General features: G+C 37.4%; 4 protein-coding genes across 7 annotated transcripts; 1 reads left to right on the plus strand and 3 right to left on the minus strand.

The window, feature by feature from the left end:
* Positions 1–1,606: 1,606 nt before the first annotated feature.
* Positions 1,607–56,521, minus strand: LOC117324893 (tyrosine-protein kinase SYK-like). 3 transcript variants are annotated; one of them, XR_004532078.1, is made up of 17 exons: positions 56,352–56,521; positions 54,898–55,128; positions 53,968–54,202; positions 53,204–53,364; positions 37,522–37,660; positions 31,159–31,252; positions 26,568–26,662; positions 24,329–24,521; positions 22,695–22,814; positions 21,811–21,923; positions 14,002–14,062; positions 11,297–11,378; positions 7,376–7,565; positions 5,416–5,556; positions 4,546–4,658; positions 2,601–2,737; positions 1,607–2,360 (listed from the first exon to the last, which is right to left on the minus strand). XR_004532078.1 is itself a non-coding variant. In XM_033880722.1 (16 exons), exons 2-16 carry the CDS (start codon positions 55,077–55,079, stop codon positions 2,656–2,658), a joined length of 2,001 nt encoding a protein of 666 aa, XP_033736613.1. In that variant the 5' UTR covers positions 55,080–55,125; positions 56,352–56,521; the 3' UTR covers positions 1,607–2,655. The 3 variants fall into 3 exon arrangements, 2 of the variants coding, with proteins under 2 accessions (XP_033736613.1, XP_033736612.1); XM_033880722.1 differs by having other exon boundaries at positions 1,607–2,737; positions 54,898–55,125; XM_033880721.1 differs by having other exon boundaries at positions 1,607–2,737.
* LOC117324892 (golgin subfamily A member 6-like protein 22) lies at positions 26,750–29,575 on the minus strand. The gene has a single exon (XM_033880720.1). The coding sequence runs from the start codon at positions 29,567–29,569 to the stop codon at positions 26,810–26,812; it is 2,760 nt and encodes a 919-aa protein (XP_033736611.1). The 5' UTR covers positions 29,570–29,575; the 3' UTR covers positions 26,750–26,809.
* Positions 56,522–56,736: 215 nt separating the features above from the next.
* LOC117324894 (alpha-N-acetylglucosaminidase-like) lies at positions 56,737–94,963 on the plus strand. The gene is made up of 23 exons (XM_033880723.1): positions 56,737–56,821; positions 60,970–61,015; positions 62,538–62,695; positions 65,006–65,190; positions 68,921–69,068; positions 69,316–69,386; positions 70,211–70,372; positions 70,593–70,658; positions 72,604–72,667; positions 73,059–73,129; positions 73,527–73,601; positions 77,367–77,448; positions 77,973–78,122; positions 78,674–78,816; positions 81,468–81,540; positions 82,216–82,311; positions 82,863–82,948; positions 83,904–84,008; positions 86,350–86,533; positions 89,837–89,880; positions 90,561–90,618; positions 92,235–92,334; positions 94,716–94,963. Exons 1-23 carry the CDS (start codon positions 56,792–56,794, stop codon positions 94,940–94,942), a joined length of 2,424 nt encoding a protein of 807 aa, XP_033736614.1. The 5' UTR covers positions 56,737–56,791; the 3' UTR covers positions 94,943–94,963.
* An 11,505-nt stretch (positions 94,964–106,468) lies between these two features.
* LOC117324895 lies at positions 106,469–130,190 on the minus strand. Of its 2 annotated transcripts, XM_033880724.1 has the most exons (3): positions 128,707–130,190; positions 114,552–114,575; positions 106,469–108,663 (listed from the first exon to the last, which is right to left on the minus strand). In XM_033880724.1, exons 1-3 carry the CDS (start codon positions 129,753–129,755, stop codon positions 108,210–108,212), a joined length of 1,527 nt encoding a protein of 508 aa, XP_033736615.1. In that variant the 5' UTR covers positions 129,756–130,190; the 3' UTR covers positions 106,469–108,209. The 2 variants fall into 2 exon arrangements, with proteins under 2 accessions (XP_033736615.1, XP_033736616.1); XM_033880725.1 differs by lacking the exon at positions 114,552–114,575.
* Between the last annotated feature and the right edge of the window lie 13,989 nt (positions 130,191–144,179).

Below are 144,179 nucleotides of genomic sequence, written 5' to 3' on the forward strand. Positions count from 1 at the left end.
CAACTTTCCAAGATTTGTTTATAAATGCTGGACTTTTAATGTTGTCTCGTCTTGCATTTCTCAAAATTCCAAATCCAGCCCCTGTGAGTGTGATAACATTGACAATTTGATAATTTTGTATAGATCAATAAAGTGCTTATAATAATTTTGTGATGACTACATTTTTTTATGATAAGATTATACTGTGATAACTTATGAAGTTGCTTTTTTACTTGTGATGGCTTATGTAAACAAGTGCAATCAATGATTGTGAAAGCTCACCGGCGGCAGCACTCACACTATGCATTCATTTTTTATATATGTATAAGCATGTCATTTTGAAATTGTATGTCACATAATATTGCTCATAGACCTCTAATGGATGTATAAACCAAATAAGAAGGGTGTGGACTTACAAGCTTTCCAAAATTAACCCACAAGATCTTTAAAGTGGGTTTTTGTGTCAAAAAAAGTAAGTCCACTAAATGGTAAAATGCAAAAACAAAAATCACAATTTTTTTCGGCATGATTTTACCACAGCATTACCCCTAGACCTCTAATCAATGCAAGAGGCCCAGAGGGCCTGTATCGCTCACCTGGTTTCATGAGATATGAAACAAGAATGATGCTTAAGTTTATTTGTCGCTGGTATTGCTATGTCAATATATATCATAAGCATTTTATATGGGTACATATACTAAACTATACTAAAAATACCACAAAGTGCATTAATCCATGAATCGAAGTAGTCTTTTGGCGCAACCCCATAGGAATGCTACCACACAAATGTGAGTGATGTCCATTGCTTAGTTTCAGAGAAAAACTTGTCTAGACCAATTGACCCCTTTTGACCCTGCCCCCTGGGGGGTCAGCTCCTTCCTTTATACAATTTTGAATCCCTACCCCAATAAGATGTTACCAGTCAAATCATTGCTAAGTTTCAGAGAATAAGTTGTTTAAATCCATTTAGCCAAATTGACCCCTTTTGGCCCCACCCCTCAGGCCCCTTGGGGGTCAGCCCCATCATTTGTACAATTTTGAATCCCCACCCCATAATGATGCTACCAGGTAAATATGAGCAATAGCCATTGCTTTGTTTCAGAGAAGAAGTCGTTTATATCAATATAGCCAGATTGACCACATTTGGCCCCGCCCCTCAGGCCCCTGGGGGGTCAGCCCCATCATTTGTACAATTTTGAATCCCCACCCCATAATGATGCTACCCGGCAAATATGAGCGATAGCCATTGCTTAGTTTCAGAGAAGAAGTCGTTTATATCAATAGCGCCAAACTGACCCCTTTTGGCCCCGTCCCAGAGGCCCCCAGGGGGTCAGCCCCATCATTTGTACATTTTTTAGTCCCCTACCCATAGGGATGATTCTGACCAAACTTGTTCAAATTCTGATCAGCGGTTATGAAGAAGAAGTCAAATAAGTCAATTGTTGACGGATGGACAACAGACGGACGGACGACGGATGCCACGGTAAGGCATAAGCTCACCTTGGTCCTTCGGACCAGGTGAGCTAATAAACCAAATTAGAAGGATGATAGGTGTATACTTTTGAACTTACCCCCAACACCTTAAAGTGAGTTTTGGTGCCAAAAAAGTTAAGTCTACAAAATGGTAAAATGCAAAAAAAAACACAATTTTTTTCTGTATAATTTTGCCATAACATCACTAATAGACCTCTAATGAATGTATAAACCAAATGAGAAGGGCATGAGGTGTAAACTTTTGGGCTTACAAGCTTTCCTAAAACTTTAAAGTTTTGGGGTGGGATGCCGACACAGATGCCGGGCCGACAGCATTAGCTCTCGGTTACTCGTAACCGGTGAGCTAACAAATGCTAGCTTTCGAAAGCTCTCTAGGTTGAAAGTAACTGGCGGTCATTGTTTTAACCAACAACACCAGGAACTGTATTCCTACACTGACCAAATCAATGTAAATTGTAGTTTACAGTCTCATAAATACAATTTGGTTTACTAACGACATTTAGGCAAATGCAACACAGAATGTAAAGATATACATATAAATGTCAAGGTCATCACTGCATCCTTATGGAATAGTAGCATACAAGGTGACATAGGGTATCATCCACCTGTACTATATGTAGCACTGTGTTAGATACCCCAAAGATTTTAAAGATGATTTGTCCCACTCTTCATCATGGAAGAGTCGATATAACAGATTGGTCCCACTCTTCATCATGGAAGAGTCGACATAACAGATTGGTCCCACTCTTCATCATGGAAGAGTCTATATAACAGATTGGTCCCACTCTTCATCATGGAAGAGTTGGCATAACAGATTGGTCCCAGTCTTCATCATGGAAGAGTCTATATAACAGATTGGTCCCACTCTTCATCATGGAAGAGTCTATATAACAGATTGGTCCCACTCTTCATCATGGAAGAGTTGGCATAACAGATTGGTCCCACTCTTCATCATGGAAGAGTTGGCATAACAGATTGGTCCCAGTCTTCATCATGGAAGAGTCGTTATAACAGATTGGTCGCACTCTTCATCATGGAAGAGTTGGCATAACAGATTGGTCCCAGTCTTCATCATGGAAGAGTCGTTATAACAGATTGGTCCCACTCTTCATCATGGAAGAGTCTATATAACAGATTGGTCCCACTCTTCATGGAAGAGTCAATATCATCACTGGTACATGTTCAGTATCCATCTTGCTGTAGACTTTTATACTGGTATTCCATCTTTACTGCTAAATCAGAAAATGATGGCCGTTCTTTTTTGCTGAAATGAGAAAACATCAAATTAGATTTCCTGGGCAAAGCATGCAGGGGAAAAGAGAACCTCAAAGGAAGTAAGAATCTAAGGGGAAGATTGGGGAAGATACAGGAAGGTAGGGAAAGGTAGAATCACAGGGGAAGGTAGAATATCAGGGGAAGATAGAATATCAGGGGAAGGTAGAATATCAGGGGAAGATAGAATATCAGGGGAAGGTAGAATATCAGGGGAAGATAGAATATCAGGGGAAGGTAGAATATCAGGGGAAGATAGAATATCAGGGGAAGGTAGAATATCAGGGGAAGATAGAATATCAGGGGAAGGTAGAATATCAGGGGAAGGTAGGGGAAGATAGAATATCAGGGGAAGGTAGAATAGCAGGGGAAGGTAGAATATCAGGGGAAGATACAGGAAGGTAGAATCACAGGGGAAGGTAGAATATCAGGGGAAGGTAGAATATCAGAGGGAGGTAGAATATCAGGGGAAGATAGAATATCAGGGGAAGATAGAATATCAGGGGAAGGTAGAATATCAGGGGAAGATAGAATATCAGGGGAAGGTAGAATATCAGGGGAAGGTAGAATATCAGAGGGAGGTAGAATATCAGGGGAAGGTAGAATATCAGGGGAAGGTAGAATATCAGGGGAAGGTAGGGGAAGGTAGAATATCAGGGGAAGGTAGAATATCAGGGAAAGGTAGAATATCAGGGGAAGATAGAATATCAGGGGAAGATAGGACACCTGGGGAATTTAGAATATCAGGGGAGGTAGAATATCAGGGGAAGATAGAATATCAGGGGAAGGTAGAATCACAGGGGAAGGTAGATTATCAGGGGAAGGTAGAATATCAGGGGAAGGTAGAATATCAGGGGAAGGTAGAATATCAGGGGAAGATACAGGAAGGTAGAATCACAGGGGAAGGTAGAATCACAGGGGAAGGTAGAATATCAGGGGAAGATAGAATCACAGGGGAAGGTAGAATATCAGGGGAAGGTAGATTATCAGGGGAAGGTAGGGGAAGGTAGAATATCAGGGGAAAGTAAAATATCAGGGGAAGGTAGAATCACAGGGGAAAATAGAATATCAGGGGAAGATAGAATATCAGGGTACGGTAGAATATAAGGGGAAGGTAGAATATCAGGGGAAGGTAGAATATCAGGGGAAGGTAGAATATCAGGGGAAGATATGGGAAGGTAGAATCACAGGGGAAGGTAGAATCACAGGGGAAGGTAGAATATCAGGGGAAGATAGAATATCAGGGGAAGGTAGGGGAAGGTAGAATATCAGGGGAAAGTAAAATATCAGGGGAAGGTAGAATCACAGGGGAAGATAGAATATCAGGGGAAGGTAGAATATCAGGGGAAGGTAGAATATCAGGGGAAGGTAGAATCACAGGGGAAGATAGAATGTCAGGGGAAGGTAGAATATCAGGGGAAGGTAGAATATCAGGGGAAGGTAGATTATCAGGGGAAGATAGAATATCAGGGGAAGGTAGAATATCAGGGGAAGATACAGGAAGGTAGAATCACAGGGGAAGGTAGAATATCAGGGGAAGATAGAATATCAGGGGAAGGTAGAATATCAGGGGAAGGTAGAATCACAGGGGAAGGTAGAATATCGGGAAGATATGGGAAGGTAGAATCACAGGGGAAGGTAGAATATCAGGGGAAGATAGAATATCAGGGGGAATATCAGGGGAAGGTAGAATATCAGGGGAGGTAGAATATCAGGGGAAGATATTACCAGGTCCCTCCTTATTTCATAAACAAACAAGAAATATAGCCATAGTCTAGTGGGAAGGGAGATAACACTTACTCATATTGCCAACATTCCATCATTATAAGGTAAATACCCTCTGGACAGCTTTCAGGTTTGGCCAGCCTGCTGCCATTTTCCACAAACTCCAATATTTCTTGGCCTTTCATCCGCTACATTAGATATAAACAAAATAAATATAAAAGTTAGCAGAAAGGTAAATCAGCAGGTAAAACCAAAACATAACGGTTTGTTATATTAACATTACACTATTGTCTTATTTTACACATATTTTCTTTAAACTAGATGCTTAACTGACCTACGGATGTATAAACCAAAAAGGAAAATACAGACTGAATCAAATGTGATGCAAACAACGTGGTAGATGATTTAATGAACAGTTGCCAATTCTAATTGATTTTTACAAAATAGCTAGCCTTTTGTGTATGACTTACGTAATTGATTTGGTAAAATAGCTATCTTTTTGTGTATGAATTACCAATTCTAATTGATTTTGTAAAATAGCTAGCTTTTTGTGTATGACTTACCAATACTAAATTGATTTTGTAAAATAGCTAGCTTTTTGTGTATGACTTACGTAATTGATTTTGTAAAATAGCTAGCTTTTGTGTATGACTTACCAATACTAAATTGATTTTGTAAAATAGCTAGCTTTTGTGTATGACTTACCAATACTAAATTGATTTGGTAAAATAGCTAGCTTTTTGTGTATGACTTACGTAATTGATTTTGTAAAAAAGCTAGCTTTTTGTGTATGACTTACCAATCCTAATTGATTTTGTAAAATGTCTTGCTTTTTTTGTATGACCTACTCCTGTGGTTTGGTCAATCACTTGATAGAACCAGAAAAACATACAAACAAAATTATCGGAAGATTTTGGAAGTGTGAGGATCATTGTAGAGACATACCCTGTACGGTTTTTCGCCATATGATGTGGCTTCCCATAGTGTTACTCCATAGCTCCACACATCAGATTTAGTGTCAAACTTCCAATAATACACACATTCGGGAGCATACCACTTTAATGGCCATCGTCCTGCCTCGCTGGCCTGTACAGTTTACAAAGGAGAAGATAAAACGAAATAAATACTACCTCTCCAATAAAGTGTTAATTTAAAAGTAGTACATTGTATATTTGTAGAACATACAATACCTAACAGTTTACAACAAAGACTATGATCCAACCATTCAAAATCTATTAAATACTTTGATATCAATTAACAACATAGAGTGTTATTATACAAGATAGCTTGATATATCAGATATGATCTGACTCTCCTAAATTCTCATTGGCTAAAACATGGTCATGTGGAGGTCAATACTTTGAGATATTAACCTAATGTTTCTATTTTTTAGAAACAGTGATTTAACATTGCATTTATGATACCATAACCATTGTGCTTTCACAATGCCCCAATGTAAGTTTCCTGTATCAAGATGAATATTTCATCCAAATGCAAGCAAGTTTCATATCTAACAAGTGCAATTAATGATTGCAAAAGCTAATCGGCAGCAGCAATCACACTATATAGATGCATTCATTTTTTATGCATGTATAAGCATGTCATTTTGAAATTGTACATCACATAATATTGCTCCTATAGACTTCTAATGGATGTATAACCAAATTAGAAGGGTGTGGACTTATATAAATTACAAGCTTTCTAAAAACTTAACTAGAAATCTTTAAGCAGGTTTTGGTGCCAAAAAAAATTAAGTCCACAAAATGGCAAAATGTGAAAAAGTTAATGAATGTATAAACAAAATTAGAGTGTACGGACTTACCACAAAATCTTTTAAGTAAGCTTTGGTACTAAACAAATTAAGTTCATAAAATGGTAAGATGCGAAAAAAAAATCAAATTTTTTTTTCTGCATGATCCTAGACCTTTAATGAATGTATAAACCAAATTAGAAGGGTGTGAGGTGCATAATTTTGGACTTACAAGCTTTCCAAAAACTTACCCTAAAAACTTTAAAGTGGATTTTGGTGCTTAAAAAAGTCCTAAAATGGTAAAATGCCAAAAAAATCTCAATTTTTTTCTGCATGATTTTGCCATAACATCACTCCTAGAGCTTTAATGAATGAATAAACCAAATAAGAAGGGTGTGAGGTGTAGACTTTTGGACTTACCCCAAAAACTTTTAAGAGAGTTTTGGTACCAAAAAAATTAAGTCCACGAAATGGTAAAACGCGAAAAAAATCACACTTTTTTTCTGCATGATTTTGCCATAACATCACTCCTAGACCTTTAATGAATGTATAAACCAAATCAGAAGGGTGCGAGGTGTATACTTTTGGACTTAGAAGCTTTCCAAAAACTGATCCCAAAAACTTTAAAGTGGGGTGGGACGCTGACGCCGGGGGTACAGCATTAATTCAGGATTAATAAAAAATCAGTCAATATGGTGTTATATAGCTGTATCCTACTAGGTCATGTACATGTATGGTACACCATAATGACCTAACTTCATTAACTGATAAATAATTTACCAACTTCTATGTGGATGCACTGTTCAGATTTGTTAGTTGTAGAAACAAATCAATATTTAACGAGTCAGCACAATCTGTTATATAGGCTAAAGGAGATCCTTCAAAAGATCATCAACAGATGAATTTTTTAATTGACATACTTGTTTACAGATCTGAACAGCTGGTGGGACCCCAATCTCTGAGGAGTTCCTATGTAATATTATCTAAAATACTAAACAATTAACAGGATTAACTGTATCAGAAAATAGTCTTCAGATATAAACCTATTCGATAAGAGACATTTTACACAATAAAACCAGTCAGAGGATAAAGAGATTTTTTTTCTTCACTTCATGAATCTATGTAATCGAGAAGAGATTATGATCATACAATTACCTCATAATAATTTCCTTCTCTACCCAATGCCTTTGACATCCCAAAATCACTTATCTTGGCGGTGTGTGGGTTACTTAGTAGCACATTTCTGGCAGCAAGATCTCGATGAACAAATTTCTTGCCGGATAAAAATTTCATTCCCTCTGCAACTTGCCACATAAACTCACACACATTCCACTGTGGTGTGTCTCTGTTGATGAGATATTTAGTGTTCAATTAGAATGATAGTAATTTCACATTGTAAACATCAAATACAGGTCGTTCCACAGAATGCATTGTATAGTCACACCATTGTATAGTCACACCATTGTATAGTCACATCATTGTATAGTCACACCATTGTATAGTCACACCATTGTATAGTCATATCATTGTATAGTCACACCATTGTATAGTCACATCATTGTATAGTCACACCATTGTATAGTCACATCATTGTATAGTCACACCATTGTATAGTCACACCATTGTAAAGTCACACCATTGCATAGTCACATCATTGTATGGTCACACAATTGTATGGTCACATCATTGTATAGTCACATCATTGTATAGTCACATCATTGTATAGTCACACCATTGTATAGTCACATCATTGTATAGTCACATCATTGTATAGTCACATCATTGTATAGTCACACCATTGTATGGTCACAACATTGTATAGTCACATCATTGTAAAGTCACACCATTGTATAGTCACACCATTGTATAGTCACACCATTGTATAGTCACACCATTGTATAGTCACCATTGTATAGTCACACCATTGTATAGTCACACCATTGTAGTCACATCATTGTATAGTCACACCATTGTATAGTCACACCATTGTATAGTCACATCATTGTATAGTCACATCATTGTATAGTCACACCATTGTATAGTCACACCATTGTATAGTCACACCATTGTATAGTCACACCATTGTATGGTCACACCATTGTAGTCACACCATTGTATAGTCACATCATTGTATAGTCACACCATTGTATAGTCACACCATTGTATAGTCTTACCATTGTATAGTCACACCATTGTATAGTCACACCATTGTATAGTCACATCATTGTATAGTCACACCATTGTATAGTAACACCATTGTATAGTCACACCATTGTAAAGTCACACATTTGTAGTCACATCATTGTATAGTCACACCATTGTAGTCACACCATTGTAGTCACACCATTGTAGTCACATCATTGTATAGTAACACCATTGTATAGTCACATCATTGTATAGTCACACCATTGTTTAGTCACACCATTGTAAAGTCACACCATTGCATAGTCACACCATTGTATAGTCACACCATTGTAAAGTCACACCATTGCATAGTCACACCATTGTATAGTCACACCATTGCATAGTCACACCATTGTATAGTCACACCATTGTATAGTCACACCATTGTATAGTCACACCATTGCATAGTCACACCATTGTATAGTCACACCATTGTATAGACACACCATTGTATAGTCACATCATTGTATAGTCACACCATTGTAGTCACACAATTGTAGTCACATCATTGTATAGTCACATCATTGTATGGTAACACAATTGTATGGTCGCATCATTGTATGGTCACACCATTGTAGTCACACCAATGTAGTCACATCATTGTATAGTCACACCATTGTATAGTCACATCATTGTATAGTCACACCATTGTATAGTCACACCATTGTAAAGTCACATCATTGCATATTCACACCATTGCATAGTCACACCATTGTATAGTCACACCATTGTATAGTCACACCAGTGTATAACACAATTGTATGGTAACACAATTGCATAGTCACATCATTGTATAGTCACACCATTGTATAGTCACACCATTGTATAGTCACACAATTGTATAGTCACATCATTGTATAGTCACACCATTGTAAAGTCACACCATTGCATAGTCACATCATTGTATAGTCACACAATTGTATAATCACATCATTGTATGGTCACAACATTGTATAGTCACACCATTGTATAGTCACATCATTGTAAAGTCACACCATTGTATAGTCACACCATTGTATAGTCACACCATTGTATAGTCACATTGTATAGTCACACCATTGTATAGTCACACCATTGTAGTCATATCATTGTATAGTCACACCATTGTATAGTCACATCATTGTAGTCACACCATTGTATAGTCACACCATTGTATAGTCACATCATTGGAAAGTCATACCATTGTATAGTCACACCATTGTATGGTCACACCATTGTATAGTCACACCATTGTATGGTCACACCATTGTATAGTCACACCATTGTATAGTCACACCATTGTATAGTCACATCATTGTATAGTCACACCATTGTATAGTCACATCATTGTATAGTCACATCATTGTATAGTCACATCATTCTCTACCATTTTACTCCAAACTGGATCTGAGCTTTGGAAATGAATATTCCAAACATCTTTAAATATCATGATTTGAGTTGTGTTTGGACATAAGGTACTATGCTTCATTAATAATGCATTGAATATTGCAACTCAAAGGATGGCCACAAAACTGACTCTATAACTTACTTATGGTGTTTGAGGTAACTGTTGGGAGGACTAGGTTTGGCCACTAATCTGATACTATAACTTACTTATGGTGTTTGAGGTAACTGTTGGGAGGAACAGGTTTGGTCACTAATCTGATACTTTAACTTACTTATGGTGTTTGAGGAAACTGTTGGGAGGACTAGGTTTGGCCACTTATCTGATACTATAACTTACTTATGGTGTTTGAGGTAACTGTTGGGAGGAACAGGTTTGGCCACTAATCTGATACTATAACTTACTTATGGTGTTTGAGGTAACTGTTGGGAGGACTAGGTTTGGCCACTAATCTGATACTATAACTTACTTATGGTGTTTGAGGTAACTGTTGGGAGGACTAGGTTTGGCCACTCATCTGATACTTTAACTTATTTATGGTGTTTGAGGTAACTGTTGTGAGGAACAGGTTTGGCTACTTATCTGATACTATAACTTACTTATGGTGTTTGAGGTAACTGTTGGGAGGGCTAGGTTTGGCCACTAATCTGATACTATAACTTACTTATGGTGTTTAAGGTAACTGTTGGGAGGACTAGGTTTGGCCACTAATCTGATACTATAACTTACTTATGGTGTTTGAGGTAACTGTTGGGAGGACTAGGTTTGGCCACTAATCTGATACTATAACTTACTTATGGTGTTTGAGGTAACTGTTGGGAGGACTAGGTTTGGCCACTAATCTGATACTATAACTTACTTATGGTGTTTGAGGTAACTGTTGGGAGGACTAGGTTTGGCCACTAATCTGATACTATAACTTACTTATGGTGTTTGAGGTAACTGTTGGGAGGACTAGGTTTGGCCACTAATCTGATACTTTAACTTACTTATGGTGTTTGAGGTAACTGTTGGGAGGACTAGGTTTGGCCACTAATCTGATACTATAACTTACTTATGGTGTTTGAGGTAACTGTTGGGAGGACTAGGTTTGGCCACTAATCTGATACTATAACTTACTTATGGTGTTTGAGGTAACTGTTGGGAGGACTAGTTTGGCCACTAATCTGATACTTTAACTTACTTATGGTGTTTGAGGTAACTGTTTGGAGGACTAGGTTTGGCCACTAATCTGATACTTTAACTTACTTATGGTGTTTGAGGTAACTGTTGGGAGGACTAGGTTTGGCCACTAATCTGATACTATAACTTACTTATGGTGTTTGAGGTAACTGTTGGGATGACTAGGTTTTGCCACTCATCTGATACTTTAACTTACTTATGGTGTTTGAGGTAACTGTTGGGAGGACTAGGTTTGGCCACTAATCTGATACTATAACTTACTTATGGTGTTTGAGGTAACTGTTGGGATGACTAGGTTTTGCCACTCATCTGATACTATAACTTACTTATGGTGTTTGAGGTAACTGTTTAGAGGCCCACACGGCAGTAACTCCAGGACAAGCATAATACTCTCAGCACTACACACACCTGTGTATAAATTAAAGCAGTTCTTAAACAAAACAATAAATAAGGAATATAAATATTGTTTTAAAATTTTGTTATTTAAGCATGACCAGTGAAAAATTCAAAATGTTATTGAAATTATTGACTGTGAATAGTTTTGGGTTAACAATTCAAGTTAATCAACAATGAAGCAGTCCAGTAAGTGCCATCTTACTTTGATAGCAAGTTTCTTTCATCAGCAAACCATACCCTCATCTTTCCAATTACTATATGTTTGTATATGTTTCATTTTAGGATTTATTTACCTATAAGCGAAATTAAAATTCAATTATATTTGAAAAAAATCATTCTAAATTTAAACCCTACCGATTCTAAATTGTGTACAAATCAATTATCAAAATTCTCCAAATCTGTAAATTTGGTATTTCTTTGGCGGACACAAAACCAAGCAATCCATGTTTCCCACTCACCCTCAAATTACAGAATTTTGCACAAAACAAAATCCAAATTTCCACCAAGTGGCTATTTCACAAAATGGCAGTCAAAAAATATAAGGAAGTTTAGGCTTAGATATAGGTTTTTATTGACATATCTATAAATACACATGATTATATATGTAATAAGTTTGTACATCATTGCAGGTGAAATAGTCAAGAGCCTAGCCCCAGAATAACTTGGAAAGAGGCTTAAGCCCCAGAATAAATTAGCTCCAGGATAACTTGTGAAGTTTGATTTGTTTTTGTTTAATGTCCTATTAACAGCCAGGGTCATTTAAGGACGTGCCCTGTTTTGGAGGTGGAGGAAAGCCGGAGTACCCGGAGAAAAACCACCAGCCTACAGTCAGTACCTGGCAACTGCCCCACGTAGGTTTCGAACTCGTAACCCAGTGTAGAAGGCTAGTGTTAAAGTGTCAGGACACCTTAACCACTCGGCCACCGCGGTCCCTAAAACTTGTGAAGAGGCTAGCTCTAGAATACATTAGCTCGAAAATAACTTGTGAAGAGGCTAGCTCTAGAATAAACTAGAACTGTCGCCAGGATCGCTCACTAATACCCCCGCAATCTGCACAAGTCAATAGTGATTTGGAACTGTTAATTAGAGGCTAACTAAGATAACCCAGTAATATAGTGAGCAGTTGCCATAGCAACCATAATTTTGGTGAAAAAGAAAGTGGCATGTACATCTACACATGGTCCTCTATAGTTGTGTGAAGTTTCATTGAAATCGGCCCTTCAGTTTAGGAGGAGTTGTCCAGACAATCTTAAAGTTATGGTTCCTATCAGAAAACCTGTTTATAGTGACCAGTTGTCATAGCAACCATAATTTTGAGAAAAATAAAGTTGAATGCACATCTACACATGGTCCTCTATTCTTTTGCGAAGTTTCATTGAAATCGGCGCTTCGGTTTAGGAGGAGTTGTCCGGACAATCTTAAAGTTATGGTTCTTATCAGAAAACCTGTTTATAGTGACCAGTTGCCATAGCAACCATAATTTTGAGAAAAATAAAGTGGCATGTACATCTACACTTGGTCCTCTATAATTATGTGAAGTTTCATTGAAATCGGCACTTCAGTTTAGGAGTTGTCCGGACAAACTTAAAGTTATGGTTCTTATCAGAAAACCTGTTTATAGTGACTAGTTGCCATAGCAGCCATAATTTTGAGAAAAATAAAGTGGCATGCACATCTTCACATGGTCCTCTATATATGTGGGAAGTTTCATTGAAATTGGCCACTTAGTTTAGGAAGAGTTGTCCGGACAAACTTAAAGTTATGGGTCTTATCGGAAAACCTGTTTATAGTGACCAGTTGCCATAGCAACCATAATATTGAGAAAAATAAAGTGGCATGCACATCTTCACATGGTCCTCTATATATGTGGGAAGTTTCATTGAAATTGGCCATTTAGTTTAGGAAGAGTTGTCCGGACAAACTTAAAGTTATGGGTCTTATCGGAAAACCTGTTTATAGTGACCAGTTGCCATAGCAACCATAATATTGAGAAAATAAAGTGGCATGCATATCTACACATGATCATTAATATTTGTGTGAAGTTTCATCAGAATTGGCCCATCGGTTTAGGAGGAATAGTCTGGACGAAATGCGTCTACAGACGGACGGACAACCTGATTCCAGTATACCCCCCTAACTTCGTTGCGGGGGTATAATTAGCCCCAGAATAAATTAGCTCCAGAATTATTTGTGAAGAAGCTAGCCCCAGAATAAATTAGCCCCAATGTAACTTGTAAAGAGGCTAGCCCCAGAATAAATTAGCCCCAATGTAACTTGTGAAGAGGCTAGCCCCAGAATAAATTAGCCCCAATGTAACTTGTAAAGAGGCTAGCCCCAGAATAAATTAGCCCCAATGTAACTTATAAAGAGGCTAGCCCCAGAATAAATTAGCCCCAATGTAACTTGTAAAGAGGCTAGCCCCAGAATAAATTAGCCCCAAAGTAACTTGTAAAGAGGCTAGCTCCAGAATAAATTAGCCCCAAAGTAACTTGTGAAGAGGCTAGCCCCAGAATAAATAAATGATATTTACCAATCACAGTAATGATCATTATCAATGATATTTACCAATCGCAGTAATGAACAACATAAATGATATTTACCAATCACAGTAATGAATAACATAAATGATATTTACCAATCATTCGAACGATGTATGGATTTACCAGCTGACTCATAAATTCTGCTTCTTTTTTCATCTGTAAAATAATAATATGATAAAGGTTAATACACATGGCAACCGAAACAGTCAATTGGCAACAGTACAGTAATAGTGGGTTATTTTAATGAGCGTAAATTTAGCATTTAAAATCGAATCCAAGGGTTCAATCTTAGCATATCTAATTTAGCAGTTGTCCAACCTAAAAAAAAAAAATCAGCGAATTAAAATTTTCTGTAATTTATTCTCATCAATGAGCAATTAAAAGTGATGGAAATGTGAATCTATCATCAACTTTTAAAACATTGATCTAATTGTGAATAAAACATTTGATCATATCAAGCACTGTGTACAAGTGTTTGTATTCACATCACCTCAGTGGATCCCAACTTTGTAAGTTCCCGGTGTTGAGAACATTCAACAAATTAACTTCTGTAGCAGTAAAATTTTTAGCATGTTCATTTCTAGTGCCTTTAATATTTAGATGGTTGTATTCTAGGGTTTCAAATCTGCATCTTGTAAAGTTCCCAAAGCATGTAGCTTATGCAAACAATCTGATGTAAAGTAATAAATATCTGTACCTCACTACAATAATCTGATGTAAGGTAATAAATATCTGTACCTCACTACAATAATCTGATGTACTGTAATAGATATCTGTACCTCACTACAATAATCTGATGTACTGTAATAAATATCTGTACCTCACTACAATAATCTGATGTAAGGTAATAAATATCTGTACCTCACTACAATAATCTGATGTACTGTAATAAATATCTGTACCTCACTACAATAATCTGATGTACTGTAATAAATATCTGTACCTCACTACAATAATCTGATGTAAGGTAATAAATATCTGTACCTCACTACAATAATCTGATGTACTGTAATAAATATCTGTACCTCACTACAATAATCTGATGTACTGTAATAAATATCTGTACCTCACTACAATAATCTGATGTACTGTAATAAATATCTGTACCTCACTACAATAATCTGATGTACTGTAATAAATATCTATACCTCACTACAATAATCTGATGTACTGTAATAAATATCTGTACCTCACTACAATAATCTGATGTACTGTAATAAATATCTGTACCTCACTACAATAATCTGATGTACTGTTATAAATATCTGTACCTCACTACAATAATCTGATGTACTGTAATAAATATCTGTACCTCACTCCAATAATCTGATGTAAGGTAATAAATATCTGTACCTCACTACAATAATCTGATGTACTGTAATAAATATCTGTACCTCACTACAATAATCTGATGTAAGGTAATAAATATCTATACCTCACTACAATAATCTGATGTACTGTAATAAATATCTGTACCTCACTACAATAATCTGATGTACTGTAATAAATATCTGTACCTCACTACAATAATCTGATGTACTGTAATAAATATCTGTACCTCACTACAATAATCTGATGTAAAGTAATAAATATCTGTACCTCACTACAATAATCTGATGTAAGGTAATAAATATCTGTACCTCACTACAATAATCTGATGTAAGGTAATAAATATCTGTACCTCACTACAATAATCTGATGTACTGTAATAAATATCTGTACCTCACTACAATAATCTGATGTAAGGTAATAAATATCTGTACCTCACTACAATAATCTGATGTACTGTAATAAATATCTGTACCTCACTACAATAATCTGATGTACTGTAATAAATATCTGTACCTCACTACAATAATCTGATGTAAGGTAATAAATATCTGTACCTCACTACAATAATCTGATGTACTGTAATAAATATCTGTACCTCACTACAATAATCTGATGTAAGGTAATAAATATCTGTACCTCACTACAATAATCTGATGTACTGTAATAAATATCTATACCTCTCTACAATAATCTGATGTACTGTAATAAATATCTGTACCTCACTACAATAATCTGATGTACTGTAATAAATATCTGTGCCTCACTACAATAATCTGATGTACTGTAATAAATATCTGTACCTCACTACAATAATCTGATGTACTGTAATAAATATCTGTACCTCACTACAATAATCTGATGTAAGGTAATAAATATCTGTACCTCACTACAATAATCTGATGTAAGGTAATAAATATCTGTACCTCACTACAATAATCTGATGTACTGTAATAAATATCTATACCTCACTACAATAATCTGATGTAAGGTAATAAATATCTGTACCTCACTACAATAATCTGATGTACTGTAATAAATATCTGTACCTCACTACAATAATCTGATGTAAGGTAATAAATATCTGTACCTCACTACAATAATCTGATGTAAGGTAATAAATATCTGTACCTCACTACAATAATCTGATGTAAGGTAATAAATATCTGTACCTCACTACAATAATCTGATGTAAGGTAATAAATATCTGTACCTCACTACAATAATCTGATGTAAGGTAATAAATATCTGTACCTCACTACAATAATCTGATGTACTGTAATAAATATCTGTACCTCACTACAATAATCTGATGTACTGTAATAAATATCTGTAGCTCACTACAATAATCTGATGTACTGTAATAAATATCTGTACCTCACTACAATAATCTGATGTACTGTAATAAATATCTGTACCTCACTACAATAATCTGATGTACTGTAATAAATATCTGTACCTCACTACAATAATCTGATGTAAGGTAATAAATAACTGTACCTCACTACAATAATCTGATGTACTGTAATAAATATCTATACCTCACTACAATAATCTGATGTAAGGTAATAAATATCTGTACCTCACTACAATAATCTGATGTACTGTAATAAATATCTGTACCTCACTACAATAATCTGATGTAAGGTAATAAATATCTGTACCTCACTACAATAATCTGATGTACTGTAATAAATATCTGTACCTCACTACAATAATCTGATGTAAGGTAATAAATATCTGTACCTCACTACAATAATCTGATGTACTGTAATAAATATCTGTACCTCACTACAATAATCTGATGTAAGGTAATAAATATCTGTACCTCACTACAATAATCTGATGTACTGTAATAAATATCTGTACCTCACTACAATAATCTGATGTACTGTAATAAATATCTGTACCTCACTACAATAATCTGATGTAAGGTAATAAATATCTGTACCACACTACAATAATCTGATGTAAGGTAATAAATATCTGTACCTCACTACAATAATCTGATGTACTGTAATAAATATCTGTACCACGTACACTACAATAATCTGATGTACTGTAATAAATATCTGTACCTCACTACAATAATCTGATGTAAGGTAATAAATATCTGTACCTCACTACAATAATCTGATGTACTGTAATAAATATCTGTACCTCACTACAATAATCTGATGTACTGTAATAAATATCTGTACCTCACTACAATAATCTGATGTACTGTAATAAATATCTGTACCTCACTACAATAATCTGATGTAAGGTAATAAATATCTGTACCTCACTACAATAATCTGATGTAAGGTAATAAATATCTGTACCTCACTACAATAATCTGATCATGATGTAAGGTAATAAATATCTGTACCTCACTACAATAATCTGATGTATTGTAATAAATATCTGTACCTCACTACAATAATCTGATGTAAAGTAATAAATATCTGTACCTCACTACAATAATCTGATGTAAGGTAATAAATATCTGTACCTCACTACAATAATCTGATGTACTGTAATAAATATCTGTACCTCACTACAATAATCTGATGTACTGTAATAAATATCTGTACCTCACTACAATAATCTGATGTAAGGTAATAAATATCTGTACCTCACTACAATAATCTGATGTACTGTAATAAATATCTGTACCTCACTACAATAATCTGATGTAAGGTAATAAATATCTGTACCTCACTACAATAATCTGATGTAAAGTAATAAATATCTGTACCTCACTACAATAATCTGATGTACTGTAATAAATATCTGTACCTCACTACAATAATCTGATGTAAGGTAATAAATATCTGTACCACACTACAATAATCTGATGTAAGGTAATAAATATCTGTACCTCACTACAATAATCTGATGTAAAGTAATAAATATCTGTACCTCACTACAATAATCTGATGTACTGTAATAAATATCTGTACCTCACTACAATAATCTGATGTAAGGTAATAAATATCTGTACCACACTACAATAATCTGATGTAAGGTAATAAATATCTGTACCTCACTACAATAATCTGATGTACTGTAATAAATATCTGTACCTCACTACAATAATCTGATGTACTGTAATAAATATCTGTACCTCACTACAATAATCTGATGTAAGGTAATAAATATCTGTACCTCACTACAATAATCTGATGTAAGGTAATAAATATCTGTACCTCACTACAATAATCTGATCATGATGTAAGGTAATAAATATCTGTACCTCACTACAATAATCTGATGTATTGTAATAAATATCTGTACCTCACTACAATAATCTGATGTAAAGTAATAAATATCTGTACCTCACTACAATAATCTGATGTAAGGTAATAAATATCTGTACCTCACTACAATAATCTGATGTACTGTAATAAATATCTGTACCTCACTACAATGATCTGATGTACTGTAATAAATATCTGTACCTCACTACAATAATCTGATGTACTGTAATAAATATCTGTACCTCACTACAATAATCTGATGTAAGGTAATAAATATCTGTACCTCACTACAATAATCTGATGTACTGTAATAAATATCTGTACCTCACTACAATAATCTGATGTAAGGTAATAAATATCTGTACCTCACTACAATAATCTGATCATGATGTAAGGTAATAAATATCTGTACCTCACTACAATAATCTGATGTATTGTAATAAATATCTGTACCTCACTACAATAATCTGATGTAAAGTAATAAATATCTGTACCTCACTACAATAATCTGATGTAAGGTAATAAATATCTGTACCTCACTACAATAATCTGATGTACTGTAATAAATATCTGTACCTCACTACAATAATCTGATGTACTGTAATAAATATCTGTACCTCACTACAATAATCTGATGTACTGTAATAAATATCTGTACCTCACTACAATAATCTGATGTAAGGTAATAAATATCTGTACCTCACTACAATAATCTGATGTACTGTAATAAATATCTGTACCTCACTACAATAATCTGATGTAAGGTAATAAATATCTGTACCTCACTACAATAATCTGATGTAAGGTAATAAATATCTGTACCTCACTACAATAATCTGATGTACTGTAATAAATATCTGTACCTCACTACAATAATCTGATGTAAGGTAATAAATATCTGTACCACACTACAATAATCTGATGTAAGGTAATAAATATCTGTACCTCACTACAATAATCTGATGTAAGGTAATAAATATCTGTACCTCACTACAATAATCTGATGTAAAGTAATAAATATCTGTACCTCACTACAATAATCTGATGTACTGTAATAAATATCTGTACCTCACTACAATAATCTGATGTACTGTAATAAATATCTGTACCACACTACAATAATCTGATGTAAGGTAATAAATATCTGTACCTCACTACAATAATCTGATGTACTGTAATAAATATCTGTACCACGTACACTACAATAATCTGATGTACTGTAATAAATATCTGTACCTCACTACAATAATCTGATGTAAGGTAATAAATATCTGTACCTCACTACAATAATCTGATGTACTGTAATAAATATCTGTACCTCACTACAATAATCTGATGTAAGGTAATAAATATCTGTACCTCACTACAATAATCTGATGTACTGTAATAAATATCTGTACCTCACTACAATAATCTGATGTAAGGTAATAAATATCTGTACCTCACTACAATAATCTGATGTAAGGTAATAAATATCTGTACCTCACTACAATAATCTGATGTACTGTAATAAATATCTGTACCTCACTACAATAATCTGATGTACTGTAATAAATATCTGTACCTCACTACAATAATCTGATGTACTGTAATAAATATCTGTACCTCACTACAATAATCTGATGTACTGTAATAAATATCTGTACCTCACTACAATAATCTGATGTAAGGTAATAAATATCTGTACCTCACTACAATAATCTGATGTACTGTAATAAATATCTGTACCTCACTACAATAATCTGATGTAAGGTAATAAATATCTGTACCTCACTACAATAATCTGATGTAAGGTAATAAACATCTGTACCTCACTACAATAATCTGATGTAAGGTAATAAATATCTGTACCTCACCACAATAATCTGATGTAAGGTAATAAATATCTGTACCTCACTACAATAATCTGATGTAAGGTAATAAATATCTGTACCTCACTACAATAATCTGATGTAAGGTAATAAATATCTGTACCTCACTACAATAATCTGATGTAAGGTAATAAATATCTGTACCTCACTACAATAATCTGATGTAAGGTAATAAATATCTGTACCTCACTACAATAATCTGATGTAAGGTAATAAATATCTGTACCTCACTACAATAATCTGATGTACTGTAATAAATATCTGTACCTCACCACAATAATCTGATGTAAGGTAATAAATATCTGTACCTCACTACAATAATCTGATGTACTGTAATAAATATCTGTACCTCACTACAATAATCTGATGTACTGTAATAAATATCTGTACCTCACTACAATAATCTGATGTACTGTAATAAATATCTGTACCTCACCACAATAATCTGATGTAAGGTAATAAATATCTGTACCTCACTACAATAATCTGATGTACTGTAATAAATATCTGTACCTCACCACAATAATCTGATGTAAGGTAATAAATATCTGTACCTCACTACAATAATCTGATGTAAGGTAATAAATATCTGTACCTCACTACAATAATCTGATGTAAGGTAATAAATATCTGTACCTCACTACAATAATCTGATGTACTGTAATAAATATCTGTACCTCACCACAATAATCTGATGTAAGGTAATAAATATCTGTACCTCACTACAATAATCTGATGTAAGGTAATAAATATCTGTACCTCACTACAATAATCTGATGTAAGGTAATAAACATCTGTACCTCACCACAATAATCTGATGTAAGGTAATAAATATCTGTACCTCACTACAATAATCTGATGTACTGTAATAAATATCTGTACCTCACCACAATAATCTGATGTAAGGTAATAAATATCTGTACCTCACTTGGTGTTTTATAGAAAGGTTAAAAGTCATGGTCAAGGTCAGCAGGTCCATAAATATAGTACCAATGTAAAGACCTAGTCAAAAGGAATACACGTCAAATATAAAACTCTATCTGATATGTTAACTAGCCCGAGTTTCCTCTGGCTCCTACACCATACTGCCCATGTCTGGCCCCTACACCAGACATGGTGTCAGGGCCAAAGAAAACTTTGGCTTACGTTTAAGATGCTGCGGCCAAAGTTAAATGTTTTTAAAAATAGGTTAAAGGTCACAGTCAAAGTGAGCAGGTCTGCCAATGTAGTACCAATGGGAAGGTCTTGTCACAAAGAACACACGTATTAAATATCAGAGCTGTATCCTTGTATTGACCCAACATTTTTATAAAAACTTTAACCTAGCTGACACTGACACTGATGTCACCTACACCAAGATTATAGTGTGCGTAAAAGTACTTAAAAGTACTTCATCATATCAATAATCAAGCTTGTAACAGCCATATTTCAATCACCAAAGAGTAGCCTTGAGTTAACTAACCTCCACTTGTCCAGATACATCTTCATTCTTCAGAGTTTTTACTGCCACAGGAATCTTTTTACCTCCACGCAATGTACATGTTCCTTTCCTTACGGAACCAAACTGCCCAGAACCTGCACCAAAATTAATTACATTGGTGATGAAGTGAGAAGCTCTTCAACAGTCAAACCAAGGGAGATCATCCAATTTCATCTAGCCTGTTTTCCTTTATGATTATTACCAGATTTGATTAATTAGGTATAACGTGCATGGGGGAACAACGGAGCAGTCACCAATCTAAGAACTGACAACGTTCGATGTTGCTTAACTCAGGTTCACAGACACGACACTCAACCGCACAGGCACAAAAGCTAGCTATTGGACTATGCAGCTGAAATGCCGATATATCCATGAACCTTCACATTACCCCATTTGCCAATAAGCGTTGTCCCAAAGCTTCTAATATGGGTTCAACCTGGCATCCTCAGCAAACACAACTGTCCCTCTTGTTGTTATAGCGGTGCCAGCTCATGACCAGACCCCCTAGTCACAAACAAGTCTCCAGGAAAATTGTGCTTCCCATGCTGTCCGAGGGCACCCTTCAGGATACCAGGCCCGTTTGGTTTGCTGCCACAAAATTATACGTGCACAGTGGGAACAACGGATCCCAGATCTAGAGCTGTCACCCATCTCTTTGGACATTATCATTCTTTATGGCAGAATACCGACCGGCACAGGCCAATTTTTGTTTTCACACATACAGTATGGTATTAGTTCACCCTGGTCCTTTGGATCAAGTGAGCTAAAAATAATTAAATTAATCATATATGTATATGTACATACATTTTGTTTCCAACAAGTTCTAAATGGTGGAAGAATTAATAAAAATTTGTCCTTTATCTTACCTAAATCCCCCTCCATAATGATCTGGTCTCTTGACAGGTTGAACGTCTCTTTGTTCCGAGGCACAGTGTCATAGATTTTAGAGTCCACGTCATCCATGACAATTTTACCTCTAGCTGTAGCTGCATACAAAAACAAGAAAAGGCCTTAATGGTCTGACTACCTTCAGTACATCATATACTACTATAGCAAGTAAATAAAGGGGCAAGGTGCAATATCAGATAGATGCAACAAGAGGCCCAATGGGCCTGTATCACTCACATGGCTCTACAGCAACTTTTAAGTGTTTCTAGGTCATTTCTGCAAAACTTTATTCAAATATTGTCGTAGGCTAGGTTTATTTATGTCAATACATTTTTAGTCACTCATTCAAGCATACTATTGGCCTAATATCACATAACAGAGTCTCTTGGCTATAGAGAAATCAATCATAGTTCAAAGATTTAAATTAGATAAAGGTCATTCATTTGAACAAACTTTGTAGCCCTTCGTAACAGCATTCTACAGGCCTAATATCAATTCCTTGGGCCTCTTGGTTATTGAAAAGAAGTTGTTTAAAGATTTTAGCTTATTAGACCTCCGAGACCTTTATGTAGGTCAAGGCCATTCATTTGAACAAACTTTGTAGCCCTTCACAACAGCAAGCTACAGACCCAATATTAAATTGTTTAAAGATTTTTGCCTATTTGACCTCTTTGACCTTGAATGTAGCTCAAGATAATTCATTTTAACAAACTTGGTCGCCTTTCTTCCAAGGGAGCTTTATCAAGAAGTCGGTTGAACTAAAAGGTTACGGACGGCGCATGGTGCACGGCGATGGACGATGCACAACGACTATATGTCGATGACCTAAAAATCCATACCTACAGTGCAGAACATCAGCACTGATTTACCCAACGATGTTATTCAGTACAGGAAAACCAAAATGGAACATGGGGATAAGGATGTCCATTTAGTTTTTGAAAATTGTTCAATGTAAAACAACTTCCCAGTGTCAAGGCAAAAGCTCCATGTACATGTATGTTAATTTCTATCTACAGTCAAATTTTGTTAACTCGAACATGGATTACTAGTAATAAAATCTCGGATAACATGGATTACTAGTAATAAAATCTCGGATAATTCGAAAAACTTGGTTATACTAAAGTTCAATATTGATCCTGATATCATAACACTGTTTACCCCAAAAAATGAAAACATTATTTTTAAACTCAATAATTACTCAGAAGTTTTTGTATCAACTGCACAGAAAGCTTGTTGATTATAAGAATTATCACAAAGAAACAATTTTCTATTTTTAGTAATAGTGAATTTGACCATTGACCTTTGGACCTAAAAAGCAACCCCAAACAAGCACATGCAGTAAGGAAGATCTGCATGAAGTTTGAGCTTGATCGGCCAAAAGTAACCTGATTTATCAAAATGAAACTCCTGTGTGGATGATGACGCAAACATGTCACCTTCTTTTTGCAGGCCACACAAAAATGTGTTAACAAAATACTCTAGCTGCTACACTACAACAAGTGACCTGTTCCAATACATCTATGTATGTATAGATTTTGTATATTAGTTAAAACTTCACTCTTCTCGGGATAAAACCTCTCTAAGTTAGGGTAAAAGTTCAGGGAAAAGTTACCTTCAGGGGGATCCCACTCTCCTCTAGCTAAAACCTCTCGTGCTGGTAGCGGGGGTCGATTTGGTCGCTGTGGTGATGGCAGGGAAGGATGATGAGCAGCACCATTTGTTTTTGCAGTGTTAGTGTTGTCACTTGGGGCCTTCGGTAAAGGTCGCTTTGTACTGGACCCCCGAGATGCCCCGCCCATCGTTTGCTGAAATCATAAAAGATTTAATATCTAGTGCATGCTAGCCTTTGGTAGAGATATTTACTCTTAAGTACAGGTGTGGGATAGTACAAAACACCAAAAACATTGTGCACACAAATGAATGATTGTTATACTATTACACAACTGTGTGTTTTTTCTACAACTGGGCGATCACAGTTTAGCACAACTGGGCAATCACTAACAGTTCAGTACAATTGGGCATTCACTGTCAGTTCAGTACAATTGGGCGATCACTGTCAGTTCAGTACAATTGGGCGATCACTGTCAGTTCAGTACAATTGGGCGATCACTGTCAGTTCAGTACAATTGGGCGATCACTGTCAGTTCAGTACAATTGGGCGATCACTGTCAGTTCAGTACAATTGGGCGATTACTGTCAGTTCAGTACAATTGGGCGATCACTGTCAGTTCAGTACAATTGGGCGATCACTGTCAGTTCAGTACAATTGGGCAATCACACTTTAGCACAATTAAGTGATCAAGGTTAAGTACAATTGGCCAATCATAAATTAGTACAATTGGCAGATCACAGTTTAGCACAATAGGGCGATCACAGTGCAGTACAGTTGGGAAATCATGATTTAGTACAATTGGGAGATGGCAATTTAGTACAAATAGGTGATCACATTTTGGTACAGTTTGGCGATCAGAGTTAAGCACAATTGGGCAATCACAGTTTAATACAATTGGCTGAATACAGTTTACTACAGTTGGGCGATCACAGTTTATTACAGTTGGGTGATCAATATTGCGAAATTAAGGAATAAATAACAGTTCCAAATACAATTCATATACATTGTACTGTAATCTAAATATGTTTTTGTTTGAGGATTACAAGTATAACCAGATTTACATTAGGAGAGTGGGGATTACCAGTATAACCAGACTTACATTAGGAGATTGGGTATTACCAGTATAACCAGACTTACATTAGGAGAGTGGGGATTACCAGTATAACCAGACTTACATTAGGAGAGTGGGTATTACCAGTATAACCAGACTTACATTAGTAGAGTGGGTATTACCAGTATAACCAGACTTACATTAGGAGAGTGGGGATTACCAGTATAACCAGACTTACATTAGGAGAGTGGGGATTACCAGTATAACCAGACTTACATTAGGAGAGTGGGTATTACCAGTATAACCAGACTTACATTAGGAGAGTGGGTATTACCAGTATAACCAGACTTACATTAGGAGAGTGGGGATTACCAGTATAACCAGACTTACATTAGGAGAGTAAGGATTACCAGTATAACCAGACTTACATTTGGAGAGTGGGGATTACCAGTATAACCAGACTTACGTTAGGAGAGTGGGGATTACCAGTATAACCAGACTGACATTAGGAGAGTGGGTATTACCAGTATAACCAGACTTACATTAGGAGAGTGGGGATTACCAGTATAACCAGACTTACATTAGGAGAGTGGGGATTACCAGTATAACCAGACTTACATTAGGAGAGTGGGTATTACCAGTATAACCAGACTTACATTAGGAGAGTGGGGATTACCAGTATAACCAGACTTACATTAGGAGAGTGGGTATTACCAGTATAACCAGACTTACATTAGGAGAGTGGGGATTACCAGTATAACCAGACTTACATTAGGAGAGTGGGGATTACCAGTATAACCAGACTTACATTAGGAGAGTGGGGATTACCAGTATAACCAGACTTACATTAGGAGAGTGGGTATTACCAGTATAACCAGACTTACATTAGGAGAGTGGGGATTACCAGTATAACCAGGCTTACATTAGGAGAGTGGGGATTACCAGTATAACCAGACTTACATTAGGAGAGTGGGGATTACCAGTATAACCAGACTTACATTAGGAGAGTGGGTATTACCAGTATAACCAGACTTACATTAGTAGAGTGGGTATTACCAGTATAACCAGACTTACATTAGGAGAGTGAGGATTACCAGTATAACCAGACTTACATTAGGAGAGTGGGTATTACCAGTATAACCAGACTTACATTAGGATAGTGGGTATTACCAGTATAACCAGACTTACAGTAGGAGAGCGAGGATTATTGTCTCCACTGTTTTGACGCCGTACGTGAGTTGAACTTGTGTAGCTCACATTATTGCTACAACTCTCTAGATATTCTGAAAGTAAAGTAATCAACAATTTTGAATTATTATAAGATAGATTAATAATATTTATCTGCTGCATATCTATTCAATATTGTCCACAATTCAAATGCATTAAATGTACAATCTCCATGTCTACATCTCTTTCTCTCCATTCCATATCTACAACCCTTTCTCTCCATTCCAATGTCTACATCTCTTTCTCCCCATTCCATATCTACAACCCTTTCTCTCCATTCTATGTCTACATCCTTTTCTCTCCATTCCATGTCTACATCCCTTTCTCTCCATTCTAATGTCTTCATCTCTTTCTCCCCATTCCATGTCTACATCCCTTTCTCTCAATTCCATATCTACATCCCTTTCTCTCCATTCCATATCTACAACCCTTTCTCTCCATTCTATGTCTACATCCTTTTCTCTCCATTCCATGTCTACATCTCTTTCTCTCCATTCCATGTCTACAAACCTTTCTCTCCATTCCATGTCTACATCCCTTTCTCTCCATTCCATGTCTACATCTCTTTCTCTCCATTCCATGTCTACAATCCTTTCTCTCCATTCCATGTCTACATCCCTTTCACTCCATTGCATATCTACATCCCTTTCTCTCCATTCCATGTCTACATCTCTTTCTCTCCATTCCATGTCTACAACCCTTTCTCTCCATTCCATATCTACATCCCTTTCTCTCCATTCCATATCTACATCCCTTTCTCTCCATTCCATGTCTACATCCCTTTCTCTCCATTCTATGTCTACATCCCTTTCTCTCCAGTCTACATCTCTTTCTCTCCATTCCATGTCAACATCCCTTTCTCTCCTTTCCATATCTACATCCCTTTCTCTCCATTCCATATCTACATCTCTTTCTCTCCATTCCATGTCTACAACCCTTTCTCTCCAGTCTACATCTCTTTCTCTCCATTCCATGTCTACAACCCTTTCTCTCCATTCCATGTCTACATCTCTTTCTCTCCATTCCATATCTACATCCCTTTCTCTCCATTCTATGTCTACAATCCTTTTTCTCCATTCCATGTCTACAACCCTTTCTCTCCATTCCATGTCTACATTTCTTTCTCCCCATTCCATGTCTACATTTCTTTCCCTCCATTCCATATCTACATCCCTTTCACTCCATTCCATATCTACATCCCTTTCTCTCCATTCTATGTCTACATCCCTTTCACTCCATTCCATGTCTACATCCCTTTCACTCCATACTATGTCTACATCCCTTTCACTCCATTCCATATCTACATCCCTTTCTCTCCATTCTATGTCTACAATCCTTTCACTCCATTCCATGTCTACATCCCTTTCACTCCATACTATGTCTACATCTCTTTCTCTCAATTCCATGTCTACATCTCTTTCTCTCCATTCCATGTCTACAACCCTTTCTCTCAATTCCATGTCTACATCCCTTTCTCTCAATTCCATGTCTACATCTCTTTCTCTCCAGTCTACATCTCTTTCTCCCCATTCCATGTCTACATTTCTTTCTCCCCATTCCATGTCTACATTTCTTTCCCTCCATTCCATATCTACATCCCTTTCACTCCATTCCATATCTACAACCCTTTCACTCCATTCCATGTCTACATCCCTTTCACTCCAAACTATGTCTACATCTCTTTCTCTCAATTCCATGTCTACATCTCTTTCTCTCCATTCCATGTCTACAACCCTTTCTCTCCATTCCATGTCTACATCTCTTTCTCTCCAGTCTACATCCCTTTCACTCCATTCCATGTCTACATCCCTTTCTCTCAATTCCATGTCTACATCTCTTTCTCTCCAGTCTACATCTCTTTCTCCCCATTCCATGTCTACAACCCTTTCACTCCATTCCATGTCTATATCCCTTTCTCTCAATTCCATGTCTACATCTCTTTCTCTCCAGTCTACATCTCTTTCTCTCCATTCCATGTCTACAACCCTTTCACTCCATTCCATGTCTACATCTCTTTCTCTCCATTCCATGTCTACAACCCTTTCACTCCATTCCATGTCTACATCTCTTTCTCTCCATTCCATGTCTACAACCCTTTCACTCCATTCCATGTCTACATCTCTTTCTCTCCATTCCATGTCTACAACCCTTTCTCTCCATTCCATGTTTACATCCCTTTCTCCCCATTCCATGTCTACATCTCTTTCTCTCCATTCCATGTCTACATCTCTTTCTCTCCATACTATGTCTACATCTCTTTCTCTCCATTCCATGTCTACATCTCTTTCTCTCCATTCCATGTCTACATCTCTTTCTCTCCATTCCATATCTACATCTCTTTCTCTCCATTCCATGTCTACAATCCTTTCTCTCCATTCCATGTCTACATCCCTTTCACTCCATTCCATATCTACATCCCTTTCACTCCATTCCATATCTACATCCCTTTCACTCCATTCCATGTCTACAACCCTTTCTCTCCATTCCATGTCTACATCTCTTTCTCTCCATTCCATGTCTACATCTCTTTCTCTCCATTCTATATCTACATCCCTTTCTCTCCATTCCATGTCTACATCCCTTTCTCTCAATTCCATGTCTACATCCCTTTCTCTCAATTCCATGTCTACATCCCTTTCTCTCAATTCCATGTCTACATCTCTTTCTCTCCATTCCATGTCTACAACCCTTTCTCTCCATTCCATGTCTACATTTCTTTCTCTCCAGTCTACATTTCTTTCTCTCCATTCCATGTCTACATCTCCTTCTCTCAATCCCATGTCTACAACCCCTTCTCTCCATTCCATGTCTACATTTCTTTCTCTCCATTCCATGTCTACATCCCTTTCTCTCAATTCCATGTCTACATCTCTTTCTCTCCAGTCTACATCTCTTTCTCCCCATTCCATGTCTACATTTCTTTCTCTCCATTCCATATCTACATCTCTTTCTCTCCATTCCATGTCTACATCTCTTTCTCTCCATTCCATATCTACATTTCTTTCTCTCCATTCCATATCTACATCTCTTTCTCTCCATTCCATGTCTACATCTCTTTCTCTCCATTCCATATCTACATCTCTTTCTCTCCATACTATGTCTACATCCCTTTCTCTCCATTCCATGTTCACATCCCTTTCTCTCCATTCAATGACTACATCCCTTTCTCTTCCATTCTTTCAATCAATTTCTCCTCCCCACTACTCATTGATTCCTCCCTGTTGGCTCCTTCCCTTTCCCATTGATGTCCTCCTTTTCTCTCCCCTGTCTAGCTAGACATGGAGAGAAAGGGATGTAGATATGGAATGGAGAGAAAGAGATGTAGACATGGAATGGAGAGAAGGAGTTGTAGACATGGAATGGAGAGAAAGAGATGTAGACATGGGATTGAGAGAAGGAGATGTAGACATGGAATGGAGAGAAAGAAATGTAGACTGGAGAGAAAGAAATGTAGACATGGAATGGAGAGAAAGGGTTGTAGACATGGAATGGAGAGAAAGAGATGTAGACATGGAATGGAGAGAAAGGGATGTAGACATGGAATGGAGAGAAAGAGATGTAGATATGGGATTGAGAGAAAGGGATGTAGACATAGAATGGAGAGAAAGGGTTGTAGATATGGAATGGAGAGAAAGGGATGTAGACATGGAATTGAGAGAAAGGGATGTAGACATGGAATGGAGAGAAGGGGTTGTAGACATGGGATTGAGAGAAAGGGATGTAGATATGGGATTGAGAGAAAGGGATGTAGACATAGAATGGAGAGAAAGGGTTGTAGATATGGAATGGAGAGAAAGAGATGTAGACATGGAATGGAGAGAAGGAGTTGTAGACATGGAATGGAGAGAAAGAGATGTAGACATGGGATTGAGAGAAGGAGATGTAGACATGGAATGGAGAGAAAGAAATGTAGACTGGAGAGAAAGAAATGTAGACATGGAATGGAGAGAAAGGGTTGTAGACATGGAATGGAGAGAAAGAGATGTAGACATGGAATGGAGAGAAAGGGATGTAGACATGGAATGGAGAGAAAGAGATGTAGATATGGGATTGAGAGAAAGGGATGTAGACATAGAATGGAGAGAAAGGGTTGTAGATATGGAATGGAGAGAAAGGGATGTAGACATGGAATTGAGAGAAAGGGATGTAGACATGGAATTGAGAGAAAGGGATGTAGACATAGAATGGAGAGAAAGGGTTGTAGATATGGAATGGAGAGAAAGGGATGTAGACATGGAATTGAGAGAAAGAGATGTAGACATGGAATGGAGAGAAAGAGATGTAGACATGGAATTGAGAGAAAGGGATGTAGACATGGAATTGAGAGAAAGAGATGTAGACATGGAATGGAGAGAAAGAGATGTAGACATGGAATTGAGAGAAAGGGATGTAGACATGGAATGGAGAGAAAGAGATGTAGACATGGAATTGAGAGAAAGGGATGTAGACATGGAATGGAGAGAAAGGGAAGGAGCCAACAGGAAGGAATCAATCTCCTATTTCTCTTTTCCCTCTTCCTATACATGTACACTAGTGTGCTTCCAAGACTTACTTGATAATTTTTTTGTGTCATATCCTGGTACCACACAGGGACTTGTTAGCTTACATAACAGACCATCTGATTTGTTGTGGTAGTGATCTATCATCTGAAAAATAATGTTCCCTTACTAGTATCTAAAACATGTGAATTGCTTCCAAGACATTCCTTATACTGTACCACATCATTAAACTGTATGTAGAAAAAATCAAAGAAAGAAATGATTCCAAAATTACCCAAAAAGAGTTTAGTTAGGAACATGTATTAACAGTATTCCCGCAGAGTGACTTAATAATGTGTTTTTCAATAATTTATTACTGTATTAGAAAACAGCGTAGAAAACAGATCAACTAGAATTCAGGCGAAAGGATTTATTACTGTATTAGTAAACTGTGTAGAAAACAGATCAACTAGAATTCAGTAGAAAGGATTTATTACTGTATTAGTAAACTGTGTAGAAAACAGATCAACTAGAATTCAGTAGAAAGGATTTATTACTGTATTAGTAAACTGTGTAGAAAACAGATCAACTAGAATTCAGTAGAAAGGATTTATTACTGTATTAGTAAACTGTGTAGAAAACAGATCAACTAGAATTCAGTAGAAAGGATTTATTACTGTATTAGTAAACTGTATAGAAAACAGATCAACCAGAATTCAGTAGAAAGGATTTATTACTGTATTAGTAAACTGTATAGAAAACAGATCAACCAGAATTCAGTAGAAAGGATTTATTAATGTATTAGTAAACCGTGTAGAAAACAGATCAACCAGAATTCAGTAGAAAGGATTTATTACTGTATTAGTAAACTGTATAGAAAACAGATCAACTAGAATTCAGTAGAAAGGATTTATTACTGTATTAGTAAACTGTGTAGAAAACAGAGCAACCAGAATTCAGGCGAAAGGATTTATTAATGTATTAGTAAACTGTGTAGAAAACAGATCAACCAGAATTCAGGCGAAAGGATTTATTACTGTATTAGTAAACTGTGTAGAAAACAGATCAACTAGAATTCAGTAGAAAGGATTTATTAATGTATTAGTAAACTGTGTAGAAAACAGAGCAACTAGAATTCAGTAGAAAGTATTTATTACTGTATTAGTAAACTGTATAGAAAACAGATCAACCAGAATTCAGTAGAAAGGATTTATTACTGTATTAGTAAACCGTGTAGAAAACAGATCAACCAGAATTCAGTAGAAAGGATTTATTACTGTATTAGTAAACTGTATAGAAAACAGATCAACCAGAATTCAGTAGAAAGGATTTATTACTGTTTTAGTAAACTGTGTAGAAAACAGATCAACTAGAATCCAGGCGAAAGGATTTATTACTGTATTAGTAAACTGTGTAGAAAACAGATCAACTAGAATTCAGTAAAAAGGATTTATTACTGTATTAGTAAACTGTATAGAAAACAGATCAACTAGAATTCAGTAGGAAGGATTTATTAATGTATTAGTAAACTGTGTAGAAAACAGATCAACTAGAATTCAGTAAAAAGGATTTATTACTGTATTAGTAAACTGTATAGAAAACAGATCAACTAGAATCCAGGCGAAAGGATTTATTACTGTATTATTAAACTGTGTAGAAAACAGATCAACTAGAATCCAGGCGAAAGGATTTATTACTGTATTAGTAAACTGTGTAGAAAACAGATCAACTAGAATCCAGGCGAAAGGATTTATTACTGTATTAGTAAACCGTATAGAAAACAGATCAACCAGAATTCAGTAGAAAGGATTTATTAATGTATTAGTAAACTGTATAGAAAACAGATCAACCAGAATTCAGTAGAAAGGATTTATTAATGTATTAGTAAACTGTATAGAAAACAGATCAACCAGAATTCAGTAGAAAGGATTTATTACTGTATTAGTAAACCTTGTAGAAAACAGATCAACCAGAATTCAGTAGAAAGGATTTATTACTGTATTAGAAAACTGCGTAGAAAACAGATCAACTAGAATTCAGGCGAAAGGATTTATTACTGTATTAGTAAACTGTATAGAAAACAGATCAACCAGAATTCAGTAGAAAGGATTTATTACTGTTTTAGTAAACTGTGTAGAAAACAGATCAACCAGAATCCAGGCGAAAGGAATTATTACTGTATTAGTAAACTGTGTAGAAAACAGATCAACTAGAATTCAGTAGAAAGGATTTATTACTGTATTAGTAAACTGTGTAGAAAACAGATCAACCAGAATCCAGGCGAAAGGATTTATTACTGTTTTAGTAAACCGTGTAGAAAACAGATCAACTAGAATCCAGGCGAAAGGATTTATTACTGTATTAGTAAACCGTGTAGAAAACAGATCAACCAGAATTCAGTAGAAAGGATTTATTACTGTATTAGTAAACTGTGTAGAAAACAGATCAACCAGAATTCAGTAAAAAGGATTTATTAATGTATTAGTAAACTGTATAGAAAACAGATCAACCAGAATCCAGGCGAAATGATTTATTACTGTATTAGTAAACTGTATAGAAAACAGATCAACCAGAATTCAGGCGAAAGGATTTATTACTGTATTAGTAAACCGTGTAGAAAACAGATCAACTAGAATCCAGGCGAAAGGATTTATTACTGTATTAGTAAACCGTGTAGAAAACAGAGCAACCAGAATTCAGTAGAAAGGATTTATTACTGTATTAGTAAACTGTGTAGAAAACAGATCAACCAGAATCCAGGCGAAAGGATTTATTACTGTATTAGTAAACTGTGTAGAAAACAGATCAACCAGAATTCAGTAGAAAGGATTTATTACTGTATTAGAAAACTGCATAGAAAACAGATCAACCAGAATCCAGGCGAAAGGATTTATTACTGTATTAGTAAACTGTGTAGAAAACAGATCAACTAGAATCCAGGCGAAAGGATTTATTACTGTATTAGTAAACCGTGTAGAAAACAGATCAACCAGAATCCAGGCGAAAGGATTTATTACTGTATTAGTAAACTGTGTAGAAAACAGATCAACCAGAATTCAGTAGAAAGGATTTATTACTGTATTAGTAAACTGTGTAGAAAACAGATCAACCAGAATTCAGTAAAAAGGATTTATTACTGTATTAGAAAACTGCATAGAAAACAGATCAACCAGAATTCAGTAGAAAGGATTTATTACTGTATAAGTAAACTGTGTAGAAAACAGATCAACCAGAATTCAGTAAAAAGGATTTATTACTGTATTAGAAAACTGCATAGAAAACAGATCAACCAGAATTCAGTAGAAAGGATTTATTACTGTATTAGAAAACTGCGTAGAAAACAGATCAACCAGAATTCAGTAGAAAGGATTTATTACTGTATTAGTAAACTGTATAGAAAACAGATCAACCAGAATTCAGGCGAAAGGATTTATTACTGTATTAGTAAACTGTGTAGAAAACAGATCAACCAGAATTCAGTAGAAAGGATTTATTACTGTATTAGTAAACTGTATAGAAAACAGATCAACCAGAATTCAAGCGAAAGGATTTATTACTGTATTAGTAAACTGTATAGAAAACAGATCAACTAGAATTCAGTAGAAAGGATTTATTACTGTATTAGTAAACTGTATAGAAAACAGATCAACCAGAATTCAGTAGAAAGGATTTATTACTGTATTAGTAAACTGTATAGAAAACAGATCAACCAGAATTCAGTAGAAAGGATTTATTAATGTATTAGTAAACTGTGTAGAAAACAGATCAACCAGAATTCAGTAGAAAGGATTTATTAATGTATTAGTAAACTGTATAGAAAACAGATCAACCAGAATTCAGTAGGAAGGATTTATTACTGTATTAGTAAACTGTATAGAAAACAGATCAACTAGAATTCAGTAGAAAGGATTTATTACTGTATTAGTAAACCTGTATAGAAAACAGATCAACCAGAATTCAGTAGGAAGGATTTATTACTGTATTAGTAAACTGTATAGAAAACAGATCAACTAGAATTCAGTAGAAAGGATTTATTACTGTATTAGTAAACTGTATAGAAAACAGATCAACTAGAATTCAGGCGAAAGGATTTATTAATGTATTAGTAAACTGTGTAGAAAACAGATCAACTAGAATTCAGTAAAAAGGATTTATTACTGTATTAGTAAACTGTATAGAAAACAGATCAACTAGAATCCAGGCGAAAGGATTTATTACTGTATTAGTAAACTGTAGAAAACAGATCAACTAGAATCCAGGCGAAAGGATTTATTACTGTATTAGTAAACTGTGTAGAAAACAGATCAACTAGAATCCAGGCGAAAGGATTTATTACTGTATTAGTAAACCTGTATAGAAAACAGATCAACCAGAATTCAGTAGAAAGGATTTATTAATGTATTAGTAAACTGTATAGAAAACAGATCAACCAGAATTCAGTAGAAAGGATTTATTAATGTATTAGTAAACTGTATAGAAAACAGATCAACCAGAATTCAGTAGAAAGGATTTATTACTGTATTAGTAAACCTTGTAGAAAACAGATCAACCAGAATCCAGGCGAAAGGATTTATTACTGTATTAGTAAACTGTGTAGAAAACAGATCAACCAGAATTCAGTAGAAAGGATTTATTACTGTATTAGTAAACTGTATAGAAAACAGATCAACCAGAATTCAGTAGAAAGGATTTATTACTGTATTAGTAAACTGTGTAGAAAACAGATCAACCAGAATTCAGTAAAAAGGATTTATTACTGTATTAGAAAACTGCATAGAAAACAGATCAACCAGAATTCAGTAGAAAGGATTTATTACTGTATTAGTAAACTGTGTAGAAAACAGATCAACCAGAATTCAGTAAAAAGGATTTATTACTGTATTAGAAAACTGCATAGAAAACAGATCAACCAGAATTCAGTAGAAAGGATTTATTACTGTATTAGAAAACTGCGTAGAAAACAGATCAACCAGAATTCAGTAGAAAGGATTTATTACTGTATTAGTAAACTGTATAGAAAACAGATCAACCAGAATTCAGGCGAAAGGATTTATTACTGTATTAGTAAACTGTATAGAAAACAGATCAACCAGAATTCAGTAGAAAGGATTTATTACTGTATTAGTAAACTGTATAGAAAACAGATCAACCAGAATTCAAGCGAAAGGATTTATTACTGTATTAGTAAACTGTATAGAAAACAGATCAACTAGAATCCAGGCGAAAGGATTCATTACTGTATTAGTAAACTGTGTAGAAAACAGATCAACCAGAATTCAGTAGAAAGGATTTATTACTGTTTTAGTCAACTGTATAGAAAACAGATCAACCAGAATTCAGTAGAAAGGATTTATTAATGTATTAGTAAACTGTATAGAAAACAGATCAACCAGAATTCAGTAGAAAGGATTTATTACTGTATTAGTAAACTGTGTAGAAAACAGATCAACCAGAATTCAGTAGAAAGGATTTATTACTGTATTAGTAAACTGTATAGAAAACAGATCAACCAGAATTCAAGCGAAAGGATTTATTACTGTATTAGTAAACTGTGTAGAAAACAGATCAACCAGAATTCAGTAGAAAGGATTTATTACTGTATTAGTAAACTGTATAGAAAACAGATCAACCAGAATTCAAGCGAAAGGATTTATTACTGTATTAGTAAACTGTGTAGAAAACAGATCAACCAGAATTCAGTAGAAAGGATTTATTACTGTATTAGTAAACTGTATAGAAAACAGATCAACCAGAATTGAAGCGAAAGGATTTATTACTGTATTAGTAAACCGTGTAGAAAACAGATCAACCAGAATTCAGTAGAAAGGATTTATTACTGTATTAGAAAACTGTGTAGAAAACAAATCAACCAGAATTCAGTAGAAAGGATTTATTACTGTATTAGTAAACTGTATAGAAAACAGATCAACCAGAATTCAGTAGAAAGGATTTATTACTGTATTAGTAAACTGTGTAGAAAACAGATCAACCAGAATTCAGGCGAAAGGATTTATTAATGTATTAGTAAACTGTATAGAAAACAGATCAACCAGAATTCAGTAGAAAGGATTTATTACTGTATTAGTAAACTGTATAGAAAACAGATCAACCAGAATTCAGTAGAAAGGATTTGATCCCTCCAACTTACACAAAACCAGCACTTTCTGTATAAAGTTTGATGAACGCATGGGAATTCAAAAAATATGAAAATCCTTTGTTGGACAATTAACTTACGGAATAATGTTGCATGAAATAATTTTAAATAAATAGTTCTCAACTAGCTCCACTGGACCTAAACCTTGCAAGGGTACATTATGCAAACCATACACTTAGAAAATTCAAATGTCTTGAGGTTTACAAAATTTGCCGCTACGTATACAAGAGCCAAAAGAAATGCAGCAAATGCTCACCACAATTTTCAGAATTATGGTACTTACCATGAGAAGACAATCAAACTTGGGTCCCTCAGGAATTCCAAGCTTATCATCTGTCTGTTTCTGTATGATATAGTGCCGTGGTTCATTCATATACATGAGGGTTAAGGCAAAAGACTTCTTGTCATCACGCAAACGAACCCTGAGGAATACAATTTACATACCAGGTAATCCTAATATGGCAGTTAAAAAATTAAGGTTTCTTGATCCTAAATGAACCTGACAACATGCCAACATAATACATCAGACCTCTAACCCAGATATATATTACTGACAACATGTCAACATAATACATCAGACCTCTAACCCAGATATATATTACTGACATGTCAGAATACATCAGACCTCTAACCCAGATATATATTACTGACAACATGTCAACAGAGTACATCAGACCTCTATCCCAGATATATATTACTGACATGTCAACAGAGTACATCAGACCTCTAACCCAGATATATATTACTGACAACATGTCAACAGAATACATCAGACCTCTAACCCACATATATATTACTGACAACATGTCAACAGAGTACATCAGACCTCTAACCCAGATATATATTACTGACAACATGTCAACAGAATACATCAGACCTCTAACCCAGATATATATTACTGACAACATGTCAACAGAATACATCAGACCTCTAACCCAGATATATATAACTGACAACATGTCAACAGAATACATCAGACCTCTAACCCAGATATATATTACTGACGTGTCAACAGAATACATCAGACCTCTAACCCAGATATATATTACTGACAACATGTCAACAGAATACATCAGACCTCTCACTCAGATATATATTACTGACAACATGTCAACAGAAAACATCAGACCTCTAACCCACATATATATTACTGACAACTTGTCAACAGAATACACAAGACCTCTAACCCAGATATATATTACTGACAACATGTCAACAGAATACATCAGACCTCTAACTCAGATATATATTACTGACATGTCAACAGAATACATCAGACCTCTAACCCAGATATATATTACTGACAACATGTCCACAGAATACATCAGACCTCTAACCCAGATATATATTACTGACATGTCAACAAAGTACATCAGACCTCTAACCCAGATATATATTACTGACAGCATGTCAACAGAAAACATCAGACCTCTAACCCAGATATATATTACTGACAACATGTCAACAGAATACATCAAACCTCTAACCCAGATATATATTACTGACAACATGTCAACAGAATACATCAAACCTCTAACCCAGATATATATTACTGACAACATGTCAACAGAGTACACCAGACCTTTAACCCAGATATATAGATATATATTACTGACATGTCAGAATACATCAGACCTCTAACCCAGATATATATTACTGACAACATGTCAACAGAATACATCAGACATCTAACCCAGATATATATTACTGACAACATGTCAACATAATACATCAGACCTCTAACCTAGATATATATTACTGACAACATGTCAACAGAATACATCAGACCTCTAACCCAGATATATATTACTGACAACATGTCAACAGAATACATCAGACCTCTAACCCACATATATATTACTGACAACATGACAACAGAATACATCAGACCTCTAACCCAGATATATATTACTGACAACATGTCAACAGAATACATCAGACCTCTAACCTAGATATATATTACTGACAACATGTCAACAGAATGCATTAGACCTCTAACCCAGATATATATTACTGACATGTCAACAAAGTACATCAGACCTCTAACCCAGATATATATTACTGACAGCATGTCAACAGAAAACATCAGACCTCTAACCCAGATATATATTACTGACAACATGTCAACAGAATACATCAAACCTCTAACCCAGATATATATTACTGACAACATGTCAACAGAATACATCAAACCTCTAACCCAGATATATATTACTGACAACATGTCAACAGAGTACACCAGACCTCTAACCCAGATATATATTACTGACATGTCAGAATACATCAGACCTCTAACCCAGATATATATTACTGACAACATGTCAACAGAATACATCAGACATCTAACCCAGATATATATTACTGACAACATGTCAACATAATACATCAGACCTCTAACCTAGATATATATTACTGACAACATGTCAACAGAATACATCAGACCTCTAACCCAGATATATATTACTGACAACATGTCAACAGAATACATCAGACCTCTAACCCACATATATATTACTGACAACATGACAACAGAATACATCAGACCTCTAACCCAGATATATATTACTGACAACATGTCAACAGAATACATCAGACCTCTAACCTAGATATATATTACTGACAACATGTCAACAGAATGCATTAGACCTCTAACCCAGATATATATTACTGACATGTCAACATAATACATCAGACCTCTAACCTAGATATATATTACTGACAACATGTCAACAGAATACATCAGACCTCTAACCCAGATATATATTACTGACAACATGTCAACAGAAAACATCAGACCTCTAACCCAGATATATATTACTGCCAACATGCCAACAGAATACATCAAACCTCTAACCCAGATATATATTACTGACAACATGTCAACAGAATACATCAGACCTCTAACCCAGATATATATTACTGACAACATGTCAACAGAATACATCAAACCTCTAACCCAGATATATATTACTGACAACATGTCAACAGAGTACATCAGACCTCTAACCCAGATATATATTACTGACAACATGTCAACAGAGTACATCAGACCTCTAACCCAGATATATATTACTGACAACATGTCAACAGAATACATCAGACCTCTAACCCAGATATATATTACTGACATGTCAGAATACATCAGACCTCTAACCCAGATATATATTACTGACAACATGTCAACAGAGTACATCAGACCTCTATCCCAGATATATATTACTGACATGTCAACAGAGTACATCATACCTCTAACCCAGATATATATTACTGACAACATGTCAACATACTACATCAGACCTCTAACCTACATATATATTACTGACAACATGTCAACAGAGTACATCAGACCTCTAACCCAGATATATATTACTGACAACATGTCAACAGAATACATCAGACCTCTAACCCAGATATATATTACTGACAACATGTCAACAGAATACATCAGACCTCTAACCCAGATATATATTACTGACAACTTGTCAAGAGAATACATCAGACCTCTAACTCAGATATATATTACTGACATGTCAACAGAATACATCAGACCTCTAACCCAGATATATATTACTGACAACATGTCAACAGAACACATCAGACCTCTAACCCACATATATATTACTGACAATATGTCAACAGAATACATCAGACCTCTATCCCACATATATATTACTGACAATATGTCAACAGAATACATCAAACCTCTAACCCAGATATATATTACTGACATGTCAACAGAATACATCAGACCTCTAACCCAGATATATATTACTGACAACATGTCAACAGAATACATCAGACCTCTAACCCAGATATATATTACTGACAACATGTCAACAGAATACACCAAACCTCTAACCCAGATATATATTACTGACAACATGTCAACAGAATACATCAGACCTCTATCCCACATATATATTACTGACAATATGTCAACAGAATACATCAGACCTCTAACCCAGATATATATTACTGACAACATGTCAACATACTACATCAGACCTCTAACCTACATATATATTACTGACAACATGTCAACAGAATACATAAGACCTCTAACCCAGATATATATTACTGACATGTCAGAATACATAAGACCTCTAACCCAGATATATATTACTGACAACATGTCAAAAGAATACATCAGACCTCTAACCCAGATATATATTACTGACATGTCAACATAATACATCAGACCTCTAACCCAGATATATATTACTGACAACATGTCAACAGAATACATCAGACCTCTAACCCAGATATATATTACTGACAACATGACAACAGAATACATCAGACCTCTAACCCAGATATATATTACTGACATGTCAACATAATACATCAGACCTCTAACCTAGATATATATTACTGACAACATGTCAACAGAATACATCAGACCTCTAACCCAGATATATATTACTGACAACATGTCAACAGAAAACATCAGACCTCTAACCCAGATATATATTACTGCCAACATGCCAACAGAATACATCAAACCTCTAACCCAGATATATATTACTGACAACATGTCAACAGAATACATCAGACCTCTAACCCAGATATATATTACTGACAACATGTCAACAGAATACATCAAACCTCTAACCCAGATATATATTACTGACAACATGTCAACAGAGTACATCAGACCTCTAACCCAGATATATATTACTGACAACATGTCAACAGAGTACATCAGACCTCTAACCCAGATATATATTACTGACAACATGTCAACAGAATACATCAGACCTCTAACCCAGATATATATTACTGACATGTCAGAATACATCAGACCTCTAACCCAGATATATATTACTGACAACATGTCAACAGAGTACATCAGACCTCTATCCCAGATATATATTACTGACATGTCAACAGAGTACATCATACCTCTAACCCAGATATATATTACTGACAACATGTCAACATACTACATCAGACCTCTAACCCACATATATATTACTGACAACATGTCAACAGAGTACATCAGACCTCTAACCCAGATATATATTACTGACAACATGTCAACAGAATACATCAGACCTCTAACCCAGATATATATTACTGACATGTCAACAGAATACATCAAACCTCTAACCCAGATATATATTACTGACAACATGTCAACAGAATACATCAGACCTCTAACCCAGATATATATTACTGACAACATGTCAACAGAATACATCAGACCTCTAACCCAGATATATATTACTGACAACATGTCAACAGAATACATCAGACCTCTAACCCAGATATATATTACTGACAACTTGTCAAGAGAATACATCAGACCTCTAACTCAGATATATATTACTGACATGTCAACAGAATACATCAGACCTCTAACCCAGATATATATTACTGACAACATGTCAACAGAACACATCAGACCTCTAACCCACATATATATTACTGACAATATGTCAACAGAATACATCAGACCTCTATCCCACATATATATTACTGACAATATGTCAACAGAATACATCAAACCTCTAACCCAGATATATATTACTGACATGTCAACAGAATACATCAGACCTCTAACCCAGATATATATTACTGACAACATGTCAACAGAATACATCAGACCTCTAACCCAGATATATATTACTGACAACATGTCAACAGAATACATCAGACCTCTAACCCAGATATATATTACTGACAACATGTCAACATAATACATCAGACCTCTAACCCAGATATATATTACTGACATGTCAGAATACATAAGACCTCTAACCCAGATATATATTACTGACAACATGTCAACAGAATACATCAGACCTCTAACCCAGATATATATTACTGACAACATGACAACAGAATACATCAGACCTCTAACCCAGATATATATTACTGACAACATGTCAACAGAATACATCAGACCTCTAACCTAGATATATATTACTGACAACATGTCAACAGAATGCATTAGACCTCTAACCCAGATATATATTACTGACATGTCAACATAATACATCAGACCTCTAACCTAGATATATATTACTGACAACATGTCAACAGAATACATCAGACCTCTAACCCAGATATATATTACTGACAACATGTCAACAGAGTACATCAGACCTCTAACCCAGATATATATTACTGACAACATGTCAACAGAATACATCAGACATCTAACCCAGATATATATTACTGACATGTCAGAATACATCAGACCTCTAACCCAGATATATGTTACTGACAACATGTCAACAGAATACATCAGACCTCTAACCTAGATATATATTACTGACAACATGTCAACAGAATACACCAGACCTCTAACCCAGATATATATTACTGACAACATGTCAACAGAATACATCAGACCTCTAACCCAGATATATATTACTGACATGTCAACAGAATACATCAAACCTCTAACCCAGATATATATTACTGACAACATGTCAACAGAATACATCAGACCTCTAACCCAGATATATATTACTGACAACATGTCAACAGAGTACATCAGACCTCTATCCCAGATATATATTACTGACATGTCAACAGAGTACATCATACCTCTAACCCAGATATATATTACTGACAACATGTCAACAGAATACATCAGACCTCTAACCCACATATATATTACTGACAACATGTCAACAGAGTACATCAGACCTCTAACCCAGATATATATTACTGACAACATGTCAACAGAATACATCAGACCTCTAACCCAGATATATATTACTGACAACATGTCAACAGAATACATCAGACCTCTAACCCAGATATATATTACTGACAACATGTCAACAGAATACATCAGACCTCTAACCCAGATATATATTACTGACAACATGTCAACAGAATACATCAGACCTCTAACCCAGATATATATTACTGACAACATGTCAACAGAATACACAAGACCTCTAACCCAGATATATATTACTGACAACATGTCAACAGAATACATCAGACCTCTAACCCAGATATATATTACTGACAATATGTCAACAGAATACATCAGACCTCTATCCCAGATATATATTACTGACAATATGTCAACAGAATACATCAGACCTCTAACCCAGATATATTTACTGACAATGTCAACAGAATACATCAGACCTCTAACCCAGATATATATTACTGACAACATGTCAACAGAATACATCAGACCTCTAACCCAGATATATATTACTGACAACATGTCAACAGAATACATCAGACCTCTAACCCAGATATATATTACTGACAACATGTCAACAGAATACATCAGACCTCTACCCAGATATATATTACTGACAACATGTCAACAGAATACATCAGACCTCTAACCCAGATATATATTACTGACAACATGTCAACAGAATACATTAGACCTCTAACCCAGATATATATTACTGACACATGTCAACAGAATATATCAGACCTCTAACCTAGATATATATTACTGACAACATGTCAACAGAATACATCAGACCTCTAACCCAGATATATATTACTGACAACATGTCAACAGAATACATCAGACCTCTAACCCAGATATATATTACTGACAACATGTCAACAGAATACATCAGACCTCTAACCCAGATATATATTACTGACAACATGTCCAACAGAATACATCAAACCTCTAACCCAGATATATATTACTGACAACATGTCAACAGAATACATCAGACCTCTAACCCAGATATATATTACTGACAACATGTCAACAGAATACATCAGACCTCTAACCCAGATATATATTACTGACAACATGTCAACAGAGTACATCAGACCTCTAACCCAGATATATATTACTGACAACATGTCAACAGAATACATCAGACCTCTAACCCAGATATATATTACTGACATGTCAACAGAATACATCAGACCTCTAACCCAGATATATATTACTGACAACATGTCAACAGAATACATCAGACCTCTAACCCAGATATATATTACTGACAACATGTCAACAGAATACATCAGACCTCTAACCCAGATATATATTACTGACGTGTCAACAGAATACATCAGACCTCTAACCCAGATATATATTACTGACAACATGTCAACAGAATACATCAGACCTCTAACCTAGATATATATTACTGACAACATGTCAACAGAATACATCAGACCTCTAACCCAGATATATATTACTGACAACATGTCAACAGAGTACATCAGACCTCTAACCCAGATATATATTACTGACAACATGTCAACAGAATACATCAGACCTCTAACCCAGATATATATTACTGACAACATGTCAACATAATACATCAGACCTCTAACCCAGATATATATTACTGACAACATGTCAACAGACTACATCAGACCTCTAACCCAGATATATATTACTGACAACATGTCAACAGAATACATCAAACCTCTAACCCAGATATATATTACTGACAACATGTCAACAGAATACATCAGACCTCTAACCCAGATATATATTACTGACAACATGTCAACAGAATACATCAGACCTCTAACCCAGATATATATTACTGACAACATGTCAACAGAATACATCAGACCTCTAACCCAGATATATATTACTGACAACATGTCAACAGAATACATCAAACCTCTAACCCAGATATATATTACTGACAATGTGTCAACAGAATACATCAGACCTCTAACCCAGATATATATTACTGACAACATGTCAACAGAATACATCAGACCTCTAACCCAGATATATATTACTGACAACATGTCAACAGAATACATCAGACCTCTAACCCAGATATATATTACTGACAACATGTCAACAGAGTACATCAGACCTCTAACCCAGATATATATTACTGACAACATGTCAACAGAATACATTAGACCTCTAACCCAGATATATATTACTGACATGTCAACATAATACATCAGACCTCTAACCTAGATATATATTACTGACAACATGTCAACAGAATACATCAGACCTCTAACCCACATATATATTACTGACAACATGTCAACAGAAAACATCAGACCTCTAACCCAGATATATATTACTAACAACATGTCAACAGAATACATCAGACCTCTAACCCAGATATATATTACTGCCAACATGCCAACAGAATACATCAAACCTCTAACCCAGATATATATTACTGACAACATGTCAACAGAATACATCAGACCTCTAACCCAGATATATATTACTGACAACATGTCAACAGAATACATCAGACCTCTAACCCAGATATATATTACTGACAACATGTCAACAGAGTACATCAGACCTCTAACCCAGATATATATTACTGACATGTCAACAGAATACATCAGACCTCTAACCCAGATATATATTACTGACATGTCAACATAATACATCAGACCTCTAACCCAGATATATATTACTGACAACATGTCAACAGAATACATCAGACCTCTAACCCAGATATATATTACTGACAACATGTCAACAGAATACATCAGACCTCTAACCCAGATATATATTACTGACAATGTCAACAGAATACATCAGACCTCTAACCCAGATATATATTACTGACAACATGTCAACAGAATACATCAGACCTCTAACCCAGATATATATTACTGACAACATGTCAACAGAATACATCAGACCTCTAACCCAGATATATATTACTGACAACATGTCAACAGAATACATCAGACCTCTAACCCAGATATATATTACTGACAACATGTCAACATAATACATCAAACCTCTAACCCAGATATATATTACTGACAACATGTCAACAGAATACATCAGACCTCTAACCCAGATATATATTACTGACAACATGTCAACAGAATACATCAAGACCTCTAACCCAGATATATATTACTGACAACATGTCAACAGAATACATCAACCTCTAACCCAGATATATATTACTGACAACATGTCAACAGAATACATCAGACCTCTAACCCAGATATATATTACTGACATGTCAACAGAATACATCAGACCTCTAACCCAGATATATATTACTGACAACATGTCAACAGAATACATCAAACCTCTAACCCAGATATATATTACTGACATGTCAACAGAATACATCAGACCTCTAACCCAGATATATATTACTGACATGTCAACAGAATACATCAGACCTCTAACCCAGATATATATTACTGACAACATGTCAACAGAATACATCAGACCTCTAACCCAGATATATATTACTGACAACATGTCAACAGAGTACATCAGACCTCTAACCCTAGATATATATTACTGACAACATGTCAACAGAATACATTAGACCTCTAACCCAGATATATATTACTGACACATGTCAACATAATACATCAGACCTCTAACCCTAGATATATATTACTGACAACATGTCAACAGAATACATCAGACCTCTAACCCAGATATATATTACTGACATGTCAACAGAATACATCAGACCTCTAACTCAGATATATATTACTGACAACATGTCAACAGAATACATCAGACCTCTAACCCAGATATATATTACTGACAACATGTCAACAGAATACATCAGACCTCTAACCCAGATATATATTACTGACAACATGTCAACAGAATACATCAGACCTCTAACCCAGATATATATTACTGACAACATGTCAACAGAATACATCAGACCTCTAACCCAGATATATATTACTGACAACATGTCAACAGAATACATCAGACCTCTAACCCAGATATATATTACTGACAACATGTCAACAGAATACATCAGACCTCTAACCCAGATATATATTACTGACAACATGTCAACAGAATACATCAGACCTCTAACCCAGATATATATTACTGACAACATGTCAACAGAATACATCAGACCTCTAACCCAGATATATATTACTGACAACATGTCAACAGAATACATCAGACCTCTAACCCAGATATATATTACTGACAACATGTCAACAGAATACATCAGACCTCTAACCCAGATATATATTACTGACAACATGTCAACAGAATACATCAGACCTCTAACCCAGATATATATTACTGACAACATGTCAACAGAATACATCAGACCTCTAACCCAGATATATATTACTGACAACATGTCAACAGAATACATCAGACCTCTAACCCAGATATATATTACTGACAACATGTCAACAGAATACATCAGACCTCTAACCCAGATATATATTACTGACAACATGTCAACAGAATACATCAGACCTCTAACCCAGATATATATTACTGACAACATGTCAACAGAATACATCAGACCTCTAACCCAGATATATATTACTGACAACATGTCAACAGAATACATCAGACCTCTAACCCAGATATATATTACTGACAACATGTCAACAGAATACATCAGACCTCTAACCCAGATATATATTACTGACAACATGTCAACAGAATACATCAGACCTCTAACCCAGATATATATTACTGACAACATGTCAACAGAATACATCAGACCTCTAACCCAGATATATATTACTGACAACATGTCAACAGAATACATCAGACCTCTAACCCAGATATATATTACTGACAACATGTCAACAGAATACATCAGACCTCTAACCCAGATATATATTACTGACAACATGTCAACAGAATACATCAGACCTCTAACCCAGATATATATTACTGACAACATGTCAACAGAATACATCAGACCTCTAACCCACATATATATTACTGACAACATGTCAACAGAATACATCAGACCTCTAACCCAGATATATATTACTGACAACATGTCAACAGAATACATCAGACCTCTAACCCAGATATATATTACTGACAACATGTCAACAGAATACATCAGACCTCTAACCCAGATATATATTACTGACAACATGTCAACAGAATACATCAGACCTCTAACCCAGATATATTACTGACAACATGTCAACAGAATACATCAGACCTCTAACCCAGATATATATTACTGACAACATGTCAACAGAATACATCAGACCTCTAACCCAGATATATATTACTGACAACATGTCAACAGAATACATCAGACCTCTAACCCAGATATATATTACTGACAACATGTCAACAGAATACATCAGACCTCTAACCCAGATATATATTACTGACAACATGTCAACAGAATACATCAGACCTCTAACCCAGATATATATTACTGACAACATGTCAACAGAATACATCAGACCTCTAACCCAGATATATATTACTGACAACATGTCAACAGAATACATCAGACCTCTAACCCAGATATATATTACTGACAACATGTCAACAGAATACATCAGACCTCTAACCCAGATATATATTACTGACAACATGTCAACAGAATACATCAGACCTCTAACCCAGATATATATTACTGACAACATGTCAACAGAATACATCAGACCTCTAACCCAGATATATATTACTGACAACATGTCAACAGAATACATCAGACCTCTAACCCAGATATATATTACTGACAACATGTCAACAGAATACATCAAACCTCTAACCCAGATATATATTACTGACAACATGTCAACAGAATACATCAGACCTCTAACCCAGATATATATTACTGACAACATGTCAACAGAATACATCAGACCTCTAACCCAGATATATATTACTGACAACATGTCAACAGAATACATCAGACCTCTAACCCAGATATATATTACTGACAACATGTCAACAGAATACATCAGACCTCTAACCCAGATATATATTACTGACAACATGTCAACAGAATACATCAGACCTCTAACCCAGATATATATTACTGACATGTCAACAGAATACATCAGACCTCTAACCCAGATATATATTACTGACAACATGTCAACAGAATACATCAGACCTCTAACCCAGATATATATTACTGACAACATGTCAACAGAATACATCAGACCTCTAACCCAGATATATATTACTGACAACATGTCAACAGAGTACATCAGACCTCTAACCCAGATATATATTACTGACAACATGTCAACAGAATACATCAGACCTCTAACCCAGATATATATTACTGACAACATGTCAACATAATACATCAAACCTCTAACCCAGATATATATTACTGACAACATGTCAACATACTACATCAGACCTCTAACCCAGATATATATTACTGACAACATGTCAACAGAATACATCAAACCTCTAACCCAGATATATATTACTGACAACATGTCAACAGAATACATCAAACCTCTAACCCAGATATATATTACTGACAACATGTCAACAGAATACATCAGACCTCTAACCCAGATATATATTACTGACATGTCAACAGAATACATCAGACCTCTAACCCAGATATATATTACTGACAACATGTCAACAGAATACATCAAACCTCTAACCCAGATATATATTACTGACAATGTGTCAACAGAATACATCAGACCTCTAACCCAGATATATATTACTGACAACATGTCAACAGAATACATCAGACCTCTAACCCAGATATATATTACTGACAACATGTCAACAGAGTACATCAGACCTCTAACCTAGATATATATTACTGACAACATGTCAACAGAATACATTAGACCTCTAACCCAGATATATATTACTGACATGTCAACATAATACATCAGACCTCTAACCTAGATATATATTACTGACAACATGTCAACAGAATACATCAGACCTCTAACCCAGATATATATTACTGACAACATGTCAACAGAAAACATCAGACCTCTAACCCAGATATATATTACTGACAACATGTCAACAGAATACACCAGACCTCTAACCCAGATATATATTACTGACAACATGTCAACAGAATACATCAGACCTCTAACCCAGATATATATTACTGACAACATGTCAACAGAATACATCAGACCTCTAACCCAGATATATATTACTGACAACATGTCAACAGAATACATCAGACCTCTAACTCAGATATATATTACTGACAACATGTCAACAGAATACATCAGACCTCTAACCCAGATATATATTACTGACAACATGTCAACAGAATACATCAAACCTCTAACCCAGATATATATTACTGACAACATGTCAACAGAGTACATCAGACCTCTAACCCAGATATATATTACTGACATGTCAACAGAATACATCAGACCTCTAACCCAGATATATATTACTGACATGTCAGCATAATACATCAGACCTCTATCCCAGATATATATTACTGACAACATGTCAACAGAATACATCAAACCTCTAACCCAGATATATATTACTGACAACATGTCAACAGAATTAATCAGACCTCTAACCCAGATATATATTACTGACGTATCAACACAATACATCAGACCTCTAACCCAGATATATATTACTGACAACATGTCAACAGAATACATCAGACCTCTAACCCACATATATATTACTGACAACATGTCAACAGAATACATCAGACCTCTAACCTAGATATATATTACTGACAACATGTCAACAGAATACATCAAACCTCTAACCCAGATATATATTACTGACAACATGTCAACATACTACATCAGACCTCTAACCCAGATATATATTACTGACAACATGACAACAGAATACATCAAACCTCTAACCCAGATATATATTACTGACATGTCAACAGAATACATCAGACCTCTAACCCAGATATATATTACTGACAACATGTCAACATAATACATCAGACCTCTAACCCAGATATATATTACTGACATGTCAGAATACATCAGACCTCTAACCCAGATATATATTACTGACAACATGTCAACATAATACATCAAACCTCTAACCCAGATATATATAACTGACAACATGTCAACAGAATACATCAGACCTCTTACCCAGATATATATTACTGACAACATGTCAACAGAATACACCAGACCTCTAACCCAGATATATATTACTGACAACATGTCAACAGAATACATCAGACCTCTAACCCAGATATATATTACTGACAACTTGTCAACAGAATACACAAGACCTCTAACCCAGATATATATTACTGACAACATGTCAACAGAATACATCAGATCTCTAACCCAGATATATATTACTGACAACGTGTCAACAGAACACATCAGACCTCTTACCCACATATATATTACTGACAATATGTCAACAGAATACATCAGACCTCTAACCCAGATATATATTACTGACATGTCAACAGAATACATCAAACCTCAAACCCAGATATATATTACTGACATGTCAACAGAATACATCAGACCTCTAACCCTGATATATATTACTGACAACATGTCAACAGAATACATCAGACCTCTAACCCAGATATATATTACTGACAACATGTCAACAGAATACACCAGACCTCTAACCCAGATATATATTACTGACATGTCAGAATACATCAGACCTCTAACCCAGATATATATTACTGACAACATGTCAACAGAATACATCAGACCTCTAACCCAGATATATATTACTGACATGTCATAGAATACATCAGACCTCTAACCTAGATATATATTACTGACAACATGTCAACAGAATACATCAGACCTCTAACCCAGATATATATTACTGACATGTCAACAGAGTACATCAGACCTCTAACCCAGATATATATTACTGACAACATGTCAACATAATACATCAGACCTCTAACCCAGATATATATTACTGACAACATGTCAACAGAATACATCAGACCTCTAACCCAGATATATATTACTGACAACATGTCAACAGAGTACATCAGACCTCTAACCCAGATATATATTACTGACAACATGTCAACAGAATACATCAGACCTCTATCCCAGTGTTTCTGGGTGTTGAATAGGATTGAAAACTATTAATGTTACAACAACTTAATCACTATTGGCTTTTACATTGATAATTATGATATTAATATCCATGCTTTGACAAAACATTTTCTGATGGATACGACCTTTGGTAGGGAACATTGTTTGTAGGTTCCCTGAGGATTTTTTTTAACACTAGAGTTCAGTACCACTAACATGATAATCTTATTTTAATCAAGTACTTTAATTATGGACCAATAGCTTACAAAAACTTTCCATTCTGACGATCTGGGTCCCTTTCTAGACGTTGGAGGGCTTCATCTCGTGAAACTTTATTGTGAAACCATGGCTGTTTTTGGTGTAAGTCCATGGCTACTTTTAATATAAGGTGCTGCCGCTGGGCTCCAAAAATGGATTCTGGTTTTATCTGAAAGAAATACAGATTCGATCATAGTGATAATTTATTTGTTTGCAGTCTGGTTTAAAAGTAACTTATTAATAATTTCAATAAGATTCAAAATTATTTCTTAAAAATGAAAACATCTTAATATTAGGTAGGGAACACAAATTGAAATGATATCAACAATTTATGATTATTGAAATGTATTCGAAGTAAATCCTTATGAAATATATTCTAATCATACAATGTAATTTCATATCCGAAATAATGCAAGCAAACAATGAGTAAGTTTTATACATAAAGAGATAATTATAAACAAACTGAATCCTGACATTATCACTAAGATGCATTTCAGTATGTCCATTGTACACTTTAGTAAGAGTACATATACAGATGTATCACTGTACGTGTACACAGTAAGTATGTCAGTGGTGGCCGGTCAGCCAGGTGATGGACACCACACCACGGCATTAGCTGATTTGACCTTTGGACAATTAGCATCAAAACATTAATTGCGCTAGTCTGTAAAGACAAATTTACATCTAATTTTACATAGCTTAATTATGAAAACAATTAAAAATATTTTGTTGGGAAACTAAAAACTAAATTGTGAACAGGATAAAAGTTTACTTTTTCTTTCTCTGCTTTTGTCAATAAGGCATTCTCAAGGTCAACATAGGTCATTCCACGAAAGGCTATGGGGGACTGGCCTGGGAGCCGGTTACAGGGATGTGTAGGGATGGTGATGAAGCCATCAATTTCAACACTGTGATGCTGGATCAATTCTACAGGACCGATGCATGGACGACCTTGACCAATACGATACTGACCATCATGCTGCTTCTCTATAGCGTAATGGTGGATGCTGCAAAGCAAAGGGTATAACTACATGCAGTTTCATGCAAGGAATAAGATTGGATCTGGATAGCTAATTAAACTCTACAATCAGATAATAATTACATGTACAATGTGCTCTACACTGTTATTGTTTTCAATGGTAAGGAAGGATAACTGTAAGCTAATCAAAATAAACTTTCTGAAATATATCAATAACAAATTTCAACTCCCAAAATAAAAGATGGGTACCTGTGGACCATTTCGGTTTCATGTTCAGCAACCTCCATGTGAAGCCCAAGAAATATCCTTCTTGTACTTTTCTAAATCTATATCATCATCATAGACAAGTGGTTCATTATCCTGTGATATACAGCTATATCATGGTCATAGACAAGTGGTTCATTATCCTGTGATTTACAGCTATATCATGGTCATAGACAAGTGGTTCATTATCCTGTGATATACAGCTACATTTGTATATCATGGTCATAGACAAGTGGTTCATTATCCTGTGATATACAGCTATATCATGGTCATAGACAAGTGGTTCATTATCCTGTGATCTACAGCTATATTATGGTCATAGACAAGTGGTTCATTATCCTGTGATATACAGCTATATCATGGTCATATACCAGTGGTTCATTATCCTCTGATCTACAGCTATATCATGAATATGTAAATCAATTTTGTGGGCTTCCTATTCGCTGAAAATAAACTTACTTGCCATTATGACAGATACTGATGGCAAAGTTGCCAAGGACACCAATGCTCTCCCTAAGGAGGTAAAGTCCCTCTGTTGTTCCATGTCCTTGGAGAATACACTCTGCCTCCTCTCGTGTGACCCGACCGTAGAAATATTTCACAGTGGATGGAAGGGTTGGGGGCTGCCACTTGCTGGCCATGTTGTCTTCAGTCAAGTTCACTCACTTATGTGTTTCTTCATACATTCTTCTTATCAACAGAAAAGGAAACATTAATATCCATTTAATCTATATTTAAACATCAAAATATCTGTCTCATGATCTATATCCACAATAAAGGTTACTTATATAATCATCTTGGAAATATTTGTCCATTTGTCATCAATTTGATCTATATCTAGCCAAAACTACACTTTGTATTACTCCAATATTTCTATATCTACACTTTGTATTACTCCAATATTTCTATATTTACCTACACTTTGTATTACTCCAATATTTCTAAATTTACCTACACTTTGTATTGCTCCAATTTACTCCAATATTTCCATGTTTACATATACCTACACTTTGCATTATCCCTCTTAAATATTTTATCATCTCCATCTACACATTTTGGTATCCCTCTCTTTCTACTCTGCAGGGTTATAGGCTGTGACAATATATATATTATCTTTTAATAAGGTCAATCTCGATCTTTGTATTTTTAGTGTCCATTTCCTACATTCATTCATATTCCCTCACATCTTCCTCTATTCATTTTTTGATATTGATCAATATTTCTTAATCCTGTAAGTATCACAGATACATATATGTACTTTCTACCATATATACATATATGTACCCACTTATTACTTAATTGGTAAATCCATATAGCTTAATTGAAGTGTTTTAAGTATTTTAAAAATGTGTCCTTTTCAGATGCAAAAGCGGTTACTCTGTCTAATCTTAATGGACTTCCTGAAAAAAGTAGGGTTCTTTTCATTTTCTATATATGCTTCAAATATACATGTATTAAAGGCTACAATATATATTATTAGGATCAGGCCTCCAGCACGAAGAGAAACATTTTACAACTTGGCTTGAAATCTTGCGTAAGTATTCCATTAAATATGACCATACATATACTTTCAATTTACTTTACAATATGTGCAAAGTGCATGTGTTGTATAATGCTAATAAAAATAATCTAGACCAGGAAGATATGAATGTTCACAAGCAGATACCACAACTTTACCATGCGGTATACTATCAATATTACAAACAAATCTACAGAATTAACATATCTATATGTGTATGACGATTGATGTATAAAAGTTGTAATATTAATTACAACGTATATGTATTGTGTATGAGCGTCAATGATGAGGGGTACCCAATGATGAATTCACTTCCCTGTCACTCAAGATATGAACTTTTGATACATTTATTCTCAATGATATAATTTTTTTCGGATCGACAAAAATGACTTACCTCTGAGTCGAAAGTTCAGCATATGTGTCCTCTTTTTCGGTCTGTTTGACTGACACAGTTCATTAACAACCAAAATATCTTAAGTTGGTGGATTTTCGATACAAAACCACTAGGCCTATAACAGTGAACAAGGAAGTAAACATCCAGGAAAGGTGTTCCACTAAAAGTCAGAATGGATAAATACTTCCGGAATTTTAATACATATAAATATGCGTGTACATTCAAATGTTATCGAACAAATAATAAACCACGACTATGTATCTTAAACTTCTGATTTAATAGGATTCTCGTATTTTTATGATATTGGTAAATATTGATTACATAATGTTTACGCTCTCGTTTATTCGGATTTCTCTGGATTTACATGTGCACTGAATTTCCGAATGGATTGTTGATCACATGACAGACGACACCTTTCCACCTTGCACAGGGATGCTCAGATGATGTGTTCCACATTCACAAAGATTCGTGTATGATATTTTGATATATGAATAACTTAACATTGTATCCCCATGTTTGATTGATATATTGTCGTGACATAATTATAGTGGTAGCGAGAATGTTGTTTCCATAAGGTTGTTTGGTAGTCTAGTTTCACTTTGAGAAAGCAAGTGATCCCGATGATCCGACAAACTTGTTATCTGTTAGGTTAATCCACGATAAAGTGGATGTTTTAACTCGGGGTGCTAATTAACAGTTACAAGTGACCGTGGAGGATCAGGTAAATCTTTGTCTGTGACATGTATGAATAACCTCCCCTGCCTGATCAGACAACATGACAAACGGTTTGTCCGTAATAATTCATTTAAATACTTAAAATACAGGGTCCTTGCCCATTATCATGACGAACAATAACCGTGACATAAAATGACACGGAGTATTGCGAGCTTTTCCATGGTGTCTTTTTCAGCGATTGATGTTCTGCGTCATGTAAGTATTTGTAACAGGGATCGAGGAGTAATGAAAAATACCTTGCCCATGCCGGACTTTGAACTAGTGACCTTTCACTATCAAGGCAAACATCCTACAGTGTGTAGCTAGTACCTACAGTGTGTAGCTAGTACCTACAGTGTGTAGCTAGTACCTACAGTGTGTACCTAGTACCTACAGTGTTTACCTAGTACCTACAGTGTGTACCTAGTACCTACAGTGTTTACCTAATACCTACAGTGTGTAGCTAGTACCTACAGTGTGTAGCTAGTACCTACATTGTGTACCTAGTACCTACAGTGTGTACCTAGTACCTACAGTGTGTACCTAGTACCTACAGTGTTTACCTAGTACCTACAGTGTTTACCTAGTACCTACAGTGTTTACCTAGTACCTACATTGTGTACCTAGTACCTACAGTGTTTACCTAGTACCTACAGTGTTTACCTAGTACCTACAGTGTTTACCTAGTACCTACAGTGTGTAGCTAGTACCTACATTGTGTACCTAGTACCTACAGTGTGTACCTAGTACCTACATTGTGTACCTAGTACCTACAGTGTGTACCTAGTACCTACAGTGTTTACCTAGTACCTACAGTGTTTACCTAGTACCTACAGTGTGTAGCTAGTACCTACAGTGTGTAGCTAGTACTTACAGTGTTTACCTAGTACCTACAGTGTTTACCTAGTACCTACAGTGTGTAGCTAGTACCTACAGTGTGTACCTAGTACCTACAGTGTTTACCTAGTACCTACAGTGTTTACCTAGTACCTACAGTGTTTACCTAGTACCTACAGTGTGTAGCTAGTACCTACAGTGTGTACCTAGTACCTACAGTGTGTACCTAGTACCTACAGTGTTTACCTAGTACCTACAGTGTTTACCTAGTACCTACAGTTTTTACCTAGTACCTACAGTGTGTAGCTAGTACCTACAGTGTTTACCTAGTACCTACAGTGTGTAGCTAGTACCTACAGTGTTTACCTAGTACCTACAGTGTGTAGCTAGTACCTACAGTGTTTACCTAGTACCTACAGTGTTTACCTAGTACCTACAGTGTGTAGCTAGTACCTACAGTGTTTACCTAGTACCTACAGTGTGAAGCTAGTACCTACAGTGTGTACCTAGTACCTACAGTGTTTAGCTAGTACCTACAGTGTGTACCTAGTACCTAAAGTGTGTACCTAGTACCTACAGTGTTTAGCTAGTACCTACAGTGTGTACCTAGTACCTAAAGTGTGTACCTAGTACCTACAGTGTTTACCTAGTACCTACAGTGTGTAGCTAGTACCTACAGTGTGTACCTAGTACCTACAGTGTTTACCTAGTACCTACAGTGTGTACCTAGTACCTACAGTGTGTACCTAGTACCTACAGTGTTTACCTAGTACCTACAGTGTGTACCTAGTACCTACAGTGTTTACCTAGTACCTACAGTGTTTACCTAGTACCTACAGTGTGTAGCTAGTACCTACAGTGTGTACCTAGTACCTACAGTGTATACCTAGTACCTACAGTGTTTACCTAGTACCTACAGTGTTTACCTAGTACCTACATTGTTTACCTAGTACCTACAGTGTGTAGCTAGTACCTACAGTGTGTACCTAGTACCTACAGTGTTTACCTAGTACCTACAGTGTTTACCTAGTACCTACAGTTTTTACCTAGTACCTACAGTGTGTAGCTAGTACCTACAGTGTTTACCTAGTACCTACAGTGTGTACCTAGTACCTACAGTGTTTACCTAGTACCTACAGTGTGTAGCTAGTACCTACAGTGTTTACCTAGTACCTACAGTGTTTACCTAGTACCTACAGTGTTTACCTAGTACCTACAGTGTGTAGCTAGTACCTACAGTGTTTACCTAGTACCTACAGTGTGTAGCTAGTACCTACAGTGTGTACCTAGTACCTACAGTGTGTACCTAGTACCTACAGTGTTTAGCTAGTACCTACAGTGTGTACCTAGTACCTAAAGTGTGTACCTAGTACCTACAGTGTGTACCTAGTACCTACAGTGTTTAGCTAGTACCTACAGTGTGTACCTAGTACCTACAGTGTGTACCTAGTACCTACAGTGTGTAGCTAGTACATACAGTGTTTACCTAGTACCTACAGTGTGTACCTAGTACCTACAGTGTGTACCTAGTACCTACTTTTACATATATATTCATTCAAATAAAAACAAAAGCTTCTGGTCAGATATGGATTAATACTCAACTTTCAATATCCCACACCATTTTATGTCACAGTAATATATATTTGCCACGATAATAGGCATGGACCCTGTATTAAAAATATGATTGGGATGCAATGCAATTACCTCACTTAGAATTATGTCTCTGTTAACACTGAACGTGAATGTCTTTATGAGCATTGTAACCCCTAAATATTTGTGACCACTTTTATGCAGAATATTATGATGAACAAACAGCCAAAACTGTTTCATTAAATAAAGGGAGCTCAAAATTCAACACAAGTGAAATTAAATACACATTAGTAAAATAATAACTATATGCATAAACTGTACACCAAATAAACACCTAGACACAAATACAAGCATGCAGTTATAGCTATTAAAAGTATGCCCTATCTTTTAACCGGGGAGGGTGTGTGGGAAAAGACACAGGTGAGCAAAATATTTTTGATAGCTAGGGACTTATCTGTAAAAGACAAGAAACACCCCTGAGAACCCCTGGCCTAATTATGGCAATGCAATTGATATCAAATATTGTAACAGAACGCATGATTACTTAAATTTAAATCACTGCCTTCACTCAAACTCACGGCCTCTGGCTTAAAATACCAGAATTACGCTCAACCGATAGAGCTAAAGAGGAGATCTCTCTTTGAAATGGTTTAGATCCTCACCCTTTAACTATATAGCATTTCTGGGCATCAAGAGATAAAGGGACATATTAGTTTCTTTAAACATAATCATGTTCTGAAAACAATCCCACAATCATGTTCTGAAAACAATCCCGGAGCCCAATGTTCTAAAAACAATCCTGGGGGTCTTGGGGCCCCTAAGGAGTCTGGACTTCATTTCTGGGTTTTATCTTTGAAGCAGTTGAGATCCCTTCCTCATAACCATATATGGCATTGTTTGACATCAACAAATAAAGCTATTAATTAATTGAACATATGAACATATTTCGACATTTGATCAAATTCAACCAGGTGAGCGATACAGGCCCTCTAGGCTTTTGTTTATGAATGTCTGCCTAAATTGTGTCATATCTGTCAAACAAGAGGTCAACTATTTTAAACCATTGTAGGGAAGGCAACTCTTATGTTTTTAACTGTTTCAGGAGGATTCTTTACATAAACTTATAGGGAAAGCGTTTATTCAGTGATATTTTGGAATGCATACTTTAGACTTGTTTTGTTTTCATTTTGAGGTGACAGAAAAGGGTGCCATTATTTCTCCCTAAGAAATCTTACTGACTCTCTATATCTCATATGGTATCACCATACGACCAGATTTTAACCAATCAAATGCAACAATTATGTCCAAGGTGCAATCATTTGTGATATTGGTTTTCTTGTGGGGGGAGGGAAATTAAGGGTCCCCACATGCATGCATTAACAAAGGGGAATTATGTAAACAGTATTATCATATCAGTATATCCAACCAAGATAATTTCAATGTTTTGTATTTGCTTATAGTTAATTTTACTTTATAGGTGTGCATCCTGCTAGTATTTGTTTCTACTGTTGGAGCCCTAAAAGGTAACTATAAATTCAAATAAAAACACACATATGTTAATATGACCATGAATACCAAAATATTAAAGCTCATCATAGTCTCCCTAAAATAGGAGACTAATAAAGTTAAACAAATTATTAGTTGAAAATTCATTGTTGTATCTTCATCTGAACTTAAAGCAGATTCATCTGACTGTTTTAATTTAATTGTCTTGCCAGTATTGCGAAGCTAGACTATGGTGTTACATTTCTGGCGACAACGGCAGTGTTGTCCTCATTTCACTTTGAAATTTTGTGTTTATATTCATTGCTAAAAAACCTGATATATCGTTAAATTCCATAGTGAAATCTTAATTCATTTACAAAATATCCAGAAATTACGGTCCAGTGACTCTGGAATTTAGGAATTTTGGGAATATGGACTTCAAAAGTTTTGAGATTAGCTCAGTTTCTGGATTTTGTGTTTATCTCAGTTTCTCAGAAAGTATCAATGTCATTTCAACCAAACCTGGAATATAGATCCATGCATTGTAGTATTGACAATACAACACAGCCTAGAGATCAAACCAATGTTAATTTATTGCTGTAATTTTAGGTTAAAAACCTTCATAGGTTTTAAGTTGAAATATATCTTTATTGCTTCTCTAATCTCTAAATTTTATATAATATAATTAGTTTATACCCCAATTGGAAAGAACTCTTTCATACTTGTGTATCGGATGTATTATAATCTCAATTTTCTGTCAAAGTGGTTTTGGGCGTAAAAATGACAAATTTAGGTTAATTTTGAGAATTAGTGATTTTGCGATATGTGATAATTCCATTGTTTTGCAATGCATCAATATTTACAAATATCTTTACAGTGGTGCACATTGCTTTAGATACATGTTGGGTAAGGGTTAATGTATACAGACAAACTATTTTGTGGAGGTTTTTTGGTTGTTTTTGGAAAAATTGCTGAAGATTTCGTGAATTTTGAGTTGATTGCTTAAAACTTTATTATATTGACCAAGCAGTTCATGCTTATTTGTTATCAATAAGTCTTTAATGAGAAGTTTGGTCAAAATGCTTGGAGGAAAGAAGCTGCTAGAGCACTGACAAAGGCGTTATGTACATCTACGTACAAGACTGATGGAGAGGAAACCTATAGTTGCCGTTTCATCGATAGGGGAATGTTAAAGCACATTCTGAGAATTTTGATGAGATTTTCCAGCAAAAACATTGGTAAATCCCTAAATCTTGCACCAGAAAGATCATGATACCTCACTCTTAACAATGTACATGTACAGCATTGTCCATAAATGATGCTGTTTCAATCAATGTTTATTTACCCACTCACGAGTCAGAATTTAAATTCACCAGTATTTTTCTGCTGACAACATTATTTATCTTATGCTTTAATATTTTATGAATTTTTCTATTCCTTGCTTTTATTGAGACAGAAAATTTAAGAAAGGTCATTTTATTGGTCATAGATGTTCTAGTTTCTTATTGTGGAAAGAATTATTGATAATTGACTAACTGCAATACTTGAATTCCATTTTAGAATTTAAGACATTAAATCATCTTAAACCAAAGGCTTCAAGAGAAACACAAGCAGCAGCTGCACAGGCTCTGATTGGGCGAGTTGTTGGAAAGCGAGCTGATGAGTTTAAAGTAGCCATTTCATCGACCTTAGGACCAGAAAATAGAGACACATTTCAGGTGATGAACTGGTATAACATCTTTATACTGGATATTACGAGGACTGAGAAAAATTCCCAGTATATATAAATATGTTTAGTTTATTAGGAGTTGGTATATCAGGAAATTTGAATGTATGCAAATAAATTTGAGAACACAAGTCCTATCTAGACATATTTAGACTTTTTAGATATGAGCAGTGAATATATACCCATAGAGGATTATGGTAAACTTTCGGTTAGTTTGAACGAAATTTGATGAATAATTATTAGAAATTATGCTTCAGAAAATAAGCATGTCTTCAAACTATCCAAGTCGATATCAGCGAAAATCTCAGCAAATAGTAAAATCATTAGACGTAAACACATCCAATGTAAATCTGTTATTTAACGACTGCCTAAACAATGACACATATATAAATAAGTAAAATGATAGTATTTTATTTAATTCAAAGTTAATTGATCATTAAACTTTCGTCATTTCGTGACATTTATTATGAATAAATAAGGAAGGTAGAGCCAACGTCAGTTCAGGTAGGTGGGTCCTTCAGCGGGGTGCTTCACTTGAACTTGGATACACAAGGTATGCAGGCCTAGGGCGATTAACAGAGTATAAGAATATAAAGAGGGGGGAGGTTAACCGCAACAAGGACAAGTGTCACCAGGTAAGTGGGTTACTTATAATTTATTTGTCGACTAGTTTCGCCTCTATATGCGAGGCTTCATCAGGACCTGTCCATGTTGAGGTTAACCTCCCCCCTCTTTATACCTCCGAAGGGTCAGGATGACCTATAGTCATCATGCTTCGTCCGTCGTCGTGCGCCGTGCGCCGTGCGTAAACTTTTCACATTTCAAACTTCTTCTCAAGTTCCACCAGTGGGATTGAGCTGAAACTTGCCTGAAATGATCCTGAGATGGTCCTGACCAAGTGTTGTTATTTTTCGGGTCGGTCCGAAATCCAAGATGGCCGCCATAGCCACCATTTTGAAAACACATTTTAAACTTCTTCTCATGTTCCACCAGTGCTATTGAGCTGAAACTTGCTAGAAATGATCCTGAGATGGTCCTGACCAAGTGTTGTTATTTTTCAGGTTGGTCCGAAATCCAAGATGGCCGCCATAGCCGCCATCTTGAAAAACACATTTTAAACTTCTTCTCAAGTTCCACCAGTGCTATTGAGCTGAAACTTGCCTGAAATGATCTGATAAGATCCCGACCAAGTGTTGTTATTTTTCGGGTCAGTCTGAAATCCAAGATGGCTGCCATAGCCGCCATCTTGAAAAATGCATTTTAAACTTCTTCTCAAGTTCCACCAGTGCTATTGAGCTGAAACTTACCTGAAATGATTCTGATAAGATCCTGACCAAGTGTTATTTTTTGGGTCGGTCCGAAATCCAAGATGGCCGCCGTGGCCGCCATCTTGAAAAACACACACATTTTAAACTTCTTCTCCAGTTCCACCAGTGGGATTGAGCTGAAACTTGCCAGAAATGATCCTGAGATGGTCCTGACCAAGTGTTGTTATTTTTCGGGTCGGTCCAAAATCCAAGATGGCCGCCGTGGCCGCCATCTTGAAAAACACATTTTAAACTTCTTCTCCAGTTCCACCAGTGCTATTGAGCTGAAACTTGCCTGAAGTGATCCTGATATAATCCTGACCAAGTGTTGTTATTTTTCGGGTCAGTCCGAAATCCAAAATGGCCGCCATAGCCGCCATCTTGAAAAACACATTTTAAACTTCTTCTCAAGTTCCACCAGTGCTATTGAGCTGAAACTTGCCTGAAATGATCCTGATAAGATCACGACCAAGTGTTGTTATTTTTCGGGTCTGTCCGAAATCCAAGATGGCCGCCATTTTGAAAACACATTTTAAACTTCTTCTCATGTTCCACCAGTGCTATTGAGCTGAAACTTGCCAGAAATGATCCTGAGATGGTCCTGACCAAGTGTTGTTATTTTTCGGGTCGGTCCAAAATCCAAGATGGCCGCCGTGGCCGCCATCTTGAAAAACACATTTTATACTTCTTCTCAATTTCCACCGGAGGGATTCAGCTCTAACTTACCAGAAATGATCCTGAGATGGTCCTTACCAAGTGTTGTTATTTATTGGGTCGGTCAGAAATCCAACAGTGCCACTATATACTTGCTACAGAGAATGCATACTACAATAATATAAGGTTTTTGATTTAGAGTCAGATGACCGTTAAGGCCCTTGGGCCTCTTGTTAACTTTTGTATCGTTTTGTAAGATTTAGATGGACAATTAGGGTATACTTACTTTTAAATTACTGTTCATTATTAAATAAAATGGTTTCTTTCTTCTTTTATTGTAGATTATCACATCTGGTCCCCATGTCAACATCACTGGGACTACCGGAGTGGCAGTTGCCATGGGACTGTACTATTACTTGACCAATCATTGTGGATGTCAGTACACATGGGCAGGACAACAGATGGACATCCCATCCAGTCTGCCCAAAATCCCTTCCCCGGGGATAACAATCACCACCAATGATAGGTATCAACTAAGATAATTTTGGAAAAAAGATACGAAAACAGTATGTCAATGTCAAGGGCCCAAGAACTCTAGACATTTTGACAGATTGATGTTTATATAGTCATGTCTCTCCCTGGTCACAGACATCAGACCGTTGATGTTAGTCTTGTCTCTCCCTGGTCACAGACATCAGACATCAGACCGTTGATGTTAGTCATGTGTCTCCCTGGTCACAGACATCAGACATCAGACCGTTGATGTTAGTCAAGTCTCTCCCTGGTCACAGACATCAGACATCAGACCGTTGATGTTAATCTTGTCTCTCCCTGGTCACAGACATCAGACCGTTGATGTTAGTCATGTGTCTCCCTGGTCACAGACATCAGACTGTTGATGTTAGTCATGTCTCTCCCTGGTCACAGACATCAGACCGTTGATGTTAGTCTTGTCTCTCCCTGGTCACAGACATCAGACCGTTGATGTTAGTCATGCGTCTCCCTGGTCACAGACATCAGACCGTTGATGTTAGTCATGTCTCTCCCTGGTCACAGACATCAGACATCAGACATCAGACCGTTGATGTTAGTCTTGTCTCTCCCTGGTCACAGACATCAGACCGTTGATGTTAGTCCTGTCTCTCCCTGGTCACAGACATCAGACCGTTGATGTTAGTCATCTCTCTCCCTGGTCACAGACATCAGACATCAGACATCAGACCGTTGATGTTAGTCTTGTCTCTCCCTGGTCACAGACATCAGACCGTTGATGTTAGTCATCTCTCTCCCTGGTCACAGACATCAGACCGTTGATGTTAGTCATCTCTCTCCCTGGTCACAGATATCAGACCGTTAATGTTAGTCATGTGTCTCCCTGGTCACAGACATCAGACCGTTGATGTTAGTCATGTCTCTCCCTGGTCACAGACATCAGACATCAGACATCAGACCGTTGATGTTAGTCTTGTCTCTCCCTGGTCACAGACATCAGACATCAGACCGTTGATGTTAGTCTTGTCTCTCCCTGGTCACAGACATCAGACCGTTGATGTTAGTCATGTCTCTCCCTGGTCACAGACATCAGACCGTTGATGTTAGTCATGTGTCTCCCTGGTCACAGACATCAGACATCAGACCGTTGATGTTAGTCATGTCTCTCCCTGGTCACAGACATCAGACCGTTGATGTTAGTCATGTCTCTCCCTGGTCACAGACATCAGACCGTTAATGTTAGTCATGTCTCTCCCTGGTCACAGACATCAGACCGTTGACGTTAGTCATGTCTCTCCCTGGTCACAGACATCAGACCGTTGATGTAAGTCATCTCTCTCCCTGGTCACAGACATCAGACTGTTGATGTTAGTCATGTCTCTCCCTGGTCACAGACATCAGACCGTTGATGTTAGTCATCTCTCTCCCTGGTCACAGACATCAGACATCAGACTGTTGATGTTAATCTTGTCTCTCCCTGGTCACAGACATTAGACCGTTGATGTTAGTCTTGTCTCTCCCTGGTCACAGACATCAGACCGTTGATGTTAGTCTTGTCTCTCCCTGGTCACAGACATCAGACCGTTGATGTTAGTCATGTGTCTCCCTGGTCACAGACATCAGACATCAGACTGTTGATGTTAATCTTGTCTCTCCCTGGTCACAGACATTAGACCGTTGATGTTTATATAGTCATGTCTCTCCCTGGTCACAGACATCAGACATCAGACTGTTGATGTTAATCTTGTCTCTCCCTGGTCACAGACATCAGACCGTTGATGTTAGTCATGTCTCTCCCTGGTCACAGACATCAGACTGTTGATGTTAGTCATGTGTCTCCCTGGTCACAGACATCAGACCGTTGATGTTAGTCATGTGTCTCCCTGGTCACAGACATCAGACCGTTGATGTTAGTCATGTGTCTCCCTGGTCACAGACATCAGACCGTTGATGTTAGTCATGTGTCTCCCTGGTCACAGACATCAGACCGTTGATGTTAGTCTTGTCTCTCCCTGGTCACAGACATCAGACCGTTGATGTTAGTCATGTCTCTCCCTGGTCACAGACATCAGACATCAGACATCAGACCGTTGATGTTAGTCTTGTCTCTCCCTGGTCACAGACATCAGACCGTTGATGTTAATCTTGTCTCTCCCTGGTCACAGACATCAGACATCAGACCGTTGATGTCAGTCATGTCTCTCCCTGGTCACAGACATCAGAATGTTGATGTTAGTCATGTGTCTCCCTGGTCACAGACATCAGACCGTTGATGTTAGTCATGTCTCTCCCTGGTCACAGACATCAGACATCAGACCGTTGATGTTAGTCATGTGTCTCCCTGGTCACAGACATCAGACCGTTGATGTTAGTCATGTCTCTCCCTGGTCACAGACATTAGACCGTTGATGTTAGTCTTGTCTCTCCCTGGTCACAGACATCAGACCGTTGATGTTAGTCATGTCTCTCCCTGGTCACAGACATCAGACATCAGACCGTTGATGTTAATCTTGTCTCTCCCTGGTCACAGACATCAGACCGTTGATGTTAGTCATGTCTCTCCCTGGTCACAGACATCAGACATCAGACCGTTGATGTTAGTCATGTGTCTCCCTGGTCACAGACATCAGACTGTTGATGTTAGTCATGTCTCTCCCTGGTCACAGACATCAGACCGTTGATGTTAGTCATGTCTCTCCCTGGTCACAGACATCAGACATCAGACTGTTGATGTTAGTCATGTCTCTCCCTGGTCACAGACATCAGACTGTTGATGTTAGTTATGTCTCTCCCTGGTCACAGACATCAGACCGTTAATGTTAGTCATGTGTCTCCCTGGTCACAGACATCAGACATCAGACCGTTGATGTTAGTCATGTCTCTCCCTGGTCACCGACATCAGACCGTTGATGTTAGTCATGTCTCTCCCTGGTCACAGACATCAGACCGTTGATGTTAGTCTTGTCTCTCCCTGGTCACAGACATCAGACCGTTGATGTTAGTCTTGTCTCTCCCTGGTCACAGACATCAGACTGTTGATGATATCAGTAGCCTAATAGGTAGTCAGGTTATTCATTAGTTTAGTAGTGTATATTCAATGCAACAGAGCTACAGATTGAAACATAACATGTTTAGCCACTTCTGCAGACAAGCTCCATCTGGTAGTTAGTATTTTACCATTTTGTAGGGGCTTATATTATTTTTAGCCCACCATCACCAAATATGTCATTTGTAAGTTCCCCTTGGTCCCTATAGTTACGAATATTGTATTTTGAAACAGATCGGAAAACAACATAGCTCACAGGTGGCAGTCTTGGATTTTGACAATTGAATTTTTTTATTGCTATTTCACAGAAGGTACTAATTAAGGAATCATTCTCATATTTCATATTTAAGTTCCCCTTGGTCCCTGGTTGTGCATATTGCAATGTAGAGTTTCCCTTTGGTCTCCAGTTGTGCATGCAAGTCTGATTAAAAGAACTAAATGGATGACATTGAGTATGGCCATCTTGGATTTTGACAATTGCAGGTTGCTAATGCTTTATAGCATTATATAAAGGTATTTAATGTTTTGAAGAAATTGTAAAGAAGGGAAAAGAAGAGAAAAGATGAATGTCAAAATATCAAATATACCTAGAATATGTAGGAAGTCCCAAAAGGGAATCTATAAAGCTGTTGGAGCAATACCACACTTATTGATAACCTATTAGTTATTCTATCTGATTTCTTTTGTGAAATTGTAATAATTGTATACAATGTATCAGGTTCCGGTACTACCAGAATGTGTGTACAGTGGACTACTCATTTGTGTGGTATAAGTGGACAGACTGGGAACAACAGTTGGACTGGATGGCCCTACATGGTATCAACATGCCATTAGCCTTTACAGGACAGGAGGCCATATTTCAACGGGTATAATTGAACACACATTATTGTAAAGTACTATTAACTAAGTTGTAATTGTTGATTTGTAATGTCAGATCTATAATTAATCATATAGGCTTTAAAGTGAAAGACTGTTGATGTTGCAAAAAGTTTAAGGCCTGGAAAAGGAGATTATTAATTTTGTGATGAAGTAGAAAAACACATGCGAGAAATACTTAAGTGTAAATGTAAACATTTTATTAACATCAACATGACTATGGACATTTCTTTTCAGATTTACATGAGAATGGGATTCACGATGTATGATATACAAAGACATTTTGGTGGTCCAGCTTTCCTAGCCTGGTAAGTAAAATGTAAACTGTAAAATGAAAAAGCTAACATTAACCGGCTAAGAACTTACTACTTCTTGAGAAATTACACGTTTCCAAAAAATAAATTAAAAAAGTTATTGTACTCACATACACAATGGTATCTCCCCCACCTGCATGCATTGTCAAATAATTTAGAATACAAATAATTGAAAGGGAATGGAGTACTGCAGGTGAAACTGGGGGACAATAGGGGTTCCTCCTTTTCCGTCTGTTCGTCTGTCAGTCCGTCCACTGTTTTTTACACTTTTGTCAGCCATGCTTCAAGTTATGTTGGTAAAAGTTGGTATTTAACTTCAGTATGAGTAGCTACAGATCAAGTTGAAGTTTCAGGATTCGGATCAAGGTCACTGTTACTATTTTTCAACAGGGGCGACAGGGGACATGCATTACTTCAGCAATATACCCAGCATGCTGATTTGTAATGAATATCTTTCCTGGCAGGTCATGGATGGGAAACATGCCTGGTTTGGATGAACCACTACCTCATTAAACGTTTGGAGACACAAATTGGCATAAGTTATGTCCCCTGGCATATCAAGGATGGGTAGCATGCATAGTTGGGTTTAGCGCTATCTCACGGAAGATAATGTAGTCACAAATAATCTCCTCTTACATATGATTTATGTCACCTGGCAGGTCAAGGAATGGTATCATACCTCATTGAACCAATTAAGACACAAGTTATGTCCCCTTAAATATGAATTATCTCTAATGACAGGTCTGTGATGGGTATATCATTGAACAGAAAATATCCCAAGTTATCGCTAATTTTATATGAGTTATTTCCCTTAACAGGTCAAGGATGGGTAACATGCATGGTTGGGGAGGACCACTACCTCAGTCTTGGATAGACCAACAGTTGGTGCTACAACACAAGATCCTTGACCGGGCGAGGGAGCTTGGAATGATTCCTGTACTACCAGGGTTTGCTGGGCATGTTCCTGAGGCTATCACTTGGTGAATATGCACGTTGAGCAATAAATCAAAATATCAATAAAAAAAGGACCCAATATTTTCTAACCATTATACCAGATAATTTGGTGTTATTCTAAGCAGAAAAAGTCACGGATTACTTACATTTTGAACTGCTTTAATCTGTACATAAAGCAAAGTTTAGCATGGACTATTTGGGAAAATGGTGAACTATCTAAGAAAAACTTCCTTTTTCTGTTTGTAGGCTGTATCCTGAATCCAATGTTTCCAGATTGCCAGACTGGGCAGGATTCAATGGAACTTACTGTTGGTTAGTTTCTGTTAATAACATGATTAGATGGGTAATTGAATGTGCTTTCAAAAGACAAAATCATTTGTTTAGATTGATGCATACCACACATGCATAATTTGTGCATGTATGCCACTTTTCACAATTTTCAGATTTTTTTTTCTTTTTTTTTGTATTTGCAATCATTGAAATTATCTTAAGGTATATTGTTGTTTTAAATAAAACACTGTAGACGAGGTGTAATGATATACCTGGAACCCCCATAACACTGTAGACAGGGTGTAATGATATACCTGGAACCCCCATAGCACTGTAGACGATGTGTAATGATATACCTGGAACCCCCATAACACTGTAGACAAGGTGTAATGATATACCTGGAACCCCCATAACACTGTAGACGAGGTGTAATGATATACCTGGAACCCCCATAACACTGTAGACGAGTGGTAATCATATACCTGGAACCCCCATAACACTGTAGACGAGGTGTAATGATATACCTGGAACCCCCATAACACTGTAGACAAGGTGTAATGATATACCTGGAACCCCCATAACACTGTAGACGAGGTGTAATGATATACCTGGAACCCCCATAACACTGTAGACGATGTGTAATGATATACCTGGAACCCCCATAACACTGTAGACGAGTGGTAATGATATACCTGGAACCCCCATAACACTGTAGACGAGGTGTAATGATATACCTGGAACCCCCATAACACTGTAGACGTGGTGTAATGATATACCTGGAACCCCCATAACACTGTAGACGAGGTGTAATGATATACCTGGAACCCCCATAACACTGTAGACGTGGTGTAATGATATACCTGGAACCCCCATAACACTGTAGACAAGGTGTAATGATATACCTGGAACCCCCATAACACTGTAGACGAGGTGTAATGATATACCTGGAACCCCCATAACACTGTAGACGAGGTGTAATGATATACCTCGAACCCCCATAGCACTGTAGACGATGTGTAATGATATACTGGAACCCCTATAACACTGTAGACGATGTGTAATGATATACTGGAACCCCCATAACACTGTAGACAGGGTGTAATGATATACTGGAACCCCCATAACACTGTAGACGAGGTGTAATGATATACCTGGAACCCCCATAACACTGTAGACGATGTGTAATGATATACCTGGAACCCCCATAACACTGTAGACGAGGTGTAATGATATACCTGGAACCCCCATAACACTGTAGACAGGGTGTAATGATATACCTGGAACCCCCATAACACTGTAGACGAGGTGTAATGATATACCTGGAACCCCCATAACACTGTAGACAAGGTGTAATGATATACCTGGAACCCCCATAACACTGTAGACGAGGTGTAATGATATACCTGGAACCCCCATAACACTGTAGACAAGGTGTAATGATATACTGGAACCCCCATAACACTGTAGACAAGGTGTAATGATATACCTGGAACCCCCATAACACTGTAGACGAGTGGTTATGATATACCTGGAACCCCCATAACACTGTAGACAAGGTGTAATGATATACCTGGAACCCCCATAACACTGTAGACGAGTGGTTATGATATACCTGGAACCCCCATAACACTGTAGACGATGTGTAATGATATACCTGGAACCCCCATAACACTGTAGACGATGTGTAATGATATACCTGGAACCCCCATAACACTGTAGACGATGTGTAATGATATACCTGGAACCCCCATATTCTGTTGTATTATAGTATTCTGGCTTTGTAAAATTAAATTTCTTATTTTAAAGCTGTTCAGCACTGAAAAACATTTAAATGAATAATAACAGTACTAACGTTTAAGTGTACATAGACATGTCGAGTAAATGCATGCTTAACAGAATACTTTAGAATTAGCTTTACATACTTTGAGGTACATGAATTAATATGTCAAATGTTAATATAGTTACTATTATATTTGTGTTTACACAGCAATCTCCTCCTGGATTTTGATGACCCACTTTTCAAACAGATTGGTGTACAGTTCCTTAAAGAGGTACATATTATTTTTACATATATAAAATATGTGTGTCATGGCATTAGTTCCTAGAGATGTAAGCCAGCCTCTTTTGCCTGAGCATCCTATTTCTTATAAAAATCATAATAATCAGTACCTGATTTTGGGTATTGTGTCTAAGTGAAACCCAGTGTCTGCAAACAGATATCATACAAAAAATTTGCTGTTTATGAGTGTTTAAATTTGTCTAGAAAGAAACAAATAAAGATATCATAGAGGACTTGTATGGAAGACGTGCTGTTAGTATAGATATTTGTAGGAGGTCATGATAGGATGAAGTGGTATAACAGTTTTTTCTGACTAAAGATCTGTTGTTCAAAATGCTGTTATGTTAGTCTTACTTTTTGTATAACGTCTAAATTTATTTCAGATGAGAGATGAGTTTGGGACAGACCATATCTACAATATTGACACCTTCAATGAGATGGACCCTAAATCCAAGTATATCAAATGACTTTTAAATAACTTTAAATCCCCAACTGAATTCTATGAACACTGAATTGAGCATTTTCTGTTCTGTTTGCGTACAGCTACACTGTACACCTGTTTTTCCAATTTTCATAAACATTGAATGCAATATATTGAGAAGTTTTCTAGGCAACTTCTAATGTTGGATGATATCACTTAATCAAAAAACAGTATTTAATGATATATAGAATTTGATGGATTTGAAGTATACATTCTTATAAAAAAAGACTTAATTTGTCTCCCCCCCAATTTATGTTGTGGTTATGGCAATATAAATTGTATAAGAGGATCAATGGATCAGGAAATTGAGTGTCAGATATTTTTATGCAAATCAGCATTTATGTAATATAATTTTGACTTTTGTTTCTAGTGCACCTGAGTACCTTGCCAAAGCTTCACGGACCATTTATGATGTTGTAACAGAAGCTGATCCAGAAGGAATATGGTACTTATAAACAAACTTGAAAAAAGTTCATGACAGACTATGCTAAACTAGGAAATGTTATCTTAATTGTTCAAGGAATTTTTCTAGATGTTTCTCTAATCTTAATTTATAAAAGCCTCTGTTTTCTAAAGAAAACTTGTTTTGTGTAGAAGAACAGTTGAAGTATCTTCTGAAATTTACAAAAAAAATGTTTTGAAACTGAGTAGAAAGTCAAAGAAACAGAGCATGAAATCAACATTGAGGTTATGGTGTTGGATTTAAACAGATGACTTGGATAACAGCTAATCTATCCCCTGGTCAGTAGATAACTTGGATAACAGCTAATCTCTCCCCTGGTCAGTAGATAACTTGGATAACAGCTAATCTATCCCCTGGTCAGATAACTTGGATAACAGCTAATCTATCCCCTGGTCAGTAGATAACTTGGATAACAGCTAATCTATCCCCTGGTCAGTAGATAACTTGGATAACAGCTAATCTATCCCCGCTGGTCAACAGATAACTTGGATAACAGTTAATCTATCCCTTGGTCAGTAGATAACTTGGATAACAGCTAATCTATCCCCTGGTCAGTAGATAACTTGGATAACAGCTAATCTATCCCCTGGTCAGTAGATAACTTGGATAACAGCTAATCTATCCCCTGGTAAGCAAATAACTTGGATAACAGCTAATCTATCCCCTGGTCAGTAGATAACTTGGATAACAGCTAATCTATCTCCTGGTCAGTAGATAACTTGGATAACAGCTAATCTATCCCCTGGTCAGTAGATAACTTGGATAACAGCTAATCTATCTCCTGGTAAGCAAATAACTTGGATAACAGCTAATCTATCCCCTGGTCAACAGATAACTTGGATATAGCTAATCTATCCCCTAGTCAGTAGATAACTTGAATAACAGCTAATCTATCCCCTGGTCAGTAGATAACTTGGATAACAGCTAATCTATCCCCTGGTCAACAGATAACTTGGATAACAGCTAATCTATCCCCTGGTCAGCAAATAACTTGAATAACAGCTAATCTATCCCCTGGTCAGTAGATAACTTGGATAACAGCTAATCTCTCCCCTGGTCAGTAGATAACTTGGATAACAGCTAATCTATCCCCTGGTAAGCAAATAACTTGGATAACAGCTAATCTATCCCCTGGTCAGTAGATAACTTGGATAACAGCTAATCTATCCCCTGGTCAGTAGATAACTTGGATAACAGCTAATCTCTCCCCTGGTCAGTAGATAACTTAGATAGCAGCTAATCTCTCCCCTGGTCAGTAGATAACTTGGATAACAGCTAATCTCTCCCCTGGTCAGTAGATAACTTGGATAACAGCTAATCTATCCCCTGGTCAGTAGATAACTTGGATAACAGCTAATCTATCCCCTGGTCAGTAGATAACTTGGATAACAGCTAATCTCTCCCCTGGTCAGTAGATAACTTGGATAACAGCTAATCTCTCCCCTGGTCAGTAGATAACTTGGATAACAGCTAATCTATCCCCTGGTCAGTAGATAACTTGGATAACAGCTAATCTATCCCCTGGTCAGTAGATAACTTGGATGATAAGCTGGATAACAGCTAATCTATCCCCTGGTCAGTAGATAACTTGGATAACAGCTAATCTATCCCCTGGTCAGTAGATAACTTGGATAACAGCTAATCTATCCCCTGGTCAGTAGATAACTTGGATAACAGCTAATCTATCCCCTGGTCAACAGATAACTTGGATAACAGCTAATCTATCCCCTGGTCAGTAGATAACTTGGATAACAGCTAATCCATCCCCTGGTCAGTAGATAACTTGGATAACAGCTAATCTATCCCCTGGTCAGTAGATAACTTGGATAACAGCTAATCTATCCCCTGGTCAGTAGATAACTTGGATAACAGCTAATCTATCCCCTGGTCAGTAGATAACTTGGATAACAGCTAATCTATCCCCTGGTCAGCAAATAACTTGAATAACAGCTAATCTATCCCCTGGTCAGTAGATAACTTGGATAACAGCTAATCTATCCCCTGGTCAGTAGATAACTTGGATAACAGCTAATCTATCCCCTGGTAAGCAAATAACTTGGATAACAGCTAATCTATCCCCTGGTCAGTAGATAACTTGGATAACAGCTAATCTATCCCCTGGTCAGTAGATAACTTGAATAACAGCTAATCTATCCCCTGGTCAGTAGATAACTTAGATAGCAGCTAATCTCTCCCCTGGTCAGTAGATAACTTGGATAACAGCTAATCTCTCCCCTGGTCAGTAGATAACTTGGATAACAGCTAATCTATCCCCTGGTCAGTAGATAACTTGGATAACAGCTAATCTATCCCCTGGTCAGTAGATAACTTGGATAACAGCTAATCTCTCCCCTGGTCAGTAGATAACTTGGATAACAGCTAATCTATCCCCTGGTCAGTAGATAACTTGGATAACAGCTAATCTATCCCCTGGTCAGTAGATAACTTGGATAACAGCTAATCTATCCCCTGGTCAGTAGATAACTTGGATAACAGCTAATCTATCCCCTGGTCAGTAGATAACTTGGATAATAAGCTGGATAACAGCTAATCTATCCCCTGGTCAGTAGATAACTTGGATAACAGCTAATCTATCCCCTGGTCAGTAGATAACTTGGATAACAGCTAATCTATCCCCTGGTCAGTAGATAACTTGGATAACAGCTAATCTATCCCCTGGTCAACAGATAACTTGGATAACAGCTAATCTATCCCCTGGTCAGTAGATAACTTGGATAACAGCTAATCCATCCCCTGGTCAGTAGATAACTTGGATAACAGCTAATCTATCCCCTGGTCAGTAGATAACTTGGATAACAGCTAATCTATCCCCTGGTCAGTAGATAACTTGGATAACAGCTAATCTATCCCCTGGTCAGTAGATAACTTGGATAACAGCTAATCTATCCCCTGGTCAGCAAATAACTTGGATAACAGCTAATCTATCCCCTGGTCAGTAGATAACTTGGATAACAGCTAATCCATCCCCTGGTCAGTAGATAACTTGGATAACAGCTAATCTATCCCCTGGTCAGTAGATAACTTGGATAACAGCTAATCTATCCCCTGGTCAGTAGATAACTTGGATAACAGCTAATCTATCCCCTGGTCAGTAGATAACTTGGATAACAGCTAATCTTTCCCCTGGTCAGTAGATATCTTGGATAACAGCTAATCTATCCCCTGGTCAGGAGATAACTTGGATAACAGCTAATCTCTCCCCTGGTCAGTAGATAACTTGGATAACAGCTAATCTATCCCCTGGTCAGTAGATAACTTGGATAGCAGCTAATCTCTCCCCTGGTCAGTAGATATCTTGGATAACAGCTAATCTATCCCCTGGTCAGTAGATAACTTGGATAACAGCTAATCTCTCCCCTGGTCAGTAGATAACTTGGATAACAGCTAATCTATCCCCTGGTCAGTAGATAACTTGGATAACAGCTAATCTCTCCCCTGGTCAGTAGATAACTTGGATAACATCTAATCTAGCCCCTGGTCAGTAGATAACTTGGATAACAGCTAATCTATCCCCTGGTCAGTAGATAACTTGGATAACAGTTAATCTATCCCTTGGTCAGTAGATAACTTGGATAACAGCTAATCTATCCCCTGGTCAGTAGATAACTTGGATATAGCTTATCTATCCCCTGGTCAGTAGATAACTTGGATAACAGCTAATCTCTCCCTAGATCAGTAGTTTGTTAGTGCAATGTACTTTTCTTTTATAAAATGTTGTTAATTTAGGCTGATGCAAGGGTGGCTGTTCCAGGCAGTGGAGTTCTGGAAACCTGAACAAATAAAGGCGTACCTGACAGGTGTTCCAATGGTAGAGTATTGATTACTATCCTGTTCTCTTTCTTATTCAGAGATGGATTAGTGGTGCTAATGATCAAAGGGTCGCTAGTTTCATTCCCGACACTGTACATGTGTTGTTTCCATTCTCCAATGTGTTCTAGTCTACCCAGTTGTAAATTCACTTTCTTCATTCTAATAACAGATAACTTATGGCGGATCTTTTCAGGGTAAAATAACAGATAAATTATGGCGGATCTTTTCAGGGTAAAATAACAGATAATTTATGGCGGATCTTTTCAGGGTAAAATAACATAACTTATGGCGGATCTTTTCAGGGTAAAATAACAGATAACTTATGACGGATCTTTTCAGGGTAAAATAACAGATAACTTATGGCAGATCTTTTCAGGGTAAAATAACATAACTTATGGCGGATCTTTTCAGGGTAAAATAACAGATAACTTATGACGGATCTTTTCAGGGTAAAATAACAGATAACTTATGACTGATCTTTTCAGGGTAAAATAACAGATAACTTATGGCGGATCTTTTCAGGGTAAAATGATTGTCTTGGATCTCTTCTCTGAAATTGCTCCAATATTTTCGAAGACACAATCATATTATGGCCAGCCATTCATTTGGTGTATGCTACACAACTTTGGGGGAACTTCTGAAATGTACGGGGCATTTCTCAACATCAACAATGTAAGTACAATGAGATAATATGAAATCGTGATGAACACATTCATTTTATGCGACACTCTAATAAATTGCAAGATTTAATGTATTGTGACGAAACTGCATCTGAGGTATACTTTATGTATCGATAAGCAAATTTTTATTAAGCATATGAAAAAATGTAATTGCTGCAATTAAATATACACCAATATTATGTTTTGCTACATGTATGCATATGTATGGAAGAAAATAAAAAATTTCAAAAACAAAAAAAAACAGCAATGTAAGTAGTCAAGAATTGATTGCTCATAATTCTGAAAATACAATGTGTTGTGACATTTTGTAATGACATATCAGTTTATTTTATCTATAAATATAGATGTTATGATATCATGGATTGACATAAGAATGGTTGATATTGATAGATTTAATGAGCTGAAGTTTTCATTAAATTCAGCTGCTGAATTTCCATAATTAGGTATACCCTATTTGATACATTTGATCAATTGTACTTGAAAACCTAGGTGCTACAGTACAATTTCTTATGAAGGTGACAAAAACTTTGATTGTATACCTAGGGTCCTTTTGATGGCCGTGCTTTCCCAAATAGTACCATGGTTGGAATTGGAATCACACCGGAGGGCATATATCAGAATGAAGTCATTTATGAGTTCTTTGCTGAAAATACATGGAGAACTAAACCAAGAGATGTAGCAGCATGGTATGATATTTAGGTCATCTGACGTGAAGGGTCAGGATGGCCTATAGCCATCGTGTTCCATCCGTCGTCGTCCTTTGTCTGCCCTGCGCTGTGCACTGTTAGACGTTTACTTTCAAATGATACTTCTCCTTAACCCTAAGTGGATTACAAACGAATTTGGTGTAAAACATCATTGGAGGAGGGCAATCATATTTTATTTTAATGAGGCTGGTGTGACCCATGGGGCCTGAGTGGCGGGGCCCCAAAGAGGGACCTTCAGTGAATTTTTGCTTTAAAACCCTACTTCTTCTTAACTCTTGTGTGGATTACAACCAGATATGGTGTAAAACATCATTGGGAGAGAACAATCATATTTTTCTATAAATGAGGCTTGTGTGACCCATGAAGCCCATGTGGCAGGGCCCCAAAAGGGGAACATTGGTGAATGTCTGATTTAAAACCCTACTCCTTCTTAACCCTTGGGTGTATTACAACCAAATTTAATGTGAAACATCATTTGGGAGTTCAATCTTATTTGTTATAACTAAGGCTGGTGTGTACCCTCGAGACAGAGAGGTTAGGCCCCAAAAGTGGAACTTAGCTTAAATTTTGCTTTAAAACACTAGTCCTTCTTAACCTTTGGGTAGATTACAACCAAATTTGGTTTGAAACATCATTAGGGGGAAGGCAATCATACTTTTTATAAATGAGTCAGGTCTGACCCCTGGCGAAAGAAGTGTGGGCCCCAAAATATATATGTATTAATGCCTTAATTGATTACAACCATATTTAGTAGGAAATATCATTGGGGAAGGGCAATCATGATTTATGTAAATGAATAAATGAGGCTGGTCTGACCCCTGGGGACAGAGTGGTGGGGCCCCAAAACAGTAACTTTATGCCAAAATATATAAAAAACTACATTTGATCTGAAACATTACTTATTAATTGATGGTGATGATGCTGGTTTGAGCCCTTCGGATTGAGGGGTGTGTCCTGATGTATTTGTTTGTCAGATGACCCTTAAGGCCCATGGGCTTCTTGTTAATAATGATTTTATCAATTTTGATGTATCTGCTTTCAGTGCACATCATTTACTGAAATTCTCAAATTTTAAGGAAAAACACTGTACGGTGTGAGTGATAATTAAGGAAATTGATGGAGAACAGCATGAAGACAGTCAAAGCTTCGTTTTCGTTCCCATTTATGCATCAATGTTTTGTCGTAATTAATCTATTATAATTGCATGACTCCTTGTGTCAGTTGTTTTACAATAGTCAATTAGGATGTGCTATTATTTACTGGTCCAATTTTTAGCTCACCTGGTCCGAAGGACCAAGGTGAGCTTATGCCATACCGTTGCTTCCGTCGTCCGTCGTCCGTCCGTCCATCCGTCAACAATTGACTTATTTGACTTCTTCTTCATAACCGCTGATCAGAATTTGAACAAATTTGGTCAGAAGCATCCCTATGGGAAGGGGACTCAAAATTGTACAAATGATGGGGCTGACCCCCTGGGGGCCTCTGGGGCGGGGCCAAAAGGGGTCAATTTGGCGCTTTTGATATAAACCACTTCTTCTCTGAAACCAAGCAATGGCTATCGCTCATATTTGCCTGGTAGCATCACTATGGGGTGGGGATTCAAAATTATACAAATGATGGGGCTGACCCCCTAGGGGCCTGAGGAGCAGGGCCGAATGTGGTCAATCGGGGTATATTCATATAAACGACTTCTTCTCTGAAACCAAGCCATGGCTATCGCTCATATTTGCCTGGTAGCATCACTATAGGGTGGGGATTCAAAATTGTACAAATGATGGGGCTGACCTGAGGGGCGGGGCCGAATGTGGTCAATCCAGCTATATTCATATAAATAACTTCTTCTCTGAAATCAAGCAATGGCTGTCGCTCATATTTGCCTGGTAGCATCACTATGGGTTGGGGATTCAAAATTATACAAATGATGGGGCTGACCCCCCAGGGGCCTGAGGGGCGGGGCCAAATGTGGTCAATCGGGCTATATTCATATAATTGACTTCTTATCCTGAACCAAGCAATGGATATCTCTCATATTTTACTGGTAGCATCACCTTGGGGTAGGAATTTGAAATTGTACAAATGACGGGGCCAACCCCCCTGGGGGCTGAGGGGCGGGGCCAAAAGGGGTCAGTTTGCAGAATTGATATAAACGACTTCTCTGAAACTAAGCAATGGATATCGCTCATATTTTACTGGTAGCATCCCTATGGGGTGGGGATTCAAAATTGTACAAATGGTGGGGCTGACCCCCAAGGGCCTGAGGGGCGGGGGCCAAAATTGGTCAATTTGTTTTAAACAAGTTCTTCTCTGAAACTAAGCAATGGATATCACTCACATTTGTGTGGTAGCATCCCTATAGGGTCGCGCCAAAAGTCAATTTCATTTCATGGATTAATGCACTTTTTGTAGTATTAAAATAAAACCAATGCACATGTACCCATATAAAATGCTTATGATATATATTGACATAGCAATACCAGCAACAAATATACTTAAGCATCATTCTTGTTTCATATCTCATGAAACCAGGTGAGCGTTACAGGCGCTCTGGGCCTCTTATTTCTTTTATAGATTGGTCAGATTTGCTCTCAATTTTGATTTGGTCTGAATTAGGACTTCTGTCAAAATTTCAGGGTGACAGACTATGCAACCAGAAGATATGGAAAATATGATAAATATGTGGATCTGGCATGGCACTACCTCAAGGTCAGCTATATGCTTTGAACTTTGATAACTTGCAGCTGAACATGTACATATGTATAAGAAGGGGATCAGTGTAAACAATGACACAACTTCCCCATCATGCCATGACATAAGTGGTCTTATTTTGCAGCCATGCTGAAAATCATTGTCTGGGAATTTTTCTTATTGAAATATTGTTGTCTGACGGATTAATCATTGGTCATGCTGCAAAAGAAAATCTAAAGGGTATGATTGTCCAATCATACAGCTGTGAATTTCTATATTCTGACTCTTTATGGGTAATATTATGTCATGCACAGGAAATATAGTCACATGCAAATAGCGATGTGTTCAATAAAAAAGATTATGATGGTTATTTGCTTTTCATTAGTTTTCAGTAAAAACAGATTTTGCAGTATGACAGACTAGTTATTTAGGTTTTAGGTAGGTGATATAGGTAATATTGTCTCCAGACAGGTGATATAAGACCATATTACATGCCTAAAACCTAAATAACTAATGATAAAGAGTTTATATGACCCATTTCTTTTGATGTTTACCTTAAAGTGTTGCTGGTAGATTATAGGGCTTTGCCTTGTTTTGATTAGAATGAAGATGATTAAATCATTTCATTTGATTAATAGACAGTATTATTATATTTGGCTAGAGATAAAACTTATGTTAAATGTCATTTTTCAGATGAGCATTTATAATTGTTCTGATGGTCACCATGACAACAATATTGATATTATTCCGACAGTCAGACCACGACTTACTCCCATGATACACCAGGATGTAAGTACATTGTACATGTGTGTGTCCTAATTGACTCAATAATTGTAATATTTCAGTATTATTTCAGTAATGTTATGTTTTCATTTGCTGTTCATGGCCAATATGAATGCCAACAGGGCAAAGGAAAAGCCAGTGAATCTTAGTTGTAAGTAAGGGAAAGAGGTGTTAACACTGCTAAGAATTTGATTCCTAAACCATTGGCAGTGTATGAACTATATCCATTATAAACTAACTATTGTAAGGCTAGAAAGTCAGTTTATAAGCTTAATTGTTACAATATGTAATAAACTTTCATGTAAGCATTTTAAAGGTACATTTATACAAAAGTTATAAAACAAATGGACTCCTCTCTTCTCAACATTGTGACAAGCTCAAATATATAATGTCTTAGAGATTAAGTTGCATATGAGGGTCAGAACATTGTGTATATGAATTCCTAGATTTCAAACTGTTTTGGATATTGGACAGATATGGTATTAGCTAGAGAGCCATTTTACAGAATATTGTGTATATGAATTCCTAGATTTTAAACTGTTTTGGATATCGGACAGATATGGTATGAGCCTGAAGACCTGTATGTAGCCTGGGACATCCTGGTTTTGGCTGCAGATCAGTACATCAACAATACCCTGTATATGTAAGTAGATTTAGTATATCTGTACCCTGGTAAGATCAAAGGTGATAAGTTCCTATAGGACAGATAATAGGTTACTAGGGTGTGACTGAATCTTGTGTAAAATTCAAAGGTCATAATTCTTTAATAAATTAAAAGGTCTTAGTAAAACATAAATGTCATCATGTCCTAAGTCAAAGTCACTGTTCTTTTTCAAGTTCCTTTTGCTATATATATTAAGTATCGGGCCACTTTGTCATGTCAAGGTCATTTGTCTTTATCATAACAATTATTTGGCCACTTTGTCATTTCGAAATCATTGGTCTATATTATGATAATAATGAGGCCACTTTGTCATGTCAAGGTCATTGGTCTTTATTATGATAATTATGTGGCCACTTTGTCATTTCAAGGTCATCGGTCTTTATTATGATAATAATGTGGTCACTTTGTCATGTCAAGGTCATTGGTCTTTATTATGATAATTATGTGGCCACTTTGTCATGTCAAGGTCATTGGTCTATGTTATGATAATTATGAGGCCACTTTGTCATGTCAAGGTCATTGGTCTTTATTATGATAATTATGTGGCCACTTTGTCATGTCAAGGTCATTGGTCTCTATTATGATAATTATGTGGCCACTTTGTCATGTCAAGGTCATTGGTCTTTATTATGATAATTCTGTGGCCACTTTGTCATGTCAAGGTCATTGGTCTTTATTATGATAATTATGTGGCCACTTTGTCATGTCAAGGTAATTGATCTTTACTATGAAAATAAGGCCAATTTGTCATGTCGAGGTGATTTGTGAGGCCACTTTGTTATGGCGAGGTCATTGGTCTTTATTATAATAAATATGAGGTCACTTTGTCATGTCAAGGTCATTGATCTATATTTTAATGATATGAGGCCACTTTGTCATGTCAAGGTCATTGTGTTTTATTTATTTCAATGTCAAGGTCATTATTTTGTTTCAGGTATGATTTAGTGGATGTAACTAGGAACAGCCTCCAGATACTCTCCTTAAGTTATTACCAGGATATGATCAATGCCTACAAGGGCAAAGACCTCCCCACGGTCACGTGAGTTATCACCTGTTTGTGAAGACAGGGTCAGAAAAAGACTCGGGCCAATTGAGTTTATAGCGTGCCACAGTCGTACGTCGTCAGTCAGCTTTTTACATTTTGATCTTATTCTTCAAAACTACTGGCCATTTTTTTTCCAAGCTTGGCAAAGAGCATCACTTGGACATTGGGATAGGAGTTAATGAAATTTATGCAGGGGCCTTAAGGTGTTGCCAAGTTGTTAAAAAATGGGGTTATCTTCTCTTCTTCTATGGGTTGCAGAGAGTAATCAAGGCACATTTAATTATAATCATCAATCAGCCCTCTATTGATTTATGAAATTTATGGCCCTGTGATCAATAAGAAAGTGGTAGGACAGGTCAGTATGGCCCTGTGATCAAGGAGAAAGTGGTAGGACAGGGTCAGTATGGCCCTGTGATCAATAAGAAAGTGGTAGGACAGGGTCAGTATGGCCCTGTGATCAAGGAGATAGTGGTAGGACAGGGTCAGTATGGCCCTGTGATCAAGGAGATAGTGGTAGGACAGGGTCAGTATGGCCCTGTGATCAAGGAGAAAGTGGTAGGACAGGGTCAGTATGGCCCTGTGATCAAGGAGAAAGTGGTAGGACAGGGTCAGTATGGCCCTGTGATCAAGGAGATAGTGGTAGGACAGGGTCAGTATGGCCCTGTGATCAAGGAGATAGTGGTAGGACAGGGTCAGTATGGCCCTGTGATCAAGGAGATAGTGGTAGGACAGGGTCAGTATGGCCCTGTGATCAAGGAGAAAGTGGTAGGACAGGGTCAGTATGGCCCTGTGATCAAGGAGAAAGTGGTAGGACAGGGACAGTATGGCCCTGTGATCAAGGAGATAGTGGTAGGACAGGGTCAGTATGGCCCTGTGATCAAGGAGATAGTGGTAGGACAGGGTCAGTATGGCCCTGTGATCAAGGAGATAGTGGTAGGACAGGGTCATGCAGTATTGTGTTCTTGTTAAGTAATTATGTATTCATACATTTTAATCTTAATATTTAAAACTGCTGGGCCAATTTTGACCAAATTTGACATGAAACATCCCTAGCTACTTGTATAATGCTATAAATGACTTCTCACTCTGACTTTAGAGGGTGGTTATTCAGAATTCTACCATGTTTGCTATGCAACGCCAGTTTTGATTGGTTTAAAACCATGTATTATTTTCCAATAATACACGCTCGTGCCAATAATACACACTCGTGAGTCACGGCTGTTACAATTTTATATATCTAAAATTCACCCATTTCATAAAAGGCTATTATATATAGCCGAGTGGGCTAATGGGTTAGTCTTTCAATAAATTTTTATCACGACGCGAGTTCGAATCCTACGGAGGCCCCCCCTTTTTTTCTTTTTCTTTTTTTTTTTAATTTTCAAAATCAATGCCATATGATAGATGCTTTTGATCGTAGTACTGTATTGCCTGTATATTTCATCAACAAATAATGCTATACTCAAGAAATAAATTACAAGGTTTTCTCGGGGTTTCTTTGCTGTTTTTTCTATTAGAAAGAGGTCGATCTTAGAACTAAACAGTACATGGTAGAATAGAAATAATCAACTCTAACTCGTGTATTGTTGCAGGATATACAACTCGGACTCGGATATTTTGCAATTTTAATTAATAACTCAGGCCTGCAGCCTTCATTATTAATTTAATTGCAAAAAATCCTCGTCCTCGTTGTATATCCTGCAACAATACACGAATCATCGTTAATTATTTCTTAATTATACAAATGGTTGGACTGACACTTCTGGGGACTGAGTGGTGGGGTCCAATAGGGTAAATGAAGCAAATTCTTTATAAATTTTCTGTAGTAAATAAAAGGATTTGGCCCATATTTGTTCTGAAGCATGCTTTGGTGAAGGGAAACCCATATTGTGCACGTAAATGGTTTGACTGGACCCCTAAAGGTCTAAGGGATGGGGCCCAATAGGGGCAATATTGCAAATTCTTTAAAATCCTTTCGATTCAGTGGCAGGATTCTGTCCAAGCTCTAAATTTAGCTTGTTCTTCAACATTTTTCCGTTAAAGACAGCTATCTCCGTCCTGACCGCTCATTCTTAACTTTTGAACCAACTTCATTGACACCACTTAAAAATTTTAGTTCCAATTGTACAATGGTCTAAATACAAGCTTTTGTATAAATTACCATAGCCACTAATTCCATAAATGAAAAAAAGACTTTGTAAAGTGTAACTTTTTGAAGCCTCATATATAATTTGACATATAATGTGCTTTCAAAAATGTTTCTATAGACACAACGGTGGCGTCTGATTGGTTCAATTGAGATTTTGTTGAATTGAAATTCAGTTTTTTGGTACAGGATTGTAGGAGCTAAATTGTTGGGACTCCTGAAGGATATGGATACAGTCCTGGCCTCGGATCGTCATTTCCTGATGGGACGCTGGATTGCAGCAGCCCAGGCAAAGTCTACCAACTTAAATGAACGCATCTTGTATGAGTATAATGCACGGAACCAGGTGACACTCTGGGGCCCAAGAGGGGAGGTAATTACTTTGGACCATCATATATATGGTGATGATAATGTTTTTTGTCACCTCATGAGGCTGAAATAATTTTCCTATTTATTTATTTATTTCTAACATCAGGGACCTTTCAGGTCCTCTGCCATTTTAGTCATCAATGAGAAAAATATTTAGGGGGACTGAGGGTGATTTTACCAATCACAGCAATCACAGCTACCCCGATTGTATACCATCCCTGTTACATATAGTTCCCACTTTACCAGTGTAATGATATCCAATCACAGCTATCCAATTGTATACCATCCCTGTTATATATAGTTCCCACTTTACCAGTGTAATGATATCCAATCACAGCTATCCTAATTGTATACCATCCCTGTTACATATAGTTCCCACTTTACCAGTGTAATGATATCCAATCACAGCTATCCCGATTGTATACCATCCCTGTTACATATAGTTCCCACTTTACCAGTGTAATGATATCCAATCACAGCTATCCCGATTGTATACCATCCCTGTTATATATAGTTCCCACTTTACCAGTGTAATGATATCCAATCACAGCTATCCCAATTGTATACCATCCCTGTTACATATAGTTCCCACTTTACCAGTGTAATGATATCCAATCACAGCTATCCCAATTGTATACCATCCCTGTTACATATAGTTCCCACTTTACCAGTGTAATGATATCCAATCACAGCTATCCTAATTGTATACCATCCCTGTTATATATAGTTCCCACTTTACCAGTGTAATGATATCCAATCACAGCTATCCTAATTGTATACCATCCCTGTTATATATAGTTCCCACTTTACCATTGTAATGATATCCAATCACAGCTATCCAATTATATACCATCCCTGTTATATATAGTTCCCACTTTACCATTGTAATGATATCCAATCACAGCTATCCAATTGTATACCATCCCTGTTATATATAGTTCCCACTTTACCAGTGTAATGATATCCAATCACAGCTATCCTAATTGTATACCAACCCTGTTATATATAGTTCCCACTTTACCAGTGTAATGATATCCAATCACAGCTATCCAATTATATACCATCCCTGTTATATATAGTTCCCACTTTACCAGTGTAATGACCTTCGCTGGTTGCAATTGGTATATCCTTAATATCTACTTCTGTTTCTCAATTTACAATTAGCATGCATGATTAATATTGCTGTTGAAATGTCAGGAAGTTACGAACTAAATAATTACTGCTTATGGTGGCAAAGTGATACAATTCACAAGAGTTCAGGGGTGGGCATTTGATTGGTCGTCCAATCACTACGCTTCTACATCATCAGAGGATGAGAGAATCACATCATCATAGATCAGTAGATGCAAATGTTAATACCGGCTTGGTAACGCTTCGTCAAAGCTCTCCCGTTTGGGGCATAAAATCATGAAGGCCATTATTATTATTTCATAATCAATCAACTCTGGTGAAAGTGGTCCAGCAGTTTGTACCTGATAAACGAAAATGACCCACACTCTCTCATAAAAATACGAAAATTACTCAGGTCATTAACCTCATGTTAGACATTTTCAATTATGGCATAAGTGTAACAATTTCAGACTCAATGAATGTAAATTTTCCCATAACAGACAGTATCCAATATTCATCGATACTAGGCCTCTTGATCTGCACACTGTTGATACGGAACTGTCATTACTAGGCCAAACAAGATGGCGGTCATGCAGGCGTGTTTATCACGTTACCAGCAGTCGGTCGGCTTTGGAAAGGCTCACTCAAGACAGTGTATGTTAGTTGTTAGGCACAATAAGGTTATAATACCTCGTGCACAAGTACAGTGATTAACTATGTTTTTGGCTGTACAAGGTAGGAAGTATTATTATCTAGCTGTAGGTTTGTTAGACATTGACATGATCGTTGATAGAATTAGAAGTTGACTTGGTCATAGTTTACATGCGCTGTTAACATATTAGTCAAGACTTGATAGCCTAGTATAAACATTATCATCATTCTATTGTCATTTTATTAGCTCACTAGTTTCGAGTAATAGTGAGTTAATTGTTGTACTACCGGCATCCGTGTCAGTGTCTATATTTTGGTTAGCCTAGTATTTTGTCTTTGAAGTTTTTTAAAAGGTTACACATCCCAAAAGTACAAGCTTACATCCATTCCTATTTTAATTTACATCCATTACAGGTGATTAAGTGATTTCGTAGCTTTAATACTGCTGGTAAAATTGCCATTTTGTGAACTAGATCAGAGTACTGACCGATTCTCTAATTGAGATGCTTGGACACATGCCGGCCATAGAAACATCTCCGACTAGTACTGGCAGCTTGTCAAATTAAATGTTGCTTATTTTTCTGAGTCGATTTTCTGTAGGACTTGCGAACATATCTTAGTTTAAACCATATTACATTTCTTTACATTTCATACATTATATACAGGAATTGAGAAAAAAAGTATATGTAGGAATACTTTGTTAGCCCGTCTCCTTAATTGATGACAAACAGATGACAACACTATATATAATATATACATAGAGAGAGAGAAGGGGGGGGGGGGGGGGGGGGGGGGTAATGGGTAGAAAAATCTTTATATGTGATATACAATAACTTTATATCTTCTAAATATAAGTATCATACGATTCATGATTGCTTGGGCCCGGGTGACAGCACTTTTAATTAACGAATTGTTTAGTTTTATAAATAAAAAGATGAATACAGCAGAAAATGATTTTGTTGACACCAATAGATAAACTTGGATCACCATACAAAAGTATGTTAAAATTGTAGTTTTCATGTAAAGCAAAACATTCATTTCTTATATCAGTATAATTTGAACAAAAGAGTAAAAAATGTTCAGTGGTTTCATGCGCCTGTTTCTATGAACACTGAGGACTATCGACAAGGTTACGGCTAAATAAACATATCTTCACAACTTTGATCAGCCATATGAGCTGCATCTTTTAATAAGATTCATATAAAACTTGGTGTCAATACACACCAGCATCTATGATGCTCTTGAAAATGAAATTTTCCATATCTATGGAAAGTGTGCTTATTTTCATTTCACATTTTCTCGACCCTGACATTTCCAGGGCCTTGGGCCCTTTGATTTCTTTTTTAGTTTCATTTGGCGATGGATAAAATTTACTCTATAGATTTGCTATACGAATGTCTCAGGTGTATTTGTATAATTCAGTTATTTTGTATTGCTTATTTCAACATTGTGTGTATGCCAAAAAAAATTTTTGTTCATTCTTGAATCTCCAAGCACAAAGTTTAATATGACTTATTTTCACGTATTATTTTAACACTAATTTCAGATCCTAGATTATGCCTGCAAGCAGTGGGCTGGTTTGATAGAAGGGTAAGCTATGTTAAACAAATCAGATCTACTACTATAAATGAAAGTTCTCCCTTACCAAGGTCTGCTATTAGGTGACATAATTTGTAATCACATCAAGGTCAAAGTAATTTACTGCTGCTTTTCTGGATGGTTCAAAATTTTGCTGTTTTGCAGTTAAAAGCAAAAAAAGGACGTATTTGAATTACAATAATCTGAAACCATTTTCGCTATAATTCTTTTATTTCTAAATCATATAAGAAATTAGCTGCCTTGTGTACACTTTCAGAGCTCTTCTCCATTTACAGCATCACATTGTTTCACATAACTTCAACTCACTTTTACTGCTCAAACTCATTCCTGAAGATCCATTCAGTGACATAGATAGGAGCAAACTTTTACATAATCCAAAGCTCCCTTCATGAAATGTTGACATCAGTCAACTTAATTTTGTTTCTCAACAGAAATCATTTAAACAATAGATCAACTAGATTTGTATAGCTACAGTGTCTTTCAGGATCAAAATTTAAATGACAAAGAAAATAATTATATAAAAATTATGTTTATATATTAATGATATTTTAATGCTCAGGGCCTGTATGTAAAAAAAAAAAAAAAATTACTTAGGCTAAAAATTGAAAGCAGTCCCAGCATTCAGAAACACTGCTTAGTGCTATATTCATTAACTGAACTGTTTTTATCAGGTATTACCGGCCTCGTTGGGAATTGTTTGTGGATTACCTGAAAGGAAGCCTTGAAAATGTAAGAACAATATTGTGAGCTGGAACACCATTTGTCTTTGGTGGTTATACTTTTACTGGGTGATAGTATTATCCTGGTACATTGTTTATACGTTTTACCTGGGTGATAGTATTATCGTGGTACATTGTTTACAACTTTTACTGGGTGATAGTATTATCCTGGTACATTGTTTACACCTTTTACTGGGTGATAGTATTATCCTGGTACATTATTTATACCTTTTACTGGGTGATAGTATTATCCTGGTACATTATTTATACCTTTTACTGTGTGATAGTATTATTACACCTTTTACTGGAGGATAGTATTATCCTGGTACATTGTTTATACCTTTTACCTGGGTGAGAATGCCTGCAAATTAGTTTGCCACTTAAGGGTGTTTTGGTGATGAAGTAGATATTCCACCTGCCTTTCACCTTTTATACATAACCTATCTGAACCTCCCCCCCCCCCCCCCCCCCCCCCCCCCCATCCTTCACCTATCTGACCACGTGGGTTTTCTCCGGGTACTCTGGTTTCCCCCATCCTTCACCTATCTGACCACGTGGGTTTTCTCCGGGTACTCTGGTTTCCCCCCATCCTTCACCTATCTGACCACATGGGTTTTCTCCGGGTACTCTGGTTTCCCCCATCCTTCACCTATCTGACCACGTGGGTTTTCTCCGGGTACTCTGGTTTCCCCCATCCTTCACCTATCTGACCACGTGGGTTTTCTCCGGGTACTCTGGTTTCCCCCCATCCTTCACCTATCTGACCACATGGGTTTTCTCCGGGTACTCTGGTTTCCCCCATCCTTCACCTATCTGACCACGTGGGTTTTCTCCGGGTACTCTGGTTTCCCCCATCCTTCACCTATCTGACCACGTGGGTTTTCTCCGGGTACTCTGGTTTCCCCCCATCCTTCACCTATCAGACCACGTGGGTTTTCTCCGGGTACTCTGGTTTCCCCCATCCTTCACCTATCTGACCACGTGGGTTTTCTCCGGGTACTCTGGTTTCCCCCATCCTTCACCTATCTGACCACGTGGGTTTTCTCCGGGTACTCTGGTTTCCCCCCATCTTTCACCTATCTGACCACGTGGGTTTTCTCCGGGTACTCTGGTTTCCCTCCATCCTTCACCTATCTGACCACATTGGTTTTCTCCAGGTACTCTGCTTTACCCCCCATCCTTCACCTGTTTGACCACATTGGTTTTCTCCAGGTACTCTGGTTTACCCCCCATCCTTCACCTGTTTGACCACATTGGTTTTCTCCAGGTACTCTGGTTTCCTGCCACCATTTTGGTATTCTTCAAGTACTCTGGTTTCCTCCCACATTAAGACTCCTCACCATCTGGACAACAAAAGTGAAAATATAAATTGAAAATTTCTCTTGTACATCTGGAGATGACATGTTACATTTAGTGTTGTACAGTGATTCCAAAGTAAATTATGTTCTGTTCTGGATAATACTATCTCATGCTATACTTTAAAAATAGAATTATTTCTAGATTTTCACTATTGCTAGTAGAGGATATGAGGGCTTAGCATTTCTGTTCTGATATCTAAAAATCTCCGAAAGTGAAAGTGTTGTAAGTGTGATGTACATGTAGATGCTTCTTTATCATTTATTGCAGAAGACCGACTTCAATCAGGCTCTTTATGATCAAGCCGTGCTCAACAAGGTGGAGATACCTTTCACCTTTGACCTCACTCCCATGGCAACAGAGCCAAAAGGTCAGTAGAATAACATTCTTAAATAAGATATTACAACTGATTCTGAGTCTGTGGTAGAATTAGTTGAGATGAATGTCATTTGCCAATTTGTAAGGTCACCTGGACCGTAGGGCCAAGGGAGCTAAATATGCCATGGTGCAGTTTCTGTGGTCCATCCGCCTGTTGTCTTGCATTCGTTCGGTGTCCATTTTCCATTCAAATGACTTCTTCTCACTAACCAAGAGTCCCAGTCCCAGATTGCTGATAGGTTGTCTGGATAAGGCCCGCCAAAACTTGCAAAAAAGAATGACCTTGAACCAAATAAACAGAGTTATAATATTTGGTTGAGGAATTTCCTATGTGAAGCCTGACAATGTTTGGGGAAAGATATGACCTTGAGCATTATTTAAGGTCACAGAGATCAACTTCCTTAAAACCTTTTAATGACTTCTTCTCACTAACTAAGACTTCCAGAGTCCTGACATTTTGCTGATATGTTCCGGGTATGAGGCCTTACAGAGTTTGTGAAAAGAAATGACCTTGACTTTTATTCAAGGTCAGAGGAGTCAAAATATCTTAAAATCTTTAACAACATCCTACTAACCCTAACCAAGCTAAAAATGTCAAAGTTTATATTTGGGCAATAGGTCCTTTGAATGAAATGCAAACAAAATATTACTTTAACCCATGTTCATAGTCAACATGGTCAATTTTTTTAAAACCTTTAACTGTTTACTCACTAACCAAGAGACAGAGAGTATGATATTTTGCCAAAAGGTCCCTTGGAGGAAGTTTCGCAAAGTTAGTAAAAAAATGACCATGACCCATATTCAAGTTCACAAGGATCAAATTTGTTAAAACGTTTAACTGACTAACCAAGACTTTCAGTGTCCTAATATTAACAAAGTTTGCGAAAACATAGTGACAATATTCATGGTCACAGGGGTCAAGTTCCTTAAAACAACTGTCATTAATGTATGGGGGCACATGTTATTAATGTATGGAGTCACCTGTCATTAATGTATGGGGGGGGGGGGCAACTGTCATTAATGTATGGGGGTGGCTTAATGTAAATGTTTATTAGCTTACCTGGTCCAAAGGACTTTTGCTTCATAACTGCTGATCGGAATTAAACAAACTTTAAATGGTAGCATCATTATAGGGTGGAGATTCAAAATTGTACAAATGGAGGGGGGGGGGGGGGGGGGGGGGGGTGCTGAGGGACGGGGCCAAAAGGGGTCAATTTGGCTTATTTGATATAAACGACTTCTTCTCTGAAACTAAGCAAGGAATATTGATCATATTTGACTGGTTACATCCTAATGGGGTAGGGATACAAAATTCTACAAATGGTGGGACTGACCCCCAGTAGCCTGAGGGGCAGAGCCAAATGGGGTAATTTGGCTAAATTGCTATAAACAATTGATTGTCTGGAAGTAAGCTATGAATATCAATCATGTTTGACTGGTAGCATCCCTAGGGGATGGAGATTCAAAAAACTATGAATGGTCCAGCTGACCCCCAGGAAGCTGAGGGGTGGGTCTAAAATGGGTCAATTTGGCTAAAGATGTAAAAAGACGACTTCTGAAACTAAGCCATGTACATCGCTGATATTTGATTGGTAACATCCTGACTGGGAAGGGATTCAAGGGATTGTATAAATGGGCTGACCCATGGGGACCTAAGGGGCAGTTCTACAATGGGTCCATATGGCAATATTGATAGTAATGACTTCTTCTCTGGAACTAAGCAGTGTATGACATTGATATTTCAGTGGTAACATCTGCCGGAGGCTGAGATTCAAATGCATACAGATAATGTGGGTCTTTTCTCACCCCTGAAGACTTATTTCTTTTGCTTTATCTTTGAAACCATTCAGATCCCCACCCCATAACCATATACAGCCTTACTGGGCATCGAAAGATGAACACAATCCTGATGTAAAAATAGGCCCGGGGTCTTTCCTCACCCCAAGGCACTTATAGTTTCTTTAAAAGTAATCATATTGTATCTGGACTTCATTTTTGGGTTATATCTTTGAAGCAGTTGAGATCCCCTCCACATAATCATACATGTACATATACATCATCAACTAAAGCTATGAGCAAATGGAATATTAACATTATTTTGATGTTCGCTCACATAAACCAGGTGAGCGATACAGGCCCTCTTGGCCTCTTGTATTAACAATAATGATGTTACATGCAGCTAATTTTCCCAATGATTATGGGTGTTTTGGTTGGACATTTTCTCAAAAGAATCTAAACGTGTACCTTTTACATTGATTTTTATGACTATATACTTGATTTATAACCCATGTGGGGGTCCTCTCTAACATTTCGGATGTTGTGATATCCTTCATGAAACACTCAAACACATCTACCAGTCATTTTCTTTTGTAGGTGACTCACTGGCGATCGTTCGAGACATCCACATGAGATATCGGCCTGATGCTAGTTTATCAACTCTGATGTCGCTCAGACAAAAATCCACCAAGGGAGACAAACGTAATTGGATAGAGCGAAAATATGGCCGGCAAATTGTGCCTAATTACAGAGACAGAAAATATAGAATGTATCAGAAAGCTGGAGTCTCTATACGTCAGTCAACACAAAGTCTGAATGGATGATTAATAAATTATTTGTTTGGATGTATGTATCATTTTATTATTTCGGTGAAAGAGAACAAAAACAAAAAGTGGAATGAAGGGATTGCTGATATTTGGACCATATTTGTTGCATTCCATTGTGAGATGTATATAAACAGTTTATATATTGAATATTTCTCAATACATGATCCGGGCCTCTCCTGTCCACGTATACATGTCACCTGAGTGAGAGTGGAATGTATGGACATTGAGCACCTGTGACTGTGCATGCATCTCAAGTAATCTTGAAGGAGCATGCACATCTCCTCACACACCTTGATCACTTGCACCTGCATTCAGAGCTATGTCATGGAGCAGGACTCACGTGTCAACCTGCTAGCTGGAACCTAGTGTTTGCTTATCTAAACAACACTAATGTCTATCGTATATGAATTATGGCTTGCTTGCTTTATTTATTATTCTAAAGAAATATAATTATATTTTGTATGCTTATAGTGTACTTTGTGTATAACTATTATATATACCTCTTATAGCCTGCATTATGATATTATATACCTATAATTAATATGTCTATAGGACTAATATGTATTCATTTGTATTTTGGCCTCTCTTTGAATATATATATAATCGAAAAATACCAGAGGTTGTGTTTGCTTATCTTAATAACCAAAACGGCTATAGTATGTGAATTATGTTTTGCTTGCTTTATTTATTATTCTAAAGAAATATAACTATATTTTTAATGAATGGTAATTGGTGTGTTAATTGATATTGACCACGTATCATTATACGAGGGCTGATTGATAAGTTGTGAGGCTCGTGTTGAAGGATTTGAATTTTGACGGACATGTTATTTTTCAACATAATCCTCTTCAGTATCTTTACACTTTTTTTAGGGTTAGGGTGCCTGGAATAGTTGTTCAAAGATTTTTAAATAGATGAAAGTCTGATGGAGCTAGATCAGGTGAAAAAAGGCAGATGCTCAATCATTTTAAAGCCACAATCGTGAATGGTAGCCATGGCAATGACCGACTCTTTCACCCTAATCCTAACCCTAACCGATTTTGTCCATTTGCAAAAGCTGCTTGTCCTTTTTACTTTAGAGTACTACCTTGTCGATATAAACAAACCAAATGAGACCAGTCCTTGGGTACATGGCCCTATATAGTCAGAGAAGAATAGGTCTTAAAAAGAACATCCTTTAGTACCTCCTTCAATACGAGGCTCAACTTATCAATAAGCGCTATAAAGATGTCTTTCATATATACACAACCTTGATCATTTTTTTTATTCCTGACCGTTATTTCACCGCACCTCAGGAATAAAAGAAAAGCCATCTGACACATGCACACTAATTGTAAATCCATGTATTGCGAGAAAACATCACCATTCAAAAGCGAACAGATACTTTTTAATATTTCAAAGGTAATTGGTAATCGTTTTGGTGAAGTAGGTTTGGACTGTTTCTTAATACCTCTCTCTATTAAAGCTGAGTAGAATTCTCAATAGGATCACCAAGCCCTGTCTTGATGTAGAAATATTTGATCCCAGCTTGATACATTTGTATGGTACAGCACTTAGCTTTAACAATTGGTGGCAGTGGGTCACAAAGTATACACTTCCTCGGAAATCGAAGGTAGACCCCCAGAAAATATTACACCACATATAGCTGTAAAAGACAAGAAGCACTGGAGTCCTGATGAGTATGCTGTCCTCGTATTCTTGTTGAGGGATGCCTCCCACAAAACTTCCACCTTGTGTCTTAACCCAGCATCAAATCTCTCATGCAGTTGGTGTTGGATCGGCGTTCGGTGCTAGGCATGCAGTTGGTGTTGGATCGGCGTTCGGTGCTAGGCATGCAGTTGGTGTTGGATCGGCGTTCGGTGCTAGGCATGCAGTTGGTGTTGGATCGGCGTTCGGTGCTAGGCATGCAGTTGGTGTTGGATCGGCGTTCGGTGCTAGGCATGCAGTTGGTGTTGGATCGGCGTTCGGTGCTAGTCTCAGAAATCTCTGTATCTGCCAACAGGATAAAGAGTCTGCTATACAGTTTGTTTCACCAAAAATGTGTTTAGCATGAATCACATAATTATGACAAGCAGAATGCCGAGTTAATCTCCTGAATGAGCTTCGTGATACTAGGAACTCTAGACCTGCCTTTCCTGATAATATCTACTGTGGCAGTATTGTCGAAGTTAAACAAAATGCATTTCCAAGACCAAGAATGCCCCCATAACACACATGCCATAACTATGGGATATAGTTCGTAAAATGCGGAAAATTTCCCTGAAACCACTTGTTGTAGTACCCGTCAGTGGAGTCCGTAAAAAGTTGTATATCTGCTGCTGCAACAATATCATCGTCGATGAAGAACGACACACAATTCCAACCTTTTAAAAATGTATACCACATATTGAGGTCTGTTCTACATTCCGTACTAATCTTAACATGGTGATGTAGTTCATTTACAGTTGTTGACAATGCAATTAGATACGACACAAATGAGCGGCCCGGAACAATGATTCTGGCTGCAAAATTGTAATGTCCAAGTCGACTCAACAGTTCACGTTTCATACACGACTTCCTCCTTTGAAAAGACTTCAACGTATCCACGAAACGATCACGTTTCTCTACTGGTAATCGTTCCTCCATTTTGTCAGAATTTAAAAAAAAAATTCTTAAATATTCTAATCCTGTAGTAGGACCTACTGTCTTATGAGCAGCTAAAGGGATGTCAAGTGTGTGAAATATCTCCATGAATTGTTTCATGATGTTTGCGTGTTCTTGAGGTCACAATTAAAATATCAAGTAGATGAAGCACATTCTTAATGTTGTAGTTGTTCTCTGCTATCCAACAGATGGCACCGGACAGATGGTCAAACAGTTTTAGCTCGTCTCTTCAAAGAAGAGGGAAAGCATATGTTGTCACCCCGGTGTCGGCGTTGGTTTTTCAAATGTTAAGTTTTTGGTGCAAGTGTTGAAAAGCATAGTAATTTATGGTAATATGGTCCTTGTGAGGGTTAAACTATCCCTTGCCGGTGTCAAACAAAAAGATTTTTTGGGCTGCGTTAAGTTTATGGTGCAAGTGTTGAAAGGTATTAATACATCACTTTATAATTGTAATAGGGTGCTTATATTTGGCAATAGAGTCTCTCTGAAGTAAGACTAAAAAAAGTGTTTTTAATTTTTTGACTTAGAACATGTTTGCATTAAGTTTTTGTTGCGAGTGTTGAAAGGCATATTAATACATGGTATTAGGGTCCCTGTGGGAGTTAAACTGAAAGATTAAAAAAATGGGGGGGGGGGGGGGGGGTATTTAAACATATTTGTGTAAGTGTTGAAAGCTATTAACATGGTTTTTCAAATGGTAAGTTTTTGGTGCAAGTGTTGAAAAGCATAGTAATTTATGGTAATATGGTCCTTGTGAGGGTTAAACTATCCCTTGCCGGCGTCAAACAAAAAGATTTTTTGGGCTGCGTTAAGTTTATGGTGCAAGTGTTGAAAGGTATTAATACATCACTTTATAATTGTAATAGGGTGCTTATATTTGGCAATAGAGTCTCTCTGAAGTAAGACTAAAAAAAGTGTTTTTAATTTTTTGACTTAGAACATGTTTGCATTAAGTTTTTGTTGCGAGTGTTGAAAGGCATATTAATACATGGTATTAGGGTCCCTGTGGGAGTTAAACTGAAAGATTAAAAAATGGGGGGGGGGGGGGGGGGGGGGGTATTTAAACATATTTGTGTAAGTGTTGAAAGCTATTAACACATCACTTTATGATTATACTAGGGTGCTGATATTTGTTAAGATTCCCTCTAAATTACACTCTCTTCTTGGAATGAAACTGAAAAAAACAATTTGAAAATGCTCACATTAGACAACTGATACTGTTCCTCATTTTTCAAAGGAGACAACTCTCATTAAAATAAGTTTCTATAAAAAATTAAAAGCTCTTGTTGGACTTGACCTGCTTCCAAACACCAACCGAGTATAATATTATTGGTGTTTGTCCCACTTAATACCATGAAATGGCTACAAGTAAGGATGCAGTGGTATTAGTTTAAACGCATCAGTGATGTCGGTTTTTCCCATCCAACAACCTTTACCTGAATCTTTAATTACTTGAATGGCTTTATCAATAGTGACATACTGTAACGAAAACTCGTTTGTCGTCATTGTTTGGGGCAGATAAGTCTACTATGCGACGATTTTCTTGGAGTACTTCCCTTCTGCTATTCCTATAGGATTGATACGGTACTGTTGATTCGGTATGTCTGTGGAAGACCCCAGGAGGAAACCCTTATCCAACTCTTTATTTACAAGTGTTGTTGTAACTCTGGTTGTGTTCGAGCTGACAACAGATTGTGACATATAGTGTTGTTTAATACCAGTCTCTAAACCTTTCTCTTAAACCAGATATAAGGTAATTCTTGAATTCTTGATCTGGGTGATGAATTAGCTCTTTTTCTAACTGTCTTATGTTCACTGGAGTGTTAACGTTATCCATCTTGTATGTTCTACCACCGTCGTCCGTATCCCTGTAACTTAAACTTGTCCCAGACCCTGAGGCTGACGAGGGCCATGCCCGGTTTTTGAAACGTGCTTGGGGCAGTGGATTTTCGGATGTTCTTTCTTGCACGTGGCACATATACGGATATGTTGACATCGCGCATTCTGACACCCTCACTCGCCGTTGAAGTTATTGCAAATTTCTTTGCCAAGATAGTTAACTCTGTAACGACCGTGGACATCAGTTTAAGTGTCAGGTCTGTAGTATGCTGAATCTTAGATCTTAGATCTGGATTGAGAGTAAAAGCATTCAGAATGCTAAACTAAAGAGAGAGTCTTGGACCGCACTAAGTCAGCAGTCATTTTAAAGGTAAGGAACGAGCACCTCTCGGGTTATTTGTCATCTAAATTGGCAGCAACTGGATGTCTGGTCTTCTGGTGACGCTTTTTCTTGTTGCCTGGCAGCTTCGACAATAGCATAGTTCTCTTTAAATGGAGCATCGTACAGAGTCGTCGTGTGACCTTTTCATAGAGGTCTGAGTTGTTGGAGCGTGGCTGTATCAGTTTGGATATATCCAAAATATGCTGGACAGAGATGCTATTCTCTGTATGCAGAATAATGAAGTTGAGCTCAACAATAACAAGAGCCATTTTGTGCTCCAGAGAAGGACACTGTCGAGTTTCTGAACCACTTTTGCATAGTAGGCAGGTCTGATTAACAGGTGTTCTGGTCTAGTGGTCTGTAGAGTGTAGGTTCCCAAAACAAGCTTCAGTTTGGTACGGAGACGGTCAATGTCACGTGGGTCAGTTCCGACTGTGTCAAGCAGAGGGTGGACTTAGTTGAAACTGAACTCAGCTATATCAATATGGATCAGAGACAGATATAACTCAACTTGTGGCAGGGAAATATATTCCCAGTGCTTGTTCACAACTGTATTGGTGATAAGCCTCCATGAGCAGACGGTAGGTGGGTCCTCAAGCAGGGTAATAGCCCTAGGGAGATCGTATTTACATAACAGTCTCTGATTAGCTGAGAACCAGCTATAATTGCTGTAGATATACTGAAACGAAAAAGAAACGCAACATGGAAAATTGTGATTAATTTTGTATTAAATATACATATCTGTATAAAAATCGCGGAAATAAACATGCACCCTGCCTAACACCCATACCAATCTTCAAAATCACCCAAGTGTGACTAGAGACATATGCACTTCCGGCGCGGTAAAAACATCAAAAACCGTGCCTGTACAAACATATGCGTTCTTTTTTCATTCAAACCAGTATCAATTCATCACTAACATTGAGCCACATCATCGCCAATACTTTTGCAAACAATAATTCCTTTTACAATTATGCCACGGTTATCAAAGGTTGATAGAGGACGTGCTATAGCGATGCTTCTGGCAGGGAACACGCAACTTCACGTCGCTCGACAATTCAGAGTTCACAAATCGACTATTAGTCGATTAGTTTCACGTCTTAACGCAACAGGAAGAGTCGATGACCAGCCGAGATCAGGACGTCCACGCGTAACGTCGCGACGTCAAGACCGGGTTCTTAGGTTGGCACACCTGCGTAACAGGAGATTAACGGCCGCTGAAACGGCAAGGAATACGATTGGTAATCATAACCGTCGAATTCATCCCCAAACAGTGATCAACAGACTGCGTGAGGCTAATTTGCGTGCAAGGCGACAGTACGTTGGTTTACCACTAACACCGCAACGTCGAGCACGTCGTATGCAATGGGCAACGGCACATATGCCCAGACGTTTTCCTATGAGACGTTGGAGGTCTATGCTCTTCACCGATGAATCTCGATTCACGTTATTTCGAGCAGATGGCCGTCAACGTGTGTACCGGCGTCGAGGCGAACGTTTTACTGACGCCTGTGTTTTGGAACACGACCGATTTGGGGGTGGATCAGTTATGGTTTGGGTAGGGAATCTCCCATGGTTTGAAGACGCCTTTGGTGATAGTCAATGGGAATTTAACGGCCGTACGCTATCGGGATGAGATCCTTAGGCCCCATGTTGTGCCGTTTGTTAGGCAGCATCATCTAACCTTTCAGCAAGATAACGCGAGACCACACGTTGCAAGAGTCTGTAGAGACTTTCTTGCGACACAGAACATTGTTCCTATAGATTGGCCTCCATATAGCCCCGACCTGTCCCCAATCGAGCATTTGTGGGATGAATTAGACAGAAGAATTCGAAATCGCCGTAACCCCCCAAATACCCTCCCTCAGTTAGCAAATGCACTCGTCCAAGAATGGAATAACATTCCAATACGGAAAGTCAATGCCCTGATGAACTCAATGCAACAAAGAATTAGAGATGTGATAACTGTTCGAGGAGGACACACACGATATTAGGGCACGGTTTCAAAACTGCTGCCATTTCAACTTGGATTCACGTAGGGTACTACCAATCATGACCTTCTAGCAAAGTGACCTGTTCTTAAAAATCTCTAAACATTTAAAGGATGTTACATCAATATTCAATATTAACTATTACATATGAAATTTAAACATAATGCTCACAAGTATTATTTTATTAAACCTACAATTTGAAGTTGCGTTTCTTTTTCGTTTCAGTATATAATGAACCAACAGCTGTCTATATGCAAGGTCTTTTTCTGCAGGTCCGTCTAGGCTATCATTCCGAAATGTGACAGGGCTCTCCTATGGATGATACATGTTAAGGGTGCCAGACCAGAAAGTAGATAAACTGCTGCGTCTGCACATTTGTCCGGAAGGGAGACAGCTTGTCGCAACATTTTCCTAAATTCCGCTTCTAGAGGCAGTATGTCTTTCTCGGATGGTAAGATGATTTCCAGCCCATAGGTTAGGATCGGTATAACGTACGTCTGGATGAGGTGGACTTCCCATGGAGACCAGCTTCATGAAGCCATATAGAGTTCTTTTACCTTTCTGGATGTTAATCTCGATGGTATTCACATCTGATTTGTGTGGGTTGTTGCTATGCCTTACACGAAGATGTGTCGCCTTGTATACTTTCGAGATTGGTTCATCATTGATTGTGAAGTTAAAAGGGAGATCGGCCTCCAGGGGCCATTGCTTGGTTTTGGCTAATATAACTACACATTTTTTGGGCTTTAGATTATAGCAATGATCCTGAGTATAATCTGCAGCTACACGGAGAAGTGTCTGGAGTTCCTCATGTGAGGAGGCAGACAAGAAGACATCGTCAGCACATGCTGGTGCTGCACAGGAGATATTAAATATATGTACCCCGACTCTAGAGTTCTGGATCTGTTCAAGGAGGTCATTGATGAATATCTTATACAAGGTGGTGCTGAGGATTCCTCCCTGACGTACTCCTTGTCGAATAGGAACCGCCGTTGAGTTCTCTCCTTCCGATTTAATGTGCATATTAGCCCCCTTGTTTAAACTATGAATAGTTTCCCAGGTCTTTCCCCCAACTCCCGCCATAAAACTCTTCCTATCTAACTGATTATGGTTGACTGTATCGAATGCAGCTTTTGCATCCAGCAGTACCACAGAGAGTGGGTTGGGGGCATATTTCTCTCCAGAATACCTCTCAGAATGATACCTGCTAACAGTGGTACGACATTCTTCGTGAGTCATCGCTGCATGGGGATTCTGTATTGTAGAGAATCTCTCCTCTACTCTTATCGTTTCGCAGTACTGTCTCTATGATTTTCAGTACTTCTGGCAGGACCGTGACACCCCTATAATTCCCAGCTTTCCTTTTGTAAATAGGGGTTAGCTGCCCTATCATGTTGGTAAGGGTGGTGATGCATTGGGTTAGCTCTGGGCCACCGTACTGGAAGTGCTCAGCCGTTATATTGATGATAATCTGGCGACTTATTATGGTTAAGTGACAGGATAATATCGGTCACCTCCATGTCACTGATTAGTTCGCCAGGGCGGACACTCTCTGTTTGTGATAGAAGTTCCAAAGTATCTATGTCCAAAAAATATGTGATCATAGTAGGGGTCACCCTCAGTGTTCTCAGGAGTGACTGTATTGGTGAAGTGCTCTTTCCATCCCTCAGGTATTTGGTCTTGGTCGTCATAGGGGGTGTTACCCACTTTCAATTCTGTGAGGGAAGGCCCTGTGATTTACATGCGTTATTAATAAGACGGTAAAAGGTGTTACGGTCACCGTGATAAGCTTTCATTTTTCTCGATGCCCCCTTATCTCGGCGCCTAGCAGTTTCTATTCGTCAAGCTTTTTCAGGAGTTTCTTTGTAGATAGTCTGGCCTCTAGCTCAGGGCCTGATCTAGGTTAACCGACGCCCTTCCAACTCTTGAAAGCTGATTTATTAGCTTTGGTGGCAGCCACTAGGACTGAAGTAACGGTGTAGATTGGTCAGTCACAAGGATTAAATTAACGTTGTAGATTGGTCCGCCACAATGACTGAAGTAATGGTGTTGATTGGTCAGTCATAATGACTGAAGTAATGGTGTAGATTGCTCAGTCACAATGACTGTAGTAATGATGTAGATTGGTCAGTCACAAGGACTGTAGTAATGATGTAGATTGGTCAGTCACAAGGACTGTAGTAATGATGTAGATTGGTCAGTCACAAGGACTGTAGTAATGATGTAGATTGGTCAGTCACCAGGACTGTAGTAACGGTGTAGATTGGTTAGTCATAAGGTCTGTAGTAATGATGTAGATTGGTCAGTCACCAGGACTGAAGTAATGGTGTAGATTGGTCAGTCACAAGGACTGAGGTAACGGTGTAGATTGGTCAGTCACAAGGACTGAAGTAATGGTGTAGATTGGTCAGTCACAAGGACTGTAGTAACGGTGTAGATTGGTCAGACATAATGACTGAAATAACGGTGTAGATTGGTCAGCCATAATGACTAAGTAATGGTGTAGATTGGTCAGTCACAAGGACTGAAGTAACGGTGTTGATTGGTCAGTCACAAGGATGAAGTAATGGTGTAGATTGGTCAGACACAAGGACTGTAGTAATGATGTAGATTGGTAAGTCACAAGGACTGAAGTAACGGTGTTGATTGGTCAGTCACAAGGACTGTAGTAACGGTGTAGATTGGTCAGTCACAAGGACTGAAGTAACGGTGTTGATTGGTCAGTCACAAGGACTGAAGTAATGGTGTAGATTGGTCAGACACAAGGACTGTAGTAATGATGTAGATTGGTCAGTCACAGGGACTGAAGTAATGGTGTAGAATAATCGGTCATAATGACTGTAGTAACGGTGTAGATTGGTCAGTCACAAGGATGAAGTAATGGTGTAGATTGGTCAGACACAAGGACTGTAGTAATGATGTAGATTGGTCAGTCACAAGGACTGTAGTAATGGTGTAGATTGGTCAGTCACAAGGACTGAAGTAATGGTGTAGATTGGTCAGTCACAAGGACTGTAGTAATGGTGTAGATTGGTCAGCCATAATGACTGAAGTAATGGTGTAGATTAGTCAGTCACAAGGATGAAGTAATGGTATAGATTGGTCAGCCACAAGGATGAAGTAATGGTACAGATTGTTCAGTCACAAGGATGAAGTAATGGTGTAGATTGGTCAGCCACAAGGATGAAGTAATGGTATAGATTGGTCAGCCACAAGGATGAAGTAATGGTGTAGATTGGTCAGTCACAAGGACTGAAGTAACGGTGTTGATTGGTCAGACACAAGGATTAAATTAACGTTGTAGATTGGTCCGCCACATTGACTGAAGTAATGGTGTTGATTGGTCAGTCAAAAGGACTGTAGTAATGGTGTAAATTGGTCAGTCACAAGGACTGTAGTAAGTGTGTTGATTGGTCAGCCACAAGGACTGAAGTAAAGGTGTAGATTGGTCAGTCACAAGGATTAAATTAACGTTGTAGATTGGTCCGCCACAATGACTGAAGTAATGGTGTTGATTGGTCAGCCACAAGGACTGAAGTAATGATGTAGATTGATCAGTCACAAGGACTGAAGTAACGGTGTAGATTGGTCAGTCACAAGGACTGTAGTAATGGTGTAGATTGGTCAGTCACAAGGACTGAAGTAATGGTGTAGATTGGTCAGTCACAAGGACTGTAGTAATGATGTAGATTGGTCAGTCACAAGGATGAAGTAATGGTATAGATTGGTCAGCCACAAGGACTGAAGTAATGGTGTAGATTAGTCAGTCACAAGGACTGAAGTAATGGTGTAGATTGGTCAGTCACAGGGACTGAAGTAATGGTGTAGATTAGTCAGTCACAAGGACTGAAGTAATGGTGTAGATTGGTCAGTCACAAGGACTGTAGTAATGGTGTAGATTGGTCAGTCACAAGGATGAAGTAATGGTATAGATTGGTCAGCCACAAGGATGAAGTAATGCTGTAGATTGGTCAGTCACAAGGACTGAAGTAATGCTGTAGATTGGTCAGTCACAAGGACTGAAGTAATGGTGTAGATTGGTCAGTCACAAGGACTGTAGTAATGGTGTAGATTGGTCAGTCACAAGGACTGAAGTAATGGTGTAGATTGGTCAGTCACAAGGACTGTAGTAATGGTGTAGATTGATCAGTCACAAGGACTGAAATAACGGTGTAGATTGGTCAGTCACAAGGACTGAAGTAATGGTGTAGATTGGTCAGTCACAAGGACTGAAGTAATGGTGTAGATTGGTCAGTCACAAGGACTGAAGTAATGGTGTAGATTGGTCAGTCACAAGGACTGAAGTAATGGTGTAGATTGGTCAGTCACAAGGACTGAAGTAACGGTGTAGATTGGTCAGTCACAAGGACTGAGGTAATGATGTAGATTGGTCAGTCACAAGGACTGAAGTAATGGTGTAGATTGGTCAGTCACAAGGACTGAGGTAATGATGTAGATTGGTCAGTCACAAGGACTGAGGTAATGATGTAGATTGGTCAGTCACAAGGACTGAAGTAATGGTGTAGATTGGTCAGCCATAATGATTGAAGTAACGGTGTAGATAGGTAAATTGGTATTTACTTGTTGGCTATGAAGTTGTTATGAAGTAATAAAGAATAAAATCAATTCCATGATCCCATAGTTTATAAATTAACAACAAACGACTCGTTATTGAAAACACATGGTGTATTGTTTTACAACACTGAACACACATTCTATAATGCATACATCGATATGGATACAGAAAGAAGATATTGCTAGGGTCCTGGTGTTCAGAGTATTGTTATTGTTATTGTCGTTGTATTAGATAGAATATGTACGGACACATTTGATAATTATTCAGATGGCCAGTGTCTGTTTTGTTGCTATGTTTCACTTCGTAGCATTCATATAACTTCAAATAAGTTACCGTTTATAAATTAACTCTGTCATTTGGTATGCTATACACATTCTGTTGATACAGTCAAACCTCAATCGTAGTGTAATACCAATATGTATGGGAGACATGTTTTGTTCTGGTATCACTATGTGAAAAAATATATATTTGTAACTAAAGAGTATTTATTCGCAAGCAAAACTATCCCAACATGTATATATTCAACAGATGTTGTCATTAATGGCGCCAAGCACCATCAGAAATATTCATCGAGTTAGAATAAACAAACGCCCACTGGACAACATCATGTTGTAACATATCACGGAGTGTATCATGTTACATATCATGGAGTACATCATGTTATGTATCATAGAGTACATCATGTTAAAACTTATCATGGAGTACATCACGTTGTTATATATCACGGAGTACATCATGTTTTGTATCATAGAGTACATCATGTTAAAACATATCATGGAGTACATCATGTTTTTATATATCACGGGGTACATCATGTTATGTATCATGGAGTACATCACGTTGTTATATATCATGGAGTACATCATGTTATGTATCATAGAGTACATCATGTTAAAACATATCATGGAGTACATCATGTTTTTATATATCACGGAGTACATCATGTTTTTATATATCACGGAGTACATCATGTTAAAACATATCATGGAATACATTATGTTTTTATTTATCACGGAGTACATCATGATGTAATATATCACGGAGTACATCATGTTTTCATATATCACGGAGTACATCACGTTGTTATATATTATGGAGTACATCACGTTGTTATATATTATGGAGTACATCACGTTGTTATAGATAATGGAGTACATCATGTTATATATCATGGAGTACATCACGTTGTTATATATCATGGAGTACATCACGTTGTTATATATCATGGAGTACATCACGTTGTTATATATCACGGAGTACATCACGTTGTTATATATCATGGAGTACATCACGTTGTTATATATCATGGAGTACATCACGTTATATATCATGGAGTACATCATGTTATGTATCATGGAGTACATCATGTTATATATCATGGAGTACATCATGTTGTCACATATCATGGAGTACATCACGTTGTTATATATTATGGAGTACATCACGTTGTTACATATCATGGAGTACATCACGTTGTTATATATCATGGAGTACATCATGTTATGTATCATGGAGTACAATACGTTGTAACGTATCATGGAGTACATTACGTTGTAACATATCATGGAGTACATCATGTTATATATCATGGAGTTCATTACGTTGTAACATACCATGGAGTACATCACGTTGTTATATATCATGGAGTACATCATTCGATGACACATCACCTTTGTGTATGGTGACCTCTCCGTCCTTGGTCACGCAGTTCGTGATACATTACATTTTATTACGCTTGAATCATAAGATAATTAACCTTTGAGTACGTAGATAAAATTCAACAGAACCTGTGAATGTTTCATACGTTTTCCTAGATACGATCGCGATTTCCCTTCATAACAAAGGAACATATCGCTCGGCGTGGTTGAAATTCGTGGTATTTAACCATTCTTTGACGGCGGCGTGCTTAGATTTCTGAATGGAACTTGGGCAGAGAAATTTCGGTAGGTAAGAGGGGCCATCCTCAGCGCCCTCTACATCAGAGTCTATTGGTACAGGATTTTCTTCTTGACACTGCTGCAGTTCGACATTATTTACCGGATCTACTGTGTCCGTTAAACGGTTGTCCAGAGTTGTGATGGATTTGACCACAGAGACTGGACAGTTGTCGTCTGCTGTCATCTGCCCATTATCAGTCTTTTCGTCAAATTCACTCGTCACAGTTGCGTCATCTACCCAACACTTTGGTCCTCTCAACGGTTTTTTTACTTCCGGTACCTTTATCACTACCGGTTCCGGCGGAGGAGGAGGAGGGGGCTCTGCTTCCTTCTTCTTTTTGGCGCTAGACCTGACAAAATAAAACAAAAAAGAATGAAAATATTACAGCAATTTACATTTTCCGAGAACACGACCGCTCCATTGAGATCTGTTGTTAATCGTGTTGTTTCCATATTGTACCACTAAAGATTATTACAGTTTCCATATTGTACCACTAAAGATTATTACAGTTTAGTTACCTGCATACACATACAAGACTTAAAATAAAAGTGTAAGTAGCCGACCTATAGCACTATCTTATTGACAACTAATGGTTATATTTGTTTGTGTACATAAACTGAGGCCATGGTATCCGTAGGTAAACACCCGGTTTATATCAATATCGGTTTTATAAAACATTAATATTTGTATTGTTTATGAAGACCTCTTTCCTGTTATAAATACCACAACATAACAAAGCGCACCATTATCGGGTTGTGTATCTTCCACAGTTTAACTGCTAATCGATGACACAGATAAACTGTTTTGTCATAAACTGGTCGACTGATAGAAGCCCTCAACAGATAGCTGGTAAATACTTTACGACTACACAGGCGATTGTGAAACCAAATTTTTAATACACATATTCGTTACACTATATTCGATAATAATAAATATCCCGCTTTCCAAAGAAATATTATTTCAGGTTCCTTTTAATGACATATTGAATTTGATCCAAACTTCTCTAACACGGTATCATGTCTACCTGGTTTGGTTAATGAAATGATCTGGTCAATAAATACACTACAACGGATAATGTCTGAATGGGAATATAACGCGTAGATACTCCAACTTGAACAAAAAACTCGAATGGTATTACTTGTCTTTGTACAGCACCAAACTTTACTAGATATTTACGTACATGTAAGTATATGTAGTATATTGTATATACAGTTTACTATCATTTACATCATATGGACTTCTGAACACCCCGAGTCTGATAACGCAGAAGTACTCAGACGAGTGATGTGTGTATGATTTTAAACTTTTTTTATTCAAGGAGACGAGATAATGAAATTTCACTATACATAGTTGATATGCTTAAATATGTTCCGGCAGTTATTCCAATCAGCGAGGATATGTAAGTTTTTGTCTAGTTTACAATCGCCTGTGTTAAGGAGTAGTACATGTACCATAGCACAGGTCGATCAGGGTATCAGGTCTATATATGTCTCGTGTTTGTTCCGTGTAGTGTTATTGAGGGCCCTCCTGATCTCTAACATTCACAAACTGGTGTGAAGGCCAATACTATTGGCAGGTGCAACACAATCCGTTAGTTACGTCGACAGGTGTTCTGTGAGTGACGTGCATAACGGATAGGTTTAACTCTTTGAAAACATTAATTGTGAAGCTGTATATGCGATACAAGATGAAAGGAGGAAGGCATACAACAAGGCGTGATGTCCAGTGTATGGTACCGAATGATTAATGTTGGGATGATATTTCTAAGTTTAAACAGATAATGGCAATCCATTGACGGAAGTGCACGTATCCTGATTTACCTTTCTAGTACAGTGTAATGGGTAGGAGTAATCACCTGCCCGTATCCTGATTTACCTTTCTAGTACAGTGTAATAGGTAGGAGTAATCACCTGTCCGTATCCTGATTTACCTTTCTAGTACAGTGTAATAGGTAGGAGTAATCACCTGCCCGTATCCTGATTTACCTTTCTAGTACAGTGTAATAGGTAGGAGTAATCACCTGCCCGTAATCTGATTTACCTTTCTAGTACAGTGTAATAGGTAGGAGTAATCACCTGCCGGTATCCTGATTTACCTTTCTAGTACAGTGTAATAGGTAGGAGTAATCACCTGCCGGTATCCTGATTTACCTTTCTAGTACAATGTAATAGGTAGGAGTAATCACCTGCCGGTATCCTGATTTACCTTTCTAGTACAGTGTAATAGGTAGGAGTAATCACCTGCCCGTATCCTGATTTACCTTTCTAGTACAGTGTAATAGGTAGGAGTAATCACCTGCCGGTATCCTGATTTACCTTTCTAGTACAGTGTAATAGGTAGGAGTAATCACCTGCCCGTATCCTGATTTACCTTTCTAGTACAGTGTAATAGGTAGGAGTAATCACCTGCCCGTAATCTGATTTACCTTTCTAGTACAGTGTAATAGGTAGCAGGGGCGTAGCGTCCATTCGAAAAAAAGCCCGGGCTTACACATAAAAATCATACCTTTATGTTATGGTCCAACATTTCAAGTAGCCTCCGAGAAAAAGTAAGTGATTATGACTTCAAAGTTTTGATTTAATATTATAACCAAATGATTGATAATACCAGAAAATGTACCACTGTGTGCTATATATTTTAAAATAAAATGAAATAAATAAATATAGGTCTTGTGCATTCCGGAATAGCTATCACATCATATTTGTCTATTACTGTCAACCCCCTGTTTCCGGTTGTGTAATGTTGTAAAGTGTATCTATTCAAAATGAAGAAGGCTTCAAAAATGTGCCCAGGATCGATACATTCTTCAAACCCAAGGAAGAAGAACCAGCGACTAAAAAGTTAAACCAGTGTGCTGATAGTTCATTTCCTGGCCCAAGTAACGTACCACAGACATATGGCAAAGTCGGACCTACATGTTCCGACCACAAATTATCCCAGAAAGGCCCGAATTACCTAGACATGAGCTTTCTTACCCAAATTGAAAATGCCTTTAAATTTAAACAGACAATTGTTTTTTGTCTAAACTATAGAAACAAATGAACATCAATTATATGATTATACCGGAAAACTTGTAGTTCAGTATGATTTAGAATTAAACATATTTTGAAATTACTATCTCGGAAATCAATTTTCAAACCCTCATCAAATCTTGAAATTCATTTTCCGTCAGGGGGCTTTGCCCCCCTAATCTCCCCACCAGGGCTCTGCCCTGGACCCGCTGGGGGCCTAGGTGGCCCCCACACCCCTCACCTGGGCTTACACATTTGTGTTGGCCTAGCTACGCCCCTGGGTAGGAGTAATCACCTGCCCGTATCCTGCTTTACCTTTCTAGAACAGTGTAATAGGTAGGAGTAATCATCTGCTCGTGTCCTGATTTACCTTTCTAGTACAGTGTAATAGGGAAGAGTAAACAACTGCCCGTGCCGCGCTATGAACTGGCGACCGCAAAGGGAAATTTCCCCTAGTCTGAGCTAGTATGATGACCCCCTAGTCTGAGCTAGTATGGTGACCCCCTAGTCTGAGCTAGTAAGGTGACCCCCTAGTCTGAGCTAGTATGATGACCCCCTAGTCTGAGCTAGTAAGGTGACCCCCTAGTCTGAGCTAGTAAGGTGACCCCCTAGTCTGAGCTAGTAAGGTGACCCCCTAGTCTTAGCTAGTATGGTGACCTTCTAGTCTGAGCTAGTATGATGACCCCCCTAGTCTGAGTTAGTATGATGACCCCCTAGTCTGAGCTAGTATGGTGTCCCCATAGTCTGAGCTAGTAAGGTGACCCCCTAGTCTGAGCTAGTATGGTGACCCCCTAGTCTGAGCTAGTAAGGTGACCCCCTAGTCTGAGCTAGTATGGTGACCCCCTAGTCTGAGCTAGTATGGTGACCCCCTAGTCTGAGCTAGTATGGTGACCCCCTAGTCTGAGCTAGTATGGTGACCCCCTAGTCTGAACTAGTATGGTGACCCCCTAGTCTGAGCTAGTATGGTGACCCCCTAGTCTGAGCTAGTATGATGACCCCCCTAGTCTGAGCTAGTATGGTGACTATCTAGTCTGAGCTAGTCAGGTGACACCCCCCCCCCCCCCTCCCCCCTAGTCTGAGCTAGTAAGGTGACCCCCTAGTCAGAGCTGCTGTAGTATGGTGACCTCCTTGTCTGAGCTAGTATGGTGACCCCCTAGTCTGAACTAGTATGATGACCCCCTAGTCTGAGCTAGTATGGTGACCCCCTTGTCTGAGATAGTATGGTGACCCCCTAGTCTGAGCTAGTAAGGTGACCCCCTAGTCTGAGCTAGTATGGTGACCCCCTAGTCTGACCTAGTAAGGTGGCCCCCTAGTCTGAGCTAGTATGGTGACCCCCTAGTCTGAGCTAGTAAGGTGACCCCCTAGTCTGAGCTAGTATGGTGACCCCCTAGTCTGAGCTAGTATGGTGACCCCCTAGTCTGACCTAGTATGGTGACCCCCTAGTCTGACCTAGTATGGTGACCCCCTAGTCTGACCTAGTATGGTGACCCCCTAGTCTGAACTAGTATGGTGACCCCCTAGTCTGAGCTAGTAAGGTGACCCCCCCCCCCCCCCCCCCCCCCCCCTAGTCTGAGCTAGTTAGGTGACCCCCTAGTCTGAGCTGGTAAGGTGACCCCCCCCTAGTCTGAACTAGTATGGTGACCCCCTAGTCTGAGCTAGTAAGGTGGCCCCCTAGTCTGAGCTAGTAAGGTGGCCCCCTAGTCTGAGCTAGTATGGTGACCCCCTAGTCTAAGCTAGTATGGTGACCCCCTAGTCTAAGCTAGTATGGTGACCCCCTAGTCTAAGCTAGTATGGTGACCCCCTAGTCTGACCTAGTAAGGTGGCCCCCTAGTCTGAGCTAGTATGGTGACCCCCTAGTCTGAGCTAGTAAGGTGACCCCCTAGTCTGAGCTAGTATGGTGACCCCCTAGTCTGACCTAGTAAGGTGGCCCCCTAGTCTGAGCTAGTAAGGTGACCCCCTAGTCTGAGCTAGTATGATGACCCCCTAGTCTGAGCTAGTATGGTGACCTTCTAGTCTGACCTAGTATGGTGACCCCCTAGTCTGAGCTAGAATGATGACCCCCTAGTCTGAGCTAGTATGGTGACCCCTAGTCTGAGCTAGTAAGGTGACCCCCTAGTCTGAGCTGGTAAGGTGACCCCCCCTAGTCTGAACTAATATGGTGACCCCCTAGTCTGAGCTAGTAAGGTGGCCCCCTAGTCTGAGCTAGTAAGGTGGCCCCCTAGTCTGAGCTAGTATGGTGACCCCCTAGTCTAAGCTAGTATGGTGACCCCCTAGTCTGAGCTAGTATGGTGACCCCCTAGTCTAAGCTAGTATGGTGACCCCCTAGTCTGACCTAGTAAGGTGGCCCCCTAGTCTGAGCTAGTATGGTGACCCCCTAGTCAAAGCTAGTAAGGTGACCCCCTAGTCTGAGCTAGTATGGTGACCCCCTAGTCTGACCTAGTAAGGTGGCCCCCTAGTCTGAGCTAGTAAGGTGACCCCCTAGTCTGAGCTAGTATGATGACCCCCTAGTCTGAGCTAGTATGGTGACCTTCTAGTCTGACCTAGTATGGTGACCCCCTAGTCTGAGCTAGTATGATGACCCCCTAGTCTGAGCTAGTATGGTGACCCCTAGTCTGAGCTAGTATGGTGACCCCCTAGTCTGAGCTAGTATGGTGACCCCCTAGTCTGAGCTAGTAAGGTGACCCCCTAGTCTGACCTTGTATGGTGACCCCCTAGTCTGAGCTAGTATGGTGACCCCCTAGTCTGACCTTGTATGGTGACCTTATTTTTACAGTAGTAACAATCAATCAATAATACTTAGTAACCAGGTAGATGGAGAATGATATTTACATGTATGATGGCCAATCCATATACAAGGATGATTAGTTTCAGATACCAGTTTTGAACCATTTTCTTCTGAAGCAGTGGATGCACAAAATGTCACAAATGCATTTGGAAAAAGAGGTTCACATGACGTTATATAATACATGGGTGATTTAAATGACATTCCGTATAAGGAAGTGCACGTTCATTACGGAAAGTGTTGAAATCGATGCAAAAACAAAGATTTCGTCCAAAAACTTACATGACTGCAGTGATAACATACATCGGATTACTTTGTAAACATACATTGGGGTTAACGGTTATGTTATAAGCGTAACCATGGAAACACAGATTGGGTGGTGCATACATGTTCCCATAGAAACATGGTAAAAGTGCTCTCAATCAACATCAAGTCTGTACTTACATGGCCTTAGCAAGAAATTTTAACCTGGGAAAAGCAATACATGTTTATGTTAAAGTGTATACTTCTTGTTTTATACACAAAGTACGATCAGGTAGATTGTCATAGATATATCAATAATACGATTAATCCAAACTTAGCATGAACACATGGTCACTGTTGCTGTGCTGCACATTATCAGGACAAACGGCTTATTTGGGTCAAACAAACATTGTATATACTGTCCATCAACAAACATTGTAATACTGTCCATCAATAAACATTGTATATACTGTCCATCAACAAGCATTGTAATACTGTCCATCAACAAACATTGTATATACTGTCCATTAACAAACATTGTAATACTGTCCATCAATAAACATTGTATATACTGTCCATCAACAAGCATTGTAATACTGTCCATCAACAAGCATTGTAATACTGTTCATCAACAAATATTGTAATACTGTCCATCAACAAACATTGTATATACTGTCCATCAACAAACATTGTATATACTGTCCATCCACAAACATTGTAATACTGTCCATCAAAAAACATTGAAAAATACTGTCCATCAACAAACATTGTAATACAGTCCATCAACAAACATTGTAATACTGTCCATCAACAAACATTGTAATAATGGCCATCAAAAAACATTGTAATACAGTCCATCAACAAACATTGTAATACTGTCCATCAACAAACATTGTAATAATGGCCATCAACAAACATTGTAATACTGTCCATCAACAAACATTGTAATACTGTCCATCAACAAACATTGTAATACTGTTCATCAACAAACATTGTAATACTGTCCATCTACAAACATTGTATATACTGTCCATCAACAAACATAATACTGTTCATCAACAAACATTGTATATACTGTCCATCAACAAACATTGTATATACTGTCCATCCATAAAAACATTGTAATACTGTCCATCAAAAAACATTGTAATACTGTCCATCAACAAACATTGTAATACTGTCCATCAACAAACATTGTAATACTGTCCATCAACAAACATTGTAATAATGTCCATCAACAAACATTGTAATACTGTCCATCAACAAACATTGTAATAATGTCCATCAACAAACATTGTATATACTGTCCATCAACAAACATTGTAATACTGTCCATCAACAAACATTGTAATACTGTCCATCAACAAACATTGTAATACTGTCCATCAACAAACATTGTAATAATGTCCATCAACAAACATTGTATATACTGTCCATCAACAAACATTGTAATACTGTCCATCAACAAACATTGTAATACTGTCCATCAACAAACATTGTATATACTGTCCATCAACAAACATTGTAATACTGTCCATCAACAAACATTGTAATACTGTCCATCAACAAACATTGTATATACTGTCCATCAACAAACATTGTATATACTGTCCATCAACAAACATTATATATACTGTCCATCAGCAAACATTGTAATACTCTCCATCAACAAACATTGTAATACTCTCCATCAACAAACATTGTACATACTGTCCATCAACAAACATTGTATATACTGTCCATCAACAAACATTGTAATACTCTCCATCAACAAACATTGTGTATACTGTCCATCAACAAACATTGTATATACTGTCCATCAACAAACATTATATATACTGTCCATCAACAAACATTATATATACTGTCCATCAACAAACATTATATATACTGTCCATCAACAAACATTGTATATACTGTCCATCAACAAACATTGTATATACTGTCCATCAACAAACATTATATATACTGTCCATCAGCAAACATTGTAATACTCTCCATCAACAAACATTGTAATACTCTCCATCAACAAACATTGTACATACTGTCCATCAACAAACATTGTATATACTGTCCATCAACAAACATTGTAATACTCTCCATCAACAAACATTGTATATACTGTCCATCAACAAACATTGTAATACTCTCCATCAACAAACATTGTAATACTCTCCATCAACAAACATTGTAATACTCTCCATCAACAAACATTGTAATACTCTCCATCAACAAACATTGTACATACTGTCCATCAACAAACATTGTATATACTGTCCATCAACAAACATTGTAATACTCTCCATCAACAAACATTGTATATACTGTCCATCAACAAACATTGTAATAATGTCCATCAACAAACATTGTAATACTGTCCATCAACAAACATTGTAATACTCTCCATCAACAAACATTGTAATACTGTCCATCAACAAACATTGTATATACTGTCCATCAACAAACATTATATATACTGTCCATCAACAAACATTATATATACTGTCCATCAGCAAACATTGTAATACTGTCCATCAACACACATTGTAATACTCTCCATCAACAAACATTGTAATACTCTCCATCAACAAACATTGTAATACTGTCCATCAACAAACATTGTAATACTCTCCATCAACAAACATTGTAATACTCTCCATCAACAAACATTATATATACTGTCCATCAACAAACATTGTACATACTGTCCATCAACAAACATTGTAATACTCTCCATCAACAAACATTGTACATACTGTCCATCAACAAACATTGTAATACTGTCCATCAACAAACATTGTATATACTGTCCATCAACAAACATTGTATATACTGTCCATCAACAAATAGTATATATACTGTCCATCAACAAACATTATATATACTGTCCATCAACAAACATTATATATACTGTCCATCAACAAACATTATATATACTGTCCATCAGCAAGCATTGTAATACTCTCCATCAACAAACATTGTAATACTCTCCATCAACAAACATTGTAATACTGTTCATCAACAAACATTGTAATACTGTTCATCAACAAACATTGTAATACTGTCCATCAACAAACATTGTATATACTGTCCATCAACAAACATTGTAATACTGTCCATCAACAAACATTGTATATACTGTCCATCAGCAAACATTGTATATACTGTCCATCAACAAACATTATATATACTGTCCATCAACAAACATTATATATACTGTCCATCAGCAAACATTGTATATACTGTCCATCAACAAACATTATATATACTGTCCATCAACAAACATTATATGTACTGTCCATCAGCAAACATTGTAATACTCTCCATCAACAAACATTGTAATACTCTCCATCAACAAACATTGTACATACTCTCCATCAACAAACATTGTATATACTGTCCATCAACAAACATTGTAATACTGTCCATCAACAAACATTGTATATACTGTCCATCAACAAACATTGTATATACTGTCCATCAACAAACATTGTATATACTGTCCATCAACAAACATTGTATATACTCTCCATCAACAAACATTGTATATACTCTCCATCAACAAACATTGTAATACTCTCCATCAACAAACATTGTAATACTGTCCATCAACAAACATTGTAATACTGTCCATCAACAAACATTGTATATACTGTCCATCAACAAACATTGTACATACTGTCCATCAACAAACATTGTAATACTCTCCATCAACAAGCATTGTATATACTGTCCATCAACAAACATTGTATATACTGTCCATCAACAAACATTGTAATACTCTCCATCAACAAACATTGTAATACTCTCCATCAACAAACATTGTAATACTCTCCATCAACAAACATTATATATACTCTCCATCAACAAACATTGTAATACTCTCCATCAACAAACATTGTAATACTCTCCATCAACAAATAGTGTAACACATAGTCAAATGCAGATGATTTAGTACATTGCAGTGATCACCGCTGATAAACGTTATTTCCTTTAGAATTCCACTAATACAACAAGCAACATACTTTTATCGACCTTGTAGGGATTCAGACACTATGAACATATTGGATCAATAAACTATAGTGTCATCATAGACTTATTGTGTTATCTAAAAAAACAACATGTAAATGACACGACGAATGTTGATACCCGGTAGGGCATATTCGGCTTATTTTCTTTACATATGATAACGATATATACATTTCCTTTAAATATGAAAACGATATATACATTTCCTTTAAATATGATAACGATATATACATTTCATCTTTTGTCAATTCACGTGACGTATAGTTTAATAAACAGTGAAGGTTTGACGTCACAAGATATAGTCTGATGGACATTAAAGGTTTGACGTCAAACGACATAGTTTAATTAATATTAAAGGTCTGGCATCGCAGGATATAGTTTGATGAACAGTACAGTTTTTGTGTCATACGATATAGTTTGATGAACAGTACAGTTTTGGTGTCATACGATATAGTTTGATGAACAGTACAGTTTTTGTGTCATACGATATAGTTTGATGAACAGTACAGTTTTGGTGACATACGATATAGTTTGATGAACAGTACAGTTTTGGTGTCATACGATATAGTTTGATGAACAGTACAGTTTTGGTGTCATACGATATAGTTTGATAAACAGTACAGTTTTGGTGTCATACAATATAGTTTGATGAACAGTACAGTTTTGGTGTCATACGATATAGTTTGATGAACAGTACAGTTTTGGTGTCATACGATATAGTTTGATGAACAGTACAGTTTTGGTGTCATACGATATAGTTTGATGAACAGTACAGTTTTGGTGTCATACGATATAGTTTGATAAACAGTACAGTTTTGGTGTCATACGATATAGTTTGATGAACAGTACAGTTTTGGTGACATACGATATAGTTTGATGAACAGTACAGTTTTGGTGTCATATGATATAGTTTGATGAACAGTACAGTTTTGGTGTCATACGATATAGTTTGATGAACAGTACAGTTTTGGTGTCATACAATATAGTTTGATGAACAGTACAGTTTTGGTGTCATACGATATAGTTTGATGAACAGTACAGTTTTGGTGTCATACGATATAGTTTTATGAACAGTACAGTTTTGGTGTCATACGATATAGTTTGATAAACAGTACAGTTTTGGTGTCATACGATATAGTTTGATGAACAGTACAGTTTTGGTGACATACGATATAGTTTGATGAACAGTACAGTTTTGGTGTCATACGATATAGTTTGATGAACAGTAAAGGTTTGGTGACATACGATATAGTTTGATGAACAGTACAGTTTTGGTGTCATACGATATAGTTTGATGAACAGTGCAGTTTTGGTGTCATACGATATAGTTTTATGAACAGTAAAAGTTTGGTGACATACGATATAGTTTGATGAACAGTACAGTTTTGGTGACACACGATATAGTTTGATGAACAGTACAGTTTTGGTTTCATACGATATAGTTTGATAAACAGTACAGTTTTGGTGTCATACGATATAGTTTGATGAACAGTACAGTTTTTGTGTCATACGATATAGTTTGATAAACAGTACAGTTTTGGTGTCATACATGTACGATATAGTTTGATAAACAGTACAGTTTTGGTGTCATACAATATAGTTTGATGAACAGTAAAGGTTTGATATTAAGAATTGTATTCAAATATAGAAAAACTAGTTTTGTTTGTTTGTGACTTTGACTGTAAAACAAGCCGTTCCTGGGTCTGTATGACTGTTAATGTATACGTGGCCAGTACCCATACTTAAGAATGTTATGTAATTCATATATTAATATTCATATATACATGTAGGGCGGCTTTGATATGTGGGTTACTTGTTATATTATTACATGTATTCTGAAGGATATTTCCGACGTATCGATGATGCCCAGGGTATCCGTTTCAATATTTGTAAGTGAAATAGTAATGGTGTTATCAATATTATTTGTTTTCGTAAAAAAAAAATTATAGAGAGGTATGAAAACCTTAACAAAACTACTACCCACTACCACGCATACCTGTACAACGTATACTTTTAATATCATTAAAACATACCTAAACATACAAGACAGGACTGTTTGAATATACACATGCTTTCATAAGTAATGTTTACTCAATGAAATGGTTTTTGTGTTATATAAATTCGATGTGCTGTTTCGTGATAGTTTACCGTTACTGTGTTTACATGACGAGTTTGTGTAATGCTGTCGTCGACAAAACCACTATACATAAAAGACAGAATTAAATGCAAAGAATCTATTCTGTATTCGTGTTAGAGGCGATTAGTCCCTGCTAAACAGTGTAAATTCATTATCTTTTGAATTTAATTCAAATAAACTGAATAAACATTGAATTTTAACACAATGGCGAGATTCTAGATCGACACTGAAAGAAGTCTATGGGAACATTCCCACAGGTAGATTTATGTGCTTCAAAGAAGTGTGCTCTGATCATACGTACGAATCTTATATTGGGTTTGTGATTTTTAATAATCGATTTATGCTTTCTTTTTACTATCACGGTAAAAAAGGTAAAGAACAAAGTAAGTTCACGTACTAAGGACGGTTATTAAGTATAAAGAGATTCGATAAAGTTCACGTACTAAGGACGGTTATTAAGTATATAGAGATAAAGTACATGTATGAAGCAATGAAATATTGTTGGGAAGAGCTTAATTGCATGGTACACGGTGTTCGAAGAATAATTTTATCATTGACATACAACTTTGTATTGAAATTCCATTTTGAATTTCATTTCAAAGTTTAATTCTTACATTATCTTAATGCACTGTTAACAAAAAACTAATTTGATATCACTTTTTGTCATCATTTTGATCACGTTTCTACGTATGTTATTAAGCAGATGTAAGATTTTATATTTGCATATCTAAGTACTTAGTAACGGAAAATATTATGACAGTTGTAACCCAAGCTTTTTCAAAACACCTTATTTCGTTCTGACCAGTTTTAGAAGATGGTACATAATGTCCCTCTTGCTGGATCGGTGCCTCTATTTTCGGGGCTCTGTTTTGTGTGGGTTGATAATATAATACAGTATGCTATCTTTGGTTCTACGTTTGTAGCTAGATCAAAAAGATTAAAACAAAAACAAAAAAAACGGAACATTGTACAGGACCATTTCGCCTGGCTCTTCAGTAGGACTCAGGACTCGCCTGTCATTGTAACCCAACTACGTATGATAGCAGTCTTTGTTGTACAGGACCTTCGCCTGGTTCTCCAATAGGACTCAGGATTCGCCTCGCAACAACCTGCTCTACCTATTCTATATTATCTCATACAAAACGTGCCAGCTAAATTCTATATACTTACCCTGTTTCCCTATACTAGGACGGCTCTTTCCTGTTACTGGATAAGGCCTTACTCCTAGTAGGAATTTCATGCGGGTAATTGTGTAAGCATATGCAGCAGCCAAGACAGCCCTAAATGCAATTTGTTTGTTTGTTTTGTTATAGTGTTTAGATATATTACTATATGTTTTACCTGTGTGTTGTAGAGTCCGAGTATTATTGTTGTATGATGTTGATATCCTGTCTTTTGTTAATACATCATTTTAATATCATTATCTGTGTTGTTATTGTTTATAAACTCATTATTAAGACATATAGCGTCATGAATTTTGTTTACAGATATGATTATGGATTTTTCGTAGTTAATTCTGATGAGTGATATCTCATTGTGATCTTAATGACTATATGGATTTGTTCGGTATCTGATCAATCACCTATGGACAATACAATATTAAGGCCTAATTATTTTAAATTAGTACATACAAATTCCTCACATTTGAGTTAACATTTTAATATCCGGAGATAAAATCGGCTATCACCATGCGATTGATAATTGACTACAATAGCATTCTTTTGTATCTATCTGTGACCTTGACAGACTATCGAGGTAAACATACCGAGCCAACAACATGGTCCTCTGTTGAAATGATTTATAAACCTACCTCGGGAGGTTGAATGTGTTGTAACCTGTAATTACTATTTTGTTGTATGTATTTTGTTGTGTGTATTTTGTTGTATGTATTTTGTTGTGTGTATTTTGTTGTGTGTATTTTATTGTGTGTATTTTATTGTGTTTATTTCGTTGTATGTACTTTGTTGTGTGTATTTTGTTGTATGTATTTTGTTGTGTGTATTTTGTTGTATGTACTTTGTTGTGTGTGTTTTATTATATTTTTCTTGGTTATATATATATACAACATGGTACCCGATAAGTGTCATTCTTATTATAAGGTTTTGAACAATAAATTGCAGTAAATTATTTCCATTTATTCGTGGAAATATAAGTAATACACAATACTGTGGGGAGTTGTGTATACAGGCGTATCAGTCACACTTAAGCTTCATTGCACAAAGAATACTTATAAACAATACACATGCTTACAGCCGGCCACGCCTGTAGATATACCAACATGATACCATTGACAGGCACTGTAAACACGAACTAGCTGGCTCATGATAAGAGAAATATCTATTTTAGACGACAAATCATTAACACATGCCAAACTTAGACATTTTAATAGAGTCGTTCTTGTTTGAACTCGGCGATTGTGAAGTACCATACAGTTAAAGTTCTGATTGTTTTAATCTAATTGATTATTGAATTGGTTTTGTTTTAATCTAACTGATTATTGAATTGGTTTTAATATCATATTTCATCATAAACAAGTATATCCAATATAGAGACAAAATGCACATTCTGTATATCTATATTTATAGATATTGATATATAAGGTATTTTTTAATGTACTTTTTTCATGATATCACATAGGCCAGTTGACAAAACTGGAGCACTCTTCATGATATCACTATGTCATTTTACCAAACTGGATCACTCTTTATCATATTATTGTCTATCTCAACTGTTAACATTATAGAAACCAAAGGACATGCTGTTCGAAGGATTAAAAGGTATTTGTCTTTGTGTGTAATAGGGAACGTTATACTTGTGTGTTGATGAGTCTCCTTATAAGCCACGTGCTGGTATATTTAGTTCTGTGTTGGATGTGACCACAAATTATATTGGTGAATGTAACATGTTTTCAGCCAATCAATACACAGACAAACGTGATCTACTATAGCTAGAAGTGTCGTATGAGGGTGGTGGCTTCATACATTATGGCTACTCATTGTTAAGCTGATATTCCTTATATCAACAAAACTCAGAACATGTGTATCGGAAATGAAAATGAAAACAAAGGACAGTAAATGAAATAATGAGTATTGTTATCTATCATAATGAGTATTGTTATCTTGTACATGACATCACATTAGTCGCCTCTTGTTACCATGAAGAGGGTTCAACACTTCCATTGCCTTTTCCATTCTACTCCAAGCTATCTATACCATACAGGACACGATGTTCGGGTTTATCTGTGATTTGTTAACTTTTATTCAGATCATTTATATTTGTTCTCGTCAGGGGATATGTCAGGTTATCAACGTTTGTCTGCTCTGGTCAATATTTCAAAATAAATATCAAGTTTCATTGTTTTTTGTTCTATGTTTGAAATATGTACTTAAATACCGTCAATGATTTAACTTGATGGCCCTTAAATACCCCAGCGCTGAAGTTTTCATCGATTAAATTAGCCTGATAGGGATAATATTTCTGAATGACTCATTTATCAAGAGTTTTAAATGGATTTTATTGTTGTGTTTTAAATTAGCCTTCATTATCTGTAATCCAGAGAGACCAGATTAAATATCTGTGACATCTTGTACTATGGCTGGGTTGACCGCGGTCATGGATACCCGTGGTAGAAAGACCTAGGTGTCTTACTAATTTAACAATTATTTCTAAATGTGATCCTGCTATGTACAAGACAAACTTGATCTGTCAGAACCTTGGTCTACATTTTCTTAATAAAACAAGAGAGAACGAAATCATCTAAGTGTATTATTAGGAATTACTTTTCTATGTTTCAACACTTACAAAGTACAGTACGTAAGTACGTAATAATTTTAATCATCAATTCATTTAAGCATTGATGTCATTTTTTTTTTTAAGTTTCATCGGGGTATGAAACAAATTTTGTTTGCAAACTGTATGAATCCTCGTAGCGGATTCTTACAGAAGTTTGCAAACAAAATTTGTTTCATACCCCGATGAAACTAAACAAAAATTGACATCAACGCTTATAATTAATTTTTGAAAATGATTTTCTAATTTAAAACATGTTTTATGTACAACTTTACTGGTTTTAAATCGGATTCTTTTTCTCAAATCAATACGCAACGTCAATTGTCGTATAGTGACGTCACATTTTTCGCGCCATTCTCGGAATTTCTTTCATAGAAGAATGAAAAGAATTTTTCGACCAATCACAATTGAGTATTTACCAAGAAAACAAAGAACAATTAATTATATTAAAATGGTTTGTACAATGTTTAGGTCATCCATTATCCAAACAACAGACATTGCCCCTTTGATTAATGTTGGTTTTTATATCATGGGGTGATTTTATCCATATCTGTCCTTGATTGATGTTGGTTTTTATATCATGGGGTGATTTTATCCATATCTGTCCCTGATTGATGTTGGTTTTTATATCATGGGGTGATTTTATCCATATCTGTCCCTGATTAATGTTGTTTTTTATATCATGGGGTGTTTTTATCCATATCTGTCCCTAATTAATGTTGGTTTTTATATCATGGGATGTATTTATCCATATCTGTCCCTGATTAATGTTGTTTTGAAATATCATGGGGAGTATTTATCCATACCTGTCCCTGATTAATGTCGGTTTTTATATCATAGGGAGTATTTATCCATACCTGTCCCTGATTAATGTTGGTTTTTATATCATGGGGAGTATTTATCTATACCTGTCCCTGATTAATGTTGGTTTTTATATCACGGGATGTATTTGTCCATACCTGTCCCTGATTAATGTTGGTTTTTATATCATGGGGAGTATTTGTCCATACCTGTCCCTGATTAATGTTGGTTTTTATATCATGGGGAGTATTTATCTATACCTGTCCCTGATTAATGTTGGTTTTTATATCATGGGATGTATTTATCTATACCTGTCCCTGATTAATGTTGGTTTTTATATCATGGGTATCCATATCTGTCCCTGATTAATGTTGGTTTTTATATCATGGGGAGTATTTATCTATACCTGTCCCTGATTAATGTTGGTTTTTATATCACGAGGAGTATTTATCTATACCTGTCCCTGATTAATGTTGGTTTTTATATCATGGGGAGTATTTATCTATACCTGTCCCTGATTAATGTTGGTTTTTATATCATGGGGAGTATTTATCCATACCTGTCCCTGATTAATGTTGGTTTTTATATCATGGGGAGTATTTATCCATACCTGTCCCTGATTAATGTTGGTTTTTATATCATGGGGAGTATTTATCTATACCTGTCCCTGATTAATGTTGGTTTTTATATCATGGGGAGTATTTATCTATACCTGTCCCTGATTAATGTTGGTTTTTATATCATGGGTATCCATATCTGTCCCTGGTTGATGTTTAGTCTTCATACAAGTTGACATACGTCATGTTTGTGTGGCTTAATGTGGGATCACGTAGCAGTAATGATCACGTGTCATTTCAGACCTACACGCTGTTTATAACTCTTTATATTAGAGATTAATTTGAAGTAGATACAAAATAATAATGAGCAGTACACAACGAGATATTTATAGAAAGTTGTTCAGTTTGAGTGGACATTACACGTTACATAGAATTAACTGAAGGATATTTATTATTTACATTTAGTATTGTTGGTGATATGTTGTTAAGATGTTTGAGTCAACACCAAACGTTACATAGAATTAACTGAAGGCTATCTATTATCTAGTATTGTTGGTGATATGTTGATGTTCGTGTCTGGTTCAGCATTCAATTATTTTTCAATAAGAACCTAGCTTGATAAGTTTTCCTTAAACCGTTATACATGGCTCATGTATGTCCATGGGCCAACATTTCGATAGAAATGATGTTCTCTGATATCGCATAATATATGAGATTATTTTTATCCCTTTTCAAAACATCTGGGCCAAACTATTTTTTAGTCCGGCAGCTTAATATATCAATACATTATTGCAAGCATGTTCAAAGATAACATTGAATTAAAAAAATATAAAGGGTATTGAAAGGTTTCCCGTTGACTATAACATATATTTCACGATTATGACAGAATATCGATATTTTCACGACGGCGAATTAACGAAGTACGAATGAAAAGTATCGAAATATTCTGTCATACTCTTTTCATATTCTTTTTCTTATTTTTTATACTATAAACCAAATAAAAAACATTGAAAGTTGATAGTGTCAAAAAGTTTGGAAATCAGTAACATAATTCATGACATCGTCTCTGTGTGACATTACTGCGCCTCAACTTGACGGCGCCATTTTGAAAGTTCAGCTGTTATCGGGTTAGAAACACAAAATTCATTTTTCAAAATCGTATCAAAATGACTCAAAACTGTTACAAAACATTTTGTATGACAGATTTTCAATATCAATTTACAAAATGATAAAGAGGATATTTATTGCACTTTTGCCAGTGAAACACAGAAATTTGTCAAACAAATAAAACTTACATTTTCACTGCAAAATCTTATATTTCACTGCACATCGTTGCAGTGAGAATATAAGTTTAATCAGTTTGATAAGTTTCTGTGTTTCACTGGCAAAAGTGCAATAAATATCCTCTTTATCATTTTTTAAATTGATATTGATACGAGTTTTGGAAAAAATGGATTTTGTGTTTCTTCCAAACTTACCAATGTGACAATTATTTGTTAAATTGTATCCCTACATTCTCATGTGACTTCCAAACTTACCAATATGACGATTATTTGTTAAATTGTATCCCTACATTCTCATGTGACTTCCAAACTTACCAATATGACGATTATTTGTTAAATTGTATCCCTACATTCTCATGTGACTTCCAAACTTACCAATATGACGATTATTTGTTAAATTGTATCCATACATTATCATGTTACTTGCCTGCTCGTTGTTTTAGATGAGGACCATTGGTATATGTTATATTAGTTAAGGACCATCGGTACGTTTTATATTTAGCATAAGCATCTTTACAATAGTAGGGATGTATAAAGAAACTCAATACCGCAGTATCGTGCACTATATTCTACTAAAGTCTTTTGATTAAATCAAATAGATATATCATTGAAATTGTCTGAAGTAGTTTAAATACTTTAAATGGTGACAGTTTATAATAGTTCCTTTTAGAGTACAGATTTTCAAATATCTGATATTCAAGTCTATACAAATATTCAATTTCAAATTAATCACGTGGTATAGATAGCTATAGATTGACACTGAATATGTTAGTACGTAATGATCGTCTCGTTTACGTATAATTGTATAACTACCTTATCATTTATCCACACTTTTGTAATGAAGGTCGACTATTTCATGATCGCCAGGTTACTCAATGTGAGAAGCAGTATCTTATTTCAACTCCGCCGACACAAGTTGGCATTTAAGGTCCTATTTATATCAATAACACATTCCGAACCAAGCATAGTTACGGGAACACGTTATGTATCAAGCATTGCTTCATTACTTCCTAATTAACATATATTCAATTGTTCTCGTCTTCAATATATTGAAGACTGGAAACTTATCTGAAGATATACATTTAACATCAGAAATGTGAGTTCGCTGGATTTCTGAGCACAATGTGTAGATTTTCCCTATCCCCATACCTCTATAATGTGTTTTACTTCATCTCTTATCCCGAAATTTGTTAAAACTTTACATCAGCAGGAACAATAAACATTTCTTTTTATATAATGTAGAGACCTTTGCTTTAAAGAGCAGGAAAAGTACTCGTTTACAAAATGAATACTTCAGCAATGAAGCTGCTTCCGACGTTCATAAATTGTTTTCGTAAAGCGATGCCAGATGCTTCGCGCGTCTTTGCGGTATAAAGTCTAATGATTCACTATCGTATTTAAACAAAATCTATTTAGCGTAACATTTAGAACTCAGTTATATATCAAATGTGTATGTACCTCATAGTTGGGATTTAACAGAAATATAAAACTGGAGGTCACTGACTCTACTTAAGTGTGATCCTGCTTAAATATGGCACCTATGTCGTACATGCGAAAAGGTTGGGTAAAAACAGGACTTCTTTCTGTCATTTGTATTACTTTAGTCGAAATATCTTGAGTAAACAAAAACAAACAACAGACTTGTGTTTAACACATTGAATTTCACCCGTTTTACGAGAACAAAGACTTTGGTACATTTGGCCTCAAGTAACCATTCGGGACTTGGGTTATGGCCTAGGTAAACCAAAGATATTACTCACCGCTGCTTTCCCTTCTTCGCTTTGGTCTTTGGTTCCTCCGGTGGTGGAGGAGGGGGCTTGACCTCAGCCGATGGCGATGCCTCTGGGATAGATTCCTCTACAGAACTCTCGTACTCTAATGAGTAAAAATGGACAGTACCTGAGGGCATATTCCTTGTTCTAAACGCAAGGTCATTGGATATTTGTGATGAGGTACGAGACGTCTCTAGTTCATCTACCTCGACAAACCCATTCTCACTGTTCAGGTCAACACGAACAGCCCCATCAGTGTTAAAGTCATGGACCGATGACATTTCAGAAATACTTCCAGTTCCATTCAATGGTACGAGTTTAAAATCACTAATTGAGGATGACCTTGACCTCGGGGACGGAGGATGGATGGACATAGGTGAGGTCAGTACACGGAATTCGTTGTTGCTCTGACACAGCGTCTTCTGTATTTCTGGTGGTACAATCTTTCCCTTTTCATGATTGTACCTACCGACAGGTTCGGACTGTGGTCTTAGTCTTATGGAGTTCAATACTTTCCCTCGTTTGTTATACAAAAGGCTCCCATCTTGTGAGGGTCCATTGTGAGCTGCTGTTTGTGGCCGAATGACTTTTCTCTCCTTTTCTTTTTCAGACACGTTATATGTATAGGGCTGCTTTGTTGGCAGCTGTTTTGGCTTGATATTGGAGTCATTTTTGTTGAGATTCTGAACGACACTGTCAAACAGGCCAAGGCTGTAATGCCTGAGACTGCCGCTGTCTACCCTAGCGTTGTATACTCGTTGTTCCAACTGTTTACGAAGTGTTTGATGTTGCTTTCCAGCTCTCGTAGAGTCTTCTCGAGAGTACTCCATTGGATACCGGCGTGGTTCCCGACCCTGTAAGGTAGACACCGACGATGAAAATCTCTTATTTTGTGGTTTTCCAGTTAAAGCTCTCTGCTTTAGCTTCATGTTCAGTATTCTATGATCCGACTGCTGTTTGCTCATTAAAGCCTCCTTCATACTTGGAATATTTCCGAAATTTGTCAAAGTAGCCCAACGCTGAGTTTGGTCCAACATGCTGAAAACTATAACACGGTATGAATAGATGTATTCAAATGTTAAGGTCCATACTCCTGAACACAAAATTGTTTAATGCCATGTGGTATCATGTCGTGTACAAAATGTCCAATAATATATGTCAATCATAGCCCAAGACACTAGATATGTTATCACCGAAATAATATGATACTCAGGCTATCTCGAAATTACACCGCTTCCACAACATATACAGATAGGTTGAATATCACAGTATCAACACCAAGTCAAAACGAACTGGTGCCGTCTAACACCAGCCGGTCCGCGTGATACCCGGGTTTGTTATGGGAGACTCGTACACCAAACAGTCGATATATAGAAACACAGAGCGCTGGTCTATTGTAGCAGCTTCGGGCATAGCTATGCCTAATCTGATAGACTCGGATCAATGTATGTTATATAGGTACGCTTGGTTTACGTATACAAATCGAGGTAAGTATATTATAACGGGATCTCAGCAAGCACTCGAGGAGAACCCCACCAAACCGGGCGTAATGTCGACAGGTTTATGAGGCAAACTTAAGTTCTTAGTACACACACGGTACGTACGTTATACAGAAATAATTTGCACTTAAAACTATTACCGTCCGTAAGACTTGATATAATATGTAAATAAATCTCCTTTAAAGGCGCTTAGTCGTTAATCCTAGGTTCCGATTTTTGCCTTGCGTTTTAAAGTTTGTGATGACAAAAGTCAAATTTCAAATTGACTTTCATCCAAATTTTGTTTTATCTTCTTAATATCGTCTTTCTGGGAACATATCTGAATAACCTGTCTAACTATACTAACACGTAAGATCTATATCAAGGAATATATTGTGGCTCACAGATGACCTATTGCGTCATTAGGGCAAACAAACTGTAATATCCCGATCTACATCGAGAAAGTCATACTATACCTAATAAGTTAAGTCATGGTTACTGCAAACCTTTTGCAGTAAATTCATTCAAGGATTCCTAGAAATGATATCTTGAGTTCGAACGCATATGATTTATATATGTAGAGCTAGACACGTGTAACTCTGGGATTGTCGAATTACAATGTACGTACACGCCCCTCCTCTAAAGGGTGTACGTTCAGACCCCTCCTCTAAAGGGTGTACGTACAGACCCCTCCTCTAAAGGGTGTACGTACAGACCCCTCCTCTAAAGTGTGTACGTACAGCCCCTCCTCTAAAGGGTGTACGTACAGACCCCTCCTCTAAAGGGTGTACGTACAGACCCCTCCTCTAAAAGGTGTACGTACAGCCCCCTCCTCTAAAGGGTGTACGTACAGTCCCTCCTCTAAAGGGTGTACGTACAGACCCTCCTCTAAAGGGTGTACGTACAGACCCCTCCTCTAAAGGGTGTACGTACAGCCCCCTCCTCTAAAGGGTGTACGCACAGTCCCTCCTCTAAAGGGTGTACGTACAGACCCTCCTCTAAAGGGTGTACGTACAGACCCCTCCTCTAAAGGGTGTACGTACAGCCCCCTCCTCTAAAGGGTGTACGTACAGACCCCTCCTCTAAAGGGTGTACGTACAGACCCCTCCTCTAAAGGGTGTACGTACAGACCCCTCCTCTAAAGGGTGTACGTACAGCCCCCTCCTCTAAAGGGTGTACGTACAGCTCCCTCCTCTAAAGGGTGTACGTCAGCCCCCTCCTCTAAAGGGTGTACGTACAGCCCCTCCTCTAAAGGGTGTACGTACAGCCCCCTCCTCTAAAGGGTGTACGTACAGACCCCTCCTCTAAAGGGTGTACGTACAGACCCCTCATCTAAAGGGTGTACGTACAGACCCCTCCTCTAAAGGGTTACGTACAGCCCCCTCCTCTAAAGGATGTACGTTCAGACCCTCCTCTAAAGGATGTACGTACAGCCCCCTCCTCTAAAGGGTGTACGTACAGCCCCCTCCTCTAAAGGGTGTACGTACAACCCCCTCCTCTAAAGGGTGTACGTACAGCCCCCTCCTCTAAAGGGTGTACGTACAGACCCCTCCTCTAAAAGGGTGTACGTACAGCCCCTCCTCTAAAGGGTGTACGTCAGCCCCCTCCTCTAAAGGGTGTACGTACAGACCCCTCCTCTAAAGGGTTACGTACAGACCCTCCTCTAAAGGGTGTACGTACAGACCCTCCTCTAAAGGGTGTACGTACAGACCCTCCTCTAAAGGGTGTACGTACAGCCCCCTCCTCTAAAGGGTGTACGTACAGTCCCTCCTCTAAAGGGTTACGTACAGTCCCTCCTCTAAAGGGTGTACGTACAGACCCCTCCTCTAAAGGGTGTACGTACAGACCCTCCTCTAAAGGGTGTACGTACAGACCCCTCCTCTAAAGGGTGTACGTACAGACCCCTCCTCTAAAGGGTGTACGTACAGACCCCTCCTCTAAAGGGTGTACGTACAGACCCCTCCTCTAAAGGGTGTACGTACAGCCCCTCCTCTAAAGGGTGTACGTACAGACCCCTCCTCTAAAGGGTGTACGTACAGACATTCCTCTAAAGGGTGTACGTACAGACCCTCCTCTAAAGGGTGTACGTACAGCCCCCTCCTCTAAAGGGTGTTGCTGTGTCTTTTGTATAATCCTTTTTAATACATCTAACAGGGTTCATCAAGCTGCTATGCCGAATGTTTGTGATTGCTATATTAGTTTTCATAAAACAGACATTAAATTCCATAATTACACTCATTTTTCATAATTATCTAAATTAATAATTAGTATATGTATAAAATGTATAAATAATAAGTATATGTATCAAATTTATCATAAATAACTAGCCTAGAATGTTATCTTAAACTAATACAGTTGTATTTCATTTATTTATCTTTTTTATTTTAGCATGGGAATATTACGGTATGGCTATCCATATAATATAATTGTAATTCCAACATCGAACTGTATAAAACAAATAGCCATGTCATACCTTTAAACATGATATCGATAATAGATAAAGTGTACATGTAAAACAATGCAGGTAACTTCATTATAAAGAAAGTTCGCCCTTCGCGGACTCATCTGGAAAGAAGGTCCAAAAGGAAAGTTATGGAAATCAGAACCCTCCTACACAAATTTAAATATTACAAGGTGATGTTTATTACAGTAATAATTACATATCAAGATGTAGTTTAACAGTTATTACACATCATAGCACAAAAGGCATTCTCAGCAATTGTTTTCCTTCTCAAAAACATTGACTCTTGATTTTATCCCTTAACATAGAATAGTCACCATGCCGCAGAATTGTTGTAACTGAATTTAATTTGAATTGATACAAGCAGGCGTTCTTTTTTCAATAAAGCGATAAGCAGGGAAATTTCTTATTTCTTATATTGCAATAAAATCTTATCTATAGGCCGAAAATTATGTACCTTTAAACATGACGCGTGTCGCATATCGACGACAGAATGTTTGTTGTCTGTACGGTGTTCACAGGTAAAATGTTTGATGTAACTAAGGAAGCATTTTGACTGTCTGTTAACATGTTAACATACAAAACCTGCCGGATCTCTGCACTTAAGGATCGATTTGAGACGATAGGGACACCGTATATATTACATCGGTCAGTTGCTAGGGCGATTTAAGCCAATGACTAACAGCATAATGTATTAAGTGACGGTCAATAAGTTCGATTAGCCAGGGGCATTTCTATTGTAGTCTTTAGACGTAGACCAACTAAGTAGATCTATAAGGAATTTGTAGTGTAACACTAAAGCTGTAGATATACATGTGTTGAATAAATATTGACAGTCGGTATCGATATTCCGGCATTGTCAGTGTTATATTGGGGCCGAGAATGATACAGTAAGGCCAGACCAGTATCAATATTAAATGTTACCCATTAAACACGGGTTATATATTCACCAAACAGGTATCAATATTAAATGTTACCCATTAAACACGGGATATATATATATCCCAAACGAGTATCAATATTAAATGTTACCAATTAAACACGGAATATAAATTCACCAAACGAGTATCAATATTAAATGTCACCCATTAAACACGGAATATAAATTCACCAAACGAGTATCAATATTAAATGTCACCCATTAAACACGGGTTATAAATTCACCAGACGAGTATCAATATTAAATGTTACCCATTAAACACGGGATGTATATTCACCAGGGCTGTGTGTTCCATATAAGGTACTCTGTACACGGTAAATGATACAAGGTTGTATAACTGGGCTATGTGTTCCCTATAAGGTACTCTGTACACGGTACATGCTACAAGGTTGTATAACTGGGCTATGTGTTCCCTATAAGGTACTCTGTACACGGTACATGATACAAGGTTGTATAACTGGGCTATGTGTTCCCTATAAGGTACTCTGTACACGGTACATGATACAAGGTTGTATAACTGGGCTATGTGTTCCCTATAAGGTACTCTGTACACGGTACATGATACAAGGTTGTATAACTGGGCTATGTGTTCCATATAAGGTACTCTGTACACGGTACATGATACAAGGTTGTATAACTGGGCTATGTGTTCCCTATAAGGTACTCTGTACACGGTACATGATACAAGGTTGTATAACTGGGCTGTGTGTTCCCTATGAGGTACTCTGTACACGGTACAGGATGTGCCCTATGAGGTACTCTGTACACGATACAAGGTTGTATAACTGGGCTGTGTGTTCCCTATGAGGTACTCTGTACTCGATACAAGGTTGTATAACTGGGCTATGTGTAAAGGTAAATGTATCTATCCATTAAACAGGCGAGTAATGCTAGCGCTGTTTGAGGAGCCTAGTAGTTCTCTACTGAGCCTGGTGACACATTGTATGGTAATATTTTATACTAAGTATATAAAGAAGTACTTGTCACTCTTTAGCTGTTAATAAACTCCATGATTGTCTACTATGTTATCGGTGTAGATATTTCATATCTATTGCATTTAGTCCTGGATGGTGTGGATGGCACTGTTTGAACATGTAATCGAGCGTCTTTGTTTGTTGGGCAGTATTCTCTAGCTCAAATCCTTTTAATCTGTGACGATAGTATAATATATTATCTGTACTGAACACCGCCTAAGACTTGATATATTTCACTTTCAAATATCTTTTTAAAAGAATGTTAACATAGTAGCTATTTATGTCAGAAATAGTTTGATACCAACACGCGTTTTTATACATAATATTATTTTAGAAATACTAGGTACACGAACGTTCACTTTCTGTACAATGTCCACCACGTGGTCGGGTGGTGCAGAAACAAAGCGCCCGCTTTTCACCTAGGTGACTGTGGTTCGATTCCCGATCGGACAGGACAAGTTAGTGTAGTCACCTGCCTGACTAATCTGATGGCCGGGTACTCAGGTTTCCTCCCACAGTAAGAACCTCAGGTGCTTCCATCCAGGCAATTACGAGTAATTGATATATGTTGATATAACCTCTTTCAAGACTGTTGCAAAATATAAACAGTTTATAGAAGATCATCAGGTCCCTATTCATTTGTAATGGAAATTATGTTGAATCGCAACTATTTGTCCTGTTCGGCGTATGAGTAAATTATATTTTATCGTAACTGTTTGTCCTGTTCGGCGTATGAGTAAATTATATTTTATCGTAACTGTTTGTCCTGTTCGGCGTATTAGTAAATTACAGCTTGACAACACAGTACACTATACCTGGATGTGAATTAACTTACAAACACCGATTTCTAGTGTTACGAACCTTTTTAAATGGAATTGAGAGAACACCGGTGAAACTTTATGAATATGACCAAGAATATAAATAGTACTAGCACAAAACTCACCAAACAACAACACAAAACAAGGGGAAGACACCTAGAACAGTATGTCCGAACTAAAACGAAGTATTTCGAATGGTAAAGAGGGTCAATTATAACTAAGACACTAAGACTGATAAGTTTGGACCTTCTATTTAACTCACCACACATCAGTATGATATGTATGAACAGTAATCTGTAAAAGATGATGGATGATAATTATGCATGTAAACGATGTCATACCTCCGTTACAGCTATAAACAGATTTCAGTTTTACGCATGCTTTAACCATTGTGAGTACATTTAGCTCATGTCAAATATTTACTTGCACTCATATTTGCCCACTACTTAACACAGCATGTCTACAAATAGTCCATAACTATGTAATCACGAAATCAAGTTATCACACTAAAACAGCCGATCCTTTATATTTATAATTACCCTCACTATAACAGTGTGTGTAAAAAAGTACACGTAATCCTACTCCAACAATGTTAGAGGTTTTACACTGCGAGATACTTTTGACAGGCGCCGTCGGCAAAATAATATCCGATAGTAAAAGAGCCGACCAGCGGCCTCTTATGTTATAGGAGTAACGTAATCCATGCAAAGATGTTTCTTCTGTCGTCCTTGCTTTATTGCCACGGTGGTCAAACTATTATTAAAGTTAACAAACACATGGAATGTGTATAGATACTTGCGCTGGTGTGAAATGTTTGCACAGGTCCCTGTGTCATCATAGGCGACTCCGGTTGGGACTCGATAGTCAACTATTAATATATAGTCAGACTGTTCCTCCTAATGTTATTACATATGCCTATCAATAACAACCAATCACTGCCATGCTTCCAAATAGTGAGGCATGTGCGAACGAAGCATAGTTGTTGTAGTCGGAACTCTTCTAACCCATGGTTGGGCATGGGTTGATGGAGTCGGGTCATATGACGTCACTAACCCAGGGTCGGACATGGGTTGATGGAGTCGGGTCATATGACGTCACTAACCCAGGGTCGGACATGGGTTGATGGAGCCGGGTCATATGACGTCACTAACCCAGGGTCGAACATGGGTTGATCGAGTCGGGTCATATGACGTCACTAACCCAGGGTCGGACATGGGTTGATGGAGTCAGGTCACATGACGTCACTATAGTCAGAACTCTTCTAACCCAGGGTTGGGCATGGGTTGATGGAGTCGGGTCATATGACGTCACTAACCCAGGGTCGGACATGGGTTAATGGAGTCGGGTCATATGACGTCACTAACCCAGGGTCGGACATGGGTTGATGGAGCCGGGTCATATGACGTCACTAACCCAGGGTCGGACATGGGTTGATGGAGTCGGGTCATATGACGTCACTAACCCAGGGTCGGACATGGGTTGATGGAGTCGGGTCACATGACGTCACTATAGTCGGAACTCTTCTAACCCAGGGCCGGGCATGGGTTGATGAATCGGGTCATATGACGTCACTAACCCAGGGTTGGGCATGGGTTGATGGAGTCGGGTCACATGATGTCACTAACCCAGGGTCGGACATGGGTTGATGGAGTCGGGTCATATGACGTCACTATAGTCAGAACTCTTCTAACCCAGGGTTGGGCATGGGTTGGTGGAGTCGGGTCATATGACGTCACTAACCCAGGGTCGGATATGGGTTGATGAATCGGGTCATATGATGTCACTAACCCAGGGTCGGACATGGGTTGATGGAGTCGGGTCATATGACGTCACTAACCCAGGGTCGGACATGGGTTGATGGAGTCGGGTCACATGACGTCACTATAGTCAGAACTCTTCTAACCCAGGGTTGGGCATGGGTTGGTTGAGTCGGGTCATATGACGTCACTAACCCAGGGTCGGACATGGGTTGATGGAGTCGGGTCACATGACGTCACTATAGTCGGAACTCTTCTAACCCAGGGCCGGGCATGGGTTGATGAATCGGGTCATATGACGTCACTAACCCAGGGTTGGGCATGGGTTGATGGAGTCGGGTCACATGATGTCACTAACCCAGGGTCGGACATGGGTTGATGGAGTCGGGTCATATGACGTCACTATAGTCAGAACTCTTCTAACCCAGGGTTGGGCATGGGTTGGTGGAGTCGGGTCATATGACGTCACTAACCCAGGGTCGGACATGGGTTGATGAATCGGGTCATATGATGTCACTAACCCAGGGTCGGACATGGGTTGATGGAGTCGGGTCATATGACGTCACTAACCCAGGGTCGGACATGGGTTGATGGAGTCGGGTCACATGACGTCACTATAGTCAGAATTCTTCTAACCCAGGGTTGGGCATGGGTTGGTTGAGTCGGGTCATATGACGTCACTAACCCAGGGTCGGACATGGGTTGATGGAGTCGGGTTATTTGATGTCACTTACCCAGGATCGGACATGGGTTAATGGAGTCGGGTCACATGACGTCACTATAGTCGGAACTCTTCTAACCAAGAGCCGGGCATGGGTTGATGGAGTCGGGTCATATGACGTCACTAACCCAGGGTCGGACATGGGTTAATGGAGTCGGGTCATATGACGTCACTAACCCTGGGTCGGGCATGGGTTGATGGGGCCGGGTCATATGACGTCACTAACCCAGGGGCGGGCATGGGTTGATGGAGTCGGGTCATATGACGTCACTAACCCTTGGTCGGGCACGGGTTGATGGGCCGGGTCATATGACGTCACCAACCCAGTGTCGGACATGGGTAAATGGAGTCGGGTCATATGACGTCACTAACCCAGGGTCGGACATGGGTTGATGGAGTCGGGTCACATGACGTCACTATAGTCGGAACTCTTCTAACCCAGGGTCGGACATGGGTTGATGGAGTCGGGTCATATGACGTCACTAACCCAGGGTCGGACATGGGTTGATGGAGTCGGGTCATATGATGTCACTATAGCCTGAACTCTGAATGAGCGATTGTTAATAGAGTAGGTCGAGTCTCAACTCGAGTCCCAACTAAAGTCACCCATGATGTCCCATGTACCTTAAAGTTATTATTTTGACGTACGCTAGGTGAACGCAAGGATTGGTTGAGGATGGCACTTTGACCCCGCATGGCCCTATACCCGTGCACGTTGAAAACCTTACCTGGGGCCTGCCAAGGTAAGTGCACCCGCAACAGCTATATACCCTTCACCGATCAAGTCTTGTAGAACGAAGCCTTTGTGCTTTTGCAGCGAATGTACAGTTAGAAGGCTCAGATAGCCTTACGTTTATTGTTATAACAGTAAATACTTCCGTGTTTGTCAATGTCAATTCGGAGCTTGAATGACTGTGATTTATGTACCCTACTATTACAAACGCTATGTGAACCACTATTGGGATAAATTAGAACGAGGCTTCTCGTTCAGAGCTAGACTTCCTGTTCAGAGAGGGTAAAAAAAGATCGAGAAAATTCTCAGTTGCGTCTCCCAAGCACATGGTTGGCCGAGTCGTGTACTCCCTGTTACGAGGAACGTGGTATCTATCTACGAAACATATATGTAAACACACAATACCACATTCACAGCAGGGTTACCTACGTAAATAAACATACACACGACAAAAACACAAGAGGCATGCACCACGATAGAACATATTTGTGCATTGTACAGCTTCGCACCTCGTCAGGTATACACGAGAGCAGCCGTCGTTGAATATGAGAATATAACGGCGCTCAGTAAGTCCCTACAAAAAGCTCCATGAGGACATGGACACTTTGATGCCGGCGATGAAGGCCAAACCACAGAATCAGAAACAAGGTGCACACGACGCACCAAACAAAGCTGGACCGAATCGTAAAGCAGGCATACAATGGGTTTTTTTCTGTAAGAAAAATGGTCACACAGCCGGAACCTGCCCAAAAAAGAAACAGAATAAGGAACAGAAAAAGGCGGACGGTAAAACCATGCACTACATGGGAAACCTACACGCATAAGACGGACGCAGCAGGAGTTAGCGCAACTTGCGACGCCGTCATATACATACAGACAACTATCAAGGGCGTGGAAGTGAAGATTTTAGTAGACACTAGATCTACGGTAACAATAGTTTCACGGGCTGTGTTTGACGGGATTAAAGAGGACGATAGACCTAGCCTGGAAAACATGGATAAGCTGATTAATACAGCGAATGGCAGCAGATTGGAGGTGGTTGGTGCAGGAATATTACTATTCAACATCAACATCCCTTTGTTATTCGAAGATTCCAAAGGCTGTTACCGGGTCGCTGTCTCTGAAAATATCTGTCTATCCCAGCCAGTGAAATAATTGTCGTTTGGAATGTTATAGCCGTGAAAAGATCAAGTATACCAGGCACATTGTGTACTGAAGCCAGTAAATAGATCTATGAACGCTGATAGGGCAATGATGGCTCGTGCTGCAGTTTCTCCTGTATCTAATTGTGTTCCTGTAAGACTGGTGAATGTTACAGAGGAGCCACAAATGATATATGGAGGAACAATAGTGTTGGACAGCTCCCACCGGTGGAGCGTATAACCCATAAAACCACCGATGGGACAGCAATGGTGGACACAGCGTAGCTTGATGAGCAGCTACATCAACTACTGGAGAGGCCTCGCGAGGATTGGACAGGGGATCAGATACAGAAGGCTAAGGCGTTTTTAGCTAACAGAATCGGACGCACTGAGTTGGTGAAACATCAGATAAAACCTGGAGATGCGCAGTCGATAAAACAACCATGGCGCAAAGTACCAGTTCATATGACCGGTGAAGTGGACACGCATGTAGAGGACATGCTACAGAAAAAGGTGATTGAGCCATCTACGGGGCCGTGGTCGTTTGGTATTGTATTAGTTCAAAAGAAAGATAAGACAGTACGGTTTTGTGTAAATTACCACAAACTCAATGCAGTTACCTCCAAGGACGCATATCCACTACCGAGAATCCAGGAATCGCTTGACCATCTATCGGGTAACGCATGGTTTTCAACACTCGATTTGTTTCTTTTAGGTACTGGCAAGTGAAACTCGAGAAACAAGATAGACCGAAGATAGCCCTCTTTACACGTAAAGGCTTATTTCAGTTCTGCGTCATGCCGTTCGGTCGCTGCTATGCGCCAGCCACGTTTGAGCATCTGATGGAACGAGTGCTTGCTGGTTTGCATTATGAGATATGCCTGATCTACTTGGACGATATAATCTTTGTTGGTAGTAACTTTGAGGACATGCTTGAAAACCTTGAGCAAGTGTTTGATCGTCTAGAGGTTGCGGGACTAAAACTCAAAACCACGAAATGTACGCTGTTTTATAAACGAGTCATATACCTGGGACACATCATCACAGGAAAAGGGGGTATCTACCGACCCCGAGGAAATAGCCAAGGTTAAAGATTGGCCCAGACCTACGAACCTGACCGGGGGTACAGTCCTTCCTTTGCAGCCACTATCGGCGATTTATTCATGGATTTGCAACGATTGTGAAATCGCTATATCGGCTCTCGGAGAAGGGCACCATGTTCAACTGACCAACGGATTGCAATGACGTATTCAACACTCTGAACAACGCGCTCATCAAAGCACCGATTCTCGCTTTACCAGACTTCGAGAAAATGTTCATTTTGGACACAGACGCAAGTAGAAAATGTTCATCTCGGACGGAGACGCAAGTGGATTTGCCACTGGTGCAATTCTATCCCAGGTATTCGATGGGGAAGAACGACAAATGCGTATGCCAGCAAAACATTCTCTAAAAGGGAGAGAAAGTATTGTGTCACCAAGCGAGAGTTGCTTGCGGTGGTACAGTACCTCAAACATTTCAGGCATTACTTGTATGGGCGAACTTTCATATAGTTAGGACTGACCACAACTCCCTCTGTTGGCTCACCTACTTTAAAGACCCAAAAGGGCATATCTGGAGGTAATCAGTGATCAGACACACAGTAAACGTTACGCTTTACGGCCACGGTGTTAAAGGTTAGTGCATTTAACCAAAATAATATTAATAAATTATTTAATATATTTAAACTATTTGTTATCGATAGAATACAAAAAATTAATATATTTGCATTTTTAATATCTTGCCCGGTTAACCTATTTTAGGTTCGACATTCACATGGTCAGGTTCCAATGGGTCAAAGTCTGTGTAAAAGTATGTGTATTGTTATAAATGTAACTATAGAATGAAATAAAATTCAATTTAAATACATGTATAAAATAGTTTAATTATCTGCCTCGTTTTCACGTGTCTGTATATTGTCAGGTATTGTTCTTGTTATTTCAGGTTGCTGTCTCCGTTTTCTGTGTCTATTATGTAAATCAAAGGGCTAAAGACCCTGAAAAACCCCAGCTTCTGAGGTCATGAAATAAGAAATTAACAATTGGATTTTATAGTCAGACAGCTACATTTGTATCAGATGTAATGTCTTAATGTGGTTATTCCTATTCTATATATTCAGGAAAACATGTATAATATATTGAAATGCTGAAAACTTGACTCACTGTCAGCAATAAGTACGAATGATTCAAGCATTCCAATAGCTGAGAAGTTATTTCCCTGACCTAATTTTTAAATGTTTTGGAAGATTATTGATATACTTCTGACTTCTTGTAAACTTTGAAAAATATTTACGGGATTTGACAAAACAAATTCATACTTAACCGTTAATGATTTGTCTGGATTTAGACGATATGAAGATGATATAAATACTGATAACCGTTAATGATTTTTCTGGATCTAGACGATAAGGAGATGATATAAATACTGATAACCGTTAATGATTTGTCTGGATCTAGAAGATATGGAGATGATATAAATAATGATAACCGTTAATGATTTGTCTGGATCTAGAAGATATGGAGATGATATAAATAATGATAACCGTTAATGATTTGTCTGGATCTAGAAGATATGGAGATGATATAAATAATGATAACCGTTAATGATTTGTCTGGATCTAGACGATAAGGAGATGATATAAATACTGATAACCGTTAATGATTTGTCTGGATCTAGAAGATATGGAGATGATATAAATAATGATAACCGTTAATGATTTGTCTGGATCTAGAAGATATGGAGATGATATAAATAATGATAACCGTTAATGATTTGTCTGGATCTAGACGATATGGAGATGATATAAATAATGATAACCGTTAATGATTTGTCTGGATCTAGACGATAAGGAGATGATATAAATACTGATAACCGTTAATGATTTGTCTGGATCTAGACGATATGGAGATGATATAAATACTGATAACCGTTAATGATTTGTCTGGATCTAGATGAATAAAGCTAATTCTTGATCCGTGCCCTGACCGAACCTCAAACTCACGATGTATGATACCCAATCACAAAACCAGATACATCCACGGCCGCTTCGCCAAACGACATCCTTTAACAGAGATGTTTGGATTTTGTTGTGATTATCAACCTTGATTATAATGACAAATGGTCTATTAGACAACACGAACACAATGTATACATTGATACGAGCTGTACATATTACAGTACAATTACGACAAATAAACATTGAATTTGGAACCATTTTGCTTGTTGTAAATGAATGTATAATGCATTTTCCAAATTATCTATATTTAACACTACAAATTCATTATGAATAAAATATTTTGAAAGCAACATTTAAATATAATTGTTGGGCCTTGAGTGAGTGAACTACTAAGTGGTCCAAGGGCATGACTGAACTTCTAAGTGATCCAAGGGCATGACTGAACTTCTAAGTAACCCAAGGTCATATTTATCTACACGTAAAAACATATACAGGTCATTGGTAATCTTAATCCAGTCATTGTAATCTTAAATTTAATACAAGTCAATGCTAATCACTAACGCCATCTGACATCACCCCTCTGATATATACACACTAAGCTGTTCAACGAAACCAGAACAATAGAAAGTAGGACATTAAGATCATTGTGTGCCGCACAATACATTATATCATGATATCGAGTGTATATAACCGTATTGAACAATGGTTGTAAACATTAAAAAGAACTTATTATTTTTAAAATAATAACTTTACATCTATAAAAAATCAATATCAGATAAAGTAATGCATTAAAAGAAGAAACAAAATTTAACACAACAGTATGTCAACTACAACAGTGTCCATTAAAATGATATAACTCAAGTGATGGGTGTCAAAGAACCTAATCAAATAAGTAAACAGTCAAATGTCACTTGTAAAGTAGAAAAAGTGAAACAGAGTAACTTATTAAAGGAACTCCAATATAGTAAATATACCCTGGGAAGTTATATACCCTGGGAACATAGGTCAAATATACAATATTCACCTAAAGAATATAGGAAGTAAAATACGGTGTGTTTGATATACAATTTTCACCTATAGAATAAAGAAAGTTAAATACGGTAGGTCAAATATACAATATTCACCTAAAGAATATAGAAAGTTAAATACGGTAGGTCAAATATACAATATTCACCTATAGAATATAGAAAGTTAAATACGGTAGGTCAAATATACAATATTCACCTATAGAATATAGGAAGTTAAATACGGTGGGTCAAATATACAATATCATATATAGAATAGAGGAAGTTAAATACGGTGGGTCAAATATACAATGTCCACCTATAGAATATAGAAAGTTAAATACGGTAGGTCAAATATACAATATTCACATATAGAATATAGGAAGTTAAATACGGTAGGTCAAATATACAATATTCACCTATAGAATATAGAAAGTT

This window comes from Pecten maximus, chromosome 4 (genome assembly GCF_902652985.1).
Source record: "Pecten maximus chromosome 4, xPecMax1.1, whole genome shotgun sequence".
In the NCBI taxonomy this organism is placed as follows: domain Eukaryota; kingdom Metazoa; phylum Mollusca; class Bivalvia; order Pectinida; family Pectinidae; genus Pecten; species Pecten maximus.

Bases quoted from the DNA above. Each gene is read 5' to 3' on its own strand.
- LOC117324892 (XM_033880720.1), bottom strand. From the start codon at position 29,569: ATGGAATGGAGAGAAAGAGATGTAGATATGGAATGGAGAGAAAGAAAT.
- LOC117324894 (XM_033880723.1), top strand. From the start codon at position 56,792: ATGATGTGTTCCACATTCACAAAGATTCGT. The intron at 62,696-65,005 runs GTGATGAACTGG...CTTTTATTGTAG, and splicing joins AAAATAGAGACACATTTCAG to ATTATCACATCTGGTCCCCA. The intron at 73,130-73,526 runs GTATATCAAATG...TTTTGTTTCTAG, and splicing joins GAGATGGACCCTAAATCCAA to TGCACCTGAGTACCTTGCCA.
- LOC117324895 (XM_033880724.1), bottom strand. From the start codon at position 129,755: ATGTTGGACCAAACTCAGCGTTGGGCTACTTTGACAAATTTCGGAAAT. The intron at 114,576-128,706 runs GTGAGTAATATC...TGCTTTTCCCAG, and splicing joins GCGAAGAAGGGAAAGCAGCG to GTTAAAATTTCTTGCTAAGG. The intron at 108,664-114,551 runs GTAAGTACAGAC...TTATTTTGTCAG, and splicing joins AAATTTCTTGCTAAGGCCAT to GTCTAGCGCCAAAAAGAAGA.
- LOC117324893 (XM_033880722.1), bottom strand. From the start codon at position 55,079: ATGGCCAGCAAGTGGCAGCCCCCAACCCTTCCATCCACTGTGAAATAT. The intron at 24,522-26,567 runs GTAAGTCTGGTT...TTATGATTTCAG, and splicing joins ATAATCCTCGCTCTCCTACT to CAAACGATGGGCGGGGCATC. The intron at 11,379-14,001 runs GTAAATATCATT...ATTTATACACAG, and splicing joins ATACATCGTTCGAATGATTG to GTGTGTGTAGTGCTGAGAGT.